The sequence below is a fragment of the Nycticebus coucang genome, chromosome 10 (assembly GCF_027406575.1).
Source record: "Nycticebus coucang isolate mNycCou1 chromosome 10, mNycCou1.pri, whole genome shotgun sequence".
Taxonomy (NCBI): Eukaryota; Metazoa; Chordata; class Mammalia; order Primates; family Lorisidae; genus Nycticebus; species Nycticebus coucang.
The window spans coordinates 30,247,194-30,391,372 of record NC_069789.1 but is presented as its reverse complement, the minus strand read 5'-3'; the positions used below and the strand labels follow the sequence as shown (position 1 = coordinate 30,391,372).

Sequence of the window (144,179 nt, the reverse complement as noted above, 5' to 3'; positions counted from 1 at the left end):
GCTCCTTGGGTGATTTCTCGAGGGGAGTGCACAGTGCCTGAGCTGCATCAGGTCAGCGCTGACTCTGGGACACGTGAGCGAGGAGAGGGCACTCCGCTGAGGGGAAATCAAGCCTTGGCGGCACTTCCCTGCGGTGCAGTGCAGGAGCCCTCCCCGGACCGTAGTATTGCATGAAACTCTAGCTTCCCCCTGCCCCACTCCCAATCCGGGTCTGGGGGCCAATCCCCCAAGAGTTCTGATTCTTGGGGGATCTCTTAAGGGCTGTGGACCCAGCACAAACTGCGGCCGCTCAGTGCTGACTCTGGGGCGCGGAACAGAGGAGAAAAGGTCGCCTGAGTGCCCACACCAGAGCAGCAGTTCCCTGGAGGTAGATCAACAGCCGTTTTTTCTTTAACGGCAGAACGCTCACTTCTGGATATTCTGAGGCCACACCCCCTGTCTCCCTGGGCAACCAGAGGAGGCCACCGGCAACACGGCTCACAAACCCAGAAGCCTCCAGGGCGGGGCCGACCCAGAGAGGTGTTCAGACGCAATTCTCCAGCAGCAAAGACGTTTGAACTCAAAACAGCCCGTCTCCTGTAGGCGACGACAGGAACAGAGACAGAACCTCACAAAGTTGTCTGTTCTGTTCTGTTCTGTTAGCAGCATCCATCAGGGACGGGGCTAAGCCTGAGTGAACACCTCCTTCCCATCACCTGCATCAAACACTCAAAGATGTCAGGCCCCATCTCCTCCTGCTAGATAGCGGCAGTCTGCGGGGGCCTGGCAGACTTCCTTGCGATTCAGGCAGGTGCAAACCCCTGGAGTGTCTGTTCACTGCAGGCAACTGGGTTAGCCATCTGCAGAGATACCAGTGACTGGGTCCGACGGAGGGGCAAAGTGGGGAAGGAGACGTCGACCTTCCCAGACTGCTCTGTTTGCGGGGTGGCTCCTCCTGACTCCACGCTGCACTGGGGTGAGCTGTCTCAGAGGAGTCACCAGGCCCCTGTGATCCAGTTCCCAGAGACCTCTTGAACCCTTCCACCTGAGACAAGTGCCGATTGAGACAGTTGATTCGGACCTTTTGAACTGGGCTAATAGACTGAGGACTTTTCAGGTGGTGCCCTGGGTGTGCGATTGTAGGAAGGTTTGATTCTCCTTTTCCAACTGGGGCCAGAGGTGGGCAGGCGGGGTGACTTAATTGCTGATTTTTCCACACAGCTGAGACTTCAAGCCAGAGTAGAAGTTGCAATAGGATCGAACAGAAACCAGCTGAAAACAAGACAGAACCACTTTGCTCCACCACACCAGACAGGGCCCCAGTTTCTCAGGCCACAACACTGTACGGGCCCTCGATAAAACCCCAGGGGAAAAACCAAAGGGAGTAAACCATGGGGCAGAATCAGCGGAAAAACTCTGGTAACATGAATAACCAGAATAGATCAACCCCCCCAAGAAAAGATACGGCAGATGTGATTGAAGATCCCATTCATAAACAACTGGCTGAGATGTCAGAAGTCGAATTCAGAATTTGGTTTGCAGACAAGATTAATAAAATGGGATTAGGAATTCGAGGAGAAATTCAAAAACTGTCTCAAGAATTTAACGAATTTAAAGACAAAACCACCAAAGACTTAGACACACTGAAACAAGAACTTACAGCCCTCAAAGATAGGAAAAATACAGTAGAATCCCTCAGTAACAGAATGGAGCAAGCAGAAGAAAGGATTTCTGACATTGAAGATAAAGTCTTCGAACGCTCCCAATCTCTCAAAGAGGAAGAGAAATGGAGAGCAAAAACGGATCACTCACTCAGAGAGCTCTCAGATAATTCGAAAAAAAATAACATAAGGGTTATAGGAATTTCGGAGACTGATGAAGTTGCAGCCAAGGGCACAGAGGCCCTTCTACATGAAATTATGAAAGAAAATTTTCCAGACATGCCTAGAGAATCTGAAATTCAGATAGCAGACAGCTTCAGAACCCCAGCACGATTCAACCCCAATAAGCCATCTCCCAGACATATCATAATTAGCTTCACTAAAGTTAACATGAAAGAGAAGATTCTCAAAGCAGCCCGGCGAAAGAAAACTATAACGTACAAAGGTAAGAATATTAGAATAACTGCAGATCTCTCTGCTGAAACTTTTCAAGCAAGAAGAGGCTGGTCATCAACTTTTAATCTCCTAAAGCAAAAAAACTTTCAACCCAGGATCTTGTATCCAGCTAAACTGAGTTTCATCTATGATGGAGAAATTAAATACTTCAATGACATTCATATGTTGAAAAAATTTGCCATAAGTAAACCAGCTCTTCAGGATGTTCTCAGACCTATCCTCCACAATGACCAACCCAATCCTATACCACAAAAGTAAACTCACTCAGAAACTTCGGATCAAACTCCAACTTCCACACTGGCGAAAGGATTAAAAATGTCCACTGGACCTTTGAAAAACTCGATACCCAAAATTCCACCAGACTTATCCTTACTCTCCATCAATGTGAATGGCTTAAACTGTCCTCTAAAGAGGCATAGGTTAGCTGACTGGATACAAAAACTTAAGCCAGATATTTGTTGCATACAACAGTCACATCTCAACTTAAAAGACAAATACAGACTCAGGGTGAAAGGATGGTCATCCATATTTCAGGCAAATGGTAATCAGAAAAAAGCAGGTGTTGCAATTTTTTTGCAGATACAGTAGGCTTTAAACCATCAAAAGTAAGGAAGGACAAGAATGGTCACTTCATATTTGTTAAGGGTAATACTCAATATGACGAGATCTCAATTATTAATATCTATGCACCCAACCAGAATGCACCTCAATTTATAAGAGAAACTCTAACAGACATGAGGAACTTGATTTCCTCCAGCTCCATAATCGTTGGAGATTTCAACACTCCCTTGGCAGTGTTGGATCGATCCTCCAGAAAGAAGCTGAGCAAAGAAATCTTAGATTTAAACCTAACCATCCAATATTTAGATTTAGCAGACATCTACAGAACATTTCATCCCAACAAAACTGAATACACATACTTCTCATCAGCCCACGGAACTTACTCCAAAATTGATCACATTTTAGGTCACAAGTCTAACCTCAGTAAATTTAAAGGAATAGAAATTATTCCATGCATCTTCTCGGACCATCATGGAATAAAACTTGAATTGAGTAACAACAGGAATCTGCATACCCATACAAAAACATGGAAGTTAAATAACCTTATGCTGAATGATAGCTGGGTCAGAGATGAGATTAAGAAAGAAATCACCAATTTTTTGGAACAAAATGACAATGAAGACACAAACTATCAGAACCTCTGGGACACTGCAAAGGCAGTTCTAAGAGGGAAATTTATAGCACTGCAAGCCTTCCTCAAGAGAACGGAAAGAGAGGAAGTTAACAACTTAATGGGACATCTCACGCAACTGGAAAAGGAAGAACATTCCAACCCCAAACCCAGTAGAAGAAAAGAAATAACCAAAATTAGAGCAGAATTAAATGAAATTGAAAACAAAAGAATAATACAACAGATCAATAAATCAAAAAGCTGGTTTTTTGAAAAGGTCAATAAAATAGATAAACCTCTGGCCAACCTAATCAGGAAAAAAAGAGTAAAATCTCTAATATCATCAATCAGAAACAACAAAGACGAAATAACCACAGACTCATCAGAAATCCAAAAAATCCTTAATGAATATTACAAGAAACTTTATTCTCAGAAATATGAAAATCTGAAGGAAATAGACCGATACTTGGAAGCATGCCACCTTCCAAGACTTAACCAGAATCAAGTGGAAATGTTGAACAGACCCATATCAAGTTCAGAAATAGCATCAACTATACAAAACCTCCCTAAAAAGAAAAGCCCGGGACCAGATGGTTTCACGTCAGAATTCTACCAAACCTTTAAAGAGGAATTAGTACCTATATTACTCAACCTGTTCCAAAATGTAGAAAAAGAAGGAAGACTACCCAACACGTTCTATGAAGCAAATATCACCCTGATCCCCAAACCAGGAAAAGACCCAACAAGAAAAGAAAATTATAGACCAATATCACTAATGAATATAGATGCAAAAATATTCAACAAGATCCTAACAAACAGAATCCAGCAACACATCAAACGAATTATACATCATGACCAAGTTGGTTATATCCCAGGGTCTCAAGGCTGGTTAAATATACGTAAATCTATAAATGTAATTCAGCACATAAACAAATTAAAAAACAAAGACCATATGATTCTCTCAATTGATGCAGAAAAAGCTTTTGATAATATCCAGCATCCCTTCATGATCAGAACACTCAAGAAAATTGGTCTAGAAGGGACTTTTCTTAAACTGATAGAGGCTATCTACAGCAAACCCACAGCCAATATCATATTGAATGGAGTTAAATTGGAATCATTTCCACTCAGATCAGGAACCAGACAAGGCTGCCCATTGTCTCCATTGCTTTTCAACATTGTAATGGAAGTTTTAGCCACCGCAATTAGGGAAGAAAAGGCGATCAAGGGTATCCATATAGGGTCAGAAGAGATCAAACTCTCACTCTTCGCAGATGATATGATTGTGTATCTGGAAAACACTAGGGACTCTACTACAAAACTCCTAGAAGTGATCAAGGAATACAGCAGCGTCTCAGGTTACAAAATCAACATTCATAAATCGGTAGCCTTTATATACACCAACAACAGTCAAATTGAAAAAGCAGTTAAGGACTCTATCCCATTCACAGTAGTGCCAAAGAAGATGAAATATTTGGGAATTTACCTAACAAAAGACGTGAAAGATCTCTATAAAGAGAACTATGAAACTCTAAGAAAAGAAATAGCTGAAAATGTTAACAAATGGAAAAACATACCATGCTCATGGCTAGGAAGAATCAACATTATCAAAATGTCCATACTACCCAAAGCAATATATAATTTCAACGCACTCCCTATTAAAGCTCCACTGTCATATTTTAAAGATCTTGAAAAAACATTACTTCGTTTTATATGGAATCAGAAAAAACCTCGAATAGCCAAGACATTACTCAGAAATAAAAACAAAACAGGAGGAATCACACTACCAGACCTCAGACTTTACTACAAATCGATAGTGATCAAAACAGCATGGTATTGGCACAAAAACAGAGAAGTAGATATCTGGAATAGAATAGAGAACCAAGAGATGAATCCAGCTACTTACCACTATTTGATTTTTGACAAGCCAATTAAAAACATTCAGTGGGGAAAAGATTCCCTATTTAACAAATGGTGCTGGCTGAACTGGCTGGCAACCTGCAGAAGACTGAAATTGGACCCACACCTTTCACCATTAACTAAGATAGACTCTCATTGGATTAAAGATTTAAACTTAAGACATGAAACTATAAAAATACTAGAGGAGAATGCAGGGAAAACCCTTGAAGAAATTGGTCTGGGTGAGTATTTCATGAGGAGAACCCCCCGGGCAATTGAAGCAGCTTCAAAAATACACTACTGGGACTTGATCAAACTAAAAAGCTTCTGCACAGCTAAGAACACAGTAAGCAGAGCAAGCAGACAGCCCTCAGAATGGGAGAAGATATTTGCAGGGTATAACTCTGACAAAGGTTTAATAACCAGAATCCACAGAGAACTCAAACGCATCAGCAAGAAAAAAACAAGGGATCCCATCGCAGGCTGGGCAAGGGATTTGAAGAGAAACTTCTCTGAAGAAGACAGGCGCACGGCCTTCAGACATATGAAAAAATGCTCATCATCTTTAATCATCAGAGAAATGCAAATCAAAACTACTTTGAGATATCATCTAACTCCAATGAGACTAGCCTATATCACAAAATCTCAAGACCAGAGATGTTGGCGTGGATGCGGAGAAAAGGGAACACTTCTGCACTGCTGGTGGGAATGCAAATTAATACATTCCTTTTGGAAAGATATATGGAGAACACTCAGAGATCTAAAAATAGATCTGCCATTCAATCCTGTAATTCCTCTGCTGGGCATATACCCAGAAGACCAAAAATCACAACATAACAAAGATATTTGTACCAGAATGTTTATTGCAGCCCAATTCATAATTGCTAAGTCATGGAAAAAGCCCAAGTGCCCATCGATCCACGAATGGATTAATAAATTGTGGTATATGTATACCATGGAATACTATGCAGCCTTAAAGAAAGACGGAGACTTTACCTCTTTCATGTTTACATGGATGGAGCTGGAACATATTCTTCTTAGTAAAGTATCCCAAAAATGGAAGAAAAAATACCCAATGTACACAGCCCTACTATGAAACTAATTTGGGACTCTCACATGAAAGCTATAACCCAGCTACAACTTAACAATAGGGGGAAGTGGGAAAGGGGGGGTGGGTAGAGGGAGGGGAATCCGTGGGATCACACCTGTGGTGCATATTACAGGGGTATTTGCGAAACTTGGTAAATGTAGAATATAAATGTTTTGGCACAGTATCTGAGATAACGCCAGAAAGGCTATGTTAACCACTGTGATAAAAATGTGTCAAATGGTTTATGAAGTGAGTGTATGATGCCCCATAATCATATCATTGTATACAGTTATGATTTAATAAAAAAATTAAAAAAAAAAAAAAAGATCTAAAAATAGATCTGCCATTCAATCCTGTAATCCCCCTACTGGGCATATACCCAGAAGACCAAAAATCACACCATAACAAAGATATCGGTATCAGAATATTTATTGCAGCCCTATTCATAATTGTTAAGTCATGGAAAAAGCCCAAGTGCCCATCGATCCACGAATGGATCAATAAATTGTGGTATATGTACACCATGGAATATTATGCAGCCTTAAAGAAAGATGGAGACTTTACCTCTTTCATGTTTACATGGATGGAGCTGGAACACATTCTTCTTAGTAAAGTGTCTCAAGAATGGAAGAAAAAGTACCCAATGTACTCACCCTTATTATGAAACTAATGTAGGACCTTCACATGAAAGCTATATCCCAGTTATAACCTAAGAATAGGGAGAAAGGGGAAGGGGAGGGGAGGGAGGGGGAAAAAGGGGGATTAATGGGACTACACCTGCGGTGCATCTTACAAGGGTACATGTGAATCCTAGTAAATGTGGAATGTAAAGGTCTTAGCAAAATAACTAAGAAAATGCTACAAAAGCTATGTTAACTAATGTGATGAAAATATGTCAAACGATATATGAACCAAGTGTATGGTGCCCCATGATCATAGTAATGTACACAGCTATGGTTTAATAAAAAAATTAAAAAAAGGAAATATAATAAAAATTACTTATTAGAAAAATTAAATTTAGAAGAAACAATATATAAGCTTAATCTTCTATTAAAAAAAAAAGAGATGAATCCAGACACTTACCATCATTTGACCTTCGATAAGCCTATCAAAAACTTAAATTGGGGGAAAGACGCCCTATTTGACAAATGGTGCTGGGTGAATTGACTGGTGACTTGTAGAAGACTGAAATTGGACCTACACCTTTCACCTCTAACAAAAATTTACTCTCACTGGATAAAAGACTTAAACCTAAGACATGAAACGATAAAGATTCTTGGAAAGACAGCAGGGGAAACACTTGAAGACATTGGCCTGGGAGAAAACTTTATGAGGAGGACCCTCAGGGCAATTGAAGCAATACCAAAAATACATTACTGGGATCTTATCAAACTAAAAACTTTCTGCACTGCCAAGAACACAGTAAGTAAAGCAACCAGACTGCCCGCAGAATGGGAGAGGATATTTGCAGTTTACGTTTCTGACAAAGGTCTGATAACCAGAATCCACAGAGAACTTATTAATAAGAAAGAACAAGTGATCCCATTTCACTATGGGCAAGAGACCTGAACAGAAGCTTCTCCAAAGAAGACAGGCACATGGTATACAGACACATGAAAAATTGCTAATCATCTTTAATCATCAGAGAAATGCAAACCAAAACCACTTTGAGATACCATCTAACTCCAATAAGAGTAGCCCACATAACAAGATCCCAAAACTACAGATGTTGGCATGGATGTGGAGAAAAGGGAACACTTCTGCACTGCTGGTGGGAATGCAAACTAATATGTTCCTTTTGGAAAGAAGTTTGAAGAACACTCAGGGATCTAAAAATTGACCTGCCATTTGATCCTGCAATTCCTCTACTAGGAGTATATCCAAAAGACCAAAAATTGCATGGCAAAAAATATATTTGCACCAGATTATTCATTGCAGCTCAATTCATAATAGCCAAGTCACGGAAGAAGCCCAAGTGCCCACTGACCCATGAATGGATTAATAAATTTTGGTACATGTATACCATGGAATACTATGCAGCCTTAAAAAAAGATGGAGTCTTTACCTCTTTTATGTTTACATGGAGGGACCTGGAACATATACTCCTGAGTAAAATATCGCAAGAATGGAGGAAAAAGTATCCTATGTACTCCGTACTTATATGAAACCAACTTATATCTACTCACACTTTCTTTTTTATTATTATTAAATCATAGCTGTGTACGTTAATGCAATCATGGGGTACTATGTGCTGGTTTTATATACAATTTGAAATATTTTCTTTTTTTTTTCATAACATAACATTTATTTTAACAAAAATTATTCAACATACCAATGGCTCCCAAATTATTCTTCACTAGCCTCAGGATAGCCCTAAAAATCACCTGACAATTCTTTCTATCTTTCTTTCCTGGCTGACTCTTCATTTTATTCTTCAGTCCACCGGTTCTAACTCATTCTGTTATTCACCAGCAGCCAGTTCCACTCCAGACTGCGTTACCTTTTTTTTTTTCCTTTTTTATTAAATCATAGATGTGTACAATAATGCAATCATGAGGTACAATGTGCTGGTTCCATATCATATACAGTCTGAAATATTTTCACTGAACTGGTTAACATAGCCTTCATGGCATTTTCTTAATTACTGTGTTCAAACCCTTATATTCTACACTTTGTAAACTTCACCTGCATCCTTACAAGATGCACCCAAGGTGTGGACCCACCAATCACTCTCCCTCTACCCTTCCTCCCCCTCCGTTCCCCTCCCTTGCCCCCTTCCCCATATTCTTGTACTGAGATTGTGTTATAGCCTTCATATGAAAGCTATAAATTAGTTTCATATTAAGGCTAAGTACATTGGGTACTTTTTCTTCCATTCTTGGGATACCTTGCTAAGAAGAATATTTTCCAGCTCCATCCATGTAAACATGAAGGAGGTATAGTCTCCATCTTTCTTTACAGCTGCATAATATTCCATGGTGTACAAATACCCTGCAGACTGCATTTCTTTTTTTTCTTTTTTTTTTATTAAATCATACCTGTATACATTGATATGATCATGGGGAATCATACACTCGCTTCATAGACCATTTGACACATTTTTATCACAGTGGTTAACATACCCTTTCCAGCGTTACCTCAGTTACTGTGCCAAAACCTTTACATTCTACATCTACCAAGTTTCGCAAATACCCCTGTAAGATGCACCACAGGTGTGATCCCACCGATCCCCTCCCTCTACCCACCTCCCCCTTTCCCACTTCCCCCTATTGTTAAGTTGTAACTGAGTTATAGCTTTCATGTGAGAGCTCCAAATTAGTTTCATAGTAGGGCTGAGTACATTGGGTACTTTTTCTTCCATTCTTAAGATACTTTACTAAGAAAAATATGTTCCAGCTCCATCCATGTAAACATGAAAGAGGTAAAGTCTCCATCTTTCTTTAAGGCTGCATAGTATTCCATGGTATACATATACCACAATTTACTAATCCATTCGTGGATCGATGGGCACTTGGGCTTCTTCCATGACTTAGCAGTTATAAATTGGGCTGCAATAAACATTCTGGTACAAATATCTTTTTTACGTTGTGATTTTTGGTCTTCTGGGTATATGCCCAGCAGAGGAATTACAGGATTGAATGGCAGATCTATTTTTAGATCTGAGTGTTCTCCATATATCTTTCCAAAAGGAATGCATTAATTTGCATTCCCACCAGCAGTGCAGAAGTGTTCCTTTTTCTCTGCATCCACGCCAACATCTCTGGTCTTGAGATTTTGTGATATAGGCTAGTCTCAGTGGAGTTAGATGATATCTCAAAGTAGTTTTGATTTGCATTTCTCTGATGATTAAAGATGATGAGCATTTTTTCATATGTCTGAAGGCCGTGCGCCTGTCTTCTTCAGAGAACTTTCTCTTCAAATCCCCTGCGATGGGATCCATTGTTTTTTTCTTGCTGATGCGTTTGAGTTCTCTGTGGATTCTGGTTATTAAAGCTTTGTCAGAGATATACCCTGCAAATATCTTCTCCCATTCTGAGGGCTGTCTGTTTGCTTTACTTACAGTGTTCTTAGCTGTGCAGAAGCTTTTTAGTTTGATCCAGTCCCAGTAGTGTATTTTTGAAGCTGCTTCAATTGCCCGGGGGGTTCTCCTCATGAAATACTCACCCAGACCAATTTCTTCAAGGGTTTTCCCTGAATTCTCCTCTAGTATTTTTATAGTTTCATGTCTTAAGTTTAAATCTTTAATCCAATGAGAGTCTATCTTAGTTAATGGTGAAAGGTGTGGGTCCAATTTCAGTCTTCTGCAGGTTGCCAGCCAGTTCAGCCAGCACCATTTGTTAAATAGGGAATCTTTTCCCCACTGAATGTTTTTAATTGGCTTGTCAAAAATCAAATAGCGGTAAGTAGCTGGATTCATCTCTTGGTTCTCTATTCTATTCCAGATATCTACTTCTCTGTTTTTGTGCCAATACCATGCTGTTTTGATCACTATCGATTTGTAGTAAAGTCTGAGGTCTGGTAGTGTGATTCCTCCTGTTTTGTTTTTATTTCTGAGTAATGTCGTGGCTATTCGAGGTTTTTTCTGATTCCATATAAAACGAAGTAATGTTTTTTCAAGATCTTTAAAATATGACAGTGGAGCTTTAATAGGGAGTGCGTTGAAATTATATATTGCTTTGGGTAGTATGGACATTTTGATAATGTTGATTCTTTCTAGCCATGAGCACGGTATGTTTTTCCATTTGTTAACATTTTCAGCTATTTCTTTTCTTAGAGTTTCATAGTTCTCTTTATAGAGATCTTTCACGTCTTTTGTTAGGTAAATTCCCAAATATTTCATCTTCTTTGGCACTACTGTGAATAGGATAGAGTCCTTAACTGCTTTTTCAATTTGACTGTTGTTGGTGTATATAAAGGCTACCGATTTATGGATGTTGATTTTGTAACCTGAGACGCTGCTGTATTCCTTGATCACTTCTAGGAGTTTTGTAGTAGAGTCCCTAGTGTTTTCCAGATACACAATCATATCATCTGCGAAGAGCGAAAGTTTGATCTCTTCTGACCCTATATGGATACCCTTGATCGCCTTTTCTTCCCTAATTGCGGTGGCTAAAACTTCCATTACAATGTTGAAAAGCAATGGAGACAATGGACAGCCTTGTCTGGTTCCTGATCTGAGTGGAAATGATTCCAATTTAACTCCATTCAATATGATATTGGCTGTGGGTTTGCTGTAGATGGCCTCTATCAGTTTAAGAAAAGTCCCTTCTAGACCAATTTTCTTGAGTGTTCTGATCATGAAGGGATGCTGGATATTATCAAAAGCTTTTTCTGCATCAATTGAGAGAATCATATGCTCTTTGTTTTTTAATTTGTTTATGTGCTGAATTACATTTATAGATTTATGTATATTGAACCACCCTTGACACCCTGGGATAAAACCAACTTTGTCATGATGTATAATTTGTTTGATGTGTTCTGGATTCTGTTGTTAGGATCTTGTTGAATATTTTTGCATCTATATTCATTAGTGATATTGGTCTATAATTTTCTTTTCTTGTTGGGTCTTTTCCTGGTTTGGGGATCAGGGTGATGTTTGCTTCATAGAACGTGTTGGGTAGTCTTCCTTCTTTTTCTACATTTTGGAACAGGTTGAGTAATATAGGTACTAATTCCTCTTTAAAGGATTGGTAGAATTCTGACGTGAAACCATCTGGTCCCGGGCTTTTCTTTTTAGGTAGGTTTTGTATAGTTCATGCTATTTCTGAACTTGATATGGGTCTGTTCAACATTTCCACTTGATTCTGGTTAAGTCTTGGAAGGTGGCGTGCTTCCAAGTATCGGTCAATTTCCTTCAGATTTCCGTATTTCTGAGAATAAAGTTTCTTGTAATATTCATTAAGGATTTTTTGGATTCTGATGAGTCTGTGGTTATTTCGTCTTTGTTGTTTCTGATTGATGAGATTAGAGATTTTACTCTTTTTTTCCTGATTAGGTTGGCCAGAGGTTTATCTATTTTATTGACCTTTTCAGAAAACCAACTTTTTGATTTATTGATCTGTTGTATTATTCTTTTGTTTTCAATTTCATTTAATTCTGCTCTAATTTTGGTTATTTCTTTTCTTCTGCTGGGTTTGGGGTTGGAATGTTCTTCCTTTTCCAGTTGCTTGAGATGTCCCATTAAGTTGTTAACTTCCTCTCTTTCCGTTCTCTTGAGGAAGGCTTGCAGTGCTATAAATTTCCCTCTTAGAACTGCCTTTGCGGTGTCCCAGAGGTTCTGATAGTTTGTGTCTTCATTGTCGTTTTGTTCCAAAAAATTGGTGATTTCTTTCTTAATCTCATCTCTGACGAGGCTATCATTCAGCATAAGGTTATTTAACTTCCATGTTTTTGTATGAATATGTAGATTCCTGTTGTTACTCAATTCAAGTTTTATTCCATGATGGTCCGAGACGATGCATGGAATAATTTCTATTCCTTTAAATTTACTGAGGTTAGACTTGTGACCTAAAATGTGATCAATTTTGGAGTAAGTTCCGTGGGCTGATGAGAAGTATGTGTATTCAGTTTTGTTGGGATGAAATGTTCTGTAGATGTCTGCTAAATCTAAATATTGGATGGTTAGGTTTAAATCTAAGATTTCTTTGCTCAGTTTCTTGCTGGAGGATCGATCCAACACTGCCAAAGGAGTGTTGAAATCTCCAACGATTATGGAGCTGGAGGAAATCAAGTTCCTCATGTCTGTTAGAGTTTCTCTTATAAATTGAGGTGCATTCTGGTTGGGTGCATAGATATTAATAATTGAGATCTCATCATATTGAGTATTACCCTTAACAAATATGAAGTGACCATTCTTGTCCTTGCTTACTTTTGATGGTTTAAAGCCTACTGTATCTGCAAATAAAATTGCAACACCTGCTTTTTTCTGATTAACATTTGCCTGAAATATGGATGACCATCCTTTCACCCTGAGTCTGTATTTGTCTTTTAAGTTGAGATGTGACTCTTGTATGCAACAAATATCTGGCTTGAGTTTTTGTATCCAGTCAGCTAACCTATGCCTCTTTAGAGGACAGTTTAAGCCATTCACATTGATGGAGAGTATTGATAAGTCTGGTGGCATTTTGGGTATCAAGTTTTTCAAAGGTCCAGTGGACATTTTTAATCCTTTCGCCAGTGTGGAAGTTGGAGTTTGATCCGAAGTTTCTGAGTGAGTTTACTTTTGTGGTATAGGATTGGGTTGGTCATTGTGGAGGATAGGTCTGAGAATATCCTGAAGAGCTGGTTTACTTATGGCAAATTTTTTCAACATATGAATGTCATTGAAGTATTTAATTTCTCCATCATAGATGAAACTCAGTTTAGCTGGATACAAGATCCTGGGTTGAAAGTTTTTTTGCTTTAGGAGATTAAAAGTTGATGACCACTCTCTTCTGGCTTGAAAAGTTTCAGCAGAGAGATCTGCAGTTATTCTAATATTCTTACCTTTGTACGTTATAGTTTTCTTTCGCCGGGCTGCTTTGAGAATCTTCTCTTTCATGTTAACTTTAGTGAAGCTAATTATGATATGTCTGGGAGATGGCTTATTGGGGTTGAATCGTGCTGGTGTTCTGAAGCTGTCTGCTATCTGAATTTCAGATTCTCTAGGCATGTCTGGAAAATTTTCTTTCATAATTTCATGCAGAAGGGCCTCTGTGCCCTTGGTGGCCACTTCATCGTTCTCAGAAATCCCTGTAATTCTTATATTGCTTTTTTTCAAATTATCTGAGAGTTCTCTGAGTGAGTGATCCATTTTTGCTCTCCATTTCTCTTCCTCTTTGAGAGATTGGGAGCGTTCGAAGACTTTATCTTCAATGTCAGAAATCCTTTCTTCTGCTTGCTCCATTCTGTTGCTGAGGGATTCTACTGTATTTTTCATATATTTGAGGGCTGTAAATTCTTGCTTCAGTGTGTCTAAGTCTTTGGTGGTTTTGTCTTTAAATTCGTTAAATTCTTGAGACAACTTTTGAATTTCTCCTCGAATTCCTAATTCCATTTTATTAATCTTGTCTGCAATCCAAATTCTGAATTCGACTTCTGACATCTCAGCCAGTTGTTTAAATGGGATCTTCACTCACATCTGCCGTATCTTTTCTTGGGGGGGGGTTGATCTATTCTAGTTATTCATGTTACCAGAGTTTTTCCGCTGATTCCACCACATGGTTATTTTACTGCCTTTGGTTTTTCCCCTGGGGCTTTATCGTGGGGCCGTACAGTGTTGTGGCCTGAGAAACTGGGGCCCTGTCTGATGTGGTGGAGCAAAGTGGTTCTGTCTTGTTTTCAGCTGGTTTCTGTTCGATCCTATTGCAACTTCTACTCTGGCTTGAAGTCTCAGCTGTGTGGAAAAATCAGCAATTAAGTCAACCCGCCCACCCACCTCTGGCCCCAGTTGGAAAAGGAGAATCAAACCTTCCTACAACCGCACACCCAGGGCACCGCCTGAAAAGTCCTCAGTCTATTAGCCCAGTTCAAAAGGTCCAAATCAACTGTCTCAATCGGCTCTTGTCTCAGGTGGAAGAGTTCAAGAGGTCTCTGGGAACTGGATCACAGGGGCCTGGTGACTCCTCTGACACGGCTCACCCCAGTGCAGCGTGCAGTCAGGAGAAGCCACCCAGCAAACAGAGCAGTCTGGGAAGGTTGACATCTCCTTCCCCACTTTGCCTCTCCGTCGGACCCAGTCACTGGTATCTCTGCAGATGGCTAACGCAGTTGCCTGCAGTGAACAGACACTCCAGGGGTTTGCACCTGCCTGAATCGCAAGGAAGTCTGCCAGGCCCCCGCAGACTGCCGCTATCTAGCAGGAGGAGATGGGGCCTGACATCTTTGAGTGCTTGATGCAGGTGATGGGAAGGAGGTGTTCACTCAGGCTTAGCCCCGTCCCTGATGGATGCTGCTAACAGAACAGAACAGACAACTTTGTGGGGTTCTGTCTCTGTTCCTGCCGAAATCGCCTACAGAAGACGGGCTGTTCTGAGTTCAAACGTCTTTGCTGCTGGAGGTTTGTGTCCTCTTTGCTACTGGAGGTTTGCGTCAGATCACCTCTCTGGGTGGCCCCACCCTGGAAGCTTCCTGGGTTTGTGAGCAGTGTCAGGAAATGCCCCGCTCACCGGTGGCCTCCTCTGGTTGCCCAGGGAGACAGGGGGTGTGGCCTCAGAATATCCAGAAGTGAGCGTTCTTCCGTTAAAGAAAACACGGCTGTTGATCTACATCCAGGGAACTGCTGCTCTGGTGTGGGCACTCAGCCGACCCTTTTCTCCTCTGTCTCGCGCCCCAGAGTCAGCACTGAGCGCCGCAGTTTATGCCGGGTCCACACCCCTCAAGAGATCCCCCAAGAATCCGAACTCTTTGGGGATAGGCCCCCAGACCCCGATTGGGAGTGGGGGGGAAGCTAGAGTTTCATTCAGTTTTACGCCCGCCCGGGGAGGGCTGTTGCACCGCACCACAGGGAAGTGCCGCCAAGGCTTGATTTCCCCTCAGCAGAGTGCCCTCTCCTTGCTCACGTGTCTCAGAGTCAGCACTGACCTGACGCAGCTTGGGCACTGTGCACTCCCCTCGAGAAATCACCCAAGGATCCGAACTCCTGGAGGATAGGTCTCCAGACCCCGAGTGAGAGTAGGGGATCTCAGCTCTCAGTGGGGAAGCTAGAGTTTTATTCAGTTTTGTGCCAGGCCCCGTAGGGGAGGGCTACTGCACCTAATCCGCAGGGAAGTGCCACCGAGGCGTGACTCCCCCTCAGTAGAGTGCTTTCTCCTCGCTGCATGTCTCAGAGTCAGCGCTGACCAGTCGCGGCTCAGGCACTGTGCGCTCCCCTTGAGAAATCACCCAAGGATCTAAACTCCTGGGGGACAGGTCCCCAGACCCCGAGTGAGAGTGGGGGAGAAGCTAGAGTTTCATTCAGTTTTATGTCTGGCTGTATTGATGCACGGGGAGGGCTGCTGCACCGCACCACAGGGAAGTGCTGCCGAGGTGTGACTCCCCCTCAGCCCGGTGCCCTTTCCTCACTCACGTGCCTCAGAGTCAATGCTGACTAGTCGCAACTCGGGGACTGTCCACTCCCCTTGAGAAATCACTCAAGGATCCGAACTCCTGGGGGACAGGCCTCCAGACCTCAGTGGGCTGGAGGGGAGTGTTGGGGATTCAGGGTTGCCGGCAAAGGACTTTTAAAGTTTTATTCAGTTTTATGCCCGGCAGGAGAACGCCACGGCACCCCAGTAGGGGAGGTAGGTCCAGTTTTTAGAAGGTCTCTCCCTGGAGTGTAGTGGGAGGGCCTTTAATTTCTGCCCGCTTGTTTAATTGTGGGGCTCTTGAGCCGGTCTCATGGGGGAGGGGGACTCCCGTCCGCTTGGTGGTGGATTTTGTACCTTTTGTTTGCATCCTTGTGATCACAGCTTGCCTCAGCGGTGTTGATGTGCGTTCTTCAACCTTCTCTCTTGGTGAGGCTCAAGTCCACCAGGATACTTACTAAATTCCTGTCCCTTAACTCTCCTTCTGGACGGGAGCCTCTGTTGAAAGCTGGGTTCAGTCCACCATCTTGTCTCCCTCCTCCCCAATTTGAAATATTTTCATCAAACTGGTTAACATATCCTTCATGGAATTTTCTTAGGTATTGTGTTAAGACATTTATATTCTACATTTAGTAAATTTCACATGTACCCTTGTAAGGTGCACCATAGGTGTGGTCCCTCCAATTACCCTCCCTGCACACATCCTTCCTCCTCCCCTCCCCTACCTCTCCCCTCATCCCATATTCTTGGGCTATACTCACACTTTCTTATGAAAGATAGAACACAACTGTAGCCCAAGATGAAGGAGAGAAATGGAGTGGGAAGGGAGAGGAGGGGGGAGGTTTGACAGAGAGAGGGTAAAAGGCAGAACCACACCTATGGAGCATATTGCAAGGGTACAAGTCAAATGTGTCAAGTGTAGAACATAAATGTCTTAACACAGTATCAAGTAAATGAGGCAAAAGCTATGGTGATTGGTTTGATGTAACCATGTCAGATTGTATTAAAAAAATCAACACATTGTACCCCACATATGCATAAATGTATTCATGACCTATGTGTATATGACTTAATAAAAAAAAAAAGAAAAGAAAAGAGATGCAGAAGTAACTCAATGGAGAAAGGATAGTCTTTTTAATGAATAGTGCTGGAACAATGGATATCCATATATGAAATAAAATAAACCTTAACTCAAACTTTGCATCCTATGTAAAAACTAACTCATGTAAACCTGTGTAAAACCAATGGCCACGCTGGGTCTCACAGCAAAGACAGAGCAAAGCCTTAAGTTAGATGCTTTCACTGAGATTACAAGAAAATTTGGAAATCTTTGTCTAGCCATCATGGTGTCCTCATTCTTTTCTGAGACTGGGCTTTTCATGTTTGTTGCCCTGCCCTACCCTGCCCTTCCTTTCCTCTTACCTTTCCCCTTTCCCCTTCTTTCCTTTCATATTCTTTCCTTTCCCCTTTCCCCTTTCCTTTCCATTCCTTTCCTTTCCCTTTATCCCTTTTTCCTTTTCCTTTCCTCTTCCTTCCTTCCTTCCTTCCTTTTTCCTTTTTCTTTCTCCCTCTGTTTTTTTTTTTTCTTTAGATATGGTCTCCCTATGTCACAGAGGCTGGAGTGTAGTGACTATTCACAGCCACCATCACAGCTCACTGTAGCCTTGAACTCCTGGGCTCAACCTTCTTTCAGGTCCAAATGAAATTCTTTAAACCTCTAGAACTTAAGCACTGTTAGCTTGTGCTTATTTGCATGGCTAAGTAACCAACACTTCAAACAGGCAGCATGCCAATGGAAACAAACTGTGCTCCTACACTATGTAGAGGACTCTTTGCATAAAATATTTTCCATTTTAGGTAGAAGGTAGGAGATGGGAGGAAGGGACCAATATGCAGGTGTGTTTCCTATCAATTTGCAACTTGCTACTTTTAATTCCATCTTTCCTGTGCAATTAAGTTTGCCTAGGTATGAGGAAAACAAAAATATTATAGGAGCTGATGCTACTTGGGGGAGAGTTTCATGTATGACAAACCCAGCTCCTTCTGTGCTCTGTGAAGTGGTTTGGGCCATAGGCCCTGCTTTGTGGAGAATTTAGGAAGACTGACTGGGGGTCCTGAACCTCACAACATTCCCAAAGACCTCAGAACACTAGTAGGCTCAGTTTTTGCAAGGGCTCAGAAAGGTGAGACTTAGACCTAGGTATTAAGACTTCAGCCTGTGTTTCTTACTCACTCACTGGCCCCTCCTTAGCCTGCTAGCAGGTACCTGAGGTGCCTCGCCAAGTGCTGAGATGGCTCCCCCTTGGGGGTGCAGCCAGACCCACAACCTGGCCAGGGCTACCCTTACCATCATGTTGATGGGAAAAGAAAGGGTTTGTGCATGTTTGCGCACCTTTCCTGGAACATATTTTTTTTTAAGGAGTTTACTTGAAATTGTGCATGTTTGTTTCTATCAATTTTTTCTTCGAAATGCTATTCTCTGTTACTGCTCTTTGAAGGAACAAGGGGCAAGTGGAATGGGAAGGTGGAAGGTGGGAGGGGTGGGCAGTAGGAGACGAAGAGCTTGTAACATGTAAGGGCCATATCCACCACTTGTCATTCGTGAAAAGGCGTTACATCTGTGCCCAGCCTGGCATGTGCATGCGTGTGTGTGTGTATGTGTGCATCATGTGGAAAAATCTTGTCTGGGTCTGGCACACTGTAGAAGCTCAATAGATAGCAGCTATTATTATTAGGAGGCAAAAAGAACAGTCAAGGCAGAATGAGCCAGGGGAGGCTTTGTGGAGGAAGGACTTACTAGGAATTTCTTATTACTCCTCCTTACTAGTGAGAGAAACAGCTTGTACTTGTTTATGGAAAGGAAGACAAAAGTGAAGGGGGGGAATATGGGAGGAGGGGGGATTTGGGGGGACCTCACCTAATGTGCGCGATGCAATGGTACATTTCAAAACTATTAAGAAAGAAAAAAATGAAGGGAAGGAGGGAGAGAAGGAAAGCAGAAAGGAAGGAGTGAGGGAGAGAGGAAGACAAGACAGGGAGGAAGGAGGGAAGAAGTGAGGAGAGGAGGGAACAAAGAAAGGAGAGAAGGTGATGGAGCAGCATAGATGACTCATGTAATTAAACTGTGGGCTGGGCAGGGCTGGTACTGGCCTTGGGGATGACAAAATAAGACATTTTCTCTCCATGTCTCAGCTTTCCTGTGCATGTTGACATCTTGTTACCTGAGGTTGGAACCTTGGCCATAGGTGGACTCAGGGTTACATACCAGTCTTAGGACCAAAGTGGAAAAATTACTTTCCCATAACACCAGTTAGAAAAATCTCAGGGAAGACCCTAATTGTTCCAAGTGTGCTCAATGAGAAGGATGTGCTACTGGCCTGGCTGGGACCACAGGCCCACCCTTGCCTGTGGGCCCGGGATTGGCAGAATTACATGGGATGAGTGGGGGAGGACCTGGGCCCTGGGAAAGGAGGTGGAGAGCAGAGGCCAGTCATGCATCACCCTGGTGAATGTGGGTCTAGAGCTGGGCCTGGGCGCCAGGGGAAGCGAGGAGGGCTGTACCCCTTGCAGAGTATGGCAGGTGTAGACTACGGGGGTACCATGACCCTGGAAGACAAGATGCTCAAAGCAACAACACTGATTTCTCTGTAATAAAATCTGCATTACCACCTCAGCATTTTCAAAGCACTCTGGATGTGTTTCAGAGGTGAATCCTCTGTGCCCTGACTTCTGGGGCTTACCTCCTGGCTTGGAATCTTAGACGGTGGGGTAGCTTCTGAGTCTTTGCAAAGTGCTTCTTTCCTCTCTTAATAACATTTCTAGTTTTAGGCATTTCTTTGCTTTCTACAGTTTTTTTGTTTTGTTTTGTTTTTTGTTTTAGTATAGCTATTTTTGATGAAAATATAAATATCCACTACCCTGACTGGGAGACAGCTGCAGGCTCCACTCTGAGCACAGGCTCTGCACTCTCAGATAATGCTCCCCACATCAAGGATCTCTTTAGGGGACCCAAAAGCAATGTCTAGCTGCTTGTGAAATGGCCCCTAGCCCAAGGGGTCATTCACAAGCAGCTCATGTCCCAGGGAGGATGATGCCTCACCTGGCCACTCACTGTGGCACCCCGTCACCGTGTGAATAAGAACAGCCAGGACACGGATTGAAGGTACATGCCTGCAAGAGGTGGGTTTCCCATCTGTTCTCTGAGAATGCCAAGAAACCTCTTGGCCTTTTATTGAAACCTCAAACCACAGAAGTGGGGGCCATGTGCTAGGATCACATGTTTAATGGTTGCTAAGTGCTCTTTCCACCAGGGCTCAACTCCCATCCTGTTGCCCTATAATGTTACAAAGTATAACACTTGCTTGCTAAGTAGCCACCTATTTTATCTCATTAACACATGCAGCTGCTTGAGGGCTTGTCTCAGAGCTGCAAAACATCTCCACGCCGGCTAGGAGATTGTCTTGCTCCCAGTGCCTTCTTCAAGAGCAGGTGCCTGCTTCTATAGGCCTGGTGCTGAGTCTCCTACACTCCAGGTTCATTCTAAAGAGACCTGGGGGCTCCAGACCCCAGCAGCAGCTGCACAGCCTCACCTTACAAAAAGTGGAAGTGGGTGGGCCCTGAGATGGTCCAAGGAGCTTATTGGACCAACATATGCTGGTGCCCTAAGCCATGAAGTGCTGCCCACTCAGGAGCCCCACTATTGCTCCATCTCACCTTCTTCGAGGTACCCCCTTCTGCAGCTGCCTGATGAAGTGGCCATCTCAGTAATTCCAATCCCTATCACTGCACTAGTTTGCTTGGGCTGCCATGACCAAGTGTCATAGGCAGGGTGGCTTAAACAACAATTCTGGAGGCTGCACCTCCAAGATCAAGCTGTCAACAGGCTGGGTTCCTTCTAAGATCTTTCTCCTTGGCTGCAGATGGCCATCTGCTCCCTGTACTTCCGCTTGGCCTTCCCTCTATGTGTGTCTGTTTTCTAATCTCCTCTTACAAGGACACCAGTCATACTGGAGTAGGATCCACCCTAATGACCTTAATCCTTCTTTAAAGATCCTGTCCCCAAATACAGTCACATTCTGAGATACTGAGAGTAAGCGTTCTGACATATGAATTAGGAGAGGAGCACAGTTCAGCTTATGACAGTCACTGCATGAGAAGGTCTTCAGGCCAGCTGGTGGCCCCCTTTGGGCAGTTTTCCATCCCAGCACTTCAGTGTATTGTTGGCTGGCTGAGATCTGGGGGCTGAGGGACAGATACCTGCAGCTTGGGTCGGGGAGCCCCATGCACTGTGTACAGAACATGCCCAACCCACTCAAGGAGCACCCCAGGCTGCTGCTTCCTGAGAAAATCCTCACCATGGGCTTGGTTCAGCAGCATTTTGGTGGCTCCATCACCACATTCTGCTCTATTTCTCTAGCAGGGGAGACTGAGCAGTGTGGGGGTGCCAAGGCTGGAGTAGGGATAGCACTCTTCTCCTAACTCCCCAGACATGCAACATGGACAAGGTCCTGACTCTCTTCTCCCTCCCTCTTGTCCTTGCTCATAGGCATGGGGGCTACTCGTGCATCACCCAGTTAACCCAGGCAGGTCTTCCCAGATGCCCAGAGCAGTTACTTAGAGCAGCGGGTGATGTTCCGGATGAAAGGACCACCTAATTCTGTCCTCACAGTGGGTGAACAACATTTCTGGAAGGATCTCCTGGTCAGAGGTCCAAGAAGTTTTCTTTCAAGAAGGAAGGGGAGGCAGAATCCCTGACTGAGAGGCCCACTGGTATGTAAGGAACTGGATATCAAAATTCAGGGGTGAGGTTAAAGTTGTGCCTCCTCCACTAACCAGCTGTGAGTCTTTGGACAAGTTGCTTAACTTCTTTGAACCTGTGTGGTCAGATCCTTCAGATTTGTGACAATAAAATAGCACATGTGAACATTCCTGGCCCTTGGTAGACACCAAATAAATGCAGGTTTAGTTGGAACCTCTTCTTGAAGGAGGCAAGTATTTTGTAAACAATGTAGCACAGCATAAATTGTCATGCTTATTCTCATTACCATCCCAACATGTTGTTGGCATGTTTTTTATAAACTGAATCTTGGGTTATATGGCTTTAAAGGCTTCAATCAGGGGCTGACTTGGTATTGGGAGCCCAGAAATATCTGTCAAGGTCTTCTTAGAGGTAAAGACCCATCCTCTGGGTTCCAAGGCTCCAGATGCGACCCAGGCATGCTGCGTTGGTCTCCCTGGGCTCCCCATCTGGGACTCTCCCTGCCCCAGGCATGGGCTTCAATCCTTTTCTGAGGAATGCAGCAACAACCCAGTCCACAAACCCAAGCACAGCCCTTCCACCTCCTTGCTCCTCTTGACCCTAGAGCATCCTCACATGTCCCCTCCTCTGTTGGGCCATAGGCAGGCATGAACTTCTCCCAGGGCCTGGGGCCTGGGGTGTGGGGAATTCTGAAGAGCAGACGCCTTCATGTTTGTTGCAGCCCCTTTCCTCTGAGTTTGAGGAGAAATCTCTCAGTAGGAGATCTTTATTCACCCCTCACAAAAAAGCACAGGCTGTCTCAACCCACATCGCCCTTCTGATGAGAGGCTTGGCCTGGGAGAAAAAAGGCAATCTCATGAATTTGAGGGGTTTCTTCCCTCCACTTGGCAGATGTGTAGGGTGGTGCCAGCTCCATCTCCCATTGGCTTTCTGACCAGGTTCTCTGACGCTACAGCATCCTTGACTTCACCTAAGCACACTGAGTTTTTGCACAATGCACAAATGCCCTGCAGTGTCTGGGAACCCTGAAAGTGCCTTGGGTCACTGTGCTGCCTTGGCTTTGGGTTCTGGTCTTAATGATGACTAAAATCAATTCTAGGCACAGATGCCACTTCTGGGGCCTCAGAGGGACTCTTGCAGCTGAGCCTGACATCTCACCGAAGGTTATTCTGTGAATCTGATTCTTTTGAGCAACATCAGCATCAAGGCCACAGAAGCTGCGGCATTTCCCTGGTAAGTGGTAAGTGGACCAGAACGGCGGGTCCTCCACAGGTCCTAGGCTGACCTGAGGAAACGGCAGGAGGTAGAGCCTTGGGTTGTTAGTACCCAGACACTTGTCAGAGCACTCAGCCCCCTCATGGCACCCAGCACTGAATGCCACGCTGCACACGTGTCTGATCCTGGCCCTAACCTGCTGCTCCCCAGGTGTCTGGGACCAGGTGATCTGTGCTGTCAGCCCCAGCATGCCACAGATGAACCTGGAGCTGCCCATCAAGCAACCCCTTAGGTGGGAAGGTAAGCATGGGGTTTCTTAATTCCAAGCACAACTCTTTCATTTAACACTCTCAGATTTCATCTTGTGACATTGCCTCTGCCTGTCAAGGGCTTCTTGGATTCTGATTTGTTCATCTAAGGTACTTACTTCCCCTCCTCCACAAATTTGATAAGTTCTCTAGTCTTCATCCAATGACTAATGCAAGTGTTGGCTGGGTCATGGATGGTGCCTTACAATTCTCTCTAGGCTTCAACTCAGGCCTTGTTGTAGGTGGATGGCTAGTTATAAATCCTCTATTAGGGCAGAGCATGGTGGCTTATGCCTGTAATCTTAGTACTCTGGGAAGCCAAGGCAGATGGATCACTTGAGCTCAAGTACTAAAAATAGAAAAATTAGGGCTGGGTGCCCGTAGCTCACTGGTTAGAGTACCAGCCCCGTGCACTGCGGCTGGCAGGTTCGAACCTGGCCTGGGCCTGCTAAATAAAAACAACAACAAAAAACAAAAAAGAAAAAAAGAAATAAAATAAAAACAAAAATATAGAAAAGATGGCCAGGTGTTAGCACACACCTATAGTCCCAGCTACTCAGGAGGCTGGAGCAGGAGGATCACTTAATCTTAGGACTGCAAAATTGCTGTGAGGTATGTTGATGCCAAGGCACTCCAACCTGAGCAACAGAGCAAGATTCTGCCAAAAAAAAAAAAAAGAAAGAAAGAAAAAGGAGAACTTTCACCCAGATTCCCATTTTCACAGAAGTCTGTCAAATGTGTATGTCGAACACATTTCCCTCTTCAACCAGGCTAACAATCAAGAGGAGGAAATGAGCCGCATCTGTACACTTATTCTTGGTAAATCCAATCTCGGGCCTGATGCTTGATTTAGCGCGCAAATTCCCCGTTGCAAAATGGATTAGAGTACCAAAGATGCAGCGTCTTGAGGAGTACTTGTACAAATGCCACAGAAGAAGAGTTTAGGAAAAAGGTTTGATGGAGGTCGAGACCTGCTCTGGGGGTGGAGGGGGTCATCTTCGTAACAGGAAGGAAAGCAGCAGCAAAGGCTGCAGACAGGGAGGGACGAGGGCATGTGGAAGCAGAGATCTGTCAGATTATGAAAATGGGGGGGTACACAAGAACGTGTGAAACCACCAGAAAGGTCACATGAATGTTTATTACATAGAAAAGAGGGAAAGGAAGAAAAAGGTTTCCAAAGCCATATTTTCAAGGATTTTTTAAAAACACAAAGTTGGAATGCCAAAGAGATGCCATGCTTTATATATTTATAATAGGAACATGTGAGTATGTATAAATATGTACATGGAGCTACGTAGGTTTTTATTGTCATACATGCTATTTTTCATTGCATGTACAATGATGCTGCTTGAGTTAAAGATTTTAAAGCTGGCAGAAGGCTAGAGAAATTGGAACCCTGCTCAGCGCCTACAGGGCGCTGTGGAGACCCCTGAGCAGCGTCTGCCAGTGTGGCCCTAAGGGCATGAATAGCTAAGCTGCAGGCTGGCCTGGGCAAGTCTAGAAGTTTCCCCTTCCAAGAGGTGCTCCAGTCATTGAAATGGGCTGGAAATACCCACTTGGCTGGACTGGGTGTGCTCCCCATGGATCTGGGTAGAATTGAGAGGTCAGAGAGTGAGTCTCATCTGAGAACGATAAAGTGTACAGCAATTCATTTAACAGAAAGAAGAGAGACCCAAACAAAGCCAATCACGGTGTCAAAACACTGTAAATCACAACGGCACACTCATCCACATATAAATTCTGTGGATACACACAGAACCGGTTGTCTTGTTTTTATATGTATTTGTATGTGTTCTTTAAAAAAAAAACAATGGCACCGCACACAACTGAAGGGAACTTGGCCTATGAAAAGGGCCAGCCACATGTTCCCAGGAGAGAAGGTGCCCATGGGGGAGGAGCTTTCTACAGCCGCCATCATCTCACCTCCTTTTCTCCTAAACCAGAAAAGTGGTTGAGCAGGCCTCCCCTTCTTCTCTCCCCACTGGCTCTCATGTTGAGGGAGGTTCGGGGTGGGGGTGTTGTAGGAGCAGGAAGTGGTCTCAGAAGAGAGAGTGGTTGCAGCCCCCAAAGAGCCCCAGAAAGAAAGCCCTCTCCTCTGGGCAGGTCCACCTCCCACAGAAGGCCAGGCTGGGGGCTTGGGGGACGGACAGGGCCAGGTTTGGTCTGGTCAAGGAGCTAAGCCCATAGACCCTGGGAGGAAGAGATCAGAGGCCAGGGGCCTTGGGGAGAGAGGAAACAGTGTGTGCGTCTGGGTTGGGTGGGCATGGGAGGAGAAATGAGGGCAGTCTGAGGCACAGGGCAGTGCCCATCCTGGAGGAGGGTGCCTTTCTGCATGTCTTGTAAGTCCCCATCCTGAGTCCCTGTCCTGCTTCCCTCAGCAGTCAAGGGTGTGTGCGTGTGTGTGTGCGTGTGTATGTGTGTACTTCTGCCCACTTGGGGGTAAAAAGGCCAGCCTGGGTGTTGGCAGTTTGGCAAATTTAGGCAGTGAGGGGAGGGGTTGGGAACTGAGGTTCCCCAGCTAAATACAAATAGAAAGACAAGGTGTACCAGAAACTCAGGACACATATGGACCTGCTGTCAACCTTCCTGCCCTCTACAGTGGCATCAGGGTGGAGAGTGGAATGAGGGAGTGTTTCTCTTCTGCTGCAAGAAGTCTCAGGTCCAGAGCCACCAACCTCCATAAGGCTTGGGCAGGAGAGGACAGCTTGCCTCCCCCTTGCCCAGATAGGGCTGACCCTCCAAGCCCTTGGCTCTGACAGAAATGGGCACAATGATGGCTGCTTAGGCCCCTCTTTGTTCCCAACCTATAGATGGTTAAACTGAGGCACAGGGCAGTCGGAGAGATGCTGACAGTCATATGTCACTCCTGGGCCTCTGGGAGACATGGGGGTCACTCTTGTTGAGATTTGTCCTGTGTCTGCATAGCCAGGGATTTACGGCGGGTCCCTGATTGTCTCAGTGTATCTCTGTGATCCTATGAACACCCAGAAGCTCTAAGAATCTAAAGGGAGGAAAACTGATGGAAAAGACTGGACTCTGAGCCTCTCACCCGACCCCCCAAGCTGACCTTTTTTATTATTATTTTAAAGAACAATCTGGTCCAGAAGGAACGCAGTCACTTACTCTGACCAAGCTGACCTCTTCATCTCTTACAATAAGCTGACCGAGCTCTCTGGGGGAAGAAAGGGCAGCCCAGTCCCTGGAGGATGTGTCTCCCACACCCACCTCTGCTCACCTTGCAGTCTCACCCGAGGAGGCTGGGGCAGCAAGGGTGTATGGCCATGGGAGTGAGGGTCTCTTCATCTACACACAGGACCACGTGGCCCACACTAGTGCTAAGTGCCTGATGAGTGAATAAGCAAGGCAGGGAGCTATCCCTGGGCTAGGACTGCCTAAGGCCCACACAAAAAGGAAACACTGTCGCTCTTCAGCCTTAGGCGAGCTTCTGTCCCAGGGAGGTCAGCAGATGGGAAACAAGAACTTTCAGCTGCTCCCTCAGCCTGAGGCCTCCAACCATCTACAAGGTCACAGTGTGTAGGAAGCATCAGTGCAGTGGGGTAGAGGGTGGTGCTGCTTTAAAAGGTCTCTCCCACCTCCAATACCTCTGAGAAAGTCTTCTAAACAAACCCAGCAAGAGGGAGTAATAACAACAGTGAACATCTTCACTCACTCACACCTAACATTACACAAGTCCAAGCAGTTTACACTGTGCTCCAAGCTGACTTTGCCCACACCACGAATGTAGTTAGACACAGCCCATATAATTAAAGCCCGGAGTGGGCCTGGGAGCCTGCGTGGGGCCCAGGAGGGGCCACGGGGAGCCGGATCCAGGCAAAACAGAAGTAAGCCCTTGAGGACACACCTGTTGAAGAAAATGTTTTAGAGTTTTGTGTTTTGGTGTTTCTTCGTATTTTAAAGAACCAAGATGGTGCAGAAGGGCCACTGTCATCTCAGCTTCACTTTCCTTTTCAGGAAGCTCAGGCCTTTGGAAGACATCTGTCCTGGTCCTGGGGCTTCAGCTCCTCCCTTACCCTGGCCTTAGACTTGATGTTTGAGGTCTAGGTAGGGTTTTTCTTTTTGAGATGTGACCCTTTTGACTCCCCAGGGGTAAAGTTAACCTTATGGGTTTTTTTTATTTCCTGCATTTCCTTTTTGCACATGTCTTCCCCACTGCTTCTGGGGCCTGGGCATCCTGCATGAGGCCAGAGCCCCTGGCTGGGAGAGCAGGTGGGTTGGTCCTAATGCCAGTTCTCTTACATCCTCAATAAGAGGTACTGAGAAGGGGTGGGTGGGTTTGAGGGCTCCCTAGGCAGGTGTAGCAGGGAACCTTGTGGGGCAGGGTTGAAGCTGTAGAGTTGTTTCCAGGTTTTTTGTTTGTCCCCACTACTTCTGAGTGGGCGAGGGCCTCTCTTTTGGCCCCTAACAGTCCCCTCCTTCTTCTAGGCCATAATGATTGCTTTGGCACAGAGGCCACACCTGGTCATTCCTGGTTCTGCCACTTATGAGCTGAGTGCTTGGGGTCACATAGTTCACTCTCTTGGAGCCTCAGTTCTGCAGGGTGCCTGGTAAGGCCACACAAGCAAAGGCTGTGCTTACCATTGAGGCTGGATTCAGAGTCTGGAACAGCAGAGGGAGGGAACCATGCTGCATGCTGGTGGTGTGCCAGGCTGGGGGACGGTCTCCTGCAAAGGAAAGCCAGGAGCCACCTGCCGCCTGCTGCTCACATGGGGACCCTGGCTATCGTGGCCTTAAATCCTCAGTTATGAAACTGACTCAGAGATCAATACTCTCCACTGTCCCCAGAACATCTCCAGGCCACAAGGTAACTCTCTCTTGCTTTAGGGTACCCCTCTGGCCACTCTGATTACAGTGCCACGATTAGGCACTGGGAGCATCCCACTCAACAACATTCTCTGCACATCCGTGATTCCGACCTCAAACACCCACAGCCAGGGAGCATCCTACTGAATTCTGACCAACAAAAGGGCACACGCTTGTAATATGGGCCTGCAACTTCAGTGCCGTCAGCCTACAGGACACCAGAGGTCAAAGCCCAGCTTTGTTACCAGAGGGCTAGGTGTCATCTCAGTACTTGCTGGCATGAGAACCTTGATTTTCAGCTGGTGGCCAAACTCTGGCCACCTAATTATCTGAGTGGCTGGCTTAGACTACTTGGAATAAACTAACCACTGTCCCTTACCTAATGAAGAGGATACTGCTGACACTATGATCTAATTTAGAGGGATACAATTTGAACTGGTCCCACCTGTGTGGCCACCCTCAGAGACTGGTTCCTCTGGAGACAGGTATGTGGGGGGTGGTGCTTGTGACTTTTTCCACACATCCGTTCCCAGGAAGGGGCTTTCCCTGAGGCTGTTGTGTTAGAGACTGGGGAGATGGCCTTCCAAGAACACAAATTCCTGTATCAAGCCATCCCACACAGGACTAACAGTGACACCTGCCACTCCAGAAAATCCCACCCACATCTGGATTGTGTCACTAAACATGTGACATAAATTGCTATCTCTTATCCACCCCCTCAGCAGCCGCCCCAGCCCAATCCAGGAAAATAAGTAGAGGCAGGCCCCTCCTGAGATCTGTCATTACATAGGGGGAGGCAAGAAAACTTGGGGGGCTACTTGGGGTGATAAGCTGTGGGCTTTCGGCCGTGGGAGGGAAGGCTGTGACCCGTTCTTTTCCCCAGCAGAAGCTATATATATTTTATATATTTTAGGGGCTGCTCTGTTTGATGCAGCTTCCTCGAGAGCAGTGGGCTGCCAGCCCAGAGGTTGCTGCCTTCGCACAGCAAAAGGCTTTGGCTTTTAAGATAAAAGCAAACTGGATCCGATGCCTTGAAACACAGAAGCTTCCAAATAGGAAAGAGGCCACAAAGGTCTGGGCTAGGGTCAGGAAGAAGAAAGGACAGGAAGACATAAAGACACTACCAGGTTTTCAGAAAGTGCAGTCCAGCCACAGGCAATGATGGAACAGGGATGAGACACTCATCAAAGTTAAGGAGTGGGCAGCAGGGAGGACAGGCCAGGAGCAGAAGACCCTCACCTGAGTGCAGTTGGGGCCCAGGGAAAGGGGGAGTGACTTCCGGGGGGTCCTATTTCTCCTCAGATGTCAGGGAGCTATCCAGTGTGCAGAGGACCCAAGACCTGCTTCCCCCAGCAGGTGATTTTTCTAGAAAGCCCAGTGGAAAGAGTAGAAGGGCTGGAACCCTCCCGTGCAATGGTCACTGCTTTCCAAGCACTCCCATCCAGCAATGGAGAAGGTGGCCAAACAAGCCACCCTGGCCTAGTTTTTCATGGAGTCTCCAACTGACTTTTTAAAAAAACAATTCTCAAAGTGGGATATACCCAATGGGGTCAGAAACTTAGCTTTGAGCCAGTTCTAGCTGATAACGCTTCCTATGTTAGGGAAAAAATGAAAACAGGAAACAGACACATATGTCCATCCTATTGCTACAATTTCGATCACCTTTCTCCTAATTTCAGATTGATGTTTGATCTGCAGTTGCCTGGACAACTTTTGCTGGTTTCTCCCCTGCTAGGGATTTATCTCCAAAACAGTCACTTAGAGAGGTGCTCCTTAGAGGGGCCTGATGGTCTCTTTGCAACAGAAGGAATCCCTGTGTAACATTAACAGTTTTACCCTCTAATGTTGCGACCCACAGGAACCATATTAAAGGCTCACGGCATTAGGAAGGTTGAGAACCACTGCAATGCATCTGTTTGCAAGTAGGATTTTCAGATCGAGGCCCACAACGCCATGCAATTGTTTTGCTATTCTAAAACTCCAAAAACTATCAAATGGCTAAATTTTTCCCTATAATTTGTTTAGTGGCAAAACTGGACTTGAACTGAGGTGAAGTTTTATTGATCTCAATTAATCTAACTAGTCATGTGATTCTCTAGAGAAATATTCATGTGCTTGATGATGAGTGGAATGTTCCAGACTCCACCAGGATGTAAGAAAATACATGATAAATGGATCACATTATCTTTCTCAAATCTAAAATTTCTGAATTCAGAGACCCATCTGGCCCCAAGAATTTCAGAAAAATGGAGTGTGGGCCAGAAGTGGTATTAAGTATAATGTGAAAGGCTGCCAGTCTGTGCCTACGCACACCTCGAACTGGTAATTTTGTGTATGAACATCTGGCAATTCTAGCAGTTTTATCCCAGGGGTGAAGCCACTTCCCTACTTCCCAGGAAAACAAAGGTCAAAGCACACACAGCCCTTGGATTTCAGGGACAAGGAGGTAGTCAGGGAGGGGAGGCTTATGGAACTCTTCCTGTCCTCAAGGCATAGGGCCAGCTGTGGGGACTGTGGCTCTTCCCATGCTGGGCTGGAATCTGGCCCTCCTCACCCCAACTCTGGCATTGCTCCCAGGAAACCACAGAGAAAACACTTGGGGCACTAGAGTTTGAGGCAGCAGGTGGGTACCCAGAGGAAGTGTCTACCACAGTACTATCCCCATGGTGAGCCCCCACTCACCAGAACAGGGCCCACTGCGGCCCAGCCCAGCAGGTCCCTCGTGCCCTGGCAGGGGGGAGGGGGCGCTGCAAGGTGGGGCTGAGCCCACCAGAGCATCCCAGCCTCTCTGTCCACTTTCCCATCTCCTCCCTGACGCTCTGATGCCTATGATGCTTTCCAGAGAAGGATGAGGGGCTGGCCCTCAGAACGTGCTGAGAAAAGCAGGTGCATTTTCAAAATAAATAATATTTTTTAAAATACCCCCTTTCCACCCCAAATCTGGAAAATGGCAGAAGAGAACATGTAAAAGTCCTTGTGCCTGAAGCTGCCTGGCTCAGCCCTCACAGGGCCCTGCTGGACATCCCCAGTGGCTCCTCAGGCTCACAGCTGCTGTGGGATGCCTTGTTCCTTGTAGCCTGTAAAGAAATAAAGGAGAGATGGTTAGACACCCACACCCTTTGGGATTTCTCCAGGAGGTGTCCCCCAGAATACACTCATGAGACTTTGTTTATACTGCCATGTAAATGACTGCTACCAACATGGCAAAAGTTTGGCTTTGGTTTTTTAATGGGGAGGGGAAATGAATCAAGAATTATAGAATATTTGGTTTACTGGAAATTATGAGAGGAGGGTATTTGGGGTGAGGGCAAGAAGGGAGTACATGTGCTCCTGAACCCACACCCTGGAGCCACGGCACAGACTGGCCTGGTGTGATTTCCCAATACACAGCCTTAAGAGAAGGAGCCTGCAGGCCTCCCCGGGGGCATATGTTATGGAGGGATGGGGGGTGGAGAGAAGGAAGAGAGGAGGAAGGCAGTGCACAGAGGGGAGTAACTGTCCAAGTGTATGTTCAACCAGCCAGATGACTGTGACACAAAGAGGTGCCTGAGGCCTTCAAACCTTTAAAATACTGTTGATAATTATAAGGCCTTTGGGAAAATGCAAATACTGTGGGTATCAAGGAACTGTGGCTGATTTATTTAGGTATGAAAGGGTATTGTGTTTATGCTTTTTTAAAAGAAGATATCTACTACAATAAAATAATTCTGGCTAAAATTACATGAGTGGAATTCCCTAGTCACTTCATTAGCTAATAGTGAACTTAGCCCAAAGAAGGGCCTCCGTGGACTCAATAGCTTTTTTCTCTTTGTTTAGCAGATTATTCATCAATATTAGGTATGAATTATCCAGTGTTTGGGGTAGGGGACATGTAAGGAGTAACAGATAAAACAAGAGTGGCCATGAGTTGATAATTGTGGAAGCTGGTGCAGACTCATCATACCAGGTGCTCTGCTTTTAGTTATGTTTAAAATTTTCCAAAATAAAAAGCTAAAGCTAAAAATAAAAGCCTACTGACCACCTGGGAGAATGGATGGGGTGTTTGTGTGCAGGAGTACAGTGGATCCCAGGGGAGGGGAGGCCTCCAAGCAGTCCCAGACACGAGACCTGTGTGTCCATCCACAGACTCACCTTGGGAAACTGCAGCAACACAGAGGGAAAAGGCAGCAGGAGGAAGAGGAGAGAAAGAGAGAAAACACAGTCTGAAAACAGCCATGGGGAATCTCTGAAACAAAATGAGGCAGACCCAGGGTAGGGCCAAGGAGACACAACAGAAGCCACTGGCATGGCCCCTCTGCAGCAAGTCCTCGGACAGTGAGTGTTCAGGGTTCACGTGACCAGCCACTGTGGCCAGCTAACAGCGCATGCCTAAGGGCTCTCGCGCTGCCCCTGCCTCCCCAGCCATCACATCCCAGCCACACCCGCACTTCAGTTATTTCTCATGTCCAAAACATGTCTGCCTGAATTCTGGATGGATCTGAGGAGAGACAGCTGCTGGACAGTTACAGGTTTGACTGTGACAAATTAAAGATGCTAATGCGACGCATCCTGATGCCGGCCTGTGTGTAGCCCTTTCTGTGGACAGGAAAGACCCAGGCCTCAGGATGGCAAACAAGTTTTATCTTGCAGACATTTTGGATCAATTGGTGGTGGGTTCAAACCTGGCCCCAGCCAAAAACTGCAAAAAAAAAAAAAAAAGAGAGCCCACTTTAGAGTTACCAAGTATTTATTGGCCCATGACCATGACAGGCTGTTGTTGATTTTTTTATGTTGTTGATTTTTATTTGTCATTTTTTTTTTTTTTTGGTTTTGTTTTTCAAGACAGAATCTCACTCTGCTTCCCAGGCTAGAATGCCATGGACTTAGCCTAGCTCATAGCAACCTCAAAGTTCTAGATCTAAATGATCCTCCTGAGCAACACAATGCCTAGCTGAGTTTTCTGGTTTTGATAGAAATGGGGTCTCACTCTTGCTCAAGCTGGTCTCCTGAGCTCAAGGGATCCTCCCGCCTCAGCCTTCCAGAGTACTAGAATTACAGGCAAGAGCAACTGCCTGGCCTATTTGCCATTTTTAATGTAAATCAAGCAGCATGCTTCCAAGTTCCTGATTTTCATTCTACTTTCATCTATAGTTCTCTGATTCCCCTCCTAGGAATATTTTATGATGATATGTTTGCAGATGACACCTTGGACAGGGCGTGAGAAAATCAACCTGTAATGTCACAACTGAAAAGTTTCCTTTGTTTTTGCAGGAAAGGGCTGGAGTGACACCAGCAAGAATAGCCCCTTATCCAATTATCTACCAGGATAGAAAAATTCATGTGTTTTTTTTCCTTCACAGGCGTTACACTGGGAAACTCAGGTATTCTACTGTTGCTCAGCAATCCGAACCTACTTCACTGGTGTTTCATGACTGGCAACTATTCATCCTTTGAGGGTGGGTTTAGTTTTTGTAAAAAAGTGCAAAAGCATTCCCTGCTGAGATGGGTGGCTGATTCTACTAGTCAGGCAACGTAAGTGGTGAAGAGTGAGATGTGATGAGTTTTCTTGTGCTGCATCCCCCTAGAAACATCCTCAAAAGTTTGATGCAAAGCAGGCATCCCTGGAGCGAGTGTCCAGACAACCAAGGAGCTGACTGACCTACGGTGCAGGCTGAGTAACACGGGTGGGAGCTGGAAGTTCTTGCCCTTGTTTGTCCTGTGCCTCATCATGGCCTCCACCCCAGCCACAGAGGAGGAGCTTCTGGCTGAGTCTACAGCCTGGGGTGATGGGCAGTGAGGGAGTGTCTAGGTTTCTATCTGTACTTCTTGGGGTCTCCTGGCCTCATCCAGGACATGTGAAGGGAGTTCTTTAAGTTATCTCTAAGGTTCAAACTTCTTGGTAACTTGATATTAAGGAGACCAAAGACAAATATACCAGAAAGTTCTAGAGATCAGATTAGGCATCAGCACACATTTATGGAGACCTGCCTTGTGACACAGGCAGTCCACTTTAGTTCAGAGGTTCCTCACCTCTTAAGACCCCAGGAAGTGGCCACATGTGGGGTTTGGTGAGGAAATGTACTAGTAAGAGGGGCTTCTACAGCACAGAGGCAGGGCAGCCTCTGCAGGCCTGAGGAGAGGAGGCGCACCTTCAGGTTCCCGTTGGGACAGGGTCGGGAGACTGCAGACTGTCCCCAGGCCCCCAAGGAAGCAGCAAATTCCCTGTAGGAAACTGATACACCACTTTTTAGGATTCACCAGAAAGCTGGCAGCATTTCTTTCCCAGCAATAATGTTCTGTACCCTTCCCCCAAATTAAAGTGGCCCCTGAACATGTCCATTAACCTTCCAGTGCCCACTGAGTGGGGCAGCCCCTCCCAGCAGGACGGAGTATTTTCCTTAGGGCTTCTCAGCCTCCCCCTCCCTGGGGCCAGCCTACCACCTAGCCACTGGCCAGGGCTGCTGTTCCCGCCTCCTTCTTTGGCTGCCTAACATCTGCCTGGTTTGTTCTAACTGTGGGATTACCTGGTGGTACTGCCAACCCATTTCCTCCCTTAACCTCTGCAGGTCCTCCCAGGACCCCTCTTGCAGGCAGCCTGTCTGACTATCCACCAGCTCTGGGATCTCACTCAGTCTCTGCTGCCTGCATCTTTTCTGGCCCATTGGGTTGGTCAGTTACTGACCATGACCATGGCCTTTGTGTGTGCTCTAGGGTCTTGTGTCTTCACTAACTCCTCAGCTCAGGCTGAATTGGCTACAGATCAGTCTAGATAAGCGGTTCTCAGCAGGTGGGTCGCGACCCCTTTGGACTGTATTAAAGGGTTGCGGCATTAAGAAGGTTGAGAACCACTGCTCTAAATCATTCTAGGGCCCCTGAACGCTGGACACCCCCACCCCTGCTTACCTCCAGCACTGACAATGCCACCTATGAGTGGTTTTTACAATAAGGGGGTAGGCAAATCATCCCAGGAGATATGGTTGAGATTATGGAGGAACTGAGGCCTAACAAGGTAGATGAAAAATGGGAAAATACAAGGAATGCAGAGGTCGTACAGGGAGACATGCATGGCTGCTTAAAACAGGTGATGTTCAGCCAGGCGCAGTAGCTCATTTATAATCCCAGCTACTTGGGAGGCCCAAGTAAGAGGATCACTTGAGCCCAGGAGTTCAAGGCCAGCTTAGCAACAATAGCAAGACCCTATTTCTAAAATAATAACTAAAATTTAAAAAGAAATTTTTTAAAAGATGATGTCTATTTTAAGATTCTGCTAGGTTATTTGGTAACCAAATAAAATGATAACCAAGTTATCTTTGGTAAACTTGACTTTGTAACTTTATGACCTTCTATAAAACAGTGTTGTGTCTGATTCAAATTTCCACTAAGGGATTGATGCAGGTCCACTCAAGACAAATGAGGAATAGTGAGGTTTACCACTAATAAACAAAGAGGTTAGTTTAAAAGAAGAAGAAATCACACTGTTCCAGCTATTTAAAAAAAAAAAAAAAAAAACAGTTCTAGGGTTTCCTCTGGGCAAATGTGCCAAGCAGCCTTTTCCTTCTCCTGGGAACTGCACAAAGGAGAAACAGAGAATGGGAGGCACAGAGGACTGAATTCTTATAGGCCAGGCCCACTGCTGTCCAGTCCTGTCATCTGGGCAGCAATGACAGATGTCATTGGAGAGGGGCTGCCTCCCCCCCTGAGTCATGCCTGCTGACTCAGGTCCCTATGGGAAGAACCCTGCCTGCCACATGCTCATAATTCCTGCAGGTGTTCAGGCCATGCCTGATGTCAAGGTCCCCTGTGCCAAGCAGCTATGGGCCTTAGCAAGGAGGGTACAGGTTAGCTCCCTCAAGTGCCCATCCTGAGGGGGTGAGCAGGACCTCGGCCAACCATGAGGGCCCCCTGAGTCCATCCTGCCCCATCCCTCTCCCCAACCCCAGGGAAGTGTGGTGCCGATGGCTACTCACTGGCAAGGATGACCATGTCCATGCCCCAGAAGATGCTCATAATCCAGCCAACCATGACGATGGCCGTGAGGACCTGGATGAGGGCCGCAGCGATGTTCAGCCAGAAGACGCAGCACACATGTCTGTCCGGGAGGTCAGTTCGGGCCCCACACAGCACAGTGAAGGCCGAAACGAATGTCCCTGTGAGAAGCCAGAGGGGACAGCCTTCTGAGGGTGCTGGGAGACAAAGAGGCGTGCGTACTTGTCATCAACGAGGGCTCAGCTGCCCTCCCTCTGAGAGCTTGGAGAGGAGCCACTGACATCCAGCACCCTGTCCTCTAAGTGGCACTCCCCACTTGGACCTGCCCATTTCTTGGTGTCTCCAAGGAGACCACCCAGAGGAGGGATGGCCTGGGGTAGCCAAGGTCCATACCATGAAGGAGCAACAGGGAAGCCACCTACAAGGACAATGGACAGTTGGACAGAGCAACTGTATGTGGTAAAGGTTCCAAGAGCCTGCAAGTTCAGAGGTAGGAGTGGTGTCACTGGGGTGAGATGGCAACCAACCACAAAAGCAAATTCAGAAGAGGTGGAGGGCCAAGAAATGACCCCCCAGTACACACTGGTCACAAGGAACAGGAGCTGAGACCCTGGTGGCCACAGGGTACAGAGAGAACAGACCAGGGCAGATCTCCAGTCTTCCCTGATGGGGTTCCCCCAGACACCCTGACCTGCAAGAATCTTAGAGACATGGAGCCTAAGACCTGCTGAGCACCCATAAGGCACCAAGCAACGATATGGGTGGATTCACGTTCCTCAATTACCTAAGTCTTATCCTGTGGGCAATATCACCACATCCACTGAGTTTTAAATTGAGCCAGGCCCTTTCCTCAAGTGAGCCCTGAGCCTGACAGGCCTGCCAGGTAGCTGCCATGTTTCCTACCTGTATTAGTTTCCTAAGACTGTGATAATAGTTACCCAAACTTAGTGGCTTAAAGCAATTCAGATTTATTCTTTTACAGTTCTGCTGGTCAGAAAAGTCCAAAAGGGGTCTCAGGCCTAGTTTATTCTTGATACTCTACAGCGGCAGTCCCCAGGCCTAGTTTATTCTTGATACTCTACAGTGGCAGTCCTCAGGCCAAGTTTATTCTTGATACTCTACAGCGGCAGTCCCCAGGCCTAGTTTATTCTTGATACTCTACAGCGGCAGTCCCCAGGCCTAGTTTTGTCTTAATACTCTACAGCGGCAGTCCCCAGGCCTAGTTTTGTCTTAATACTCTACAGCGGCAGTCCCCAGGCCTAGTTTATTCTTGACACTCTACAGCGGCAGTACCCAGGCCTAGTTTATTCTACTTTTTTTTTAATTTTAATTAAATCATAGCTGTGTACATTAATGCAATCATGGGGTACAATGTGCTGGTTTCATATACAATTTGAAATTTTTTTATCAAACAGGTTAACATAGCCTTCATGGCATATTCTGAGTTATTGTGTTAAGACATTTATATTCTACACCTAGTAAATTTCACATGTACCCTTGTAAGATGCACTGTAGGTGTGGTCCCACCAATTACCATCCCTCCCTTTCCTCCCTTCCTTCCCCTACCTCTCTCCTTTTCCCTTCTTCTTGGGCTATAATTGGGTTATAGCTTTCATAAGAATGCTATAAATTGGTTTCATAGTAAGACTGAGTACATTTGATACTTTTTCTTCCATTCTTGAGATACTTTGCTAAGAAGAATATGTTCCAGCTCCATCCATGTAAACAATAAGAGGTAAAGTCTCCATCTTTCTTTAAGGCTGCATAATATTCCATGGTGTACATGTACTACAATTTATTAATCCCTTTATGGGTCGATGGGCACTTGGGCTTCTTCCATGATTTAGCAATTATGAATTGGGCTGCAATAAACATTCTGGTACAAATATCTTTGTTGTAATGTGATTTTTGGTCTTCTGGATATATACCTAGTATATACCTAGGATCCAATGGCAGGTCTATTTTTAGATCTCTAAGTGATCTCCAAACATCTTTCCAAAAGGAACATATTAGTTTGCATTCCCACCAACAGTGTAGAAGTGTTCCCTTTTCTCCACATCCATGCCAACATCTCTGGTTTTGGGATTTTGTAATATGGGCTAATCTTACTGGAGTTAGATGATATCTCAAAGTAGTTTTGATTTGCATTTTCTGATGATTAAGGATGATGAGCATTTTTTCATATGTCTGTAGGCCATGCACCTGTCTTCTTCAGAGAAGTTTATCTTCAAGTCCCTTGCCCACCCTGAGATGGGATCACTTGTTCTTTTCTTGCTAATACGTTTTAGTTCTCTGTGGATTCTGGTTATTAAACCTTTCTCAGAGACATAACCTGCAAATATCTTCTCCTATTCTGAAGGCTGTCTGCTTGCTTTACTTACTATGTTCTTGGCTGTGCAGAAGCTTTTTAGTTTTATCAGGTCCCAGTACTGTATTTTTGATGTTGCTTCAATTGCCTGGGTGGGGGAGTCCTCCTAATAAAATATTCGCCCAGACCGATTTCTTCAAGAGTTTTCCCTGCACTTTCTCCTAGTATTTTTATAGTTTCATGTCTTAAGTTTAAATCTTTAATCCAGTGAAAGTCTATCTTAGTTAATGGTGAGAGGTGTGGGTCCAGTTTCAGTCTTCTACAGGTTGCCAGCCAGTTCACCCAGCATCATTTGTTAAATAGGGAGTCTTTTCCCCCACTGAATGTTTTTAATTGGCTTGTCAAAGATCAAATAATGGTAAGTAGCTGGGTTCACCTCTTGGTTCTCTATTCTGTTCCAGACATCTACCTCTCTTTTTTTGTGCCAGTACTATGCTGTTTTGATCACTATCAATTTATAGTATAGTCTGAGGTTGGGTAGCGTGATTCCTCCTGCTTTGTTTTTATTTCTGAGTAATGTCTTGGCTATTCGAGGTTTTTTCTGATTCCATATAAAATGAAGTATTATTTTTTTGAGATCTTTAAAGTATGACAGTGGAGCTTTAATAGGGATTGCATTAAAATTGTATATTGCTTTGCATAGTATGGACATTTTAACAATGTTGATTCCTCCCAGTCATAAGCATGGTATGTTTTTCCATTTGTTAATATCTTCAGCTATTTCTTTTCTCTGATTTTCATAGTTCTCTTTATAGAGAACTTTCATGTTCTTTGTTAGGTAAACTCCCAAATATTTCATCTTCTTTGGCACTACTATGAACAGAATAGAGTCCTTGACTGTTTTTTCAGCTTGACTATTATTGGTATATATAAAGGCTACGGTTTTATGAGTGTTGATTTTCTAACCTGAGACACTGCTGTATTCCTTGATCACTTCTAAGACTAGTTTATTCTTTATACTCTACAGCAGCAGTCCCCAGGCCTAGTTTATTCATGACACTCTACAGCAGCAGTCCCCAGGCCTAGTTTACTCGTGACACTCTACAGCAGCAGTCCCCAGGCCTAGTTTATTCTTGTTACTCTACAGCAGCAGACCTCAGGCCTAGTTTATTCTTGATACTCTACAGCAGCAGTCCCCAACCTTTTTGGCATCAGGGACAAGTTTCATGGAAGATAATTTTTCCATGGACGGTGGGAAGAGGAGGGCAGGGAGAGGGATGGTTTGGGATGATTCAAGAACATTACATCTCCACCTCAGAGAATCAGGCATTAGATTCTCATCAGGAGCACAACCTAGATCACTGACAGGTACATTTCTCAACCTGTGGGTCGCAACCCCTTTGGGAGTTGAACGACCCTTTCCCCTTTCACAGGGGTCGCCTAAGACCATCGGAAAACATATATTTCTGATGGGCTTAGGAACCGAGACACCACTCCTCTTGTGTGGGGGTCACCACAACGTGAGGAACTGTATTAAAGGGTCGCAGCATTCAGAAGGTTGAGAGTCACTGAAGTAGGGTTCGCACTCCTCTGAAAATCTAACGCCAGCACTCATCTGACAGGAAGTGGGGCTCAGGCAGTGATGCAAGTGATGGAGAGCAGCTTTAAATACAGGTGAGCTTCACTCACTCACCTGGTGTTCACCTCCTGCTGTTCAGCCCAGTTCCCAGCAGGCCACAGACTGATAGTGTTCCAGGGCTCAGGGGTTGGGGACCTCAGGGGACAATCCATCTTGCCTTCTCCAGCTTCTAGAGGTCACGTACATGCCCTGGCTCATGGCCTCTTCCTCCATCATCAAAGCCATCAGTGTAGCATCATCTCTCTGACCTCTGCTTCTGTCCTTATATCTTCTCTATATCCCGACCCTCCTGCCTCACTGTTACAAAGACCCTGTGGCTACATTCAAGACCCTGTAGTTACATTCAGGCCCCATCTCAAGATCCTTAATTTAATCACATCTGCAAAATCCTTCTTACCACATCAGGTAGCAATATTCCCAGGTTTGGGATTAGGATGTGGACACCTTTGGGAACCATTATCCAGCCTCCCACATTATCTTACACAGAGAAAGAGACTTAGTGTGATGGTTTATTTTAGGTGTCAACTTGGCTGGACTAAGGGATGCCTAGACAGCCGGGGAAGCATTGTTTCTGGGTATGTCTGTGAGGATATTTCCAGAGGAGACTGATGTGTGAGTCAGTGGGCTGAGAGAGGAAGACTCACCCTCAGTGTGGGTGGGTGCCATCTAACTTGCTGGAGACCCAGCTTAGAAAAGCGGGCAAAGGAAGGGGGGTTTCTTCTCTGCCTCCTCTCCCCCTTCCGGAGTGGAGGCTGCTTCTTCCTCCTACCCTTGGACATCAGACTCTAGGTTTTTTGGCTTTCAGATTCTGAGACTTGAGCCAGCAGCCTCCAGGGGGCTCTCAAGACCAACTGAGGGTGTAATGCCAGCTTCCCTGGCTCTGACGTTCTGGGCTTGGACTGAGCCACCGTTTGGATTTGAGCCACACGACTGGCTTCTCCAGCTCTCCAGCTTGCCATTAGCCTGTTGTGGGACCTCTCTGATTCTGTGATCATGTGAGCCAGTTTCCCCTAATAAGTCCCTTTCCACATATTCTACTTGTCTATCACCCTGGAGAACCCTGACTATACACTCAGGAATTAAGCATCTTGTCCAAAGTCACAATCATGGGCAGGTACTGAACTCAGTGCTGTCTGACGCCAGTGGCCGTACTCCTGCATCCTGCAGTCCAGGCACAAATGACCTTTCACAGGGAGGCCCAGGGTGTTTGGGAAATCAGCCAGTACACTGGCAACAATTCTTATGCTCCGAGTGCTCTCGGCTCCTGCTCCTCGAAGCCGCCTTACTGTTGATTTTTGCCTCCCCCTCTGAATTTTGATTTCTAGCCCTTCCCTCCCACCTTGCTGGCTCCTTGGGCTTCCAAGTGTGACTTTTGCTCTAGCCCACACCTCTGTGCCTATGTCCCAGGTGAAGCATACTTGCTGATGTCTGAACCTGCCTCCTCCTCCTCATCTTAACAACTGCCACCAACGTCCCACCTTTAGCTCTCCAGCCACTGGCCCAGTGCCAGGTACACCATAGATGATCTGTGGGCATTCAAAGACATACAACCAACATCAAAAGTCTCAGACCACCCGCATTATCACCTGTGGTACCTGTGAAAAATGCAGATGCTTGGGTCCCTCCAGAAATCCACTGAATGTCTAAGTGATGCCTCAACATCTGCATTTCTAAACCAGCTTCACTCATGCCCCCCAAGGGATGATAATGCCCACTAAAGTGTGAGAGCCGCAGCTTCAAAATCAATCAAGTCACTAACCAACCCCTCCATGTCCCCAGCACAGAGCCCGGGTGGCCTCATGGGAGACACAGAAGGATGGTACTGTTTTCACACTCTCACCAGATGGACACCCAGCCCAGAGTACAGAGCATTTGCTGGAGCCCCCCTTGCTCAGCACTGCAACACTGAAGTCTCTGCAGAGGCTCATTCAGGAACCTAACTCAGTCCCCGCCCTCGGGAGCTCCCAGTGTGGTGGAGAAACTCCTCATCCTCACCTGCCAGAGGAGAAGGGAGTTAAGAGCTTGTCCAGGTTTGCAGAGGTGAGTCATGGACTGGTGCTTGAGCTCCAGACTCGCCCCCCTGGGATGAGGAAGGTGAGGAAGATGCAGGGGGCAGAGTGGAGACCTGGGGAGGGGGTGGGCTGAAGGGGGAGGACTCAGGCCATTTGTGGCAGGCTTGAATGCCTGGATAAGAGTTAGCCCCTAACCGGCAGGAAACAAAGCTCTCACAAAGGGTTACGAGGAGGAGGGTGATACAATAGAACCAATGATTTAAGAAAATTAATTTGTCGGCAGGATGTTGGGTGGATTTAAAGTGTGTGATATGGGAAGATGAACTAGGAGGAGAAGGTGGCAGCTGAGAAATGATAAGGACATGGGCTCAGGTGAATGCAGGGGACTAGGGACTCTCAGCAAGTGTGCGCTGCCATGCTCTGCTTCTGCCGGCATATCATACATGTGGGATAGGAGAGGAACACAAACTGATACCAATAAAGAAGAGAACACAACAAAATTAGAAAGATGACAGAAAATGAATAAGAGTATGTGGGGGAAACTTTAAGTGAAAATAACACGGATGCCATTTGCTTCACACCTGCAGCTAAACACCACACTACCCTCTCTCTACCTCAGGGGTCCTCAAACTGCGGCTCGCGGGCCACATGAGGCAGGGTGATTGTATTTGTTCCCGTTTTGTTTTTTTACTTCAAAATAAGATATGTGCAGTGTGCATAGGAATTTGTTCATAGGTTTTTTTTTTAAACTATAGTCCAGCCCTCCAATGGTCTGAGGGACAGTGAATTGGCCCCCTGTTTATAAAGTTTGAGGACGCCTGCGTCTACCTACATCACCTCTTATTCTTAAAAGTGTTGGCGGTAGTTATTATTATCCCCATTTCACAGATGGGGAAACTGAAGCTCAGAGAGCCTAAATGACTTGCCCACATTGCAGAACCTGGATTTAAACCTAATCTGTCTAGTTTAGAAGACTGAGTTCTTTTTAGTCTAGGTTATTGCATCCTTACATTAATAAGAAAAGAGCCTTTATCCTTCATGATTTTCAAATATCCTAAAACCCACCCCTGCCCCAAACTGTGTCCTTTATAAGCAGCCCTAAAAGGTATGGATGGTGCCCTGATCTCCGGCCTCGGTGTCCTGACTCTGGGGCAGATGGCTGAGATCCCAGACCCTCAGTCTCTTTGTAACTGTGGCCCCACCTCACTCTTCCTGACTAGAAAATGGGAATGTGAGCAATGTTTTATCATGTCTTTATTAGGCTGAACCATATGAAATTGGCACTTCTATAGGTCCAGAACAGCTATTTGCAATGTCATATGGTTCAGCCTAGTATGTGTATGAAAAATTTGCACATAAGAAAACTCTGTCCCCAAACTCAGAGATTCTTAGAGTTAGAAGATCATCTAATCCATTTCCTATCAAAAGATGGACTCTCACTGGAATTACCAAAGTGTTTAGGGGCCAATGGGTCTGTACCCTTCTGTTCAATGTCAAGAGGGGAAGGCCTGTGAAGAGGGGAAGTCCAGTGAGCCCAACGATCTGCAGACATGCTGGGCTGTGAGAAATGACATTAGCAAAAGTTTCAGCTTATATGCTAGAGAAAGATGAGCTGGCCCACACTTAATTTAAAAGAGGAGAAAACCTTAGCATGTGCAAGGTATGGAAGGGATTTGTGGTTACTATCTTTTACCCATGTTGACATACTCTTGATAACTCTAAGACGTGCGTAAAAATGTAAACACATTATAAACATCCTGACTTGTACAATATGTACACATACTATCTGTTGCATTAGTTTAGATTTCACTAATTAGGAAATAACAAGTCCCCTTTTCCATATAGGGTAACATACACCATAGGAGGTAAGAATTAAGTGAATGGATTTATAACATAAAAGCATTGTTTTAATCTCTTCAGCAGTAAATTTAAAAAATGATTTTAGCACATTTTCACATGAAGAGGTGTTAATTGTTTTAAATGAGTCTTACCAGCAATGTGTTAGTTCTAATTTATTCCATTGAGTGCCAACCACACTTCAGTGATGGGTCCTGGGAATACAGAGCCCAGAAAAGTGATGGGGACTTGCCCCCACCACCCTGAGGAGCTCATATTCTGGTAGAGACTTGGGGTCACACAAGGACCAGTGACAGATTCTATTTGGCTATAGTAGGAAGCCGGGAAGTTGACAAGAACTCATCAAGAGCTTTCAGAAACAGCCCTGTGTGTCCATCTAGGGCTAGAGGCACACGGCCAGGACTCAGGGTACATGCAGGAGAAGGATGAAAAACCAGAGCCTGGCTCAGACTCCAGCAAAAAAAATTTTTAATTAAATACAAGAGGCTGGCCCTGAAGGCAGCTCCTGAGCAGGGTTTGAACTGGGAACTATAGGGTCCGTCTGAATTTGAGAACAAAAGCATGACCACAGGGGTGGGAAGAGCAAGGTAGAGGGCTGGGAGAGGGGGGGAAATTTGAAAAAAAGCCAATGAGAGGTACTAAGGGGAGATAGGGGCATGCCCACAGAGCAGAGAGAGGGAAGATCTTCAGAGAACAAGGAGGGAGTGTCCCTGACTAGGTGATCTGCCAGATGTGGGGGTGAGGAGGACACAGGATGGGCCTGGGTCTCTAGTTTTGGAACCAATGAGTAGGGCAGGGCTGCAGAGCCATGTCCATGGACTGCAGAGAACCAAGCTGGAGACCAGGATTCAGGAGGTGTCTGTTTCAGGCAGTAGACATCACGTGGAAGTGAATGAAGTCAGCCAAGCAGGGGAAGGAATTCAAGGAAATACTCAGGGAAATACCAAGATTTTAGAAGGGAGAAAGGAAAGAGAATTCCACACAGGGATGGAGGAGGCTGGATGGAGGAGGGCCTACCAGGGAGGCCAGAAGAGGGCATTCCAGAAAGAGGACAGGAGAGTTTCCAGGAAGAGGAGCTGGGGACAGGTCACCTGCAGCAGTCACATTAAGTGAGATAGGAAAAGCTGGAACCACAGATTCAATTAGGCCATGGGTGGCCTTGGCAGGGAGTTTGGGAGAATAAGGAGGCTGGGGAAGGATGTCAGAGGTCTGTGGAGAGAATGGAGCCATAGACTCCAGGACTCGGGTGAGGACCACTCTTGCTTAAGTGGGAGAAACTCACGCTTGTTCGTCTGCTGGAAGAAGCTGCCAGGGGAGGGGGCAGGATGAAGACACAGCCAGATGGAGATATGTAGATGTCGAGGTTCTTGATAAAATGAGAAGGAGGTGGTGGGAAGAGATGGGCCCAAAGCAAAGTTTTCAAAACAAGCTTGTGCATCAGAATTTTCAAACTGAGGTTCGTAAGAACGCAAATGCCAAGACCCCAACCTCCAGACAACCAAAGGCACAGGGATGGGTTCAGGAATTGTATGTTTCAAAAAATAAAACAGACATTCCCCCAACTGATACTATTGACAGCCAGGTTGGAGGCTCCTTGCTGTGACAGGTGGGGAATCAGCCTCACAGATACCGAGCCTCTGAGGATCCACAGCCTAGTCAGACACTTGTCCCCAGTGCTGGCCTGTCACTCCACCCAGCATCTTCCCTGACATGGCTCCGTGCGTAATCAGAGAGACTGTCCTCTGTGGCAGAGGTAAAGAAAGGGACCCTTGCCATGCCGAGGCCCAGCTAACACCAACTGGCAGGAGGGAAATGAGGGTGTTGACCTGTATTGTCAACCCCCAACACCAGTGTGTTGTAAGACACCTGGAATTTAGGCATAGTCATGTGCTTTGCACATGCCTCACCATGATCTAGAAAAGAAATACAGGCAGGAGAGACCTGAGGAAGCCCACCCATGGGGAGTTCCAGCAGAGACAGGCACCAAGCCAAACTGGGCTTTGTAACCACAGCTTCCTCAAGGAGCTCAGGGCTCAGGGCCTGAGACCAGGCAGTGGGGAGAGGAAAGCGTCTCTCCACTTCCAACCTACAAGTCGTCAAAGGGCTTCTTCTCTGGGCTTGCTCTCTAATGAGAGAGAGTTCCTAGAGTTGGCCCCCACTTCCTCACCCTGCTTCTGGAGGGTGTCTGACTAGGCTGTGGGATCCTCAGAGATCTGTATCTGTGAGGCTGATTCCCCACCTGTCACAGAAGAGAATCAGCCACAAGTGGGCTGGTGCAGCCTCCCATCAGGGGAGGGAGCGGCACCTCTGTTCCCGCAGGATGAAGCCTGTGTTCTCAACAGGTTCAGCTTTTCACATGACTCATGTGGGAGCTTTGGAAGGTACTGGGTTTGGAGAGGGGACCTCAAGGAGTCTTGGAACTCAGAGGGAAAAGGGCAGCGGTGTCTTCTGAAGCAGCTGCTTCTAAGAAAATGGTCTCCTGGGACCTAGGCCAGTAAGTGAAGCCTGATCACAGATGTCACCTGCAACTGGCTCTGCAGTCATTAAGATGTCCTGCTTGTCAGTGGCCATGACTTAACACCTATACATCCCCCTACACACACACTCCTCCAGGAAGGGTTGGTTGCACGCAGCCTTCTTTCATGCACTCACCTGAGTGAGCTTTTAGGGACAGAAAGAAAATGTGTGACCAATTTGGAAGTACAAGCCACGCCCTAAGAAAAAGGTCCCACTGCCAAGGGCCACCAAGTTCAGGGTAAGAATGAGATAAATGGGAGTTCACACTTAGGTTCAAAATCAACTTTATGAAACTTTGATTTTCAAACCTTGGGGGCATAAGAAGCAATGGAGATTGTGATTAAAATACACCTTCCTGGCCACCCCCAACCCCGAGATTCTTATTCAGTACATCCAGTCATCATCCTTTTAGCATCATTCAATGATTTCAACCAGTAAGGAGAAAGGAAAGAAATCTGACAACTTCACAAATTTTTCTGGATAAAAGTCCCAGGGACAAAGAACACTGTAACCTTGAAAGTCAACAGCATCTATGTGGCCATGGCCTATGTAGCCAAAGTAGTCTGCAGAAAACAAGGCCAGGGTCCTCAGGGGTTCAGCATGCTTCAACACCCTTGAGTTCTGTTTTTGCAAGAAATGGGGCACAAGATTTTGGATATCATGTGCTCAGATGTGCTGGGGAAAGGCACCATCATCCTTTCAGCTCATTCACTCTGGAACAGCATGCGAGGGAGAGGAAGGTCTGAAATAAAGGATGCACCAGCCTAGGGTTTGAGACTGAGGAGGTCTGTGGAGGGGCTGTGTCCTCCCCTGGAGCTGCACCAAATCATTCGCCTAAAAAGTGTTTTTATGGCCCAGCACTTGGGTCTGTAGCTTCTTATTCTGGCTGGCGAGGAATTTGCAAGGACACAAACTATAAAACCAAGAACAGCACAGGGCAAAACATGAACAGTTCTGATATTTTTGTCACCATGACCCCTCTCAAACTTCTTCAGAAAAAATGTGCCAGTGCCTTTGATCTTATGTCCTCAATCAATGGTAAAAATGGTCTGTGAATGGTTTTCAACATTCCAGAAAGTACAGACACCTGGGGAGGCCACACCACCTGCTGGAATGCTGAACTCATCAGCATCTGGTTGGAATCCCATCAGTGAGGTAACTGGGGCTCCTCTCCAGCTATCAGCAGTTCCTTAGCCAATAATCCAGCTTTGGTCCACTAGAGATGGGAGAGTGAATTGAGTCTGACTTAAATCTTTGTAAGCATGGGCTTCACGGAAGAAAAAGAAGGAAGTGTGGACGGGGGTCTTCTGTCCCCCAAGGAAAGAGAAGTTGTCTGGCATCCTAAACCACTCCGCCCTAGCCCCATCTCTTCCCCTCCTAGTCAGAAACTGTTAGCTCAGGGCTCTTCATTCCTCCCAGGATCCTGAGCAAATGTGAGGGGCTGCTTGGGGATGCAAGGACTGAGGAGCATGGGGGAAGGCAGGAGGCTGGAAGTCTTCAGACAGACAAGGGTGCACAGGTGAGACTTGGGTAGGTCACAGTCTTCAGCTGTACTGTAGCCACAGGGGTAGGGGCTGTCGTTGGTAGGGCGTGTACCTTTGGTTTCCAACTGAAAAGGCTCCATGGCACAAAGGAAGGAAGGAAGACAAATCCTATGTTCCCTGGTGGCTACATGTGAATCTGGTGTCCTTCCTTCTGAGGACAGAGAAAATGAGCCTGCTCCCTCCTCTGCCCTTCTCTGACATCAGGTTGATTGCCCCTCCGGAGGAGAGGTGGACCAGAGCTGCTAATTAATTTTGCTGGCACTGGGCGTTGCATCAGCCTCTGTGTGCTTGCCAGCAACCTGACCTGCCCTCCCACATCTCTGATGTGCTCTCATCCTGCAAGACGGAGGGGGCTGGGGTATCTGCAGAACAGAACTGGGCACATTGGCTCTCTCCACAATCTTCTGTTCAGGATGTGAAGCCTGAACAGAAATATAACCGCTTGGGGTTTCTCAGGTCCCTGGCTCTGAGCCTTCCCAGGACAGATTCTGGGTTTAAATGCCAGAGGGTGACCTAAGGAGACAGAGATAGGGCAGGGAAGGATGGCTGTGTAATGACCACACTGAGGGCCTTGAGGATCTGCTTTGTCCTCCAGCTGGCAGGTGTTAAGGGCAGCCACCTGAGCAGAAAGATGACTAACAGCAACTGTGGCGAAATGTATTAGAAAGGATGACACAGTATCCATTGTTTTAGAATTTGCCACCTGACAAGATGACATTTCCATGGATGGGTAGACACAGAAATTAAAAACAGAGAGAGGTTCTGCCCAAGACTGCAGCAGCCAGGGAGCCTTTCTGAGGTTAAAGGCAGTGGGAGCCTGCAGCACAGTGAAACCCAAAGGCAGCAACTGAGAAAGAGGCCCCAAGTCAACTCCTTGCCTTAATGGTATCTTTAACCTACAGGTGCTAGGCCAAGAGATCCAGGTTCAGGGCTGTACCCCATTCAACACCCAGATAACAAAAACCATCTGTGAAGCAGCTAGCACACACTCAGCAATGAGCTTGTTGAAGTCCAGCACTCTCAGGATTGACTGCCACCATGGGAGCTAGGCTGCCCCAGGCTGTCAGCACCCAAATGTGTGGGTGCCCAGGTGCACCAGGAACCAATGGGGGCTCACAGCCAGGTGTGGGAAACCACTGGGGGAGCTCAGGAGAGCTGTCTCTAGGCGCCATGAGCTGCGGCCCTACATACTGCACATGTGGGAAGACAGCATACCCTGAGTGGTGCCCTCAAGCCCTCAGGAGCAGAGGCCCCAGTGGACCTCCGACATGTATCACAGGGGGTAGAAAAGCATTTCCAGTCATGCCACTCAGGCCTGGAAGCCGAAATTGCCTTGCTGTAGACTGAATGTTCATGTGCTCCCCAAATTCTATGTTGGAGCCTCGGCCCCCAAGGCGATGGTATTTGAGGTTGGTCCTCTGAGAGGTAAATACACTGGGATGAACTCATAAGGTTGTCATCCCCATGGTGGAACTAATGCCCTTGCAAGGGGATGAAGACATTGTGGTGCATGTTTCACGCCTCCTCCCACCACTCTGTGAGGAAACAGAACCCCCACCACGCTGGCACCCTAACCTCCGACTTCTCAGCCTCCGGAAATGTGAGAAATAAATGTCTGTTGTTTAAGCCACCCTGTGTATGGTATTCTTGTTACAGCAGCCTGAACTAAGACATGCCTCCTCCTTAAAATCATACCACTTCACTCCATCCATTTGTTTTTCCAGCTATTAATAGCATTTGTGGAACACTTGCTAGATACCAATGTCTGGGCCAAACCCACATGCACCAAACAAAAAAGCAGTGTCCCAGCCCTCAAGGCTCTCGCTGGGTTGTGCAAGGGACAAAAAAATCCACAGAAATACAATATTGTGTGGTCAACCCTGCAAGGGCAGCTGAGGCAGGAAGCAGAAGGCAGGATAACACTGTGGGTACCAATATGGGCTCTGGCATCAGAATGCCAGGATCCAAACTCAGCTCATTACCGACTGGCTGTGAGGTCCTGCAAGCAGCATGACTTCTCTGGATTTCAGTTTCCCCATCTGTGAAATGAAGATACCGATAGCCTGCTTCAAAGCATGAATATGAAGATTAAATTAATACATGTTAAGTGCTTAGAACACAGAACCCAGCACGAACTCAGTAAGGGCTACCTAGGACCATAAGGAAAGCCCCGCCCACCCTAGGAAGGTGGGTGAGCAGGACAGTCCTCCCCAAGAGGCAGCGCTGGAGCAGAATCTTGGCAAAGAAAGAGTTATTAATTATGAGTAGGAAAATAAAATGGGAGACCTCAATGAATCCTGTTCTCATAGTGGCTTGAGGTAAATGGCACTATTTTTCACCTTTAAAAAATATTATTGTAGGCTCGGTCCCTGTAACTCAAGCAGCTAAGGTGCCAGCCACATATACCAGAGCTGGAGGGTTCGAATCCAGCCTGGGCCTGCCAAACAACAATCACAACTACAACCAAAAAAAAAAAAAAAATAGCTGGGCGTTGTGGCAGGCACCTGTAGTCCCAGCTACTTGGGAGGTTGAGGCAAGAGAATCGCTTAAGCCCAAGAGTGGGAGGTTGCTGTGAGCTGTGATGCCATGGCACTCTACCCAGGGCGACAGCTTGAGGCTCTGTCTCAAATATATATATATAGATAGATAGATAGATAGATAGATAGATAGATAGATAGATAGATTATAATTGCTAATTTCAACATGTCAACCTCAAGAAGCTTGAGACTTGGTACTCATACATATGCCATGTCATGATACAGCCAGTAAAAATTATAATTATAATGACTACACAGCAAGATGGCCAAGTGGTTTAAGTGAAATTACAAAAACAGTGTGTATATGTGGGGAGGACTATTTAAAAATATCTAGGTATGTGGACAAGGACTGGAGTATATTAAGCAAAATAAAAATTGTTTTGCCAAGGAAGAAGGATGGAAGTCTTTTTCTCTCTTTTGAAAAACAAATTTTCTTTTTGGTTAAAATAAAGTTTTAGGCAGCCCATTAAGCTCCAACTCTTAAGGATGTCTCCCAGATAGCACCTTACTGGCTGCAGAGTTGCTGTTAACAGTCAAGCCTGTGTGGGACAGGTGGTACCCAGATATCTGACATAGAAATTAAGTGATGCCATGGGACTATGCCAGGGTTTCAGGAATGCCTCCAGTCCCCTAATCCTAGGGAGTCATTTCCAGTAGCCTTGAACTCACCTGCCAGAGGTGAGAGAGGGCAGATTCTCAGGCTTCTGGTTTGGAAGCCAGGAAAGGCCTCCAGTCTAAAGAGACATTGAAGAGCCATGGTGGATTCATTTAGGTGGCCAGACTACAACAGCAGAAAAGAAGGTGGCTCAGCTGAGCTGGCACCCCAATCTCCCCGAGTACCAGGAAGGAAGGAGGGAAGGCAGCAGGGGCCTTGTTCAGGGCTCATTTTCAGGTGTCTGGCTGGGGACTTCCCACAGGGCCGGCAGACACACTTGCTGCTTTCTGGAGCTGTGCCCTGCAGAGTGACCCCTGTGTTTACTCCTGGTGCTGAGGACAACTTCCTGAGGGAGCTCATGGGATCATGCTCAGGATGGCGCTCTCCACGGGGAGCTGGCACGGCTGCTCACACCACAGGAGCAGACCACACTTGGAGGGAGGGGTTGTCCCTGTGGTCTTTATTTTGGAAGTAACCAACTAAACAGGTTTAAATAATAAAATGATTCATTATTTCATACAACTGGAAAAGTCTAGAAAGGCAATGTGGGATAGTAGATAGAAAGATGGGCTCTGGGGTCAGACTGCTGAGTGTTATTCCGGACTTTACCATTTACTGGCTGTGTGAACTTGGGCAAGTTACTCTACCTCTGGAGGTTTATCTTCTAGTCAAAAGTTTTTAAACCAATTTCCTCATCTGTAAGACGTGAGTTATAATAATATCCATGCCCAGGGCTCTTTGTGAGGCTTACTAGAGTTTATGCATTTAAAGTGCCTGGAACACACTAAGTGCTTAATTACCGTTTGCTGTCTTTATTATTAATAGGAATTCGGGGTCAGTTTGATTTGTTGGCTCAATGATTCAACAGTCTCCCATCTCTCTGCTTTGTCTTCTATGGTGTGAACTTTATCACAAGACCAACTTCCCTCCAGTGACAAAATAGATATAGTGGTTTCAGGTTTCACACCCACATACCAGGTTTTGGGAGGAGACACAACATTTTTGTACTAGCACTCCAAGCAAGAGTCCTAAGATTTACCCAGATAGGACCTCTTGGTCTACATGCCCACCCTTGAATCAATGATTCAGCAAAGCCCAGCCTGCCTAGACGACTGAGGAGAAAATCTAGGTTTTCTTGGGAATTGGGAAGAGGATCAAATGATGCTGGTTAAATGATCAGCAGCCTTCACTATCAGAGGAAAAATGTTACAAAATCAGGCAGAGAAATGATAAATTGGAAAATCTTTTCCTAAAAGGTAGCATGGCAGTTTTGAAATATGGTCTCTAAATTCTTTGTTACTCTTCCATCAAGAGGTCTGTACCCTTTCCTTTCCTCTTAAAACCATGCTGTCTGATTGATCACCAACAGAAAGCAACACAGCAGCACTATGCTGGTTTCCTGGCTCAGACCTCAACACTTCCTGCTTCTTTGGCTGCTCACTCTTGAACTCAGCGGCCATGCTGTAAGGAAGCCCAACCATGCTCACTGGAGAAACTCCACAGAGAGGCCTTATGTAGGCGGTCCAGCCGACAACCCAGGAGAGGTCTCAGATGATGGCCAGTATCAGTGACTAGACATGTGAGTGAAGATGCCTCCAGCTGACCTGAGCCTCCAACCATCAAGTCACCCTGGTCTTTGCATCTTATTAGCTGAGGCCCCAGACATCATGGAGCAGAGATGGTACGTCTGCCCTCCTGTCCAAATTCTCATGACCCATAGAATGGATAAATGGCATAATAAAATGGTTTTTTCTCACTATAAATTTTGGGAATGTTTGCTATACAATGATAGACAACTGGAACAAGAGTGTTGCTGGAAAATATGCCAATGGTGTGGAAGGAGGGTAGCAGGAGTGAGCCAGGCTGTTTGGGTTGTATAGCAATCATTTAGCGTCAAGAATACCAGAGGTCTGGACTGCTTGGCACGTGGGCACAGGGGTGCTTAGTTCCATCCTCCCTCCCAGAGGCCTTGCCCAAACTAAGCCAGGACAACTGAATAGAGTCAGAGAATCTGTTAGGATAACACCACCCTGAAACAATGCTAGAGGGAGTCCACAAGATTATCAAAAGACAGGGCTGCCAGGCTATAAATGGACTGACCCACAGCCCCCACAACTGGAAGCCTGGGAAAAGAGAGGTTCATTTGTCCTGCAGCTTGGTCGCTCTTACTTCTGTGCCTCCTAAGCACAGAGCCTGAAACAAAATATTACCTTTATAATATTCTTAAATTTTTTTTAATTAATTTAAAAAAAGAAAGAGCGGGCTCAGCACTTGTAGCACAGTGGTTACAGCGCCAGCCACATTCACCAAGGGTGGTGGATTCAAACCCGGCCTGGGCCAGCTAAACAACTGCAACATAGCCGGGTATTGTGGTGGGCACCTGTAGTCCAAGCTACTTGGGAGGCTAAGACAAGAGAATCACTAAGCCCAGGAGTTTGAGATTGCTATGAGCCCTAATGCCACGGCACTCTACTGAGGGTGACATAGTGAGATTCTGTCTCAAAAAAGAAAGAAAAGAAAAGGAGAAAAGAAAGAGAGAAAATCTTTCTAGAATGTGAAAGCAGATAAGTGTTCTGCCTTCCTGTGCATTGCCTTCCAGAAAAGATTGACTCTGGGACAACACTTTAGGACCTATATATTGATTTCTTAAAGGGGCATAATGAATTTAAGAAACTACTTTTTATCAGGAAACTGATTTGGGGAAAGGACCAATGGTGAGGATGGCGCTGAGCGTCCCGGGCGGAGGCTGGCACAGTGGTCACCACATCAGCCTCTGTACTGGTGGAGCTGTGGACAGGATCCCTGGGATCAGAGCTTCCAAGAGAAGGCTGGGAACAGCTCTGGGGCCAACATGGCTGCAGGGAGACTAAGCCAAGGGGAAGATGGCAGGGGAGAGGATGCCCAAGTTGTGACACCTGACTCAGCAGACACATGAGTGGAGGAAGGAGCTGGGTGGGCTGTAGTTACGAATAGGAAAGAGGAAGATTTTAGTCTAATCTCAGAGAAACAACAGCTATAGAGGGAACTTACACAATACTCCACAGGACATTCCACACAATATGCCAGAGTGAGGTGTCTCAGTGACACACAAGTGGTCCAGGCCTGGCCTGACTCCCAATGAGACTGCCAAGAGGGTGGCAAGTCCCTGAGCACCTGCTCCTCTCTGGCACGTCCAGCATCCTGCTGCCCACTGCCTCTTCGCAGCCCATCTTGCTGGTTTCCAGTTCTTCTCCCCACCTACGAACTGGCTGTCCATCCTCCCCCCTCCATCATCTACTTCCCACTAAGCACTCCAGCTCAGAGCCCAGACTGGTGCACATGCAGCCCCCACTCTGCCTGAAGCCCCCCACGTGCCTTCAGATGGCCGCTTGGTATTATCTGCACCTAGATCTGCTCTCACCACAGTGCAAACCTTTGTGGGGGGCGGGGTCCAGGCCTTGTCTAGTTCATCATTCAGGCCTTTATATCACCTAGAATAATTGGCACGTACAGGGTACTCATCAGGTACAGGTATCTATGTAATGAACCGGAAGAGTAAATCTTAATAAACATTAAACAAATACATCTCCTGGCTCTCAATCACACCCTAGTCACTGCCTAGTAAGGAATAAACTTTCACACAATACAAAAGAGTGTGTCAATATGACATGGAATTCCAAATGGGTCACATTGGTCATAAAAGCCAGGCCATATGTTCCTAGGTCCCCAACATGGCCTTTCAGAACACATTCTGTTGCTAGATGTGACATCATTTTCACCCCTCCCCCAAGTACAGAGAGGAAGTCTGCTTTAACACAAATAAGCACATCCCAAATATTGCATGGGACATGCTTATGCTAAAAAAGAATTTTCCTTATTTATCTGAAATCCACGTTCAAGTTCCATGCAATATCTGCATTTGTTTATCTTTAACTGGGCATCCTGTAGTTTTATTTGCAGACAATCTAGTGGCCTTAAGTTTTATTTGCAGACAATCTAGTGCCCATTCATTATATGTGTTTATCTCTGAGCACCCTCGAGGCATCTACTAGACGGCCATTACTAGGACTATCATACTTAAAAAAATGTTTAAGCTGACAGATGTGGCCACATTTCATCTTCATAACAACCGTATATGGTGGTTGTAATTGTCTGCCTTAGAGATGAGAAAATGAAGGCTCAGAAAGTTAAAAATGTGCTCATGATCACATCAGAAGAGGCCAGGCCACAACTCCAAGTACACATTTATTTCCTTCTATCCCACATAGAACTGAACTATGAAAATGTTTACCATTTGAACAAAAAAAATAAGAATCTGGGGGAAATTTAAGCCTAATCTTAGAAAAAAAAACAAAGAGACAGAATCTGCCGACACCCCCATTAAGGTCCCTAGGGCTGATCTATATCTCATTTGTCTTCTGTTCCACGGCTTGGGATGCAAGTCACCAACTGCTATGATTTGAATGTGTCCCACGATGTCATGTGCTAGAAACTGAATATCCAAATCCATACATGGATAGCACGGAGGGCGGGTCTTTAGGAGGCTATCAAGATTAGACGAGTCATGAGAGTGGCCCCATGCTGAGCTCACACACACCTGCCCTCTCACCACGTAAAGCCCCCACCAGGTGCTTGGAGTTCCAAGCCTCTAGAACTGTAAGCTAAATAAACTTATTTTCCTTGTAAATTACCCAATCTGTAGTATTCTGTTATAGAAACGGAAAATGGACTCAGATACCAACCAACCGTCTGGCCATCCATTTAATAAACATTCCTTGCCCACTGACTGGGTGACGTTGTCCACCAAGTCTGTTCCCTTTACTCCTTGGCATTTGGCCATCTAACTAGAGATGACATGTCCCAGCTTCCTCTGAAGCCAGGAAAGCCCATCAGGCTACATCTGGACCAATGTACTATGAACAAAAGTGAGTGAAATTTCTGAGTCATCTCCAAATTAACTGCTGTCCCCAGACTGCTTCTTTTCTTCCTATGGGCTGGAAAGTAGACATGGCAATAACCCCAAATTTGCCCATGGAGCACAGGGTAGCACCCTAGGCTTTAGCAGAGCCTGAGTGGATAATATTCACCAAGATGATTAAAATGGATGACACAGCCTGATCACTTGATCAGAGAGAAAGGACTCTGGATGCATTTAAGCCACTGTGTTTCTGGTCTCTTTGTTATAGCATCTGAGCCTCTACTCTTAGACTCACAGGCATACTACAGGCTGTGTGAGGCAGTGGGGGAGCAGTGGTGACCCAGACACAGGATCCTCAGATTGGTGATGGATATAGAAACACAGGCAGATAATCTGCCCAGCAGTGTGGTAAGCAATGTGAGAAGGGCAGCCCAGGGAGCAAGAGGGCAAGGGAGGCATTTGACCCCAGGCCTAAGAGGACAGGGAAGCCTCCCCAAAGGAAGTGGATACCTCAGGGCTAACTAGGAGACTAGGAATGGGGAAGAACGTTCCAAGTGGAGGATGGGATGCATGCCAGAGAGAGTGAGACCCATGGGGGAATGACCCCTTCAATCAACCATAAAATGTTGGAGCCCCCAGGGTCACCTTCTCCTGAGATCCCCTCCCCTCTAACCAGGGCACATGATTGAAGACTTCATTCTCCAGCACAGAGCTGGCCTCTCAGCTCTGGATCATAATGACAATGGCCTCCTTGACACCACCTTTTGGATATTTCAAAGCCCTCTCAAAATTATGTATAAGAACAAGCTCACAACTTGTCACCCACCAGCTCTGGCCTTTCCTCACCTTGGAGATAGACACTCTGTCCATCAACTGCATGAGCCAGAACCTAGAACCCTATGCAGTAGCCCATTCCAGTGCATTTCCCTAGGATCTGTGGTGTGAAGTATGCAATGTTTACTAATTCATTGAGCAAAGGGTGCTGTCCTAAGCTCACATTGTTCCTCTGGCAAACGACAGAGGGGAAATATCTTGCCTTGGTAACATGGTGGAGAGGAGCCACCACGAGGAACTAGCTTAGTGAAGGGGCAGGGGGCGGTTAGTCCTCTCCCTACAACCCTTCTGGGACCAAACTTGCTGTTTTTACTTCCTGGTTCCTCTGTCATCCTTCCACTTTGCTGTGTCTCCACTGATGCTACCTCTGAATCCAAGTTCCACCCCACTCCCGCCCCATCTGCCACCTCCCAAAGGTCTTCCACAATTGTGCCTGCAACAGCCTTCAAGGTATAGATACCATTATGCTTAAAACCCTTCAGGGGCTTCCCACTACTCTGGGATAAAGATGAAGGCCTTCCTGAGATAGCCCCCCACCCTGGCCTGGCCCCCCAGCTCTGAATGCCTCTCCTTCACAAAGCTCCCCGTTATCACAGTTTTATACTAGTGGGAGGGATCATCCGATTTAATGTCTTCCCCTTCAAAAGACCACATAGATTTTGCTGATACCACTGTAGACCCAGCACCCAACATGGACGTGGCACAAAACTGAATGGAGGCTGCGCCCACCCGTCTGGAGTGGATCCCTTCCTGTGAGCACCCTCACCCAGAGCCCTCCCCCTTCACTAAGCTAGTGCCTCACCTGCTCCTCCCCACCACGGCACCAAGACATTTCCCCTCTGTCATTGGCCAAAGAACAGTGTGAGATTAGGACAGCACCCTTTGCTCAAAGAACTAGTAAACATCACATAGTTCATAACTACAGATTCTAGAAAAATGCATTGGAATGGGTCACTGTCTGTATGGGAAAAATGGATTAGGGAACCCAGTAAAATTTAGGGAGACCCAGAAGATTTCCCATACAGAAGTATGAGCCCCACTGGAATAGGAAATTCCAGCTCTAGCACTCACTTCTTGCCATTATGTATCTTCAATACCCTAAAATTCACTTTTAAAATGCACATTCATTTTCGATTAAGTCCCTAGTGCTTCAGTGTGACCTTGTTTTATTTCATTGCCTGAAAGAAAAACCAGTAAGAGAAAGTAATTAGAACACAAGGGCCGGCTGAGCAAGAGTCAGGACCAGGGGGCAGCACCTGTGGCTGAGTGGAGTAGGGCACCAGTCCCACATGCTAGAGGTGGCAGGTTCAAACCCAGCCCTACCCAAAAACTGCAAAAAAAAAAAAAAAAAAAAAGAGTCAGGACGAGGGACTCAACAGGAGAGGCTCCCAAGGCCTAGCTCTGCCTCACAGCTTCTGCCCAGAGAGGCAGCTGCTGCAGGAGTGGTTGTGGGCTTTAAACTTGGGCTTCATTTTGAGTCAAACTCCCTCTTAGGTGAGATGCTCAAGAGTTGGAGAGAAGGGACACAATTGTAAGAGGGACTTTACCTAACAAATGCAATCAATATAACCTGGTTCTTTGTACCCTCAATGAATCCCCAACAATAAAAAAAAAAGTTGGAGAAAAGTTTTGGTTCAGTACCTGTAGCATCCACACCTGGAAACAAAGGGACAAAACCTGCCCCAGATCCACAAGCCCATCTCCCAGGGCAGCAGCAGTGTGGCCCCTACCCTCCACCCCACTCAGGGCAGCCTCTGCCACTTCAGGGCAAAAGCAGAGGCAGGGAGAGGAGAAGTTGCAATTCCCCACACTCACCCGGAAACGGTGGCCTTTTTTAAAAGGGACTAAAATGGCCACCAGCAAATTTAAGACCATTATTTGTAAAGATATTTGAGAAAACAAGTGAAAGCAAAATCATGCTGAGAAGGCGGGAATCAGCAATGTCTTTTTGGCCAAATCATCCTCCAGCAAACAAGGGCCAATGTCGGGGCCCAGAATCTCCGGCAGCACACCTTGCTGCCTGAGGGCAGTCTGAGGTGGCCTCTCACCTGCTGTCTCATCACATAGAGTAAAGGTGCATTTGGGCTAAGAGGGGTGCAGGAGAGGAGCAGGCCAGGCCCTCCCTCCCACCTGAGCTAACAGTGGAAGTGAGGCAGTGACTTTGGGTTTTTACATCCAACATCCACTCTCCCCCACCCTGATGTCTCCTCTGTGCAGCCTCTATCGTCTTCTTGGGTGGGGGGGGGTCATCCTCATAGGTGTCCCATCCTCCAGAAAGCCATCCCTCTGTCTAAGTCAGAATCTGGCTGAAGCCCAGAACACAGGGGATGCTCTCACGATAGGTGTGACTGCTGCTGCCTCCCATCCCTTCCAGCTGCCCTTACTCCCCTGAGGACAATGGCCCTTGGGGTCACAGAGGGGCTCTCAACCCCCCACCCCTCCCCCGAAGCTAAGAGAACAGGGGATAAGAACTTCCAACCATCACCAGTCCTTGGTGCACGCATGCACGCGTGTGTGTGTGTGTACATTATTTAATGGGAAGAATTGGTAGGGTGGAAGAGGATAGATTTACCACAGCCCTGGAGACTCCCCCAACACTTTATTCCCCATCTTATTCTCTGTGGCCTTCAGCCATACTGGACTTCTAGTGCCAAATGTGCTTTTTTCTTTCCTATTCATTAGAAACACTTCATGTGGGTACAGTATACAATGAGGACAATTCCTAAGTGGAGCGTGGACCCAAGAAAAAGTGGCACTCCTTCCCCTGCGAGAGCTGTGAGCCCTTCAAGGCCATACAGCTGAGGTAAGGACACCAACTCTGAAGCCAGACTTCTTGGATGTGAGGCCCAGCTCTGCGTGACCTTGGACAAGTCATTTAACCTCTCTATTCCTTGGTTTCCTCCCTGAAAATGGGAGCAATAATACCTCCCTCTCCGTGACGCTGTGAGCATTAGAGGAGGTGTCGGGTGCTTAGAACAGTAGGTGGCACCAGTGAGCACTAAGAAGTGTGTACACAGCTACGGTTACTTTAGGAAACGGTCCGTTTACTCCCTCTTTATATTCCAGGGACCAGTGCACTGCCTGGCACATGGCAAGCCTTATATAAGGGTTTATTAATGAGCAGATCTCCAGAGAGGCACCAGTTCAGGCCCAAAAAGCTGTGTGTCTACAGAACCAGGTGAGCTGTGTTTGTGGGATTCTGTTGCCCTGTGTCCTGGTGGTTGCCAGAGTATGGGAGAGGGAGAACGGGTAGTTGGTGTTTAGTGTGGACAGAGTTTCTGTTTGAGAAGATGGAAATGTTCTGGAAATCGATGGTGGGGAAGGCTGCACCACACTGTGAATGTACTTAACGCTACAGGACTATACTCTTAAACATGGTTAAAATGGTAAGTTTTGTTATGTACATTTTAACACAATAAAAAAATGTCCTTTGGATGTCCCCTACCTCACTGGTCATCGGCATCCTCGCCTGGGACACAGGCACTCCATACAACATCCACAAGGAGCCTCAGTTCAATAGGATTTCTCCACAACTGAATTTAATTTCATCACGATTTTTGGAGGATGGAGAGAACCCCTCTTTCTTCCCTGACATGAATCAGGAATATTGGGAGGCTTTTGGCTGACAGCCTCAGAACACCTGCGCTGGACCCCCAATTCTAGCTCTGTCCCTCTAACTCCCTGCCCTGCAACCACCCAAGTCAGCAGCTCTGGGAGATGGCATGTCACTTGCTTTAACAAGGTGTTTCTGCCACCTAGAGTAAGGACAAACCATCAATCCACCTGCCAAGGAGAGGCTGGAAAAGGAGTCACGTTCCTTTCTGGTGATTCTCATCTGATTGCTGAGCCAAGGAGACAATTACAGGCTCAGACAGATCAGCTTCCATGGCTGATGGATCTCTCTAGTAGAACTCATTAGTTAGCAAACTGGGGCTTTGCAACCTAGGGCAGTGCATTCTCTTCCCAGTGTTTAAACAAGCAGGAAAATGACAGAGGTGACAGCCCTTGAGATGGGGAGGGCGGGACTCATACTCTGGGGAGAAACACCAGCAGACATTTCCTATTAGGGCAGGAAGGCTCCGTGGGTGTGAAGGGCTGGCTGTGCATTGGGAATAGTTCGCTTTGATATTCTAGTAGTTCAAACTAACCACTGCAGGCTCCAATATGCCTCAAAGGAGTTGAAAAAATGGGTGACCAGGTAAACACACAGTTTCTGTAGAAACAGTTATTTTTGTCCTCTCAGAAACAGCACTTCAGGAAATGCCTCTGACAGACACCAAGAAGAACACTCATGTTTTCCCTAACAAAGACGTTCAGACAGAGCCTGGCCCTTAGCCCCATCTTCTCCCCCATCCTATCCTACACATTCTCATTGACACTTAGCCACCCACCTGCTTGGTTTACTGTGACCCAGAACCCAACCCAGGCCTTGCTGCCTGGTCCAGGGACCTGGCTGGCCAGCACTGCCTGCCAATTGTCAAACTCGTCTGGGGGCCCTTAGATGTGGGGGCCAGAGAGCACCCTGCTGGAGCCCCAGGCCAAGCCAGTCTGTCTTTCTGAGAAGCTTTAGCCATCAGAGGGGTAGTCCCCACTGCACATCTGTGCAATATGGCAGTCTGACACTGTTCGCCTTAATGAAGGCTCATGCTACGCCTGCCCCATTCTGTACAGGCCTTATTCAGTCCTCACAAATCCCTGTGAGGTGGTGCTACCAGCCAGGAAGCAGGTGTGGGGCAGTGTCAATCAACTGCTCCTGGTGCCAGACTGCCTGGGTCCACATGACTCTGCCCCTTTCTAACTTTGAGCAGGTCCATTAGGCTCTTCGTGCCTAAGTGTCTCCTCCAGCTAAACTGGGGTAATGTTCCCAGTACATACTTCACAGGCATGGTATGAGGAGCAAATGAGTTAATACAAGCAGAGCTCCAGGACAAAGCAGAGACCTAGGCCTGTGTGTGTCAGACACACCCCCAGCACTTTTTGTAACTGACCATGAGATGGATGATGGCCCACACCTGCTGTTTGCTTGTTCTCGTGAGTTGGGGCAGTACTTTCTCTGAGGGTTCGTTCTCAGGCCCTTGGCCCTGGGGCCCAGTCTACCCCCAGCTGGTGCCTCCTTCTGTCTCCCAGTTTGCTCATTGCCCAATCCTGCCTCCCACCCCCTTTGGGCATCAACCCTGGGCACATTTATACTCCCTGACTCCAAAGTAGATCTTTCCCCCATCTCCCTCACATGGGTGTTCCCTGTTCACACAGGGGGAAGGGTAGATAGAAACTAGGGCCAAAATACATTAACCGATGTGAGTAGCTCCCCAGAGAAACTCCTCAGTCATGCCTGGCTCCACATCAGAGACAGACAATCTCTCTATTACTCTATTTTCTTGGTCCGCAGGTCAGTCCCAACTCCTACAGCCCCCTTCCTTTCTTGCAAAGCCAGCCCCATTCTGAGAGTTGGCAATAGTGACATCCCCTCCCTTAGGGCCCCTAAATGAGCATGTTTATGTGAGGTCCCCAAACCTCCACACCTCTAACGGGTCCGGTCATCTGTCCTTTTTTTTTTTTTTTTTGAGATACAGTCTCACTGTGTTACCCTCCATAGAGTGCCATAGCAACCTTGGACTCGTGTGATCCTCTTGCCTCAGCCTCCCAGAGTGCTAGGATTACAGGCATGAGCCACCACGCCTGGCTCATCTGCCATTTTTTCCTACTTCACATTAGCTCCCCTTTTTCCAGAAACAGTGCTCATAGAGCTTTCTTTGGGATCCTCTTCTCACCCATCCTTAGGACATGAAGTTTGGGTGGGACTGACCTTGGGCCCCTAGCTCCCAAAGTGGGTATATGGTACAGGTCTGGCCCATCCAAGCATCCTATGCCTCGGCCACGGTGATTGGTTCAGAGAAGGGCACATGACTCATACTAGGCCAATGAGATTCAATTCCAGGAGTTTTACTGGACAATCAGGGGAAAAGAGCCCTCTTTTCAAAGGAAATTCTGCCACTTTCCACAACATGGATGAATCCAGAGGACAGTATGCTAAGTGAAATAAGCCAGACATAGAAAAAAAATACTGCATGATCTCACTTAAATGTAGAAGCTAAAAAAGTGAAATACACAGAAACAAAGAGTAGCATGGTGGTTACCAAAGTCGGGGAGGTGGGGGAAATCACAAGCCTTTGGACAAAGGGTACACAGTTGCAGCTGTGTAGGAGGACCAAGTCTGGAGATCTGATGTACAGCATGGGGACTACAGTGAATAATACTGCATTGTATGCAGGAAATTTCCTAAGAGAATAGATTGCAGGTACTCTCACATACACACAGAGAAAGGTAACTGTGTGAGGAGATGGCTCTGCTAATTTGCTTTACTGTAGTACTCAGTTCACTGCGTATATGTGTATCAAAACTTGGTTGTGTACACCTTAAATATACTTTATTTTAAAAATTGAAAATAAAAAGCCCTCTTTTCACTGGAATGGGTAGTTTAAAAGACATTGTTACCATAGAGCACCTGGGAGTTGCTGTGTAAAGAGTATACCTAAAAATCAAACTATATAGAGAATGGTGGGAAGGCCAAGAACTAGCGAGACAAACTGAGTCTTGAAGACATTTCTGAGTACCTGGATCCAGCAAGGCCTGAAATCCCTTGTGCTCGGGACTTTTCTGTTCTGTACACCAGTAAATGGTCTCTTGTGTTTAAACCAGCTTCAGTTGATTTTCTAACACTTTTAATTGAAAGAGTCATGACTGACCCATCACCATCTATTACAAAGGCTCTATGTGTACTAACTCACTTACGGCAACCTAACTGTGAAGTAGGTACTACCAACATCAGGTTCATTGAACCTGAAGCACAAAAAGCTCAACTAACCTGGTAAGGTTAAGAAGGGATGACAGGACTGCTGCACACTTTGAAAAACCTATAGTATACAGTAACTAACCTATGCAGGGGTCCAAATACCAGCATAAAGATTGTGCAGATAACACTGTCACAGGTACTGGACTAACTCTCTGGAAAGCTGTATTAAAACAACAACAAAAAGAAGCCAAACTTCATAACTTGCAACAGGCCAGGACTCAGGCATGATCTTCATCTCACTGCTCCCTATGGGGCACCAGGTATGACCACCATCCTGCTGCCCCCGTGGAGTGAGAGGAGGTGAGAGAGGAAGGTGTGGTCACCTCACACCCCTCAGGATCAAGGTGAGGAGATCCCCAGCTCTGCCACCATGTGACTTGGGAGAGTCCTTCTTGCCTCTGAGTCTCAGTGTCCATGTCTGTAAAATGAGAGGCTTGAACTGTGTGTTCCACAAGGTCTGTGTCAGCTCTAATGAGGTATGACCCTACTCCTGTAAAACAGAAAAAGCCATTCCAGTGGAACTAGCACCATGGACCCCACAACTTTCCTGATCAGTGCCAAGACAGAATTACTCAGGGACATTTAGGCATTTGCCCAGAGGTTGGGGCACTTTCCCTGGGGCAGAGCAGCCAGAGCACCTTGGTCTCAGGAATGCTACCCAGTGGCTGACTTAGGGACTCCAAGAACTCAGGAGGCCTCCCGGCCCTCCTAACCCACCCAAAGGCCCTGCCCTCTGGAAGGGGCTTGCACAAAGCATCCTCACCTCTGCCCTGGTCTGCTCTTGGTGAAACATGACAAGCTCCACTCTCCATCCCCCAGAGGCTTCTCCCACCTTGGGTTCCTGATTTCCACTTAAGTCCAGCTTCATGAGAATATCACTGTAGTGTAGACCCAGGATTTAGCTGAGTGCCTACTACATCTTAGATAATTAATACATACTTATTCAAAGTTGTTAAATAAATGCAGAGTCTCAGAGTCAAAGGCTCTTAACTTTCCAAGATCAAATTACATTTCAGTGACCTTGACCCAGGACACCTGTGCTATGAATGCTCCTCTGCAGAAGAGGGGGGCAGAAGTGGCTTCTTTGATGACACGGGTGATAGCTTCTTACAATAGCCTATATCATTGTCATGCCCTTTAATTCTTATTTATTGACTGTGCTTGTTCACCAAAGTCTTACTGCCTCTGTGCTTTCTCTGTCCCTGCCACAATGCAGATTTGTAAGCATTTTAGTTAAGCAGGCTCAGAAGTGCAAAGCAGAAAGATAAAGAAAGGGAGAAGGCCCTAAGGGGTAGACCTGGGGTCCACAATCCCCCTGGGACATCCATAAATTGGGACTGAAAAACTTGCATCTTAATTTTTACTCACCTCTAAATCAATTTTAGCATTTCCTTTTGTTATGAATGTAGACAACAACCAGAGTATTAACAGACTCTTCATCACAGATAGAAATTACAGGTACTACCACCGTAGCTGAGAAGTCAATTTCTCAAAATATCATTGGCACTTACCAGTATTTCAAAGTTACAGCACTCATTAGACCTGCTGCTGGATCTTCTGATTTTCGTTTGTTTGTTTGTTTTGAGACAGAGTTTCACTTTGTCACCCTCGGTAGAGTGCTGTGGCGTCACAGCTCACAGCAACCTCCAGCTCTTGGGCTTATGCAATTCTCTTGCCTCAGCCTCCCAAGTAGCTGGGACTACAGGCATCCACCACAACACCTAACTATTTTTTTTTTTTTTGGTTGTAGTTGTCATTGTTGTTTGGCAAGCCAGGGCTGGATTCCAACCCGCCAGCTCCAGTGTATGTAGCTGGCTCCCTAGCCACTGAGCTACCGGCGCCAAGCCTGGATCTTCTGATTTAATGCATGAGTAAGGAAGCATGGTGTTTCTATATACAAATTTTTAAAAATACTTTGATAGTTGTTTTTTAATATCATTGGTTTTTTTAAATCAATGTATTAAATACATTAAAAGTGAATTTTAAACAAACATTCTGAGAAGGGCCCCAAGGCGTCACCAAAGTGCTAATGGATCCAATGGCACCAAAACAAGGTTAAGAACCTCTGGACTTGGGAGGCAAGATGGCTGACTGAAGCCAGCTTTCCACAGAGGCTCCCATCCAGAAGGAGAGTTAAAGGACAGAAATTTAGCAAGTAACCTAGCAGATTAGAGCCGTGAGTGAAGGTTGAAGAACGCACATCAACCCTGCTGAGGCAAGCTACAACCCCAAGGATACAAACGAAAGGTGCAAAATCCATCGCCAAGCGAACAGGAGTCCTCTCCCCCACGAGAACAGCTTGGAGTACTCCATACAAACAAGCGAGTAGAGTTCAAAAGTCCTCCCATTATATCCCACGAGAGAGACCCTCTAAAAACTGGACCTACTTCCTCTACTAGGGTGTCATGGCGCTTTCCTGCCAGGCATAAAACTGTATATATTCTCTACCTGCAATTCTGAACTCCCAGCACTCCCCTCCACTCTCACTCTGAGGTCTGAAAGCCTGTCCCCTGGGAGTCCAGATTCTTGGGTATTTTCTTGGGAGCTGTGGACAGGGCATGGACTGCTGCTGGTCAGTGCTGATTCTGTGGCACGGCAGAAAGGAGAGGATGGTTGGCTGAGAGGGAACGCACAGGAGTGGCGGTGCCCCAAAGCACGGAGTAGCAGTCGTTTTTGGCAACAATAGGGCTCACGCCTGGATATTCCAGAGTCACACCCCCTGTCTCTCTGTGCAACCAGGGGAGGCTGGGCATCTTCTCTGGTGGCAGCCACTGGTGGAACAGATCTGGGACAGAAACACAGGCCCTGTGAGTAAAGGATTTGCTTGAGGCGGTACCAGCCAGGGTGGAGTGAGGGGACTAGAAAATGCAAGCGCAGAGCCAGCAGACTCCCAGGGCGGGGATGACCCGGAGGAATGCGTTACTGAGCCTGAGACGCATCTGGCCCTCAGGGGATCATTAGCCCAGACAAAGGAGGGCAGGAGGCTAGAACAGACAGCTAACCATGCTGCGAATACAAAGAGCAGTGAGACCGGGCAGCAGCACAGACACGGCCTGAGGCACAAGTTCTGTGAATTCTAACAGCCTCTCTTCTGCAGGGGAAGATAGCCAGGACAGAAACAAATTCTGCGAAGTTGTTCTGTTCTGTCAGTAACAACAATCAGGGGCAGGGCTGGAACTGAGTGAACAGTCCCAGCCTCCATTAAGCACCCAAGGTTGTCAGGCCTTACCTCCCCTTGCCAGATAGTGGCAGAGAGCAGTGGCCTGGGTGAGGAGACACAGATCTCCCAGTGATTCAGGCAGGTGCAAACCGCTGTAGTATCTGCTCATTGGAGGCAACTGGGTCACAGCCCAGCGGGGTTATCAGTGACTGGGTGTGACAGAGGTGCAAGGTAGGGAAGGAGGCATCAACCTTCCCAGACTAATCTATTTGCTGGGTGGGTCCTCATGACCTCACGGAGCACCGGAGCAAGTCATATTTGAGTTCTCAGCAGACCCCTGCGATCCCCTGCCAGAGACCTTTTAAACTCTCCCACCTGAGACAGGTGCTGACTGAGACAATTGATTTGGACCTCTTGAACTGGGCCAATCGCCCGAAGACTATCCAAGTGGTACCCTGGGTGTGTGGATAGGAAGGTTTGATTTTCCTTTTCCAATTGTTGCCTGTGGGGGGCAGGGTGACTTAATTGCTGGTATTTCTCCACAGCTGAGACTTCAACCAAAGGTAACTGATTCACTAGGGTCAGACAGAGACCAGCTGAAAACAAGACAGACCCACTTAGCCCCACCACACCAAGCAGGTCCCCAGTTTCTCAGGCTGTAGCACTGTATGGGTCCTTGGCAAAGCTCCAGGGGTAAAAGTACAGACACCAGTCCCACCTTTTGGGCAAAGGGCTGGTTAATCACTACTCCTGGAGCTCCAAACCCAACTTTTCCTTATATACTCATCTAGTCAAACGGTGTAAAGTAATCATGGGGCAGAATCAGCGGAAAAACTCTGGCAACATGAATAACCAGAGTACATCAACACACACAAGGAAAAATATAGCAGATGTAACTGAAGATCCCATTCATAAACAGATGACTGAGATGTCAGAAATCAAATTCAGAATTTGGATTGCAAATAAGATTAATAGAATAGAGATAAAGTTGGAATTAGAAATTCATGGAGCAATTCAAAAGTTGTCTCAAGAATTCAAAGAATATAAAGACAAAATTACCAAAGATTTTGACATATTGAGACAAGAATTTGCAGCCCTCAAAGATCTGAAAAATACAGTAGAATCCCTCAGTAACAGAGTGGAGCAAGCAGAAGAAAGGAGGCACAGGTTGGCTGACTGCATACAAAACTCAGGCTAGATATCTGCTCCATGCAAGAATCTCATCTTACCTTAAAAGATAAATATAGACTCAGGGTGAAAGGATGGTCATCCATAATTCAGGCAAATGAAAATCAGAAAAAAGCAGGTGTTGCGATTCTATTTGCAGATACAATAGGCTTTAGACCAAAAAAAGTAAGGAAGGACAAGAATGGTCATTTCATATTTGTTAAGGGTAATACTCAATATGATGAGATTTCAATTATTAATGTCTATGCACCCAACCAAAATGCGCTTCAATTTATAAGAGAAACTCTAACAGACATGATCAACTCAATTTCCTCCAGTTCCATAGTAGTTGGAGATTTTAACACTCCTTTGGCAGTGTTGGATAGATCCTCCAATAAGAAGCTGAGCAAAGAAATTTTAGATTTAAACCTAACCATCCAACATTTGGATTTAGCAGACATCTACAGAACATTTCATCCCAACAAAACTGAATACACATACCTCTCATCAGCCCATGGAACATACTCCAAAATCCATCACATCTTAGGTCACAAGTCTAACCTCAGTAAATTTAAAGGAATAGAAATTATTCCTTGCATCTTCTCGGACCACCATGGAATAAAAGTTGAACTCAGTAAAAACAGGAATCAGCATACTCATACAAAAACATGGAATTAAATAACCTTATGCTAATGATAGCTGGGTCAGAGATGAGATTAAGAAGGAAATTGCCAAATTTTTGGAACAAAACGACAATGAAGACAAAAATTATCAGAACCTCTGGGATACCGCAAAAGCAGTCCTAAGAGGGAAATTTATAGCACTCCAAGCCTTCCTCAAGAGAACAGAAAGAGAGGAAGTTAACAATTTACTGGGACATCTCAAGCAACTGGAAAAGGAAGAACATTCCAAACCCAAACCCAGTAGAAGAAAAGAAATAACCAAAATTAGAGCAGAATTAAATGAAATTGAAAACAAAAGAATTATACAACAGATCAATAAATCAAAAAGTTGGTTTTTTGAAAAGGTCAATAAAATAGATAAACCTTTGGCCAACCTAACCGGGGAAAAAAAGAGTAAAATCTCTAATTTCATCAATCAGAAATAACAACAGACTCCTCAGAAATTCAAAAAAATCTTTAATGAATATTACAAGAAACTTTATTCTCAGAAATATGAAAAGCTGAAGGAAACTGAACAAAACTTGGAAGCGTATCACCTTCCAAGACTTAGCCAGAATCAAGTGGAAATGTTGAACAGGCCTATATCAAGTTCTGAAATAGCATCGACCATACTAAATCTCCCTAAAAAGAAAAGCCCGGGACCAGATGGCTTCACGTCAGAATTCTACCAAACCTTTAAAGAGGAACTAGTACCTATATTATTCAACCTGTTCCAAAATACAGAAAAAGAAGGAAGACTACCCAACACATTCTATGAAGCAAACATCACCCTGATCCCCAAACCAGGAAAAGACCCAACAAGAAAAGAAGATTATAGACCAATACCACTAATGAATATAGATGCAAAAATATTCAACAAGATCCTAACAAACAGAATCCAGCAACACATCAAACAAACCACACGTCATGACCAATTCGGTTTTATCCCAGAGTCTCAAGGCTGGTTCAATATAAGTAAATCTATAAATATAATTCAGCACATAAACAAATTAAAAAACAAAGACCATATGATTCTCTCAACTGATACAGAAAAAGCTTTTGATAATATCCAGCATCCCTTCATGATCAGAAAATACTTAAGAAAATGGGTATAGAAGGGACATTTCTTAAACTGATAGAGGCTATCTACACCAAACCCACAGCCAATATCATATTGAATGGAGTTAAATTGAAATCATTTCCACTCAGATCAGGAACCAGGCAAGGTTGCCCATTGTCTCCACTGCTCTTTAACATTGTAATGGAAGTTTTAGCCATCAGAAGTAGGGAAGAAAAGGCGATCAAGGGTATCAACATAGGGTCAGAAGAGATCAAACTTTCGCTCTTCTCAGATGATACAATTGTATATCTGGAAAACACCATAGATTCTACTAAAAAACTCTTAGAAGTGATCAAGGAATACAGCAGCATCTCAGGTTATAAAATCAACACTCATAAATAAGTAGCCTTTATATATACCAATAATAGTCAAGCTGAAAAAAACAGTCAAGGACTCTATTCCGTTCACAGTAGTGCCAAAGAAGATGAAATATTTGGGAGTTTATCTAACAAAGGACGTGAAAGAGCTCTATAAAGAGAACTATGAAACTCTAAGAAAAGAAATAGCTGAAAATATTAACAAATTATAAAAACATACCATGCTCATGGCTGGGAAGAATCAACATTGTTAAAATGTCCATACTACCCAAAGCAATATACAATTTTAATGCAATCCCTATTAAAGCTCCACTGTCATACTTTAAAGATCTTGAAAAAATAATACTTCATTTTATATGGAATCAGAAAAAACCCTCAGAAATAAAAACAAAGCAGGAGGAATCACGCTACCAGAACTCAGACTATACTATAAATCGATAGCAATCAAAACAGCATGGTACTGGCACAAAAACAGAGAGGTAGATGTATGTAACAGAATAGAGAACCAAAGAGATGAACCCAGCTACTTACCGTTATTTGTTTGATCTTTAACAAGCCAATTAATAACATTCAATGGGGAAAAGATTCCCTATTTAACAAATGGTGCTGTGTGAACTGGCTGGCGACCTATAGAAGACTGAAACTGGACCCACACCTTTCACCATTAACATTAAGATAGATTCTCACTGGATTAAAGATTTAAACTTAAGACATGAAACTATAAAAAAATACTAGAAGAAAGTGCAGAGAAAACCCTTGAAGAAATTGGTCTGGCTGAGTATTTTATGAGGAGGACCCCCCCCACCCTGGGCAATTGAAGCAGCTTCAAAAATACACTACTGGGACCTGATCAAACTAAAAAGCTTCTGCACAGCCAAGAACACAGTAAGTAAAGCAAGCAGACAGCCCTCAGAGTGGGAGAAGGTATTTGCAGGTTATGTCTCTGACAAAGGTTTAATAACCAGAATCCACAAAGAACTCAAACGTTTAAGCAAGAAAAGAACAAGTGATCCCATCTCAGGGTGGGCAAGGGACTTGAAGAGAAACTTCTCTGAAGAAGACAGACGCACAGCCTACAGACATGTGAAAAAATTCTCATCATCCTTAATCATCAGAGAAATGCAAATCAAAACTACTTTGAGATATCATCTAACTCCAGTAAGATTAGCCCACATCACCAAATCCCAAGACCAGAGATGTTGGCGTTGATGTGGAGAAAAGGGAACACTTCTACACTGCTGGTGGGAATGCAAATGAATGCATTCCTTTTGGAAAGATGTTTGGAGAACACCTAAAGATCTAAAAATAGACCTGCCATTCAATCCTATAATTCCTCTACTGGGTATATACCCAGAAGACCAAAAATCACAGTAAAACAAAGATATTTGTACCAGAATGTTTATTGCAGCCCAATTCATAACTGCTAAGTCATGGAAAAAGCCCAAGTGCCCATCGATCCTAGAATGGATTAATAAATTGTGGTATATGTACACCATGGTATATTATGCAGCCTTAAAGAAAGATGGAGACTTTACCTCTTTCATGTTTACATGGATGGAGCTGGAACATATTCTTCTTAGTAAAGTATCTCAAGAATGGAAGAAAAAGTATCCAATGTACTCAGCCCTACTATGAAACTAATTTATGACTTTCATATGAAAGCTATAACCCAGTCGTAACCTAAGAATGTGGAGAAGGAGGAGAGGGAGGGAAGAGGAGGGAGGAGGATGGGCAGAGGGAGGGCGATTGGTGGGATTACACCTACGGTGCATCTTACAAGGGTACATGTGAAACTTAGTAAATGTAGAGTATAAATGTCTTAAAACAATAACTAAGAAAATGCCAGGAAGGCTATGTTAACCAGTGTGATGAAAATATGTCAAATAGTATGTAAAACCAGCACATGGTGCCCCACGATCACATTTATGTACACAGCTATGATTTAATAATAAATAATAAAAAAAAGAACCCCTGGACTTCGGTGTCTAATGTCCCCGTCTGATGCCCCATGCTTCCAATATGAAGGACAGAAGGTCTTTTAAGATGGCTGCTGGAGCTCCAGGTGCTGCCGAAGGAGTGAGGCATGAGAAGGGAATGCTCTGTGTGATGCTCATTGGAAAAAAGGTTGCTCTGACCAAAAAGTAGCCTAGTGGAGGCAGGTTGGGGGTGGAGCGCCTGGGGTGGGGACTTTTCTCCCTGGTACTCTCTAGTAACCAATGGTAACTACATTTGCTTTTGATTTTTTCCACCTGTTAGGGAAGCCATACTCAGATTTTTCTCTCCTGTTCTGTACACTTGTACTGTATTTTGCAGGGTGCTCATGGGCACTGGACATCCTTGGATGTTCTGACACTGCCAGTGTGCTTTGGATGAGCCCTGTTGCTAAGAAACAAACCCCAGATGTATCTTTAAACACACAGCTCCATAAAAGCACATTCCTCCTCACTCAACTCCACTGCTTAGGTTCTATTAACATCTGTTTTCCAAAGGCCACCTTTTGAGTCTCAAGGAAATCCAACAAACTGCTATGATTACCCAAACAGAGAAGCCACATTCAGAGCTCTGGGTGATGGCCCCTGAGCAGAAAGGAGGCACCATTTCAGCCAAAGCAGCCCACAAACACAGAGCTGGGACCTTGTGAAAAAAGACCTCCAGAGAGGGACAGGGCTCAAATGGAGTAGCTGGGCAGCACAAGAGGGGCCCTGATAGAGGACACCACAAGGGACCAGGGAGCTGTGGCCCTATCCTGGCGGCTTCCTAGTGTATTTCTAAGATCACTGACTTCATCACCCCCTGCAAAGCAACACAAAGTTAAAATATGCTCTAAACCAACCCAACCACAACTTCTTTCTCTGGAAGGCTCCAGTTTTCCTCAGTGTTTCTACCACAAAGTGCAGACACCACCATCCCCTTCCGACCCTGATGGCAGAAGAGCCCCAGGCCACACAGGCAGGCCACTACTGGGAGCAGCCATCTTGGTTTTCCTTCTTCTCCCTCAAACCCAGTCTGTGGGGGTAGGTACCCTACACTGAGGCTTGCCGGGAGTGTTACTCAAAAGGGTGGTTTTCAAACAGTGCAAGTTCCCCGGCCCTACCCCATTCCTACTAATACTATATCAAATTCTCCAAGGGTGGGAGCTGGGATCTTACATTTTTACTCAGCTTCCCAGGGTATTCTGATGCATGCTGAGGTCAGAGAACCACAGTGTAGGACCAAATATTAGCCACATCCCTGTTCCAAAATTACTGAGCACCTGTTATGAGCCAGGCAGAGGTCCAGAGGTGAATGAGCACCTGTCCTGAGCTCAAAAGGCCCACAGTCCAGTGGCCCTGCTGTATCACACAGCACTGGGCTTCTCTCAGCTAGAACAGGAGGGCTGGCTTCACTCCAGCCCAAATTCTAAGGATAAAAGCATTTCATCCTCATTATGTGCAAAGCACTGTTCTAAGACTTAATATATAATAACTCATTTAATCTTCAAGAGAGTCCTAGGAGGTGTGTACTATTTTGCACATGAAGAAACTAAGGCATGGAGAGCTTAAGGCACTTGCCCAAAGTCACACAGCTATCGTGTGGTAGAATGGGATCAAGGAGGTATTTTCTCAGTAAAAAAGAAGTTATACTGGGAAAGGGTCATCAGGATTTGGGGAAATGACACACACTCACCCGTATTCTGGGCCCCTGACTCGCCATCATCAAATACCCTTTTGCTGGGAAAGCCACAAGGGGCCTCTACCTTCCACTCCCTCTTCTCTGGGCAGTGTGGCAGGAGGTTGTTTTCCGCCTGTGGTTTCTTCTCAGAGAATGAAATAAGCCATTCTCGTTCCTGGCCTGCCCTCCCTGCATTAAGAGCGTTTCTCCACCCAGACCCAAAGTCCTAGGACAAGGGACATGCTGGTTCCTCCCGCAGCTGAGGCAGTGGCTGCCACAGGGGCAGCAGGCAGCAAGGCACAGTCCTGGGGCTGCGCGTTCTGTACTCAGCAGCCTCCTTCCCTCTGCTCCTTGCCACCCACCAGCCCCAGCAAAGCTGCCTGCTACCCATGCTTTAAAAGTGTGTGTGTATATATATATATATATTTCTCCCCTACCCCCCTTTAAATTAACTGTGTGTTTGAGGGAAGAGGCTGGAGTTGCGCTGCAGGCGACGTTCTGGTTCCAATTCCCACTCTGGACAAGGCAGTGAGCCATGTTCCACAAGCTGTCCCTGCCAAATTCCTCCGGGCTATTTCAGGGCAAACAAAAAAATGCCTGGGAAGTCCTCAGAGCGGCCTTGGCAGGCCCTGAACAACACAGCACCGCCCCACCCGGAGCCCGCGGGGTACACGGCCCCCTGCTCTCTCAGAATGAGCCCCGCCCCAGCCGGGCTCTCTCCTTCCTCACTCTTTTTCTTTTTCAATAAATTGACAAATCACAAGTCAGTGAAAGAGGCCCCTGCGTAGCAGAGAAGGGACTCTGCGTCTTTCGGCCTGGTGGAAACCCCAGAACGCGCACTTGGCCTCTGCCCAGGCGGGCGCGCGCCGGGGGGCGCCCGCGCACACTCGGGCACGCGCACGACCGGCCCGGGATATCCGGAGCATTTTCAGAAAGTGAGGGTGAGCATGCTGCTGGACAAGCAGCCCGGTACCTCCTCCGATGGGTGGCCCTGCTTGCTTTTCTGGCAATGTATAAATAGTAACAGTTAACACAATGGCTTTCTAGTAATTCATAATTCCTTATGATTCATAATTATATGGATGTATGTGTATGATTCAGACCCCCCCCAGCGGTGCCCAGGTGCTCAATTAGGCAGCGCCTTCTGCCGAATGCTCCACCTGCTCACTGGAGGACCCAGGTGAAACCATCTCAAGCCGGAGTGCTTCCACTTTAATTCCTTTTACTTGTCATTTCTTCTCCCAAGCGTTTTTTAGTTATTAGGAAATTCTCTCTCTCATTTGTTCTGCTTCTCTTTCTATCTCTTTGTATATCTTTGGAAAATGAAGTTTAATTGTAAGCCCCTTTTGTGAGCCAAAACAAACATTTGGAATCATTGATAAAAATTATGCCACTGGGACCATCTACCTCCTCTTCTAATTAGATCTGCTTTTTCTCAACCACCAGCATTCAAGATGAATAAGAAACTATTTCTTATCCAGTGTTTTCTTGTTCAACAGCTAATATTGCTATGGTTTTGCTTTCTTTTATTTTCTATTGCATATGCTCAGCATTTTAATAGGATTGTGTATTAAATGGGATTTGTGGACCAATCTGGTTAAAAGGGAAAAAAATCCTCAGGCTCCTCCCCACTCTTTGAGTAGCTCCACAATGGCTAGTCCTCTGTGGGGGGTTGAAACCAAGATTTGGAAAGAGATTTCAGGTCAGCCTGGCCTGGACAGAACTATTGATCAGGATAGCAGGTGCCCATGACTCACCACGCTATTGGCTTCATCAGAGAAAGGCTGATCTCTTTCTCTCCTAACCAGGTCCACTTTCCAGAAGCCTCTTTTTTCAGTTGTCTTGTTAAGAGATCCAAGTTTCTTCCAAAACATAGATTCTTGGAATCTTATTTGTAGCATTTGAGGGAAGCAGCAATGGGACTGCTGCCAAATTCACCACCTACTTTTCCCCCAACACTGCATATCAACCTCAACCTTCAATGTGCAAAAATCCCCACAAAAATCGTGTTTATGGAAATGATATTGCCATGGCAACTGTAAAGGTCTCACAAGTATTTTTAAAATAGCAAATTAACAAAACCCACTTATAAAAATCTAAAATCTGTTCCTTTATGGGAATTAGTGAACACATGGAGTCTAACAAATACAGAATGTGTTTTGTGACACGGTGGCAAAAAATATCAGTAAAAAGAGCTCTTGACCCTGGATTAATTGGAAGCAGAGGGTTGAATTTGTAAAAGTTTGACTTTTTTCTAACAAGAGGTTGCACTTTGAATGTATTTTGGAAAATGACACCATGATCTTTTGATGCAGAATATTATGGGTAAGAGATCTGAATTGGTGAAATACTAATTTATTACTTTGTGTTTTCTCATCACCGATATTATTACCTTCCCCACTCTACAAGACTATTCCATTTTTAACTCATAGGTTTTTAGCAGTTGCATAAGCTTCTGCTGCTGTGATTTAGCCTGGTTGAATCTCTTTTATAAAACCTGCTTCTCAGAAGTCTACACAAAATCACACAGGAGGGGGGAAGAACAGATTCAGAAATGCCCTACTAGAACCTTTTTTGCTTTTTAAAAAATGTAATTAGTATGGCTTTCAAAAGGGATCCTTTTAAGTAGATGATACACTAATTCTTGGTGTCTTTTGTAAAGTCTTAAAATGTAATAGATGTATTTTGATGACTCTTCTTATCTTTGGGGGCTTTAACACTTCAAACAGTGGAGGTTCTTTCTGTGGGTGGAGAAATCAATCCATGCAACTGATGATTTCATTCCTTAGAAGATCTTGATCTTAAAAGAGGGGGAATATAAGGAAGGGGGAAAAAATGTAAAGTGATAGGTCCTAGGGAGTCAAAAGTACACTGCACTGAGTAGAGATTTGCTTTCAGTATCTCCTGTTTATCACATGAAGAGTAAGGAGGGATAGCCGTTGAAGTCTAAGCACAATCAACAGGCCAGGCAGATGTCACATCTTCCAAAATAAAGGATACAGGTGAAGGAAGGAAATGGCATTCCTGGGGGCAGCCATGCTTCCAGCCATCTGTGTTTCCTGACAGGAGAGCCAGCTGAACTCTGTTCTGCCCCTGAGGAATCCTCTGGTAGGAGGGGCAGACCAGAGATCTCCCAGCCACATGCCCAGAGTGGAAGTGGGAGGGGCCAGAAAGGCCCAGTCCAGCTGTCAGTCTGGCAGAGACCACACTCTGCTTGAGGAAGGGGTGGTTTCCCAGCTAACTATCAGCAAGCATGCTGGGATTCCACCAAGGCCCTCCAATGGGCCAAGCACTGAGGGAAGACACACAGAAAAGGTGTAGTCAAAGAGACAGGCTAACCCACAAGATAAGTTAGAAAGTTCAAACTTAAGAGTGTCACATAGACCAGATAATCTAAAAGAATAGCTGCTTGGCTTTAATGCACATTCCACCCATCACCCAACCACCCCCAGCCATCGTCAACTGTCTTCAGATGTTTGTTAAGAATCACATGCATTTCCTCTTGTGATTGTGGTAGTGCCAGTCCCCTGTTGTCTGGGATGGTGGGTGGGGAACCCCAGGCAGAATATGAAATGATGGGATGCACACAGCCCTAGGGAGACATAACCAGTCACTCACTCTCTTCCCTGGATCCTCCTTCAAGAAGTGCTTTGGAGGCAGCGCCTGTGGCTCAAAGGAGTAGGGCACCAGCCCCATATATACCAGAGGTGGCAGGTTCAAACCTGGCCCCCAGCCAAAAACTGTAAAAAAAAAGAAATGTTTTGGGCTCCACTCCTGTAGCTCAGCAGCTAGGGCGTCAGCCACATACAACAGAGCGGGCGGGTTCGAATCCAGCCAGGGCCTGCCAAACAACAATGACAACTACAACCAAAAACTACCAGGGCTTTGTAGCAGGGGCTTGTAGTCCCAGCTCCTTGGGAGGCTGAGGCAAGAGAATGGCTTAAACTAGCGGTCCTCAAGCTGTGGGTCGCAACCCCTTTAGACTGTATTAAAGGTTCACGGCATTAGGAAGGTTGAGAACCACTGGCTTAAGCCCAAGAGTTGGAGGTTGCTGTGAGCTGTAATGCCACTGTACTCTACAGAGGGCAACAAAGTGAGACTGTCTCAGAAAACGAAAGAATGAACAAAAAAGAAATGCTTTGGTTGCTCCAAGCATAGCCTGAAGACCTACATCTTGATACAGGGTAGACCCAGTATCTAAGTCCTCAGGGAAACTCACACAGGGAGATCTAGAACTTCCTGTGGCTTGAGATGTATTGGACTCAAAAGAGAAACTAGCAGGAAAAATAAACCACACGGTGGTCCCACCCAAGAGTGGTCCCACGCAACTGGGTATTTTGCCAGACACCTGGCTTTTCTGTGTTTTCTCTACCTTTGGTCCAGATCAATTCCCAAGCACTGAGGCTCCTTTTCTCAAGATGTGTCAGCCTCAGAGTCCAGCCATGGACAGCCAGAACCAGGATCACCCAAGCCTTTGGCCAAGCTCAATCTGTGAGAGGGGGTACATCAAAGGACCCCACCCTTTCTGCCTAAAGCCTCAGAACCCCAGCAATTTGGCCTAAAATGGTTATGTGGTTTTTTTTGTTTGTTTTCTAAGTCAGGCCACAGGGTGATTCCTGGAAAGATTCCACTTGTTTTTTCAACCCACATGACTTCTCTGAACAGCCAAGGTTAAGGGGCAGCTCTCCCGTGCCCTCTTGGCATGGCACAATCATTGGTTGTTGGTTTAAGTTGGTTTCTCTCAAGTCCATGGATGATTCCTAGATTCCACACTGAGATGTTAAAAAGAGGAATAACCACAGCAATCAGCACCCACCCGGACCTCTGTAACAGCTGTGCCCTCCCAGACCCCGGTAAGAGCTGTGCCAAGACCCACTACCCCGCCCACCAGGCCTCCTCACGCCCTGACCAAGAACTCCGGGAGCCGCACAACCCCACGTCCTCCTTCCTGTACCCTCCCTGCCTCCACACCGCCTGCTTGTCTAGCCAGGGACTCTGGTAGCCACGTGCCCTCCAGAGTCCTTCCTGCCTCTGCGTGGAGCCCTTCTCCTGGCCAGAGACTGCTGGAGCCTTGGGCCATCTGTGCCAAAGTCACTGGGCTCCAGGCACTCCCAGAACCATGTGCACCACCCCCCACTCTGTTGCTGGATCCGGGGGTGTCACACTCTGGAGCTGCTCCCACAACCAAAACTCCCTGGCTGGGGCAGCCCCAGAAGAGCTACACAGGGTCACTCCCTACAAAGATCCAGCAACAATAGAGTGATCCCCCTGGGTCTAATCTTGGAGAGACAACATCCCAACTCTGAGGATGGACAGAGGGAACAGCGAAAAACAATCATGAGACAAAATCAAAGGAAAAACTCTTGCAATATGAATAATCAGAGTAGATCAACTCCCCCAAGGATCAATGGTGCAGACGCAGCATAAGATCCCATGCACAAACAAATAGCTGAGATGTCAGATATCAAATTCAGAATCTGGATAGCAAATAAGATCAAATTAGAATTCCAAGCAGTAACCCCAAAGATGTCTCAAGAATTCAACGAATTCAAAGGACAAATGACCAAAGATTTTGACACATTGGACAAGAAGTTGCAGCCCTCAAAGATCTGAGAAACACAGTAGAATCCCTCAGTAACAGAATGCAGCAAGCAGAAGAAAGGATTTCTGACATTGAAGACAAAGCTTTCAAATGCTCCCAAGATCTCAGAGAGGAAGAGAAATGGAAGGCAAAAACAGATCACTCTCTCAGAGACCACTGGGATAATTCTAAGAAAACCAATATTCGTCTTATAGGGATCCCCGAAAGTGATGAAGTGGCTTCACAAGGCACAGAGTCTCTTCTCCATGAGATTATGAAACATAATGTTTGAGACATGCCAAGAGATTCTGACATGGGACAGACAGTTTCAGACCTCCAGCATGACTCAACCCGAATAAGACATTCCCCAGACACATCATAATCCATTTCACTAAAGTTAATATGAAGGAGAAAACTCTGAAAGCAGCCAGACAAAAGAAAACCATCACCTACAAAGGGAAGAATATTAGAATAACTGCAGATCACTCTGCTGAAAACTTTCAAGCTAAAAGAGGATGGTCATTGACTTTCAATCTCCTAAAACAAAATAACTTTCAACCCAGGATCCTGTACCCAGCTAAACTGAGTTTCATTTATGATGGAGAAATTAAATACTTTAATGACATTCACATGTTGAAGAAATTTGCCACAACTAAACCAGCTCTCCAGGATATTCTCAGACCTATTCTCCATAAAGACCAGCACAAAATCCTCCACCACAAAAGTAAACCCACCCAGAAAATTTTGATCAAATTCCAACTTCCACAGTTGCAAAAGGATTAAAAATGTCCACCAGACTCTCAAAAGGCTTATTAATATTTTCAATTAATGTGAATGGTTTAAATTGTCCTCTAAAGAGACACAGGTTGGCTAACTGGATACAAAAACTCAAGCCAGATATCTGCTGCATACAAGAATCTCATCGTACTTTAAAAGACAAATATAGACTCAAGGTGAAGGGATGGTCATCTATACTCCAGGCAAATGGAAAGCAGAAAAAAGCAGGCGTTGCAATCCTATTCGCAGATGCAATAGGCTTTAAATCAACTGAAATAAGGAAGGATAAAGATGGACATGTCATATTTTGTTAAAAGTAATACTCAATATGATGACATTTAATTATTAATATTTATGCACCCAACCAGAACGCACCTCAATTTATAAGAGAAACTCTAACAGACATGAGCAACCTGATTTCCTCCAGTTCCATAGTAGTTGGAGATTTTAACACCCTTTTAGCAGTGCTGGATAGATCCTCCAAAAAGAAGCTAAGCAAAGAAATCATAGATTTAAACTTAACCATTCAACATCTAGACTTAACAGACATCTACAGAACATTTATTCCCAACAAAACTGAATACACATTCCTCTCATCAGCCCACGAAACATACTCCAAAATCAACTACATCCTGAGCCACAAATATAACCTCAGCAAATTTTAAAAAATAGAAATTATTCCTTGCATCTTCTCAGACCATCATGGAATAAAAGTTGAACTCAATAACAACAGGAATCTATATATCCATACAAGAACATGGAAGCTAAATAACCATATGCTGAAGGATAGATGGGTTATAGACAAAATTAAGAAGGAAATCACCAAATTTTTGGAACAAAACAACAATGAAGACACGAATTATCAGAACCTCTGGGATACTGCAAAGGCAGTCCTAAGAGGGAAATTTATAGCACTGCAAGCCTTCCTCAAGAAAACAGAAAGAGAGGAAGTTAATAACTTAATGGGACATCTCAAGCAACTGGAAAAGGAAGAACATTCCAACCCCAAACCCAGCAGAAGAAAAGAAATAACCAAAACCAGAGCAGAATTAACTGAAATTGAAAACAAAAGAATTATACAACAGATCAATAAATCAAAAATTTGGTTTTTTGAAAAGGTCCATAAAATAGATAAACCTTTGGCCAACCTAACCAGGAAAAAAAAGTGTAAAATCTCTAATTTCATCAATTAGAAATGGTAATGATGAAATAACAACAGACCCCTCAGAAATTCAAAAAATCCTTAATGAATATTACAAGAAACTTTATTCTCAGAAATATGAAAATCTGAAAGAAATCGACCAATACCTGGAAGTACGCCACCTACCAAGACTTAGCCAGAACGAAGTGGAAATGTTGAACAGACTTATATCAAGTTCTGAAATAGCATCAACTATACAAAATCTCCCTAAAAAGAAAAGCCCAGGACCAGATGGCTTTACGGCAGAATTCTACCAAACCGTTAAAGAAGAACTAGGGCCTATATTACTAAACCTCTTCCAAAATATAGAAAAAGAAGGAATACTACCCAAAACATTCTACAAAGCAAACATCACCTTGATCCCTAAACCAGGGAAAGACCCAACAAGAAAATTATAGACCAATATCACTAATGAATATTGATGCAAAAATACTCAATAAGATCCTAACAAACAGAATCCAACAACACATCAAAAAAATTATACACCACAACCAAGTGGGATTTATCCCAGGCTCTCAAAGCTGGTTCAATATACATAAATCTATAAATGCAATTCAGCACATAAACAAATTAAAAAACAAAGACCATATGATTCTCTCAATTGATACAGAAAAAGCTTTTGAAAATATCCAGCATCCCTTCATGATCAGAACACTTAAGAAAATGGGTATAGAAGGGACATTTCTTAAACTAATAGAGGCCATCTACAGCAAACCCACAGCCAATATCATATTGAATGGAATTAAATTGAAATCATTTTCACTTAGATCAGGAACCAGGCAAGGTTGCCCATTGTCTTCATTGCTCTTTAACATTGTAATGGAAGTTTTAGCCATTGCAACTAGGGAAGAAAAGGCGATCAAGGGTATCCACATAAGGTCAGAAGAGATCAAACTTTCACTTTTCGCAGATTACATGATTGTATATCTGGAAAACACTAGTGATTCTACTACAAAACTTTTGGAAGTGATCAAGGACTGTAGCAATGTCTCAGGCTACAAAATCAACTCCCATAAGTCTGTACCCTTTATATACACCAACAATAGCCAAGTTGAAAAAACAGTCAAGGACTCTATTTCTTTCACAGTAGTGCCAAAAAAGATGAAATATTTGGGAGTTTATCTAACAAAGGATGTGAAAGATCTCTATAAAGAGAACTATGAAACTTTAAGAAAAGAAATTGCTGAAGATGTTAACAAATGGAAAAACATACCATGCTCATGGCTGGGAAGAATCAACATCGTTAAAATGTCTATACTACACAAAGCAATATATAATTTTTTTGTTTTTTTTTTTGTAGAGACAGAGTCTCACTTTATCGCCCTCAGTAGAGTGCCAGGGCATTACACAGCTCACAGCAACCTCCAACTCCTGGGCTGAAGCGATTCTCCTTCCTCAGCCTCCCGAGCAGCTGGGACTACAGGTGCCCGCCACAACGCCCAGCTATTTTTTGGTCTGCTGTTCAGCCGGGGCCGGGTTTGAACCCGCCACCCTCGGTATATGGGGCCGGCGCCTTACCGACTGAGCCACAGGCGCCGCCCAGCAATATATAATTTTAATGCAATTCCTATAAAAGCTCCATTGCCATATTTTAAAGATCTTGAAAAAATAATACTTCATTTTATATGGAATCAGAGAAAACCTCGAATAGCCAAGACATTACTCAGACATAAAAACAAGCAGGAGGAATCACGCTACCAGACCTCAGACTGTACTATAAATCAATAGTGATCACAACAGCATGGCACAAAAACAGAGAAGTAGATGTCTGGAACAGAACACAGAACCAAGAGATGAACCCAGCTACTTACCATTATTTGATCTTTGACAAGCCAATTAAAAACATTCAGTGGGGAAAAGATTCCCTATTTAACAAATGGTGCTGGGTGAACAGGCTGGCAACCTGCAGAAGACTGAAACTGGACCCACACCTTTCACCATTAACTAAGATAGACTCTCACTGGATTAAATATTTAAACTTAAGACATGAAACTATAAAAATACTAGAAGAGAGTGCAGGGAAAACCCTTTAAGAAATCGGTCAGGGTGAGTATTTTATGAGGAGGACCCCCCGCCCCCGGGCAATTGCAGCAGCTCCAAAAATACACTACTGGGACCTGATCAAACTAAAAAGCTTCTGCACAGCCAAGAACACAGTAAGTAAAGCAAGCAAACAGCCATCAGAAGGGGAGAAGATATTTGCAGGTTATGTCTCCGACAAAGGTTTAATAACCAGATTCCACAGAGAACTCAAACGTACAAGTAAGAAAAGAAAAAGTGATCCCATCGCAGACTGGGCAGGGGCTTGAAGAGAAACTTCTCTGAAGAAGATAGGCGCACGGCCTACAGACATATGATAAAATGCTCATCATCTTTAATCATCAGAGAAATGCAAATCAAAACTACTTTGAGATATCATCTAACTCCAGTAACATTAGCCCATATCACAAAATCCCAAGACCGGAGATGTTGACATGGATTGGAGAAAAGGAAACACTTCTACACTGCTGTTGGGAATGCAAATTAATATATTCTTTTTGGAAAGATGTTTGGAGAACACTTAGAGATCTAAAAATAGATCTGCCATTCAATCCTATAATTCTTCCACTAGGCATATACCCAGAAGACCAAAAATCACATCATAACAAAGATATTTGTACCAGAATGTTTATTGCAGCCCAATTCATAATTGCTAAGTCATGGAAAAAGCCCACGTGTCCATCAATCCACGAATGGATTAATAAATTGTGGTATATGTACACCATGGAATATTATGCAGCCTTAAAGAAAGATGGAGACTTTACCTCTTTCATGTTTACATGGATGGAGCTGGAACATAGTCTTCTTAGTAAAGTATCTCAAGAATGGAAGAAAAAGTATCCAATGTACTCAGCCCTACTATGAAACTAATTTATGGCCTTCACATGAAAGCTATAACGCAGTTATAACCTAAGAATAGGGGAAGGGTGTAAAGGAGGGGAGGGAGGGGGTAGGTGGGCGGAGGGAGTGTGATTGGTGGGATTACACCAGCGGTGCATCTTACAAGGGTATATGTGAAATTTAGTAAATGTAGAATGTAAACGTCTTAACACAATAACTAAGAAAATGCCAGGAAGGTTATGTTAACCAGGTGATGAGAATGTGTCAAACGGTCTATAAAACCAGTGTATGGTGCCCCATGATCACATTAATGTACACAGCTATGATTTAATAATTAAAAAAAAAACATTCAGTGGGGAAAAGATTCCCTATTTAACAAATGGTGCTGGGTGAACTGGCTGGTGATCTGTAAAAGACTGAAACTGGACCCACACCTTTCACCATTAACTAAGATAGACTCTCACTGGATAAAAGATTTAAATTGATACATGAAACTATAAAAATACTTGAAGAAAGTGCAGGGAAAACTCTTGAAAGAATTGGCCTGGGTGAATATTTTATGAGGAGGACTCCCAGGCAATTGAAGCAGTATCAAAAATACATTATTGGGACCTGATCAAACTAAAAGCTTCTGCACAGTCAAGAACATAGTAAGTAAAGCAAGCAGACAGCCCTCAGAATGGGAGAAAATATTTGCAGGTTATACCTCCAATAAAGGTTTAATAACCAGAATCCACAAAGAACTCAAACGTATTAGCAAGAAAAGAACAAGTGATCCCATCTCAGGGTGGGCAAGGGACTTGAAGAGAAACTTCTCTAAAGAAAAAGAAGACAGATGCATGATCTACAGACACATGAAAAAAAGCTCATCATCCTTAATCATCAGAGAAATGCAAATCAAAACTACTTTGAGATATCACCTAACCCCAGTAAGAGTAGCCCACATAACAAAATCCCAAAACCAGAGATGTTGGCGTGGATGTGGAGAAAAGGGCACACTTCTACACTGCTGGTGGGAATGCACACTAATACGTTCCTTCTGGAGGGATGTTTGGAGAATACTTAGAGACCTAAAAATAGACCTGCCATTCGATCCTATAATTCCTTTACTAGGTTTATACCCAGAAGACCAAAAATCACAATATAGCAAAGACATCTGTACCAGAATGTTTATTGCAGCCCAATTCATAATTGCTAAGTCATGGAAGAAGCCCAAGTGCCCATCGACCCACGAATGGACTAGCAAATTGTGGTACATGTATACCATGGAATATTATGCAGCCTTAAAGAAAGATGGAGACTTTACCTCTTTCATGCTTACATGGATGGCGCTGGAACATACTCTTCTTAGCAAAGTATCTCAAGAATCGAAGAAAAAGTATCCAATGTACTCAGCCCTACTATGAAGCTAATTCATAGCTTTCATATGAAGGCTATAACCCAACTATAGCACAAGAATATGGGGAAAGGGCCAGGGAGGGGAAGGGAGGGGCGAATTCAGGGTGGAGGGAGGGTAATGGATGGGGCCACACCTACAGTGCATCTTAGAATGGTTACAGGCGAAACCTACTAAATGCAGAATACAAATGTCTACATACAATAAGAAAATGCCATGAAGTCTACGTTGAACAGTTTGATGAGAATATTTCAGATTGTATATGAAACCAGCACATTGTAGCCCTTGATTGCACAAATGTTCACAGCTATGATGTAACAATAAAAAAAAATTTAAAAATTTAAAAAAAAAGAATGGATAAACGAACACCACAAAAGAAAAAAGAGGAATAACCAAGAAAATAAAGACTTCTCCAAAATAGCTCTGCAGCACTGGGATCTGCTCTGGCCAAAGCATTCAGTTCCTGATCAGTCCCAAAGGAATGCTTCAAATGCCGCCTTTTTTAGGCCCAATAGGTCACTGAAGGGAACTGGATCATGTGCACTGACCCCAGCCTCCTGGGAAACTCAAGCCTATGCTGATAGAGCAGAGAAACATGTCCTAGTCCTTGGGACTTAAATGGTAGGGGTCCCTGAGAAAATTTCTCCTTTGGGGACCTGGGCTTAGCAAATCAGTGCTAATTGGTGCTATGCCTTTCTTCCTACAGTCCCCAGGTGGCCCCTGACTGACTGTAAGCTGACTTTAAGTGATGAGAAAGAAGATATGAGTTACTTGAGGTTCAGTAGTTAGGATTTAGGTGCAAATGCTGCATCTAAACTCTATGACCATGTTTGGCTTTTTGCCATATAATTTGACTTTTTATTTTAAAATGCTTTCAAACTGGCAGAAATGTTGCAAGAGTAATACAAACAGCTGTCTACATTGTGCTACATTTATCTTGCGATTTTCTCTTTTTAATCACATTCTTATTTTTTTCTGAATCCTTTGTAAATAAACTGTCTATATTGTACTCTTTATTCCTTAATCGGTTAGTGTGTGTTTCCAAACAACAAGGATATTCTTTTATATATTCATAGTGGAGGCATCAAACTTAGGAAACTTAATATTGGTACAATATTTTTTCTAACCTACAGTTTATATTCTGATTTTTGTCCATTGTCCAGCAATGTTCTCACTGATATTCTTTTTTCCTCTAGTACAAGAGCCTACCTAAGCTCATGCTTTGCATAAAGTTGTCATGTTCTTAGTCTCCTTTAAGCTTTCATGACTTTCCCCCTAGATTTAGATTTGATGGTTATTGCCCAAACCAATCTTTGTTGAGAAGGTTAATAAGATTGAACCCCTTTGGTATTCTTCTGACAGTTAGTTATACAACCTGACAGGACACAAGGTAATTATGAATAGTGGCCCTGCTCTTTTTTTTTTTTTACTATTTATTTATTTATTGATTTATGTTTTGAGACAGAGTCTTACTCTGTTGCCCTCAGGAGAATGCCATGGCACCATAACTCATAGGACCTCAAACTCTTGGACTCAAGAGATTCTCTTGCCTCAGTTTTTCTACTTTTAGTAGAAATGGGGTCTCTCTCTTGCTCAGGCTGGTCTCAAACTCCTGACCTTAAGCAATCCACCTGCCTCAGCCTCCCAGGGTGCTAGGATTACAGGTGTGAGCCACTGGGCCTGGCCGGCCCTGCTCTTCTCAGTAACATCATAACTGCTCCAGTAAGTCCCCCACAGGGCAGCCCATCTACCCTAGCAATCAGGGCACCAAGGACTCCTCTGAGACACACATGCTATGGCACAACGCATCTGCCCCATCCTGTGTAGAGACCTGAGAACTCTATCCCTTGCTTCACTCAGAGCTAGGAAGGCTGAGCAATGACATGAAAGCCTGTGTCCCTGGGTAAGGGGAACAAGGACCTGCTCTTGGTTCCACCTTCCCAACCAGTGGTTAGTATGCATACCCTTCCCCACTTCGACAAATACCTGCTAGAAGAGCACTAGATGCTATGGGAAGTGGAAGATAAATAAAGCCAGTCCCTACCCTCAAGGAGATGATTTCCCACTAAGAGGAAAGAGGCAATCACAAAAGAAACAGAAATAGAGAAATGTCCTAAGTGACCTGACCACCCTGAGAAAGAAAGAGCCCACCTTACTGGAAAGGTCAGGAAAGGCTTTCTGAGGTCGTGCAGAAGGCCTGGTTCCGAAGCTACACACCTGGCACTGCTTCCTGGTTCTTCCGCCCAGGGGAAAGTCCCGGACCTGGGGCAGACAGTGCCCCACGCGCGCACGCGCACGCAGGCATCAGCCCTCGGTTTCACTGTTAAAACCTGCCCAGCAGCGAATCTCGCGGAGCGGCGTGGTGCGCAGGCGCCGTCGCGGTCAGCTGCGCTAGTTATCCAGGCAGTGCGTGTCTTAGCGCGCCAACCGCACAGGGCTAGTTCTCGGCGCGACTGCTTTAATGAAAAGAAAAAAAATTAAAGAAGAAAAAAAAGAAAGAAAGAAAGTGCTTTCTGAGGAGGGCATTCGAGTTGGGCCTTAAAGACTGGGTAGGAGTTTGGCAGTGACGGTGGCAGAGTGTGCACCAGCAGGCCTTACAGCAGGAGTGACAACACTCCTAAGTAAAGGACTAAATAAACCAAGGGAAGGAGTAGGGGAAGCTACTGGACCCTTGTGGGTCCAATGTGGAATTTGAACTTGGTTCAATGGACAACAGGAAGCTACTTAAGATTTCAGAGCAGAAGTGCAATGATCAGAGCTGATACGTGAGTAGGGCTATGTTTAATCTGCTGGCAGAAAGACCCATCTCTGTCTGAACGGGATTCAGGGCTCCCTTCTGCAGCTCGGCCAATGCAACATTGCACCCAGAGAGGGTCAGAGCCTCTCTGCCCCTTGGACATGTTCCATACTTCACATGCTCAACTGACACCGTCCTATTCCCTTTTCACTGAGAAAGTTTTCTGCTTGGTGCTTCTTTTTTTTTTTTTTTTGTAGAGACAGAGTCTCACTGTACCGCCCTCGGGTAGAGTGCCGTGGCGTCACATGGCTCACAGCAACCTCTAACTCTTGGGCTTACGCGATTCTCTTGCCTCAGCCTCCCGAGCAGCTGGGACTACAGGCGCCCGCCACAACGCCCGGCTATTTTTTTGTTGCAGTTTGGCCGGGGCTGGGTTTGAACCCACCACCCTCGGTATATGGGGCTGGCGCCCTACTCACTGAGCCACAGGCGCCGCCCTGGTGCTTCTTTTTAAAACAAGACAGAAAATAAAATATGACAACTCCCAAACCAGGTTCCATAGTCTCCAGGCTGCTTGCCTCTTGCCAGACTAGAGCAATCAGACGTGCCTCGCCTCTGAGATGCCTGCAGTGACTGGCAGGATGAAATGATTCCAAATCACCTTTCCTCAGCAGCATCTGAGTTAAGGTGTTATTGTCATGTTAAGCTTCTGAGATTCTGAACATGGTCAGATGAGGAGGTTGGAAGACAGGGCTGGGGAAGGGGTAAAAGGTGTTGGGTTTACTAAAGCCACTGACTTGTACACTGTGAAATAGTGACTTTTGTAGTACATAAATGTGTCTCAATGAAGCTGCACCAAGGGGGAAAGGCTGGGGCAATGAGAAGAACAGGCTGTTAGAGGCTCTGCCATGGTCCCTGAGAGGTCCTGCCCACAGCTGTGCAGTTCTCCTCCACAGTAACCAGGACTTTACTAACACTGGTGCATTCATTTAAGTGGACAAATTCTAATTAACCCTCCAGCACAAGCACAGCACAGGAATGGCCCAGAGCCCAGGTAACTGATGGTGAGATTGTGGATAAGAGCCTTGGACATGGTATTTATTTACTTATTTTGGGTCCTCCTTCCCCCTAAACTGAAGGGGTGGAAGCAGCCCTTGGCCCTAAGAAAGTTGGACCATTTTCTTTGTCGAGGTTTCCTGATAGGCTCTTCTCCCCAAACAGCAAATTATTCATAATCTGGGAGTCAAGCTTCTCAGTCAATGAAGAAAAAAGCCTCAACAGGGGACCCAGGTCATAGCCCCTGGAACACTCCAGATTCAAGGACAGCCCTAGCCTCATATCATTTTATTTAAGAAAAGGTACCTCTCCAAGGTAATTTAAGGCCCCTCATAAAATAAGCACATTATTAATCCCCATGTTCTGCCTTTGATTAGGAAGATACTGTCTCCTTAGCATTGCTTTGACTTTCCCCTAGCAATGTCATTCCTGGCTAACATGGCTTAGAAGAGATGTACTCGGCCTTGGCCACCAGACCCAGCACACAATTCTCACTGGGAAGGTCCCATGCTGAACACACACCTGCCACCCTACCTTGCCCCAGATTATGGAGCTTCAAAGGTATAAACCATCAAGAAGTGTGCACCTCAAGGATATATCAACGCTGAGCCTAGCGGTGGTTCACATCTATAATCCCAGCACTGGAGGAGGCCGAGGTGGGTGGAGTAAGCTCATGAGTTCAAGACCAGCCTGAGCAAGAGTGAGACCCCATCTCTAAAAACAACCAGGTGTTGTGGTGGGCGCCTGTAGTCCCAGCTACTTGGGAGGCTGAGGCAAGAGGATCACTTGAGCCCAAGAATTTGAGGTTGCTGTGAGCTATGACGCCACCACACTCTACCCAAGGATGACAAAGTGAGACTCTGTCTCAAAAAAAAAAAAAAATACATGAACACTGGGATTTTCAAACACAGACCTAGGAATGATCCTCTGATTTTTATAGTAAAAGAACTATAGGTAGAGGACGTGTGTGTGCGTGTGCACACACACACTCATTTACCACTGTAATTTTTCCACAGCCTTTTACCAAACTGTGAAGTTAGCATCAGAGGCACATCTCTTGCATAGGCCCAGAGTTGGGAGTGTAGTGGAGAAAGCTTGTACTTGGTGTATTGAACCAAGCCCTAGAGAACTGTGCTTTTCTCCCTCATCCCAACATGTCAGGTGTGGGTCAGGTATCCAGAGGGAATTCCCAGGTCTCAGCTCTGTGAGCTGCATGAGACCAGGATGCTAAACAAGGTAGACATGCTTGTTGGTCACCCTGTCCTACCCTGGGCATCATTCTGAGAAATATTCCAGAAATTCTCTTGGAGACATGGGAGATTTTTTTTTTTTGAGACAGAGTCTCACTAGGTCACCCTCGGTACAGTGCAGTGGCATCATAGCTCACAGCAACCTCAAACTATTTGGTTTAAGTGATTCTCTTGCCTCAGCCTCCAAGTAGCTGGGACTACAGGCGCCCACCACAACACCCAGCTATTTTGTTGTTGTTGTTGCAGTTGTCATTGTTGTTTAGCTGGCGCAGGCTGGGTTCGAACCCGCCAGCCTTGGTGTATGTGGCTGGCCCCATAACCACTGTGCTACGGGCGCCAAGCATCAAAGGGGATTTTGCTGATTTCTGCATGCTGATTTTGTATCCTGCACCTTACGGTATTCATTTATTAGTTCTAATGGTTTCTTGAAGGACTCTTTAAGATTTTCTGTATATAAGATCATGTTAACAGCAGTAACAATTTTACTTCTACCTTTCCTATTTGGATGCCTTTTTTTTTTCTCTTGCCTAATTGCTCTGGCAAGGAATTCCAATATTATGTGGAATAGAAGTGCTCGGAGTGGACATCCTCAGATCTTAGAGAAAAAGCTTTTAATTTTTCACCATTGAGCATAATGTTAGCTGTGGGCTTCCCATATGTGGCCCTTATTGTGTTAGGTACAGTCTTTCTATACCTAATTTGGTAAGAGTTATCGTGAAAGGATGTTGAATTTTGTCAATGCTTTTTCCGCATCTAATGAGATGATCGTATTGTTTTTGTCTTTCATTCTGCTAATGTTATATATGACATTTATTGATTTGCATATATTATACCATTCTTGTATTCCAGAAATAAATCCTACTTAATGATGGTGAATGATTCTTTTAATGCTTTTAATGTGCTGTTGAATTTGGTTCACTGGTATTTTGTTGAGAATTTTTGCATCTATGTTCATCAAGGATATTGGCCTGTAATTTTTTTTCTTGGCCCCTTCAGAATGGTTTTTACTAAAAAAAAAGTGAAGGATAACAAGTTGGCAAGGACATAGAGAAAGGGGAACCCTTCTACACTGTTGGGGGGAGGTAAATTAGTACAGCCATTATAGAAAATAGTATGAGGGTTCCTCAAAGAGCTACAAATAGAATTACATATGATCTGGCAATCCTATTTCTTGGTATTTACCCAAAAGATTTCAAATTAATTTGTAGAAGAGATTGTTGCACCCCCTTATTCATTGAAGCATTATCCACAATAGTCAGGCTTTGGAATCAACTTAAGTGTCCATCGATGAATGGATAAAGACATTGTGGTACACATACACAGTGGAATCCTATTCAGAATCAAAAAAGAAGGAAAAATCTGTCATTTATAACAACATGGATGGAATTGTAAAAGATTATGGTAAATGAAATAAGTCAGACATAGAAAGGTAAATACTGCATGATCTTATAAGTGAGATCTAAAAGAATCAGTCATAGAAACAGAATAGAAGGGGGGTTATAGAGGCTGGGGACTTGAGGAACAGGGAGATCATAATCAAAGGATATAAAATCTCAGGAGAAATACCATTTTTTCTTTATTTGAGTTCTATTGCACCATGTGGTGACTCTAGTTAATAATAGTAATAACAGTGTACCTTTCAAAATTGCTAAGGGAGTAAATTTCAAATGTTCTCACCACCAAAAGTGTTAAATATTTGCTAAACATCAACTAGTTTGATTTAATTATTCCACATTGTATTCATAAATTATAGCATCACTGTGTGCCTCACAAATTTATATAATTACAAATTGTCAATTTACAATTTTAAAAAAGCACAGGAGATTTCACTATTAATCAATAACAATAACCCTTCTGATCATAGAGTATTTCACAGTCAACAGAGCATAATGACCTGGTGAGGTGCCCAAACAGGGATTATTTTTTCCATTTTATAGATGGCGAAACTGAGGTTCAGAGAGGCTTAGTGACCTGCTCAAGGTTCCATGCCAGCGAGGGACAAGAGTTAGGTCTGGAGCCTCTTGACTCCTCGTTTGCCTCCCTTTCCACAATGCTTTGTGGCATCAGAAAGCTGATGTAGAACTGGGAATGTTATTTGGTTGAGACTCACCAGGCCATTCTGTTCAGCCTGGTGCTCATTTCCCAAGTTTCCAAGTTTGCCAGAGAAGCCTTCCCCCACTGCTGTGTGCTGGATGAGCTGGGCCCCAGCAGCTAATCCTTTCCTCCATTAAGCACACACAGTGTTTGCATTTATTAGAGTCTACCTTCTTGTGAGACTGTCAGCTTCTTAAAGGCAGGGACTATGTTTTCTTTGACTCCAGTTCTGAGCACAAACCTGGCATGTAGTAACACAGTGCATATCTGGAGAATGAAATGCTGCAGAAGGTGCTCAGAAGCCAGTGTACCTTGGCTTAACACACTGTCTACACTCTATTGCAACACAGACTCCCTCTGAATTTATCTGTTTACTGACCACTTAGAGCAGCTGGGTTCTTTGCCATGTCTCAGAAGAAATGCCGGTGTTTTATATATATCAACTTGAAATTACATTTGAAATGAGGTAGGTCCAAATTATGCAAGTATAGAGTGCTTTAAGCATAAAACACACACCAGGCCAGGTGGGGTGGGTTGTGCCTATAATCCTAGCACTCTGGAAGGCTAAGGCAGAGGACCACTTGAGCTCAGGAGTTCAAGACCAGCCTGAGCAAGAGCAAGATCCCATCTCTACTAAAAATAGAAAAACTAGCCAGGTGTTGTGGCAGGCACCTGTAGTCCTAGCTACTCAGGAGGCTGAAGCAGGAGGATCACTTGAACTCACTAGTTTGAGGTCCCTGAGAGCTAGGCTGACACAACAGCACTCTAGCCTGGGGCAACAGAGTAAGACTCTGTCTCAATAAATAATAATAATAATAATAATAAAATATGAAAGAGGGAAGGGGAGAGAGAGGGAAGGGGAGGGGGTGGGAGGGATAGTAGGAGATAGTAGGGGGACCACAACTGTGGACCACATTGCAAGTATAAGTTGGATCTATCATGTGTAGAACACAAATGTCCTAATGCTACAATTGGGTAAATGAGGTGAAAGCTATGTTGATTAATATGATGTAAGCACTCCAATTTGTACAAATAACACACTGAAAATGGCATAAATGTATTTATGATCTATGTACAAAAGACTTAATAAAAAAATTAAAATAAAATAAAGTATGCACCAAGTTTTTTGAAAATTTAGTACACAAAAAAGAATATAAAATATCTCATCAATTTTTATATTGATTATACAATGAAATGATAATACTTTAAATATTGAGTAAAATGAAATATAATATTAAGCCTTATTTCACCTACTCCTTTTTGCTTTTTATAATAAGATAGTTATGTGCTAGAGCACTTTACATTCCATATGTGACTCATATCATATTTCTACTAGAAAGGTCTGGCTTAGGGCCTTATAGTCCATAATAAGGGCTTGAGCTTTTGGTTTTAAGCTCAGAAGTGACATGATCTGACTCACTTGTATTTTAAAAGGGTTGCTCTGGTTGCCATGCTGAGGACAGATGGCATAGGACATCAGCAAAGGCAAGCAGACCATTTAAGAAGCTACTGCAAGAATTCAGAAAGTGGGGTCTTGAACCAGAAAGTGGTAACAAGTGTTCCGATGCTGCATAGATCTGGGAAGCAGAGCCAAGGGTGCTTCCTGACGGACTGGATGTGGGGCATGAGAAGAAGAGAAGTCAAGGATGAGTCCCAGTTTTTGGCCTGAGCAACTGGAAGGATGAAGGAGAAACTGGTTTAGGGAAGAAGACCATAAGTTTGGTTTGGGATAAGTCAACCCTTTCCAATCCTATGTCAGACAAAAATAAACAACACTTGAATTATTTTATGTAACCTAAAATAGATAATAAAATCATCAGATGAATTCATACTTATATTTTTCTCCTTTAAAACTACAGGGCAATATGAAGTAAACCACCAACCTCTTTCCTACCCAAAATAAAGAAGAGCTGGAGAGTATGCTGGTGGCAGAAAAACTGCATTGGAAAGGGTTAATCCTGGGGTAGCTTTTGGTTCCAAAGTGGAAACACTGAGTAGGTAGCTAGATACAAGACTCTGGAGTTCAGGGCGGAGGTCTAAGCTGGGGATCTGAAGTTGGAAGTCATTGTCGTAAGGGTGCAATGTAAAGCCCAGAGATGGGGCAAGGTCATCAAGGGAGTGTCCATAGGCAGAAAGGAGATCCAGTGCCCTGGGAACTCCCAAGTTCAGAGGTTTCCAGGTGGAGCAAAAGAAAGAGAGGGAACTGAAAAGTAAAAAGACCAGCAGGACAGAAAGGTGGTCCAGAGGCAAGTAAAGAAAGCATTTCAAGGAGGAGGGAGTGTCCAACGCTACTGAGAGGTCCAGGGAGAGGAGGACAGAGAACTGACCACCGGATTCAGCGACAGGAGGAGATTGGTGACCCTGATGAGTGAGTGATGGAGGTAAAAACGTGACCGAAGTGAGTTCACAAAAAAACAAGAAAAGAGGAATTGGAGACAAATACAGACAACTCTTTCAAGGAATTTTGCTGTATAGAGGAGCAAAGAAGTGGACGATGGCCAGAGGGGATGTAGGATCAGGAGAGGCTATTTTAAGAAGACAGGAGAGAATTTTGGCATGTATGTGTGCTGCTGGGAATGAACCAGTAGACAAGAGAAAAACTGATGATGCCAGAAAGAGTAGGAATTCTGAGGTTCTTCCAGTCTCCAAAGAGTATGCTTATTTGCTTTTTCATGTTTTACCAATTTCAGACATTATTCATCAACTTCCTGCTATCAGACATGAAAGGCAGCGGGCTTCCGTCACCCTTCATCTCACTTCTCTTGTCCCAGCATTATACCAGCAGATCACTACTATCCATCATCCCAACATGTTAGTACTTCAGTTCTGTTACTGGCCAATTTGGTAGTCTGTGTTTCCTACTCTGTTAACTATACACAGCATTCCTTGATTTCCCACTTTATATGAGGAGGGTATTCACACCTTCAACCAGGTGTAAGAGCAGCCTCCATCTGAGACCTGCCATTCTCATTCGAGGGAAAACAACAATGGTAGAACTTCACAATGCCTCTTACAGTGTCTGCTCGGCCTGACACGTGTCATTCCTACTCACATCTGGGTGCCCAAAGCAAGATACACAGCCAAGCCTGATAGGCTTGGTAGGAAGTATTTATTCTTCTCCCACAAGAGGTGGGCAAGCCACATGGCATCAGATGGCAGGGGGTGCCATCCTCCTTCATTGAGGACAGGGAATAATTAAAAATAATAATTTAACCTACCTTAATTCCACTTCTCTATTCTACTGTCCAACTTCTACAAGCCATGCTTTTCATTTTGTATTGTCAAGGTGGAAGACATCTACATGGTTCTTTATAGCTATTCTTAAGTAGTCTTCTTTGCTCTGTTGTTAGTTTTAGAAGCTGAAAACCAGCATTTACAATACTCTGACTACACAAATAATCTTCATCAAAGAGCCAGTGAGCCTCTATCCTGCAGCACTGGTTCGACCACACAGACCCTACATGCTCAGAGCCTTTCCTACATTCCACACGCGCTCAAAACCAGGCCACATTTGGGATTGCTTCGTGTTTGGGCTGTCTTTCACACGACATTTTTTTGTTTTTCCTAAAGTTTCTGTTTACCTTTTTTTCTTGTCGATAGAAGAAATATATGCCTTCTATACCATATCCCTAATATCTTCCAAATTCTTTCTCACTCCATTTACTATTTAGAATCTTTCTATTCTTCTTTTTGAAGCTTGCTGACCTTCTGATCTAATTGGATGGCTGGCTTCATTTTTGAATCTTAATGCTTAGCTTTTTGTCTTTACTACACCTGTAAAATCACCTGTTTTTCTGGCCTGCTTTCTGTTCTTTATTCTAAACTTAATTTCTTGCAGTGTCCCAATAATACTCTGTACTCTGTGAATGGTCCCCCTCTCCTGCCATCCTCAGAAGCCTCTTTCCTGGAGCCTTCCATCCTCCCAGTCTATGAAGACTTACCAGCTCCCCAGGTCTGCTGAACAATGTTATCTTGGGGTTGCTTTTCATGGCTGTCCCAAATAGGATCCATCGTTTCCTGAATCTCATATCTTCTTTCTTAATTTACTCCCTCACTTTGCTCAAGTAACTTCCTTAAAAAGGCTGAGTAGGATGTAAACTACCTCGGTCCTTGCAGCCATAGGCCTACCAGGGAAATTTAAAATAGGTGCTGCTCTCATGGAATTTAAGATCTATTTAGATAGACAAAGAATAAACTCTTTTTTTTTTTTTTTTTTTTTTTGTAGAGACAGAGTCTCACTTTACCGCCTTCGGTAGAGTGCCATGATGTCACAGGACTCACAGCAACCTCTAGCTCTTGGGCTTCCGCGATTCTCCTGCCTCAGCCTCCTGAGCAGCTGGGACTACAGGCGCCCGCCACAACGCCCGGCTATTTTTTGGTTGCAGTTCAGCAGGGGCTGGGTTTGAACCCGCCACCCTTGGTATATGGGGTTGGCGCCTTACTCACTGAGCCACAGGCGCCTCTTGAAACAGTAACAAAAAGTCAACAGTACAAAAGATGACAGACGGCCAGGCATGGTGGCTCATGCCTGTAATCCCAGCACTCAGGAGGCCGAGGAGAGTGGATTGCCTGAGTTCATGGGTTCAAGACCTGCCTGAGCCACCCACCTTGTCTCTAATAGGTGGGTGTTGTGGCAGATGCCTGTAATCCCAGCTACTGGGGAGGCTGAGGCAAGAGAATCACTGGAGCCCACGAGTTTGAGGTTCCTGTTAGCTGTGACACCACAGCAAGGGTGACCAAGTGAGACTCTGCCTCAAAAAAAAAAAAAAAAAAAGATGCCACAGGGTAGGGTATGAGTAATAATCAATTTGAGCCTTAGACCTAGAGGCAAGAGTGAGACAAGGATCTGAGCCAGCCTGTGACACTCTTACTGGAGAAGCAAAACTTTAGCCATGTCACAGAGCAGGTAGTGTATTAGGGATAGATTAAATGTTTATGAAATATTCAACAGTAGATTAATGGCTATTAGTCTGATGGAGTGGTTAACAGTCAATGGTAGCAGTCCTCCCTCCCACTTTCCCTGTCATTATCTGCGTTATCAACACTTTCAATTCACCAAATCAAGATAGATATTTTTCACTATTAAAGTATAAATATACCCTTAACCAACAGACAAACCCTGCGGCCATTTGAGGGCATAACAATTAACTTTCATTACATGTCTAATTATGTGTATACTTACTGGTTAGACCCTCAAGGTCCTGGCAGTGACCTTTATTAATAGAATTATGCTCAATAGCGGTGAATCCTTACCATTGTCCATTTTATAAAATAGATTTTCATTGTTCCAATGAGGAATCAGAGTGATCATAAATCACTTCTTCCTACCCACTCTCCAGGAGAGAAAGCATCCCTCTTATGATATGAGTGTTATTCTGGTAACTGTTGCTTGGATGGAGAAGGCACAGGGGAATTTTAAGGATGGGGTTTCTCCATGACAGGTCCTGAAAACTGGGTGGACCTGAGACAACAACATCAGTGAGGGGAAAAAAAGCTTTCATTCAGCCCAAGGACTGCTCCTTCACCCATTTTGCAAATGAGAAGAGGACTTACAGGGAAGGAAGTTTCCAGAAAAGAAAACAGATCTTTGGTCCAGTGGTCTGTGCAGCTTCCAGAAAGTGGGAGTGTAACAAGTTAAAGGCTTGGGCACATGATGAATTTTTTTTTATTATTATTTTCATCAAACTGTTCAATGTAGCCTTCATGGCATTTTCTTAGTTATTTTATGTAACATGATGAATTTTGTCTCCAGGATCTAACTTCCTTCTGGAAGGAAGGAAGCCCCCAACACTTGGTTGAGGAGATGTTGGGCTCCAGTGTTGGGGGCTTTCTCTGAAGCCCCCAACACTCCCCCAGGAAGAATTAATTGCTGCTAAAACACTCTGTTCCTGCTGCCATCGTAGCACGTATCAAATTCAAATAAAATTTCCATCAATTTTCCTTAATGGTCTGTGTCATCTTGACTGATTTATTCATCCTCACATCCCAGTGCCTAGTATGTTGTGGGTGCCTAAGTTGGTCAAATGAATGTATTAAAAGAAGCTACATTTCATCAAAGGACAGAACCAGACATGCATATTCAGTTGTCACAGGAGCTTCAGATAAGTCAGAAGGCTTGCAGAAGTGGATCCAAGCCACGGGAAGTGGGGTAGATTCCAAGAGCTAGGGCCATTCAAACTACTCTTGGGGGGAAGGTGGCAAAAAAACACCTGCAAGGTCTTCCTGGACTGCTTTGTTATCCAGGACTCCATGGCAGGTGCAGAGGGGAGCAGAGAGATCAGAAGTACTCCGAGGTCCTTACTCCTGAGTGATCCCAGAGGGCAGCGCTACCACCACTACCATGACCCCCATACAGAGAAAGGACCAGTGCTCAGTTCTGCAGAAAAGCAAGAAGAACTCACTATCTCCAAAGAGCTTCCAAGACACCAGACTGTGGAGTTTATGTAATCACATTTTATCCTCCCAGCAATTCAGAGACAGGTAGTTGTCCCTGACTTACAGAGGAGAAACTTTACCAAGCATCAGGAGTCCTGCATTCTGTGTGGAGAGGAGCAAGGGCCTGGGCACTCAACAAACTGTACAAATGGAAAAATACCTAGATTAAGTTGCTGAAAATTTAAAAATCTATACACCTATGGCTCACACAAGAATTCCATAGGGCTGGGCACAGCCGCTCCTGCTTATAATCCTAGCACTGTTAGGAGGCTGAGAAGGGAGGATGGCTTGAGCCCAGGGATTCAAGACCACCCTAGGCAACTTAGCAAGACCCCCATCTCTACAACAGAAAATTAGATGGGCATAGTCCCAGCTACTCAGGGGTCTGAAACAGGAGTATCATTTGAGCCCAGGAGCTTACTGCTGCAGTGAGCTAGAACAGCACCACTCCACTTCAGCATGGGTGACAGAGCAAGACCTTGTCTTTAAAAAAAAAAAAAAAATTTCACAGGATCCTGATCTAACAAAGGGAAATGTGAAGATGGAAAAGCTAGTCCCCAGAGCAGGAGGTCAGAGGTCAGCGGATGGATGGTGTCCCTTGGCCCAATGCCGCTAGAGCTAAGGGAGGGGAAAGTTCCTAGTGAGGTGAGACCTGGGAGGACGCGCGCAGGTGCGCGGGAAGGCAGCTGCTGTCTCCGGTGGTTCCCTCTCACAGCAGCAACTTGGTGCAGCCCCTCACATGACGCCAAATGCATTTGTTTCCTCAAAAGATCACACGGTGGCATTTACTTCACCACTTTAAAAAAAATGGAATCAAGGAACATTCTGGCTCACGATCTTCACATCCTCCAGAGAGATGGACAGCAGTCTCTTCTTCCTTTAGCAGGTGGGAATTCCTGACACAACTAAATTAGCATCAGCTTGCCTGCTTGCAGTGTCTAAATGTGCAAAGAGAGCTGGCTGATAATCCCCAACTGGGGGCGGGAGGATAACTACCAGAGGATCCGGAGGATCGGGGCAGCGAGATACCAACTAGAGACCTACTTTGCTGCTCGACCGAGGCGGCCCAGGCCACAGCAGCCCCCAGGTGCAGAAAGACAAGCAAACTGCAGGGGAAAGTGACCACGCCCGGCGTGGCGGTGGGTGTGGCCTTGGGTACCGCGGCTTCGGAGTCCTCAGCTAAGCCGGCCAAGAGCGAGGCCGTGAGAAAGGCCAAAGTAAAACAGAAAAACCACTTCAACTGACCTCTGCTCTTGGGAACTTGAAGCTGTCTGCCGGCAAGTGGCTCGCGACATGGGGCGGCCTTTCTCCCGCCGGGTGCCCGCCTCTCCAGCCCCGCTCTCCCGCTGGGTGCCCGCCTCTCCAGCCCCCTTCTCCCGCCGGGTGCCCGCCTCTCCAGCCGCCCTCTCCCGCCGGATGCCCGCCTCTCCAGCCCGCAGGGAAGAGGGGACACCTCTCAGCTCCGCGCGCACGGACAGAGCCCGGCGCTGGGGGGTGGGGGGAGGGCGCGCAGGCGGAGACATGGATGTGGGGTAAGGGAGGAGTGGTCGGGAAATCTTCTCATTCTGTATCTCCACTCACACTTCGGCACCACCTCTTGTGATGTGCCTCTGTTTTAAAATTTGGGACACCGGAGCCCCTACAGGCAGCCCGAGTCCGACACAGAATTGCATTGCGCTCTCCACTTGACCAGGAACGGAAGGGATCATCGGAAGGAGTAACGGAGTCATCTCTGTCCAGATGCAATGTAAACCCACATACGTTCAAACTAATAAAATTATCCCCACCCGCGCTGGCGCCCTGCACGGGTGCTGGCGGAGGCGCAGGCACCCCGAGGGAGGTAGCGAAGACTGGCCAAGAATTCTCGCCTCAAAGGGTCCACTCCCCACAAACCGAAATCTGGGGGTGGAGGACATGTAGGGTGTCTCCTAAAACCGGCTTGTACCCCTCTCCCCAGCTCAGCTGACTCCTCGGACGACGCTCGGGAGTTCGGTCCCCGCCACCGCGGCTCCAGCTCTCCCCTGCCCCGGCCCGGGTCCCCTCGGGAGAAAGGGGCAGAACTCGGGGCTGCCGGAGTGGAGCCTGCCCCGGGGGCTGGGGGCCATCCCAGCCGCCGCAAACCACGCCAACCTTCTCCGCGAAGTTTCCGGCTGTTTGGGGCCCGGCCACCTGGCCGCAAACCCCCGCGTGGCACCTCCTCTCCCACGCCCACTCCACGCGCTCCTGCCCCCCAGCCCGGGGGCGCGGGGAGCCGGGCTGGGTGCGCTAGGGCGCAGCGCCGGCCCAGGGTGGGCACCGCCCGCAGGGCTCCGGCCGCGCCTAGCCCCTCCCCCACCCTCCAGCCGCTGTCCTGGGTCTCTGGGGTCGGGGGCGCCACGTCTTACCCAATCCCGGCACGAAAGTGTTGAGGAAGAGGCAGATGACTGCCACCGGGAAGGGCATGTAGGGGATGGCGGCACGCAAAGGGCCCTTCTTCTCGCGGACCTGCACCACTACCCCGCTGGACGAGGACGCCCCCCGGGGGTCCGCCGCTGCCACCGCCGCCGCCGCCGCCGTCTCGGGGTCCTTGTGCGAAGGCTCCATGGCTGGGCGCGATCTCCGGGAGCCGGACTGCAGCTGCCCGGGCTGGCGCCCAGCTCACGTGGGGCAGGCGGCCGGCGGCTCTGGGCTCCCGGCTCCGCGCGGAGCTCAGGCGGCTGGCGGAGAATCCCGCCCTCCCGCGTCCCCGCGCGCCGGGCCGCGCTCGCACACCCCGGCGGAGCGCGGGGAGCGCAACGTGACACTCGGCGACGGCGTTCCGACGCCCCTCCTGGCCAGCCCCTTCCCGCCCTAGTCTCTGCACCCCACCCCCCACCACCCCCAGCAAAAAACATCACGAATAAGGAATGGAAAATCAGGGCGAAAAAAGTAGAGGGGGGAGGCAGAGGGGGGATGGACACCTCGTTCTCCTCAAACAGATGAAATGGGAGCTTCGACAGGGAAACACTGATTGCTGGACGTGTGTACCCGGCTGCATTGTCGGGCAGGTGTCCTCACTGGTTAAAATGGGATCTATCTATCTATCTATCTATCTCTCGCTCTCTCTCTCTTTCTCTCTTTCATATACACACGGAAAATGGAAAGAAATGCTGTGCTGCTCCTAGGAAGGGGAGATCTTGGGCTCCATCCACCATCCCGTGAACTGGGCCTTTCCAGTGCTGGACGTGGTGGTTAAACAGCCAGTGAGGACACAGCGCCGTCTTGCGTTGATAATGCGGCAATTGGCAGAAGCCAGAATTGGGCTCTCCCAGCTGGAGGCCCCATATTGAATTAAATTTGCTGGATAAGGCTGCCTTCACCTCCGCACCTGGAAAAAGGAAATGGATGAAAGTTATCCCCTCTTAAGTTAGGGAGGGGTTCGAAGCTTCAAAATTAATCTAGTCAGAATGTCTGAATAATTGGAAGGATGCAATTCCAGTAGTCCTCTCTCTTCGGGAACAAAAATGACCCTGAAACAACCCAGGGGCTCAAAAGAAGGATACCAAAAGAATATGGATTATTTTATGGGTCTCTGAATACAACAATTATATTTTTTTTACAACAATTTTAAACGCAAATAGCCAGGGGTTGGTGGTGATATTAGTGGACATACACAAACACAGACACACACGCAGAGTAACCAGCTTAGCCCTGGCGGTCAGAAAAACAGGACTGAACGTTTTGGTCTCAGTTCAACTACTAATTACCTGTATGGCTTAAAAGAACTAGTTTAGCCTTTTCTTGGCTCGAGCTACTATGTTTGTAAAATACAGCAAGATTCCATACACATTTCTTGAAGGCCTACTATAAGATTCAAGTTTGGGAAGAGTGAAATCCAGCTGCTGTAAGAATCTAAAAATGAAATTAGTGATACTAACAACTACAATAATAGAGTTACAGAGACGGTGACAAGTGTCATAGCTGTGGAAGACTGAAAGTGCTGGATAAACAAGGACATATCTCTGAAGACAGCTCACGTGGGGAAGGCATCAGGGAAGGTCTCCTAAAGAACATGATTCTTGGGTGGCGCCTGTGGCTCAAGGAGTAGGGTGCCAGTCCCACATGCCGGAGGTGATGGGTTCAAACCCAGCCCCGGCCAAAAACAAAAAAAAGAACATGATTCTCAAAGAGACTTGAACAATGACTAGAGTTAAATATTTCCAGATTTGTTTTACTTTAATCATACAATTACCCAGTGTATCTGCTGGGCACCATTCTAAATACTTTACACATTTGAGCTCTTTTAATTCTTACCATAATTCTATTAAGTAAGCAATATTTATTTCTCCTTTTTACAGATGGGGAAATGTAAACACAGAAAGGTTAAGTAACCTGCACAAATTCACCCACTAGTGTAATTCCAATGTAGTCCGTCTGGCTCCAGAATCCATTATGTGCAATGTTATTTTATTCAGAGACCTAGAAAATAACCCACATTCTTTAAATATTCTTTCTCAGAACACCTGAACTGCCTGGAGAAAAAGGATGTGAGGAAAGGAAGTGGATTTGCCTCCTCAGTTTTCCTGATGATTTGCTGAATATCTGGATGTTAGGAAGACATCCAGACAGAGCAACAGCATGTACGAAGTCAGAAAAGCCTGGGAAGGTAGAGAACATTCCAGGAATTTCAGTATGTTGGCACCAGGCCTGGTGTGGGCAGGGACAGGCAATGGATCTGCTGAGGTGGGCAGGAGTCTTGTACTGAACAGCAAAGGAATTTTGACTTCATCCTGATGGTGCTCCAGTTACTATTACTATGTAACAAATTATCCCCAAATTTAGCAGCTTAACACAACCATTTATGATCACAAATTCTGTGGTTAGGAGATTGGACAGAGCACAGCTGAGACAGCTCTTCTTTGCTCAATTGTGTCTGGAGTCCCAGCTGGGAAAACTCAAATGGCTGGTGGCTGGAAAAGCTGGAACTAGAAGATCTACTTCTAAAAAGATTCTCAGGTCTGCAGTAAACTAGAAAGTTGGCTCAAATGGAGACAAGTCATATGACCTCTCAAAGGGAGTTGGCCTTCTCACAATAAGGCTGCTGGGTTCTGAAAAGGAACTTCCTGAGGGGAGGTCTCCAGAGAATGAGCATTGCTGGACCAGTGAATTCTGCATGGACTTTTCTGCCTTAACCTTGGAAGTCACAGAGTGTCACTTCTGGAGGTCTCTGTTGCTCAAAGTAGTCACATCCTTCCCAGGTTTAAACAGTGGATATCCCACTCCCAATAAAGGAAAGTCAAAGAATCTGGGCCCAGGCTTCAAAACCACCTTATGAGCTATGTTTGCTGTGAAGACCACAGCCTGGAGAATGGGTATAGAGGATGGGATGGAGAGGATAGAATTGAGCTATATGTGTGGAGTCAGGGTAGGAGGAGGACTCTTCCTGACCTACAATGACTCAGAATGAGGAAGGGATAGTTCCTGAATGAAAAGCAGGTGTTATTAGCAGACAAAGAGAAAATGTTTGTTGAGCTTGAGGAGTCTGAAGACATCTAAAGGGTGGCATAGGTAATTGCCTTGATAGAAGTTGGATATTTAGTCAAACAGAAGCTCAGGAAAGCAATTGGGACTTCAGATTTGGGATCCGTGAACACACAAATGGTAGTTAGAGCCCTGTATGCAAATGTGGAATGAGGAAAGTAAAAGAATTTTTGTAATTAAGCATAAAGAAAGGAGAAGGGCAAAAGAGGCCTAAATGGAGAAACCCTAAGAGTGAATCATAGAGGTGAAAAGAGAATACAATTAGTGATGTCAGATGCCACTAAGGGGTCAAGTAAAAAAAAAAAAAAAAAAAAAGTGTCCATCAGATTTGGCAGACACTCAGCTCCCTGGGGTCCCAGCTCAAAAGTCTTACCCAGGGTGTGTCCATTTTCAAAGGATTTGTCAGTTTCATACAAGTTCTTAATTTACTGGCATAAAATTTTTCCTACTTTCCACTTATTCCCTTTTTAGTGTCTGTCAAGTCTGCAATGATGTCTCCTCTTTCATTCCTGATTTTCCTTCTCTTCTTTTTCCCCAATCGCTCTTGCAAGGGGTTTCTACAGAATCTGTTGACATTGTGACTGTAGCTGATACTGGTAGGTGACCTTAAGATCTAAGCTATTTCGGGTAGGCAGAGGCTTCCAAAACAAAAGTTTAAAACCTCAAATAATAATCTCAAAAAAATCAGACCCAAACACTACAAGGGAAACAGATCAAACAGTTGGATATATCAGCCGAATAATACATGCAGGCCAGGTATTGGGTCATTAAAATAAAATCTATTTCTTGGCCTTGTTCTGTCATCAGCTGAAGAAAGCATATCAGCTTTGGACCTCTTTTTAGCTGGAAAAAAAGTATTTGCTGAAGTCAGCTTCCAAACTGCACAAGGAATTTATATTCCAATAGGGATGACTCCTTTTTCCCAAAGAATATTATTGTAACATTGACAGAGGAAAGACAGACTTTGTTTGAAGCTTTGTGTCTTTTAAAAAATGTCTTAACCTCTCTGAGCCTCCATCTCCAAAATTGCAAATAATACTTACATCGTTTGGGTAGATATGAGGAGTTTGTGAAACCTGTGTAAGGCACTCGATAAATAAATGGCAACTGAATCTGGAGCTTTTTCATCACAGCTGAAATTTAGCTTATAGGGAAAAAAATTATGGATGTTATGGGTTTACGATGCGTCACTTAGCTAGGCTAAACTGTTGCCCAGAGAATTCCCTTTCTAGTTTGTTTCCATGTAGGGCCAGCTAAAGGAGATGTTCTGACGGACAAAAAGGCAGCAGCAGCCCTTTTGCACTGTACACTCATCTTCCCCGAGGTATTTAATCAAATGCCTCATTTGACTATTAGATGCTCTGGTGAGGAATTCTGCAGCTGTGATTTAAAGTTCCCAGTCACTTGATTTGAAGTTAATCAGTGGGAGCTCATTTAAGCTCTTTAAAAGTGGGCATAGGCCTTCTCCAAGGGAGATACTCTGAGCAGCTGCCAGTTTAACAATTGCTCTCTTCATCCTGCACCTTTCTTCTTATTTTTAAAAAAAGAGACATGGTCTCACTCTGTTGCTTGGGCTGGAGTGTAGCGGCATGAGCATAGCTTATTGCAGCCTCTAATTCCTAGACTCAAGCAATCCTCCCAGGGAACTGTAGGCATGTGTGCCACCATGTCTTTTATATTATTTTTTGTAGTGTGGGGTCTCATTCTATTGCCCAGGCTTAAGTGCAGTGGTATAATCATAGCTCATTGCAGGCTTGAACTCCTGGCCTCAAACTATCTTCCTGTCTCAGCCTACCTATATCTTTTTTTCTGACTGCAGCCTGTGGGCATCCTCAAGCATTAGCTCTTGAAACAGAGTTCCAGCCCACTTGTGACCTTCCTCTGCTGACTGCCCGCTCTGTAGACTTCAGACTTGCTTAGCCAGCCCCTACAACTACTTATGTCAATTTCTTATAATAAATCTATCTATCTATCTATCTATCTATCATCTATATGATTCTATTGGTTCTGCTTCTCTGGTTGAACCCTAACTAATACAATTACATGCCTGAAAAGTTCAGAGAAAGACTCAATTAAGTCTATAAGCCTCCCCCTCCCCCAACTTCGCTCTCTCTCTCTCTTCTCCCTCCCTCTCTCTCTCCTCTTTCATTCTCATCTATGTTTGTTTGTTTTTTAGAAACAGTGCCTCACTTTGTTGCCTAGGCTATAGTGCCCTGGCATCAGCTTAGGTCACTGCAAGCTCAGAGTGATCCTCCTGTGTCAGCCTCCCCAGTAACTGAGACACAGGTGCCCGTCACAACGCCTGGCCAATTTTTTTATTTTTAGTAGATATGAGGTTTCGCTCATGCTCAGCTCCTGAGCTCAAGCTATCCTTCTGCCTCGGCCTCCCACAGTGCTAGAATTATAGGCATGAGCCACTGCAGCTGGCCCTAACTCACTGATCTTGAACTACATGAGCCACATATTGGGACTTCCCTCTATCAAGGGTCCTCAAACTGTGGCCCACAGGCCAAATGAGGCGGTGCGATTGTATTTGTTCCCGTTTTGTTTTTTTTTTTACTTCAAAATAAGATATGTGCAGTGTGCATAGGAATTTGTTCATAGTTGTTTTTTTTTAAACTATAGTCCGGCCCTCCAACGGTCTGAGGAACAGTGAACTGGCCCCCTATTTAAAAAGTTTGAGGACACCTGCCATGCTGACTTCCACTGACCCACAGCCTGGTTGCCTTTCCCAGATGTACTGAATTGTGTGAAATGTGGTCTTAAAGGCAGAGCCCCCCTTGGTTTCTACGCGCATCTCCACTTCTACCCACCTGTGTGATTGTGGTCAGAGCAAGTCATTTCTTGGTGCCTCCCTTATCTATTTGTTTCATAGAAATTTCCATGCCCAACTTTCCCACTCTAAAGGGCCAGGAGTATGAAATTAGATCATAAATAAGAAAAGGATTATTATTTCAGGTCTTTCAATCAAGTTGTTTATTTTCCTGCTTCTTTTATGAATGACCTTCCTAAAGTGACATTAGCCCTCTCCACTCGCACTCTGAAGCTATAATGGGGTAATGTTTGCAGAAGAATGTGATGAGAGACCTTCTAAAGCCAAGGTCAGCAAGGGAAGTGAAGGCAAGAGTTCCCTATCCTCCCAGCATGGGTCTTTAGTGAAGGGCCCTGTCCTCTGTGGGTCTCTCTTTTTATTTTTTTTATTTCAGGTTAATTTGAGAGTACAAAAAATTAGGTTACAATGTTTGTATCTGTTAGATATCATCCCTATCATAGTTGTCCCTTGCTCCCAAGAGGTGTACCATATGTCCCCACATTGTGCCCATTAAGTGGGAGCACACCAATCTCCATCCCTCCTTTCTTCTCCCTCCTCCTTCCTTACCCTTCCCCTCATCTTGAATTAAATTGAGTTTTTCTCTTGTGTGGGCATGTATTAAACCATCTACTGGCTTCTTTGGATACTTGCTTTTCCATTCTTGTGATACTATGTGGGTCTCTTTTTTATAATAGGGTAAGTGACTGTGTCAGCAGAAGAATCATCAGGCCAGGTAGTCTAGATTCGGACATCAGCTGTTTACACACATATTTGAAGAGTGTAGTGCTCACAGGAAGTCAGAGGGGAGGGGTAAAGTGTGAGAGAAGCCATCAGGAATGCAGGAAGGTGAGCTTGGGCACAGCACCTCTGAAGGGGAGAAGATAGGACCTGGGATCTTTAGTCAGTACCAGGGTCACTGTGAGACAACCCTAACCCTTGCTGCCCTGCACAGCCTTTAAGGACCAGGGACATGAGCTTACTTAACTTTGTGAATTAAATTAATTAAAATTGAGTTCCTCAGTTGCACTAGCCACATTTCAAGTACTCAATGGCCACACATGGCTAGAAGCTGCCATATTGGACAGTGTAAATAGGAAATATTTTCAGAACATTTTCATCATCTCAGAAAGTTTGATTGGACAGCTCTGAGTTGGAATATAGATTGGGCTGCATATTAAAAAAAATACAACATCAAAATAGCTTAAACAAAACATAACTTTTTTCCTTCATAAAATTCTAGGTCGGTAAAGTAGCTCAATTCCCCAAACTCATCAGGACTGGCTGTGCTTCTGTGATGCCCGCAGCTCCTGAGTTCTTCCATCTTAACATTTTAACACTCTCAGTGTTTCTTTGTCCGCATAGTCCAATATGGTGCATCAGCTTGTGGGGAGGGAGAAAGAGAGCGTGTACCCTTCTCTTTCAAAGTATCACATAAGCCTGCAATAGATCTCTTCTACTTACATCCATTGGCCAGAATTTGTTACATGGCCTTATGTGTAGCTACAAAGGAGGCTGGGAAACTTTATTCTGGTCAAAAATTTGAAGTGTTATTACCATGGAAGAGAGGGAGAATTGATATTGGGGAGCACTTCACATTCTCTTTCACAGCAGTTCTACATAGTATGTGGCACAACAACCCATCTCTGACAGTATTCTCTTTCTTATTATCTTTCCCTTTGTTCTCTATCCTTCTACTCTCCTATTTCCTCCCTCTTCCTTTTATCTTAGGAAAATCCTTTGCACCCCATTCTTGGGTATTAGGTACCATTTTATCTTCACAACCACCCTGGGAGGGAAATATTAATTATGCCCATTTTATAGATGAAAACACTGAGGCTCAGGAAAGTTAAATAATGATCTCTGCTTAGTTCCTAAGAATTTCTGGAAAGATTTGTCCCTAAAGCTTCCTTCCTATATTCACTCAATCCCACTTGCGTCTTCCCCTCTGCCCGTCACAGGCCTTGTCCTTGGATTCTCTCCCCTGCCCCTCTCTCCGCTGACCTCCTAATCCTCCTCCTTTTCTCCCCAGCTTTTGGCTTCCATTCCTCTTTTCTCCCAATGCAACAGGGCAGCCTTACTCAACTTATTACTCATAGGTCCTACTCAGCTCCTAAAAAATCTATTAAGTTGTAATCAATCTCTAAATCAGCTCTTCAGATTAAACCTGGTGGGAATTAGGTTTGAGTTTCCCTATAATTACAACTGAAGACTTGAACAATAAATCAAATTGACTGGCAGAAAGAAAAAACGGAGTTACCTCAAAACACCCTGCCTGTTCTATCCTGTGGTCCATCTGGCCAAACCCTGACCACAGACGTCTGGGTCCCTTCAGTCCCCATTCCCAGCCCCCAAGGCTCAGGGCATGGAAGCCAGAACAGACCTCTAAAATTGGGCTACAGGTCAAGATGCTTATATCCCCAGAGAAGGGGGTCTCCAAGGTGGGCAAGAATGCTCCAGAGCTCTAATCTTCCTGCTCATGAAAACCCCCTTCCTCCAGGTCTTGGGTAGTAATACCCTCTCCTTCAATTTCATGAAGGTTCTTTCTCTCCACTTAGGCACACAAGTGGGGAAAAGGCAAGGCATTCTGAGAGGTGTCAGTCCCCTCACTAGCCTGGAAACTGCCTTTGAGTCAGGCTATTTCTGGCACAAACAGAAAGGGTGTGCAGGCAGCAGTGGACATGATAGAGGGGACCAAAGATGGGGAGGGGAAGAGGGTTGCTAGGAAGGACAGATGATAGCAATGCCCTGGAAACTGAAAAACAATCTCCCTCTTCCTCCCTCTCCAGAGACCCATGTGCAGTTGAGGGAAGGGTCCTTGGCTGTAGTGGGGACACTGAGAATCCTTACCATCAGGCCAGGGCCTCTAGAACCTCCGCCCCAGCCCCCAACCCTGCTTCCCTGCAACACACTCCTACACCCAGCCAGAGCAAAGAGGCTGGCACAGCCCTAGTGTTCAATCAATGTGAATTGAATTCGCCCCCTCTTTCAGGCCCCAATCAATTCCTGTCTCTCCACGTGTAGTCTGTATTATTCAACTCTCCCAGACATCCCCCGTTCACTGATGTCTTTTCAGAAGTAGTATGAGTCCCAGAACAGATGACTCGCTTGAGGATGGGAGAAGCCAAGAGGATTCCAAAGAGCAACAGGGAAGAAGAGAGACAGGAAAGAGGTAGGCTGAGGGAGGGAGGGAGGGTGAGAGAACCAGAGACAGAGCAGAAAGACCCTATTTTTTATCTTGAAGGTCATAGTTACCAGGCCACAAGGGTGGATCTTGTGCCATTAGAGTCACTCCTCTGGCTCAGTACTAAGTACTAGGATAGTGCTGAAAAGCAAAACAAGGAAATACAACCAAGAAGGCAGGTGCTGCCAGCCCTAGGCAGCCTCCCATCAGCACAGATGGGTCATTGGAAAGATGTCTCCTTGGTGATCCATTTGTAGGTCCATCAACTGCCCTCCCTCTGGCTCTAAGTTGGGACACCCAGCCCTGCAAGCCCGACCAGGCCCTGGCTCGCCAGCTCCTCTCACCTCGCCTCAAAAGACAGCAGGCTGGGCCAAGGCTGCTTTTGTAGCAGTTATTTGCGTGGTCTCATGCTTCCTGTGATGACACATGGGGACACAAAGCTCTGTCATTCTGGCAAGCACCACAGACTGCTCTCTCGGCATCTAGTTCCTGGACGTAGGTTGATTTGTTTCTCTCTTAACCACTCGGCACTTCCGACAGCACATCTGAGGCTTCAGGAGAGAGGCTGGGCTGCGGTGATGTAGGGGGCTCCCTGAAGGCCCAGAGGCCTGTGCCCAGGGGCAGCTCCTTCTGCCACCTGCCTAACCGCTCCTGGGTACTCTTCCAGGCCAGGTAGAGGCTGACTGAAAGGCCCCAGCCATGGCTGTGCCCAGGGAGGTGTGTGTGCAGCATACATGCATACCCGGTACTGAGGACAGGGTGTGTGGAGGTCCCTGAGAGGCACTCACACGGGCTTAGAGTGACACGCCGGGAATGTCCATCAGACTTCTGCCACTTACCAACTTTGTGACTGTGGGCAAGACGCTTAGACTCTCAGAGACTCACTTTCCACATCTCTAAAGTGGAGATTATAATAGTACCTACTTTATGAGGACTATAGAGACAGCTCCTCAAACTTTTGACCAAGACCAAGTGTGGGACTCCCTGGAGTGCTTAGTACAATGCCTGGCATATGGTTCAATAACTTTGACTATTCTCATTATCATTATTATTAACACTTCATAGAGGAGGCTAGGATAATTCCCTTGGTACCAGTCCCTGCAAGACACAAACACATCAGAGGATGATGATTTATTAGATCATCATCCTTGGGGTGGTGGGAGGAGGTAGGCATAATCCCAAATCCTATAAAAGATGGACCCATTGGGCAGCAATGTAGGTGGACATCTAAACAGAGCAATTAAGAGCCACCTCCCCGACATCCAAATATAGTCATGTGCCACATAACGTTTCAGTCAATGACAGATAGGTACATTGGTGATCTCCTAAGATCATAATACCATATTTTTCCTATACTGTTCTATGTGTAGATATGTTTAGATACATTGATACTCACCATTGTGTCACAACTGCCTTCAGTATACAAGTTTGTAGCTCAGGAACAACAGGCTATGCCTATAGCTTAGGCATACAGGTGTACAGTAGGCTTGACCACTTAGGTGTATAGTAAGTACACTCTGTGGTATTTGCACAATGACAAAATCACGCAACAATGCGTGTCTCAGAACGTACCACACACCCCCACACCCCCATCACTAAGCAACATAACCATGCACCTTTCTCATCCCTCTCTAGTCATGGATCCCTGGCCACTTTTTGACATAAGGCAGAAGCCCCAGACACAATCAACAGAGTGCCCTTTGGGGACTTACCTCTTTGATCCAATCATTTCTACTTTGTCTGACAGCTGGAAGCATATTCGTGTTGGGGTAAGACCACCTGCTGGGATGAGCAGGAGGAGTTGTGCATAGTGGGGAAGTAGGAGGCTGGGTCACCACAAGCGAGGGAACGGACTAGGGAACTAGAGCATGAGGTCTCCAAAAGAGGGCAGTGGGAGCCCCCCAGGGTTGGCCCCGTGATTCTCAACACGGTTCACACTCTGTCCCCTGTTGAGTCCCCTCCCTTTAAGCCTGATGACTTGCTTCTAGCCACAGACTATGGCCAAGGAGAAGGGTGGTGGGAGCCTAACAAAGCCCCATAGGAATTCTCCCCCCTCCTCCTCCTCCTTCTGAAACACAGAACCTAGTGAGTCCCAAGGCCAAAGTTCTACCAAGGACCCTAACTCACCAAAGCTTTCGGGGAAACTGTGGAATTTGCCTACCCCTATAGCCCCACATAAAGGCAGTCCCTAACTGCCCCTGGGCGCAGACCCCCTCTTTGCACTGCCGGGGGCAGGTTACCCTCCCCTTTCAATCAACCTGGCCTGAACATCTCTGCTATGGTCTCATTTCTAAGCACCACTGCTTACACCTTTCTTTTCTTTCTTTTCTTTCTTTTCTTTCTTTCTCTCTCTCTCTCTCTCTCTCTCTCTCTCTCTCTCTCTCTCTCTCCTTTCTTCCCTTTCTTCCCTTTCTTCCCTTCTTTCTTTCTTCCCTTTCTTCCATTTCTTTCCTTCTTTCCTTCTTTCCTTCCTTCTTTCTTTCCTTCCTTCTTTCTTTCCTTCCTTCTTTCTTTCCTTCCTTCTTTCTTTCCTTCCTTCTTTCTTTCCTTCTTTCTTTCTTTCCTTCTTTCTTTCCTTCTTTCTTTCCTTCCCTTTCCTTCCTTTCTTTCTTTCTTTTCTTTCTTTCTTTCTTTTTTTAACTCTGTGAGATGATATTTATTGTGTTAAACTGTTAAAATTTGGGGTTATTTATAATACACAAACCAACAAACACACCTCCAAAAGCAACAAAATAGAACAAATCAAAACAAAATAAAAACTCATTACCTAGAATTGCCAAAGGACAAAGAAACATCCCAGCCCAGAGGCTCTCCTTAGGCAAACTTCTCCCCACACTCTCCTAACCCAAAGGCATCAAAGCATTTCAATTCACTTCTAAAATAATGTCCTATGATTTGGGGTTTAAATATGTATGTTATGTACTTACAATTTACTTACGTAAAAAAAGGGAAGGAAAAAGCATTCAAAACCTAAAGTTACACGAAACCTCCTGAAAGCAAGGTGAACAACTGAACAAGAATGTGGGCCAAAGGCATTCTCCACCTCCCAACAAAAGGTAAAATCCTAAAATACAGCTTTAGAGCAGGGAATGACCATAGACAATTAGCAGGCAGAAGCACACAATTTAGACATGAAATGCAATTAGTTAAAAACTCATTTTGAAAGAAGACATTTGCTAGCATTCTGATTCCGAAATTGGCAGCCTGCTCAGGCTGCATACAATTGGTGCAGGTTATACAGTACATGGGGGTTGAGTACAGCCGGGAAGCACGGTTTGGTCTCCGTAATTTCTAAGGATAGCAGACACACTTCAAGATTTCATTCTAACATGGCCACGATGATCAAGCCAAAGGTGCTTCTTTCCATCCAGATGTGACGCTATCTCATGATTTTCCAGCATCCATGTCCCCTGCTCCTTTGCTCTCCCCAGGTTTTTGCAAACCCCAGCACAGGACAGCTAGGAAGCCTGCCCCACAGCCCAGACCACTGTCCCTCTCACAGGTGACTCTCCTATGGCCTGTCTCGGACAGCAGCCCCGCTCTGCAGCCAGGACCGGGGCACAGCACACCCCCCATGTGCAGCACACATTCCTCGGCCCCGTACTGCTGGTAGCAGCTGTACTGCTCTTCTCCACAGAATCCTGAAGTGACGAAGCTCTTTAATCAAGGAGTTGGAACAGCCAGCTAAAGTTACACAGGTGCTGGCTTGTGATGGGAGCAGGCAGAGCTGAGGACCGAGATGCTAGCATGAGGATCAAGACGCTAGTATAATGCCTTATGGATATGCCTGTGGATTTATCCTTGGTAAGGTCCTTTCAAACTTCAGCATGGCCTCTATGCAAGGCAATGTGTAGCCAGTCGTTGAGTCTTTTCACACAGTACAGGTGGAAACAGTCTAAGCAGATCACGTGGCAACAGTTGCACTGGAAAACCAGGACTGGGCTCCTGAGGTCTCTGCATGTTATGCAAGAGATGTCTCCACTGTTTGTTGTAATCAGGTTCAAAGCTACTGATGTGTCCTTGTTGGAGGTTGGGTGTGCTCCACATTTAAAGAAAAATTCTGCTGTAGTCCCAAGGCACTTTGGAGACTGGCATTCACCACTCATCTGGTTTGGAATTAAGACATCTTCTCAGCAAGATGGACCATGTAGGAGACTGAGCGCCAGGCTTACAGAAGGAGCCACCGGGTCTTGAGGGAGGCGCTGGGAGCGAGGCTGCTCCCAGCCAGGCTGCTTACACCTTTCAAAGGTGTCTTCGTTTAATTTTGGGACACTAAAGGTATACCATTTTGGGTGGGCCTGACTTGATCAGACAGCAGCTCTTAAAGAGGGACAGCTCCCCTTGAGGTGAGAAGCTCTCCGTGTCCTTGCAGACTTCATGAAGTTGGTGGCCATGTTGAGGAAGGAGCTGGCAGCCTAGGACCTGAAGGTGGCCTTCAGTCAAAGCCAGCAAAAAGCAGGGGCCCCATAGTACAGCTGCCTGAGTGAGCTTAGAAGTGGATTCTTCCCTAGGTTAGCCTCCACAGGGAAATGCAGGCCAGCTCACACCCAGATTGCAGCCTGGATACCCCTGAGCAATGGATACAAGTAAACTGCTCAGACTTCTGACCCACAAAAACCTGCAATAAGATAATATGTGTTGTTTTGAGGTGTTAAATTTGTGGTAACCTGATAAATGAAAATAAAAAACCAACATGGAAGAGGGGTTTGTCCTGGAATAGGAGGTGGGAGGTGCTGAGGACAGGCTCACTGGGACCTGCTTCTCACCCAGGAGGCTCTGGCTTTGTCTGAAACATTCCATCCTGACTACCTTGCTTGCCTCACTCTATTTTTCTCTCAAGGTGGAAAGAGGTTATGTTTGGACCTGCTGCCCTAAGAACACTCACCCGAAGCTAAGATGAGAAGTGGGCCTCCTTCATCACACTGCCAATATTCCAGGCTGAGGAAAAGCCAGACACTCTGGAAAACATGGACCTGGGCTCCCAGATGCTCCCAGAGAGGGGACTTCTGGGAGCTGTAGGGAAGCTTTAGGTTTTCCAGTCAGATCTGGTGCAGGACCAGCACGCTTATTGTTCCTCAGGGATCCTAGAGAGTGACCATCCTAGCATCCCTGGCCCTGCCTCTGTCATCTGCAGGCTTCTTACCACCTTGAAATAGACCTGGGGTGCTAGGCATGGTGCCTCACTCCTGTAGTAATACTTTAGGAGGCTAGGGTAAGAGGATCTCTTGAGGCCAGGAGTTCAAGACCAGACTGGGCAACATACTAAGACCCTGTCTGTACAAAAAAAAATTTATACATTACTGGGGGTGGGGGTGCATGGCTATAGTCTCAGCTACTCAGAGACTGAGATGGGAATATCACTTGAGCCCAGGAATTTGAGGTCGCAGTGAACAATGCCACTGCACTCTAGCCCAGGTAATAGGGCAAGACCCTATCTCGAAAAAAACACTGGAGGGCCACCCCTGGATAAGAAGGGCGAAGCACCCTGAGACTGTACCCTCAGACCAGAGGATGCAGGCTGGTGCCTTGGTGCTGGAGCTGACTCTGGACCCTGCCCCCACCCCTCTCACCTCAACTGCCCTCCCTCCATGCCAAAGGCTTACGGGGCTGCTTCCCTCCCCTCATCCTTCAATCCCTTGTCCCTACATCCAGGGCAATACTTAATGTGTCTCATGGATGGAATTTCTGTGGGTGGGTTTGAATTTTTAAAATCCTTTCTTCAAACAAAAATTGTACAGGAAACTTAGTCTGCAAGAGGATGAAAGTGTACTGCTCTGATTGAGTGAGGTCAGTGGCCTCTCCCCAGCCAAGCCCTCCCTGCCCCCTCCCCTGGGCAGCCTCTGGAGGGCTATGTGGAGCTGAAGTGCTTCTGGGAAGGTCATTTGGATACTCCTGTCCAAGGTCTGTCAGGCCTTCCTGTTGTCTCCCTCTGGCTGTCCGGGGCAGGAAGTTCCACCCCCATGCCCCTCATTGCAGCTGTCAATCAGTGAGAGCACTAAGAATGTTCCTAGTCTATAGAGGCTGAGTCCCTAAACATTCAGCTGCTGATATTTTCCACCTAGAAGATTACTTTCTCTGCCCCACCTTATAAGAACCCTGATGTGAATTTGCTATCTGTGAGACAAATGTTCTTGGCCTGCCAAGAAAAGCTTTAAATAGACTCAGAGTTGAAAGGAAACATATTCATTATTTCTTCTAGCTTCCAACTCAGTCAAGAATTCCTTACACATCCTCACCAAGAAGTGCTCTCTTTGAACACTTCCCATGATGTATTCAAGGAACTATACTCTCACTATGTCACAAAGCAAGTGTCTCCTGTTAAACTCTAATCTGCTTCCCTGTAAACTTCACCCTATGGTTCTGCCTCTGGGGCTCAAAGAATAAGTTATGGAACTTTACTAAAAGGAACACAGCTCACCCCAAGCCAGTCTGCCCTTCCCCTGCTCCACTCTCCTCAGAGCCCATGTCTGTGGACTGTTAAATTGGTGACCAAGGAACTACACCTCCCAGTATTCATGACCTGTGCATTCCCCTCTCTCACTGATACCTGGAGTGTCCTATGACTTGTTTCGGCAGATGGGATATTAGCAAGCATAGACCTGACAAGCGCTTACAAATTGGGGCTTTCCTTCTTAGAAAGTCTCCCCCCTCAGAAGCCAGCTGCCATGCTAAAGAAAACTCAAATTAGGCTACTGAAGGATGCAAGGCTGTGCGGAGAGAGGCCCACATTGTGGGAGGCTGTTTGGATTTTACAACCACAAGCAGGATCCCAGCCAAGGGCAACCACATGAGCAACCTAAGCCATATACAAGGAGCACAAGAACTGCCCCACTAAGCCCAGCCAAACCACAAAATCGTGGGAAATAATAAATTGTTATTTTAAGTTGCTACATTTTGGAATAGGTTAATATACGGTGATAGATAACTATAAACTACTGATAAGATCTTTCTGAGAGCAAGTTTCTGGGATAGCATGGCTAGGATTTTTCATCCCTGGTCAGCCCTTTACAAAACGCATAGCCCAGCTGGCTCAGCCAAGTGATAGTAAACATATTTACTGGGGATGGTGGGAGCCATGCTACCTAGAATTAAATTAGAAGGAGCCAGAGATGGGAAGGGAGTAAGAGCCCTTGGCGTGAGTATGTCAGAGAGCCCTGGCTGGATGACAAATTATGCAGAATAGCTTAGCTTTCTGCACAAAATGGAATTATGCCTCTGTTCAAATTCCTTGCCACTTATAAATTATTTTTCATTTTATTACCCTATAACCCACATTCAGATAGACTCAGATGCTGTTTTGTATATCCCATTCTTTTCTTTTTTTTTGAGACAGAGTCTCACTTTGTTACCCCCAATAGAGTTCTGTAGCATCACAGCTCACAGCAACTTCAAACTCTTGGGCTCAAGCAATTCTTTTGCCTCATTCTCCCAAGTAGCTGGGACTACAGGCACCCGCCAAAATGCCCAGCTATTTTTAGAGATGAGATCTCACTCTGGCTTAGGCTGGTCTCAAACTTGGGAGCTCAGGCAACCCACCTGCCTCAGTCTCCCAGAGTGCTAGGACAACAGGTATGAGCCACCTCGCCTAGCCTGTAAATGCCATTCATACTCCAAAGGTACCAATGATGTGCCATCCCCAGTGATTTGAGAAGAGATACTTTTTCTTTTTCTTTTTTTTCTTTTCTTTTTTTTTTTTTTTTTTTTTTTTTCAGTTTTTGGTCAGGGCCAGGTTTGAACCCACCACCTCCAGTATGTGGGGCCAGCGCCCTACTCCTTTGAGCCACAGGCACCGCCCGAGAAGAGATACTTTTTCTTTCAAAGGAGGTTTGGGTATACATCTGTGGTAATACCATAGAGGTGAACATAGAGCAAGATCACTTGTAGGTTGTAACAGCATCCTGAACAGGAAGGATTAGCGGGAATCACTGCAGGATGAAGTCTGCCCCTCCTTCAAACGTTCACTCCATAAGCCTTTATTGAGCGCTCAGTCCCTGCCTTCCAAGAGCTCACTGTTCAAGGGGGCAGACAGGCAGGTGAAACAGTAGGTGCAAACCAGCATGATACTGAGGAAGTCTAGGGCTAGGGAAGTGCCTAGAAGAGGCCTGTCTCCTAAAAGAAGCCATATCTAAGCCAAGAGCAAGCAAGTTAAACAAAGAGAAAGGACACGGATTACAGAGATTGCTAACTCCTGCCCAGAGCCATTCATCTCTTCTTCCTTACAATTAGAACATCATTTATGCTGGTGGACAATGTTTCTAGCTAAAAGACAATATTTTTAGCTATTCCTTTGTAGCTAGTAATGAATAATGAAATATAAGTACATGTTTATAGGGTTGCCTGGAAGGAGTTTTGACTCAAGTAGAAGACACAGCCTAGTTCCTCCACCCTCCTGCCTGGAACATGGACCTGATATCTGGAGTGGCAGCAGCCATTTTCTTCCATAAAGCCAGTAGAGATGGAGGCCAGCAACTAAAGGGTGGAGCAGAAAAAAAGAAAGGAACCTGGGTCCTAACAACTTCATTGGTGCGATATCTGTTAGAACACTCCCCCTCTTTCTGATTTCTTTCATGTGCCAAAGAAATCGATGTCATATTTAAGTTATTCATTTGTTTTGTTGTTGTTTGAATGTGCAGCTAAACCTAATCCTAACTGGCAGACTCCATGCTCAGAGGTGAACAAGCACCTGGCAAACTCCACCTGCGAGTCACTCCCAGTGAACGGTGCACAGTGAGGTGTGTGACAGAGGAGGGGGGATGAGTGGGGCTAAAAAGAGAAGCAGGAGTGTGACTGGAGCTTTTGGGACAATGGGGACACAGGGAAATCATAATTGCTGGCATTTATGGAGGGATCTGGTGTTATGTTTTTGTTTTTCTTTGTTTTTGTTTGTTTTGTTTTAGAGGCAGAGTAACACTATTGCCCAAGATGGTCTGGAATTCCTGACCTCAAGCAATTTTCCCACCTTGGCCTCCCAAAGTACTGGCATTCCAGTCATGAGCTGACTCATCTGGCCATATGAAGAGTTTTAAAGAACTGGTTCTTCCTTTCCTATTCCTCACATCTGCAGAAAGGATAGCTACCTCTTCCCCAGAGACTTAGAACTAGGGAACAAAATGTCCTAAGTCAAAGGATGTGTCTCAAAATTGGGGACCTTGACACAGACAACCATCCTCAACTGCAAAAACTGCCTCATGACTTCCCTTAAGCTAAATTAAATCTGTTTTGAGTCCCACATTCAAGGGTGAGGTCAAAGCCAGCCTCCTCCTTCCAAGGGCTATGCAAGATTGAGAGCAGAACTTACAGAAGGGTCTCTAGCCTTCCATCACGGGAAGGTTTCTAAGTTACCTATTGTCCAGGCTGGAACTGCTGTCTGGATTGCCAACAACTATTTCATTCTATAAAGCAAATTGAGATAGTTCACGGGCAGCTGGATATTTTCTGTCCAGCTCCCCCTGAGGAGCCCGAGTCTACAGCTCACAAGTGGCCTCTTATATCTACAGATCACCCAGCAGAGGTCTGGCAGATGGCAAACTCTGCAGGCCAGCCCAGCTTGCACTCTGCCATGGAAACTCTCAAGCCAAACCCTTCACCTTTCTTGGGGAGAGTTCTCCTCACCACCTTGTGGGTTGGCCTTCCCGCTGCAGCCCTACCCCTTCCCTAACCTAAAGGAACTTAGCTCAAACCTCTTGAATAAGCCTGAAACATGGAAGAAATTTGCCTCCCATCTTCCCTGTCTCTTCTCCCTGCCATGGTGAAAAGGATGTTGAAAGGAACTCATTTAAAAACTCAGTTAGACCCTCTCCAACCATCGCTGGCCTCTGAAGATTTTCAGAGCAGGCCTCTGAAATGATACAGACTGGAGTACAGACAGTGAGGAATCAATCAGAGACAATGAGGCCAGGCCAGGAGGACCCAGGAGCCAGTGTGAAGAGGCTCCCACTGGCCAGAAACGTGACAATATGACTAGGATAAGGATAGTAAAGATAGTAGATTGAAACAGGTCAGGAGAGAGATTGGGGAACTGGACCAGCTCAGACTGTAAATAATCAAGCCCTGCCCCAGTCATCTGCCTTTGACTGAACACGCCCAGCCTGCTGCAGATGGCCTGCTGGAGCCAGATCCCTGAGAACCCACAGGATGGACACACATTTCAAGCTTCCACCTCTGTTTTCCTTAGAAGCAGCCCTGATGGGCGAGTCTGGACCTGGGACAACAGAGAGCACCAGGAAAGGCTGAAGAACAACTTCCAGTAAAAGAAATCACCGATGACCAAATGATACATGTGAGCAGTGGCAGATTTTCACATGAAGGAGGCTGCATTAATTCAAGGGGGGAGGAGACAAGATGGCTGACTGAAGCCAGTTTTCCACAAAGGCTCCCGTCTAGTAGGAGAGTTAAAGGACAAAAATTCAGCAAGTAACCTGGTGGATTTGAGCTGCACTAAGAGAGAAGGTTGAAGAACGCACGTCAACCCCGCTGAGGTGAGCTGCGACCACAAGGATACAAACAAAAGGTACAAAATCCATCACCAAGCGGACGGAGTCCCCTCCGCCATGAGAACAGCTCAGAGTGCCCCACAAACAATCGGGCAGAGTTCAAAGGTCCTCCCACTACACTCCACGGGAGAGACCCTCTAAAAACTGGACCTACCTCCCTTACTAAGGTGCCATGGCGTCCTCCTGCCAGGCATAAAACTGTATAAACTGTATATAGTCTCTACCTGGAATTCTGAGCTCCCAGCACTCCCCTTTACTCACACTGAGGTCTAGAGGCCAGTCCCGGTCGGCGGAGAGAGGACGGCACCAGAGTGGCAGTTCCCTGAGGCACAGTGCGACAGTCGTCTTTTGGTGACAATACAGCCAGGCATAAAACTGTGTAAAGCTGTGTGTGTTCTCTGCCTGCAACCCCAGGCTTCCAGCGCTCCCCACACTCCCCTCTGCTCTCGCTCCAAGGTCTGGAGGCCTGTCTCCCAGGGGTCCAGACTCTTGGGCGATTGCTTGAGGGGTATAGACAACGCTGGGCTGCAGCTGGTTGGTGCAGACTCTGGGGTACGGGAGCAGAGAGAGGACGGTTGGCCAGAAGGGAGCTACACCGGAGCAGCGGTTGCCTGAGCCATAAAACAGCAGCCCTCTTTTGCTAGCAATATGGCTTACTACCGAACATTCTGAAGCCACACCCCCTGTCTCCCTGGGCAACCAGAGACTCTGAGTATAGGATTTGCCTGAGGCTACTCCAACTTGCAAACCGGGGAAACTCCCAGGGTGGGGCTGACCCAGAGGTCCGCTTTACTAAACCTAAGACGCACCTGACCCTCAGGGGATGGTCAGCCTATAGACAATACAAGAGCAAAGACAAGCTGATTTAGAACTCAATTCAGCTTCTCTTCTGCAGGGGAACCGCAGAGTTGTTCTGTTCTGTTCTGTCAGTAACATTAATCAGGGGCGAGAATGGACCTGAGTGAAAACCCCACAACCTTCATCAAGCACCCGAGGTTGTCAGGCCTCACCTCCTCCTGCTAGAGAGAGGCAGAGCCAGCGGCCTGGCAGACTTCCTTGTGATTCAGGCAGGTGCAAATTCCTGGAGTTCCGATTCACTATAGGCAACTGGGTCAGCCAACTGCAGGGCTATCAGTGACTGGGTGTGGCAGCGGTGCAAGGTGGGGAAGGAGGCATCAAAATTCCCAGACTGATCTATTGCCTGGGTGGCTCCTCCTGACTCCACGCAGCACTGGAGCAAGCCACACCAGAGTAGTCACCAGACCCCTGTGATCCAGTTCCCAGAGACCTCTTAAACTCTCTCCCCCAAGACAAGTGCAGACTGAGACAACTGATTTGGACTTTTTGAACTGAACCAATCACCTGAGGACAAATCAGGTGGTGCCCTGGGTGCACGGTGGTAGGAAGGTTTGATTTTTCTTTTCCAATTGTTTGCCGGTGGGGGGTGGGGTGACTTAATTGCTGATATTTATTCACAGCTGAGACTTCAATCCAGAGTATCTGTTTCACTAGGGTGGAAAAGAAACCAGCTGTAAACAAGACAGAACCACTTAGCCCCACCACACTAGACAGGGCCCCAGTTTCTCAGGCCACAACACTGTACAAGCCCTTGACAAAGCCCCAGGGGAAAAAATCAGAGGGAGTAAAACAACCATGGGGCGGAATCAGCAGAAAAACTCTGGTAACATGAATAACCAGAACAGATCACCCCCCCAAGGAAAGATATGGCAGATGCAATTGAAGATCCCATTCATAAAAACTGGCTGAGATGTAAGAAATCGAATTCAGAATTTGGATTGCAGACAAGATTAACAAAGTGGAATTAGGAATTCGAGGAGAAATTCAAAAGTTGTCTCAAGAATTTAATGAATTTAAAGACAAAACCACCAAAGACTTAGACACACTGAAGCAAGAATTTGCAGCCCTCAAAGATATGAAAAATACAGTAGAATCCCTCAGCAACAGAATGGAGCAAGCAGAAGAAAGGATTTCTGACATCGAAGATAAAGCCTTTGAATGCTCCCAAACTCTCAGAGGAAGAGAAATGGAGAGCAAAAATGGATCATTCTCTCAGAGAGCTCTGAGATAATTCGAAGAAGGCGAATATCTGAATCATAGGAGTTCCAGAAACAGATGAAGTGGCCTCTCTGGGCACAGAGGCCCTTCTGCATGAAATTGTGAAAGAGACTTTTCCAGACATGCCCAGAGATTCTGAAATTCAGATAGCGGACAGCTTCAGAACCCCAGCACCACTCAACCCCAATAAGATATGCCCCAGGCATATCATAATTAACTTCACTAAAGTTAATATGAAGGAGAAAATCCTCAAAGCTGCCAGGAGAAAGAAAACCTTCCCTTCAAAGGGAAGAATATTAGAATGACTGCAGATCTCTCTGCTGAAATTTTCAAGCCAGAAGAGGGTGGTCACTGACTTTTAATCTCCTAAAGCAAAATAACTTTCAACCCCAGATCTTGTATCCAGCTAAACTGAGTTTCACTTATGATGCAGAAATTAAATACTTTAATGACATTCATATGTTGAAGAAATTTGCCATAACCAAACCAGCTCTTCAGGATATTCTCAGACCTATCCTCCATAATGACCAACCCAATCCTATACCACAAAAGTAAACTCACTCAGAAACTTCGGATCAAACTCCAATTTCCACACTGGCGAAAGGATTAAAAATGCCCACTGCACTTTTGAAAAACTCGATACCCAAAACTTCACCAGACTTATCAATATTCTCCATTAATGTGAACAGCTTAAACTGTCCTCTAAAGAGGCATAGGTTAGCTGACTGGATACGAACTCAGGCCAGATATCTGTTGCATACAAGAGTCACATCTCAACTTAAAAGACAAATACAGACTCAGGGTGAAAGGATGGTCATCCATATTTCAGGCAAATGGTAATCAGAAAAAAGCAGGTGTTGCAATTTTATTTGCAGATACAATAGGCTTTAAACCAACAAAAGTAAAGAAGGACAAGAATGGTCACTTCATATTTGTTAAAGGTAATACTCAATATGATGAGATCTCAATTATTAATATCTATGCACCCAACCAGAATGCACCTCAATTTATAAGAGAAACTCTAACAGACATGAGCAACTTGATTTCCTCCAGCTCCATAATCGTCGGAGATTTCAACACTCCTTTGGCAGTGTTGGATCGATCCTCCAACAAGAAGCTGAGCAAAGAAATCTTAGATTTAAACCTAACCATCCAACATTTGGATTTAGCAGACATCTACAGAACATTTCATCCCAACAAAACTGAATACACATACTTCTCATCAGCCCATGGAACTTACTCCAAAATAGATCACATCTTAGGTCACAAGTCTAACCTCAGTAAATTTAAAGGAATAGAAATTATTCCATGCATCTTCTCGGACCACCATGGAATAAAACTTGAGCTGAGTAACAACAGGAATCTGCATACTCATACAAAAACACGGAAGTTAAATAACCTTATGCTGAATGATAGCTGGGTCAGAGATGAGATTAAGAAAGAAATCGCCAACTTTTTGGAACATAACGACAATGAAGACACAAACTATCAGAACCTCTGGGACACCACAAAGGCAGTTCTAAGAGGGAAATTTATAGCACTGCAAGCCTTCCTCAAGAGAACGGAAAGAGAGGAAGTTAACAACTTAATGGGACATCTCAAGCAACTGGAAAAGGAAGAACATTCCAACCCCAAACCCAGTAGAAGAAAAGAAATAACCAAAATTAGAGCAGAATTAAATGAAATTGAAAACAAAAGAATAATACAACAGATCAATAAATCAAAAAGCTGGTTTTTCGAAAAGGTCAATAAAATAGATAAACCTTTGGCCAAGCTAATCAGGAAAAAAGAGTAAAATCTCTAATCTCATAAATCAGAAACAACAAAGACGAAATAACAACAGACTCCTCAGAAATCAAAAAAATCCTTAATGAATATTACAAGAAACTATATTCTCAGAAATATGAAAATCTGAAGGAAATTGACCGATACTTGGAAGCACGTCACCTTCCAAGACTTAGCCAGAATCAAGTGGAAATGTTGAACGGGCCCATATCAAGTTCGGAAATAGCATCAACCATACAAAACCTCCCTAAAAAGAAAAGCCCGGGACCAGATGGTTTCACATCAGAATTATACCAAACCTTTAAAGAGGAATTAGTACCTATATTACTCAACCTGTTCCAAAAGGTAGAAAAAGAAGGAAGACTACCTAACACGTTCTATGAAGCAAACATCACCCTGATCCCCAAACCAGGAAAAGACCCAACAAGAAAAGAAAATTATAGACCAATATCACTAATGAATATAGATGCAAAAATATTCAACAAGATCCTAACAAACAGAATCCAGCAACACATCAAATAAATTATACATCATGACCAAGTCGGTTTTATCTCAGGATCTCAAGGCTGGTTCAATATATGTAAATCTATAAATGTAATCCAGCACATAAACAAATTAAAAAACAAAGACCATATGATTCTCTCAATTGATGCAGAAAAAGCTTTTGATAATATCCAGCATCCCTTCATGATCAGAACACTTAAGAAAATCGGTATAGAAGGGACATTTCTTAAACTGATAGAGACCATCTACAGCAAACCCACAGCCAATATCATATTGAATGGAGTTAAATTGGAATCATTTCCACTCAGATCAGGAACCAGACAAAGCTGCCCATTGTCTCCATTGCTTTTTAACATTGTGATGGAAGTTTTAGCCACCACAATTAGGGAAGAAAAGGCAATCAAGGGTATCCGTATAGGGTCAGAAGAGATCAAACTTTCGCTCTTTGCAGATGATATGATTGTATATCTGGAAAACACTAGGAACTCTACTACAAAACTCTTAGAAGTGATCAAGGAATACAGCAGTGTCTTAGGTTACAAAATCAACATTCATAAATCAATAGCCTTTATATATACCAACAATAGTCAAGTTGAAAAACAGTTAAGGACTCTATCCCATTCACAGTAGTGCCAAAGAAGATGAAATATTTGAGAATTTATCTAACAAAGGACGTGAAAGATCTCTATAAAGAGAGCTATGAAACTCTAAGAAAAGAAATAGCTGAAAATGTTAACAAATGGAAAAACATACCATGCTCATGGCTGGGAAAAATCAACATTGTGAAAATGTCCATACTACCCAAAGCAATATATAAATTTCAGTGCAATCCCTATTAAAGCTCCACTGTTATACTTTAAAGATCTTGAAAAAACAATACTTCGTTTTATATGGAATCAGAAAAAACCTCGAATAGCCAAGACATTACTCAGAAATAAAAACAAAGCAGGAGGAATTATGCTACCAGACCTCAGACTATACTACAAATTGATAGTGATCAAAACAGCATGGTATTGGCACAAAAACAGAGAAGTAGATGTCTGGAACAGAATAGAAAACCAAGAGATGAACCCAGCTACTTACCATTATTTAATCTTTGACAAGCCAATTAAAAACATTCAGTGGGGAAAAGATTCCCTATTTAACAAATGGTGCTGGGTCAACTGGCTGGCAACCTGTAGAAGACTGAAACTGGACCCACACCTTTCACCATTAACTAAGATAGACTCTCACTGGATCAAAGATTTAAACTTAAGACATGAAACTATAAAGACACTAGAGGAGAGTGCAGGTAAAACCCTTGAAGAAATCCGTCTGAGCGAGTATTTTATGAGGAGGACCCCCCGGGCAATTAAAGCAGCTTTAAAAATACACTACTGGGACTTGATCAAACTAAAAAGCTTCTGCACAGCCAAGAACACAGTAAGTAAAGCAAGCAAACAGCCCTCAGAATGGGAGAAGATATTTGCAGGTTATGTCTCCGACAAAGGTTTAATAACCAGATTCCACAGAGAACTCAAACGCATTAGCAAGAATAGAACAAGGGATCCCATCGCAGGCTGGGCAAGGGATTTGAAGAGAAACTTCTCTGAAAAAGACAGGCGCGCGGCCTTCAGACATACGAAAAAATGCTTATCATCTTTAATCATCAGAGAAATGCAAATCAAAACTACTTTGAGATACCATCTAACTCCAGTGAGACTAGCCTATATCACAAAATCCCAAGACCAGAGATGTTGGCGTGGATGTGGAGAAAAGGGAACACTTTTGCACTGCTGGTGGGAATGCAAATTAATACATTCCTTTTGGAAAGATATATGGAGAACAGTTAGAGATCTAAAAATAGATCTGCCATTCAATCCTGTAATCCCTTTACTGGGCATATACCCAGAAGACCAAAAATCACATCATAACAAAGATATTTGTACCAGAATGTTTATTGCAGCCCAATTCATAATTGCTAAGTCATGGAAAAAGCCCACGTGTCCATCAATCCACGAATGGATTAATAAATTGTGGTATATGTACACCATGGAATATTATGCAGCCTTAAAGAAAGATGGAGACTTTACCTCTTTCATGTTTACTTGGATGGAGCTGGAACATATTCTTCTTAGTAAAGTATCTCAAGAATGGAAGAAAAAGTACCCAATGTACTCAGCCCCACTATGAAACTAATTTAGGGTTTTCACATGAAAGCTATAACCCACAACCTAAGAATAGGGGGAAGGAGGACAGGGAGGGAAGGGAGGGGGAGGTGGGTAGACAGAAGGGGATTGGTGGGATTACACCAGCGGTGCATCTTACAAGGGTATATGTGAAACTTGGTAAACGGTCTGTGAAGCTAGTGACTGATGCCCTATGAATATATCAATGTACACAGCTATGATTTAATAAAATAAATAAATAAGAATAAAAATAAATAAAAAATACCTATGAAACAGGTCAGATATATTTAAACCTATGTGTCTGTAATGACACTTTAAAAAAAAAAAAAAGAACCTATTTGGCTATCAGCTAAGGATGCTAATTAACTAATTCATTAATTTGACAACTAACATATAAAAGCAAAAATCAAGCAAAAGATAAGGACAAAAAGAAACCACTCTGGCCTAAATATAGGGTAAATATATCCCAAGATGAGAGGAAGAAAGAGGAGGAGGAGGTATTCAGCCATAATAACTTCAACAGAAAAAGCAGTGCTTTTTAATGATGCACTGGGGGATAGAAGTCCTTGCTCCCATCCTCGGTGGCGAGCAGGGAGTCTCCATGGCTGGAATGGGCAGTTTCCCAGGATATGGTCCTCTAGGAAAAAAATCCTGCTGAAAACCACAAGTAAAAGGAATGAAATTTCCTTGTAGTATAGTGGTGAGTGGGAAAAAAGGAAAGAAAAGAATGGACTGTTTGGGGGATGGGATAGCAACAAGAATACCTCAGAAAGCGTCTGGAAATTCTCCCGGAGTCCAAAAACCTATTCTACATCATGTCGGGTGAGGAGGAGGAGGATGAGAACTGAGGAAAGCCTCTGGGTCTGGCAGTGTGTAGACTTTGAATACCATTCAAGGAAAGTTTTGGGTTATCTACTGAACGACAGAGTCTTTTTTTTTTCTTTTTCTTTTTTTTATTATTAAATCATAGCTGTGTACATTAATGGAATCTTGGGGCACCATACACTGGTTTTATAGACCATTTGACATATTTTCATCACACTGGTTAACATCCTGCCATTTTCTTAGTTATTGTGTTAGGACATTTATACTCTACATTTACTAAGTTTCACATGTACCCTTGTAAGATGTACCGCAGGTGTAATCCCACCAATCACACTCCCTCTGCCCATCCTCCCCCCTCTCTCCCCTCCCACTCTTCCCCATATTCTTAGGTTATAACTGGGTTATAGCTTTCATGTGAAAACCCTAAATTAGTTTCATAGTAGGGCTGAGTACATTGGATACTTTTTCTTCCATTCTTGAGATACTTTACTAAGAAGAATATGTTCCAGCTCCATCCATGTAAACATGAAAGAGGTAAAGGCTCCATCTTTCTTTAAGGCTGCATAATATTCCATGGTGTGCATATACCACAATTTATTAATCCATTCGTGGATCGATGGGCACTTGGGCTTTTTCCATGACTTAGTAATTATGAACTGGGCTGCAATAAACATTCTGATACAAATATCTTTGTTATGATGTGATTTTTTGTCTTCTGGCTATATACCTAGTAGAGGAATTATAGGATTGAATGGCAGGTCTATTTTTAGATCTCTAAGTGTTCTCCAAACATCTTTCCAAATACAGCAGCATCTCAGGTTACAAAATCAACATCCATAAATTGGTAGCCTTTATATATACCAACAATAGTCAAGCTGGAAAAACAGTTAAGGACTCTATTCCGTTCACAGTAGTGCCAAAGAAGATGAAATATTTGGGAGTTTATCTAACAAAGGATGTGAAAGATCTCTATAAAGAGAACTATGAAACTCTAAGAAAAGAAATAGCTGAAAATGTTAACAAATGGAAAAACATACCATGCTCATGGCTGGGAAAAATCAACATTATTAAAATGTCCATACTACTCAAAGCAATATACAATTTTAATGCAATCCCTATTAAAGCTCCACTGTCATACTTTAAAGATCTTGAAAAAATAATACTTCATTTTATATGGAATCAGAAAAAAACTCAAATAGCCAAGACATTACTCAGAAATAAAAACAAAGCAGGAGGAATCACGCTACCAGACCTCAGACTATACTACAAAATGATAGTGATCAGAACAGCACAGTACTGGCACAAAAACAGAGAAGCAGATGTATGGAACAGAATAGAGAACCAAGAGATGAACTCAGCTACTTACCATTATTTGATCTTTGACAAGCCAATTAAAAACACTCAATGGGGAAAAGATTCCCTATTTAACAAATGGTGCTGGGTGAACTGACTGGCAACCTGTAGAAGACTGAAACCAGACCCACACCTTTCACCATTAACTAAGATGGACTCTCACTGGATTAAAGATTTAAACTTAAGACATGAAACTATAAAAATACTAGAAGAAGCCCCAGGGAAAACTCTTGAAGAAATTGGTCTGGGCAAATATTTTATGAGGAGGACCCCCTGGGCAATTGAAGCAGCTTCAAAAATATACTACTGAGACCTGATCAAACTAAAAAGCTTCTGCACAGCCAAGAACACAGTAAGTAAAGCAAGCAGACAGCCCTCAGAATGGGAGATGATACTTGTAGGTTATGTCTCTGACAAAGGTTTAATAACTAGAATCCACAGAGAACTCAAATGTATTAGCAAGAAAAGAACAAGTGATCCCATCTCATGGTGGGCAAGAGACTTGAAGAGAAACTTCTCTGAAGAAGACAGGCACGCGGCCTACAGACACATGAAAAAATGCTCATCATCCTTAATCGTCAGAGAAATGCAAATCAAAACTACTTTGAAGTATCATCTAACTCCAGTAAGATTAGCCCATATCACAAAATCCCAAAACCATAGATGTTGGCATGGATGTGGAGAAAATGGAACACTTCTACACTGCTGGTGAGAATGCAAATTAATACATTCCTTTTGGATAGAATCTTATAGACGTAAAGGTGAAGGCCACTGAGAGTCAGAGCCAGGAGACAAAGGCAGGAAAAGTGAAGTGAACTCCAGGAGGATGCAGAAATGGGCCGAGTGTGGTAGGAAGGTATAGGGGAAAGGCCTCCGTGTGTGAGTACGGAAGGCAGGAGAAAGAGGCACAGTCAAGCTGGGGTTAGAGCAGGGGACACCAAGAGAACAGACCCAGAGGCTTCAGCTTCATAATTAGGTGGACAACCATGCTATGTACCAGCCTGGTCTATCTACTTTCCCTCCCGACTCTCATCTTCATTCAAGGATGGACTGGGACAAAGTGCAAAGGTCCAATAGAAAGTTGGGGAGACTTCCAGGAGCCTGCTCCATGGAGATCAAGAGGCCCGTGGGCAGCGCTAAATGGCCTGGGCCACCAGGAGCCAGGTGGGGACAGGTAATGGGGAGCAGGCTTGGGGAGGGGACATGGAGGGGAGTAAGGAGAGCAGGAGGAGAGGGAAGCGAGGAGGAAGAGAGAGAGGAAGGAGTGAAGACATGGGAAAAGAGAGAGGGAAGTGGTGAGGAGGGGCTGGGAGCTGGCGGCCTCAGAAGTGCAGCATATTTGAAACTTCCTAATGTTGAGCGTGAACGTCTCATTGTCTAGAAGAGCAAATTCTCAACCACAGCGCCCAATTCTATCCTGGAGGGGTAGAATAGAGGTGAAAATGTGCAAAAATTGTCTTGGCACAATTTCCTGAGACCCCCCTGCCAGAAGAAAAAGGCTGAAAGATGCCTGCTCCACCCAGGTTCGGTGACTTTGGATGGTGGCATTTAGAGGAGGGCTATGGAGACTAGGGTATGTGGCTGTGGTCCAGTCTTCCCAGGCCCTCTCCCAGGCCCTCAACTCTGCAGGGAAGTTCATAGCTGTACTGCTGTTCAGTGTGTGAAGTAGGAGAGAAGAGACTTGGAAACCCCTGCACCCCTGCCTGGTGGAGAAAGGATGAGGGCACCCTTCCTATCTACACAGGTGGGCCTTGGGGCTGGCTGCAGGACACACAGCTGCCCCACACACAGGCCTCAGCCAGTCTCCATGGAAACCTCATGGTAAAGCACTGAATAGCCTCAGGTTTTGCATTTCATCTCCCAACACAGGATTTCAGAATACAGAGAGCAGTTATTAGTCTTCTCTTGTTTTAATGCCTGCCCAGCAGTGGAGAGATCCCAGGAGGCCCTTTTAGAACAAGCGTGTGGGTTGTCTCCCCCAGCCAGCCTCTGCCACTCTGATGCATCACTCAGCAACAATTTTTAGTCCATAGGAAGCTGTCAGTGCTGGGCCAGGCCCCAGGGACACAAAGATGAGTGAGAGACAGATTCTGACCCAAAGAAGGACATAGTCAAGCTGGGAAAACAAACATACAAATAAATCATTATAAACCCATGTGGCAAGTTCCTGAAGCACCCAAGCCAGAGCAATTTGCCCACTAAAGTAGAGGTTAGAGGGGGCCGTGGGGAGGTGAAGGGCTGGAAGAAAAGGGTAAAGAGATGGCTGGTCTTTTTTTTTTTTTTTGTAGATACAGAATTTCACTTTATCGCCCACCCTAGGATGCTGTAGCATCACAGCTCACAGCAATCTCCAACTCCTGGGCTTAGGCGATTCTCTTGCCTCAGCCTCCCGAGTAGCTGGGACTACAGGTGCCTGCCACAATGCCCAGCTATTTTTTTGTTGCAGTTTGGCCAGGGCTGGGTTTGAATCCGCCAGCCTCCGTATATGGGGCCGGCGCCCTGCCCACTGAGCCACAAGCGCCGCCAGAGATGGCAGGTCTTTATGTGGCTGCTGACTGGCACTGAATGCCCCTGAGGCTGGACCATAGGCTGCACTACAGGACACGAGATTGTTCTCCAGCAGGACTCAGCCACACAGGCACACTGCAGAGGCTGTTGTCAGAGAGCGAAGCACCCAAGGGGAAGGTTTCAGAAAAGAAGTGGCTCTGAGAATATAGGCAGGGTCCAGGGTGTGCCCTGGAAGTGGGCAGTTGACCAAGGAGTGGAGGCAAGAGTCACAGGAGTAACAGAGGCACAAAGATTGCCACCTGGTGTAAGACAAGCGGTGCCCACAGACAAGCCCCACCCAGAGCCAAAGAGGTTACCGCAGGAGGGGAGGGAAGGAGGTGAGCCTCATGCCAGTGTCTCTAAGGACTGGGTTCCCTTACCTCTGTCCAGGCTGTCTCCTAATGGGTCAGAGATGATAGTACATTTCCTCACCACTGTCCGGAGTTTACCTCTCATGATCACTCCTGAGAGAGGTGAGCATTGCATGGAACACACATGTACCTGTCTTGGGACCCTCGCCAGCTCAGGGATAAATTTGGACATTGAGTCATGATAGAACGTTGGTTGTAGTAAGAATTCAGTGTGTGTTATCACCTTAAGTAAGAGAATGAGAGCTCTTAAAGCAAAGTGTAAGAGAGAAAGGCAGGAGGTGAAGGGGGGAATTCAAAGCCTTTGCCCTTCTCCTCTTCTCCTGGGGTAAACAGCAAAGTGCTCTCCCCTGTGCACAAACAGCAGGCAGCCTTTTGAGATGCTGAGCAGGTGTCTTTAAGCCAGGATGATTTCTTCAAAGGGAGAATTTAGGGAAGCATCAATGATCTTCTTTATAGAGAGTGAGGTTGAGAGGGATTGCTTGTCCCTTCCCCAACTGCGTGGCTGCAGCTTGAAGCATGACATCTCCCCAGCCTCCCTCTACACCTCAGCCCCTCTCCCAGCATGCAGACTCCTAGGAGGCTGAAGCAGGAAGCTGAGTCCTCATGCCCTCTTGAGTAGTGGAAAAGAGAGACGTATGCAATCAGCCTCAAGCCTGGGCACCAGAAAAGCTGAATTCAAACTTCAGCCCCACCACTTCCTGCTGTGTGACTCTGGGTAGCTCATTCAGCCTCTCTGAGCTTGTTTCCTTTTCAGTAAGGCAGGCAACTTGGGGTTGTGGTTGAGGGTCCAACATCAGTTACACTTCTGGAATACCAATCCTGGTTTTGTCACTGACTTGCCAGTTATGAAGCCCAGCCTTGCAGGCATTCGCCATAACCACATAGCCGAGTGACCATGGTAGCAGGCAGCCTCCCCTCCCCACAGCCACTCTGGGCCCATCCTGGACCAGCTGGTCACTGGGTGCCTAAAAAGAGGTCTTGCCTTATCCATAGCATCTACCTCCCCCCACTCCACCTATCCCCCGCATTTCTTAAAGGAACCATGTGTGGGCTGCACTGCCTTCCTTTTTCTGTCTTTAGCCTCTCACAGATTCTGCCTCAATTCTCATCTTCGTTTGGCTCTCAGCAAGTCCTCCTAAATTCCCTCCCCCTGATTCTGATTTTTCCTTCTTAGGTACCATTTAAATCCACTGCTTTCATGTGATAGCACAATTTGTATTCCTTCCCCTCGCCTCCCAGGCTAGTTTAACAGCTCTCTAAAACACATCGGCCCCAGTTTGTTCATCACCGCCTCCTCCGCACAGGGAGTTACCCATAAGGCAACCCCTGTGCTTGGGGGTATATTTTTCCCGCATTATTATCATCTTTAACTTCTTTCTTGAGATAGAATTTATGTAGAATCCAATGATTTTTAATAAATTTACAGAGTTGGGCAGCTATCACCACAATCCGCTTTTAGAACATTTCTATCACCCCAAAAACATCCCTCATCGCCATTTGCAGTCACTCTCTGTTCCAAGTCCCATCCCCAGGCAATTTATAATCATTTTTACTAAAAAACCATAAGAGTCAAACTTTGTTCCTCCAAAATGTTTTGCTCTTGGAAGTAAAACTGAGATGAACATTTGTATAGGAAAATTCTAGCAGTTATCTATGCTCATTTCTCACAGACTCACTGGATTCAGAGAAGGACTGAGCCCCACATTGCCGATACCTTGGGCACATAGGAGTGCCACCTCTGAGAACTCATAGCTTACAGCACAGCAGGGGTTAGGGGCTCCCAACCCCAACTCCCAGCAACAGTCACTGCAGTGGTTCTACTCTACTCAGAGCTAAACTTGTTAACCGGTCTTAATTAATTAAATTTGTTTTTCTAGCCACTGCTTCACCCTTCTCCCACACCTTCCTCACTCTTCCTCCATCTAGTGCAGCGGTTCTCAACCTGTGGGGCGCAACCCACAGGAACTGCATTAGGAAGGTTGAGAACCACTGGTCTGGTGGAAGTGGCCCAGAAACAAACAGCAAAGAAAGAGCTGGAAAAGAAAAAGTGAAGAAATCACAGGCCATTCACGGAACTTCTCAGGCAAGGCAGAAGCTTTCTCCTCTTCCTGCTCTGATGGGGTCCTCCTAGGGCCTGAGAACTCATTATTTGAAGGTCTCTCCCATCTTCCTTTTCCATGTCCACTTGGCTCCTTTCCTTCAAATGTACCCTCAAATGGCATTTTGGAGCCAGAAAGATCAGGGGTGGGATGGGAGCAGGAGATTCTAACACCACTATTCAATAGCTGTGTGACCTTAGGTACCTTCCTAACCTCTCTGAGCCTTAGTGTACTCATTTGTAAATGGAACCAGAATTGCCTGCCTCAAAAAAATATTGTGAGAATTCATTAAAATAGTATAAGCAAACACCAAGTTCAAAGGATCTGATCAATAAATAAATGGTAAGGGTTCTTCTGAAGAAGTATATCCTTCTTCAATTGTGGTCTTAGTAATAGCTCCCTGAATACACTTACAGAAGCCCTCCCTCTTCTAAACACAGTGCTGTGTTTAGTAGACTTCTTTCCTTCTACATGGATGGTGAACTGCAACATTTTACCAGCTGGTATGTTTTCCTACATTTTTTAGAAGACTACTGCCTTACTCAATAGAAGCTTACAAAGCCTCTCTCTCCAGGATAGTACCTGCCTCACTACACTGTTGATTTCCAGGCCATCATTCATGGAAAAATTAACTGAGCATATACAATGTACCAGGGCCTGGTCTAGATGCCAGGAATTTAGCCTAGAATGAGACAGAGGCCATGCCCTCTGGCAGCTCACAGTCAAGATAGAGAATAATCTATTTTAGGAGGCTGACCCATAGTAGGCACATAACGAATGCTAGCTGTATTAGCACCACTAATAATTTAATACATAAGTATATATAGTGAGTCTGTGCCGTTTTGGCTACCTAACATACTTCCTCCTCGCAATGCTGGGCCGTCTTGGTAGTGCAGTAAATGTAGCCATCTGTGCTTTCCCTATAGGTGCCAAATAGGCTCCCGGAGACCCTGCCAGCAAGAAACTTCCTACCCACCGCAGCACCAAAGTAAAGTAAGACTGCCCGTGAGCATATGCGTGCTCTCTCTCTAGGGACTTTGGATCTTGAGCAAGTAGCCACGTGGGCAGAAGAAACAGTTAATTTATCCAAGTGGTGAAGACTGTCCTAGTGTTCCCGCCACAAGAGTCTCCCTTCCAGGCTGGCCATTTGTAAGTAAGTTTGAGAAGTTAACCTACCAGGTAACACTTGACGTCTCCCTCCAGGTGGATTTCAAAACATTACTACTGCCTGACAAAGTGCTTTGGAATATAACAGACATGGTAAATGAACTGAACTGACTTCAGCTGAAAGTAAGTTTGGGCCAGGTGCAGTGACTTACACCTGTAATCTCAGAACTCTGGGAGGCAGAAGCGGGAAGATCACTTGAGTCCAGGACTTTAAGACCAGCCTAGGTAACATGTAAGGCCCTCTAAAAATTAGCTGGCAGCTCAGCACCCATAGTACAGTGGTTATGGCGCCAGCCACGTACACCAAGGGTGGCAGATTCGAACCCGGCCCAGGCCAGCTAAACAACAATGACAACTACAACAAAAAATAGCCAGACTTTGGTGGGGGGCACCTGTAGTCCCAGGTACTTGGGAGGCTGAGATAAGAGAATCGCTTGAGCCCAAGAGTTTGAGGTTACTGTGAGTTGTGACGCCACAGCACTCTACCAAGGGCAACAGAGTGAAACTCTGTCTCAACAACAACAACAAAAATTAGCTGGGCATGGTGGCACACTTCTGTAGTCCTTGCTACTCCAAGACTGAGGCAAGAGGATAACCTGAGCCCAGGAGGTGAGCTACGATCACAGTTCTGCACTCCAGTCTAGGTGATAGAGCAACACCCTGTCTCAAAAAAGAAAAATCAAATAAAATGAGAATTTAAAAGAATTTTTTAAAAAGTAAATTTGATACAGTTTCATCTAACTCTTGTCCAGTTTACATTTTTTCTTTGTTCTTTTCATTCAAACTCAAGTGCACTGCACTAGACTGATAATTGTCCTGGGTTTATGATAGACACTCACTATTGATCTATGTGTGACTTGCTTTTATTTAGTTCTTTTAAATAATATAATAAGTACCCATGATCCCACCAGATCCAAACAAAAGCTAGGATCCTGACAATAACCTCCTCACAGTCCTACCTCATCACATCCTCTTAGCTCTACCTGACCAAGGTAATCAATTCTTAATTCTGTGTCCATCAAACTTGTACCTTCCTTTTATTTATTTATTTTTTTAATTGAGACAGAGTCTTAATTCATCACCCGTGGTAAAGCGCTGTGGTGTCATAGAACACAGCAACCTCCAACTCTTGGGCTTAGGCGATTCTCTTGCTTCAGCCTTCCTAGTAGCTGGGACTACAGGCGTCGCCACAACACCTGGCTATTTTTTTTGTTTAGCAGGCCCGGGCTGGGTTCAAACCCACTAGCCCAAGAGCACATGGCCCTAACCACTGTGCTACAGGTGCCCAGCCCATGTGCCTGCCTTTTAAAATGAGTTTTATTGCATCTACCTGTACATCTTCTAAAAGGTTATGTTTTTATAAAATTTTAGTTACTTTAAATTTTATTAAAAGGACATGATATTATAAATAGTTCTTCCAGACTTAACTTTTTTCCACCAAATACTATGTTGCTAAGATTATTCATATTATTGTTTGTAGCTATAGCCCATTCATTTTTACTGCTCTCTAACAGTCCACTGTTGACACAACAATTATCCGTTCACTTTTCCATTAGTGGACATTTGACTTGTTTTCAAGTTTTGCTATCATGAAAAATGCTGCTAGGAGTGCTTTTGTTCAAGTCTCCTGTTTTACGTGCACAGGGTATATACCTAATGGTGTAATTGCTGGGTCTTGGGGTAGGTAATGTTCAATTTTGAGGACAAGGTCAAGCTCTTCTTTAAAGTGTTTCACTACTATACATGCCTACTAGGATAAGAGGTTCTGTGACTCCACCATCTCTTCAAAGTTTCATGTTGTCAAATTTTTAATTGCCAATTGAACAGGAGTAAAACAAATTCTTGTTGTATTTCTCTGATAACTGAAGATTTTAAACATCTCTTCTTGTGTTTACTGGCTATACATATTTCCTCTCCTATATACGTCTTTTGCTTATTTTTCATAGGTTGTATTTTATCATTTTGTGGACATTCTTTGCATATTCTTTTTTTTTAATTTATTTATTTTTATTGTTAAATCATAGCTGTGTACAATGTGCTGGTTTCATATACAATCTGAAATATTCTCATCAAACTGTTCAACGTAGCCTTCATGGCATTTTCTTAGTTATTGTACGTAGACATTTGTATTCTGCATTTAGTAAGTTTTGCCTGTACCCATTCTAAGATGTACCGTAGGTGTACCCCACCCATTACCCTCCCTCCACCCTAACCTCGCCCTTCTCTTCCCATTCCTTGGCCCTTTCCTCATAGTCTTGTGCTATAGTTGGGTTATAGACTTCATGTGAAAGCTTTAATTTAGCTTCATAGTAGGGCTGAGTACATTGGATACTTTTTCTTCTGTTCCTGAGATATTTTGCTAAGAAGAATATGTTCCAGCTCCATCCATGTAAACATGAAAGAGGTAAAGTCTCCATCTTTCTTTAAGGCTGCATAGTATTCCATGGTATACATGTACCACAATTTGCTAGTCCATTCGTGGGTCGATGGGTACTTGGGCTTTTTCCACGACTTAGCAATTATAAATTGGGCTGCAATTCTGGTACAGATGTCTTTGTTATATTATGATTTTTGGTCTTCTGGGTATAAACCTAGTAAAGGAATTATAGGATCAAATGGCAGGTCTATTGTTAGGTCTCTAAGTATTCTCCAAACATCCTTCCAGAAGGAACGTATTAGTGTGCATTCCCACCAACAGTGTAGAAGTGTTCCCTTTCCTCCACATCCATGCCAACATCTCTGGTTTTGGGATTTTGTTATGTGGGCAAATCTTACTGGAGTTAGGTGATATCCCAAAGTTGTTTAGATTTGCATTTCTCTGATGATTAAGAATGATGAGCTTTTTTTCATGTGTTTGTAGATTGTGCATCTGTCTTCTTTAGAGAAGTTTCTCTTCAAGTCCCTTGCCCACCCTGAGATGGGATCACTTGTTCTTTTCTTGCTAATACATTTGAGTTCTCTGTGGATTCTGGTTATTAGACCTTTATAGAAGGTATAACCTGCAAATATTTTCTCCGATTCTGAGGGCTGTCTGCTTGCTTTACTTACTATGTTCTTGGCTGTGCAGAAGCTTTTTAGTTTGATCAGGTCCCAGTAGTGTATTTTTGATACTGCTTCAATTGCCTGGGGAGTCCTCCTCATAAAATATTTACCCAGGCTGATTCCTTCAAGAGTTTTCCCTGCACTTTCTTCAAGTATTTTTATAGTTTCATGCCTTAAGTTTAAATCTTTTATCCAGTATAGTTTATCTTAGTTAATGGTGAAAGATGTGGGTCCAGTTTCAATCTTCTACAGATTGACAGCCAGTTCACCCAGCACCGTTTGTTAAATAGGGAATCTTTTCCCCACTGAATGTTTTTAATTGGCTTGTCAAAGATCAAATAACGGTAAGTAGCTAGATCCATCTCTTTGTTCTCTATTCTGTTCCAGACATCTACTTCTCTGTTTTTGTATCACTACCATGCTGGGGGTTTTTTGGTTTTTTTTTGTTTTTTTATTGTTGGGGATTCATTGAGGGTACAATAAGCCAGGTTACACTGATTGCAATTACTACCATGCTGTTTTGATCACTATCGATCTATAGTACAGTCTCAGGTCTGGTAGCGTGATTCCTCCTGCTGTGTTTTTATTTCTGAGTAATGTTTTGGCTATTCAAGGTTTTTTCTGATTCCATATAAAACAAAGTATTAGTTTTTCAAGATCCTTAAAATATGACAATGGAGCTGTAATAATAGGAATTGTATTAAAATTATATATTGCTTTGGGTAGTATAGACATTTTAACAATGTTGATTCCTCCCAGCCATGAGCATGGTATGTTTTTCCATTTGTTAACATCTTCAGCTATTTCTTTTCTTAAAGTTTCATAGTTCTCTTTGTAGAGATCTTTCACGTCCTTTGTTAGGTATACTCCCAAATATTTCATCTTCTTTGGCACTCCTGTGAAAGGAATAGAGTCCTTGACTGTTTTTTCGGCTTGGTTATTTTTGGTATATATAAAGGCTACAGATTTATGGGTGTTGATTTTGTAGCCTTAGACATTGCTGTATTACCTGATCACTTCTAAAAGTTTTGTAGTAGAATCCCTAGTGTTTTCCAGATATATGATCATATCATCTGCAAAGAGTGAAAGTTTGATCTCTTCTGACCCTATGTGGATACCCTTGATCGCCTTTTCTTCCCTAATTGCAATGGCTAAAACTTCCATTACAATGTTAAAGAGCAATGGAGACAATGGGCAACGTTGCCTGGTTCCTGATCTAAGTGGAAATGATTTCAATTTAACTCCATTCAATACGATATTGGCTGTGGGTTTGCATAGATGGCCTCTATTAGTTTAAGAAATGTCCCTTCTTTACCAATTTTCTTAAGTGTTCTGATCATGAAGGGATGCTGGATGTTATCAAAAGCTTTTTCTGCATCAATTGAAAGAATCATACGGTCCTTATTTTTTAGTTTGTTTATGTGCTGAATTAAATTTATAGATTTACATATATTGAACCATGTTGTTTTCAACATGTGTATTCTAAATTCCCTTTCTGTCATTCCTAACATTTCTGTATAGGTGGAATCCTCTTCAGTAGCTACCTCATGGTCCCTTGGTGGGGTTGTTCTGGACTGGTTCTTCATGTTGCCTGGAGTTTTCTGCTGATTCTTCCTCATGAGTGATTTCTTTTATCTGTTTCCTTGCCCTAATTTTCCTTTCACTTCCTCTTGCTCTTTAAGTTCTCATGCCTGTGGACTAAGGGTTACAGGACCAGAAGGGTGAGAAGGTTGAAGAGCAAAAAAGGGATGAAAGAAAGGAGGACTGAGTGATAAGAAAAAAAAAAGAAAAATAGAGAAAGGAGAGGGGGTGGGTAAACGGAATATTGACAAAAAGAAGAGAGGCGCAGAAAGAGGGAGACAGAGCAATATAGGTGTACAGTAGGGTACTTTAATACAACCTTAAAAAGAAAACCACCTTCTGGGGGTGCCCAGTTGGGTGGTTCCCTTGAGGTCAGCAGCTCTTTGCTAACCTGATCAGACACAGTACCCCACCTGCACCAAGTAGAGAGGAAAGACAAAAATGCTATAAATCAAACCAAAACAAGCAAACAGAAAACTTTACGGGATAAAATTGGCTGGAAAAACCAAATAATAGCGGTAGAAACACTAACAAAAATAAAGTTCTAATTATTGAAATAGGCAGCAATGGGAAATTATAATTAAACTAGAAAAATTGAGAAAGAAAAAGGATCTGTATGGAAAAGGTTGAACTTAAAAAACAAAACAACAATCAACAACATCAAAATAAACAAAAAAAAAACAACCAATCCAAAAAAAAAAAAACACACAACCAAAAACAAAGCAGTATGTATATGTTATTGAATATTGTCTGGGCAACACGTTGTCTTCTGGGGTATGAGATATTAATCACAGTTCTGATACGACTGGAGGCTGCTAGTTTCTCAAACCCCAGCAGGTGGACACCCTAAATCTCTCTTCAGCCCACTTAAAAGGCACTTTGAACTTGTAAATTTGCTGAGCAGAAGCTTTCCCAGGGAAGTGCTTGTCGCTGGAATCACTGCTGAAGTGGCTATCCACTTACCCTGTGTGCCAAAACTGGTCTCCCTCTGCCCCCAAGGGTTAGGGCTGCAAGGCGGCTCAGACCCCGCCCTTAGGCTACTTGGTCGCTGGGTTACCAGCTCCCACCCAATTCTAGCTCTGCAACCCTGAGGGTGGAGCTTGCCGGGGCAGATTGCTCACAATGCCTGCCTGTGACCCAGAGCCAAACACTATTAGCTCCGTCTGGCTCAGCGGCTCAGACTGGGGCCCTAGACAAAGGCCAAAGTTCTCCACACTCCCGCTCAGGCTCTCACCAAGGCAGTTCAGCTGAGTGCCAAGTCCAAAGACACCAAAACAGTTCACAGGTAAGGCCTTTCTGGTTTGCAGTCTTGCTGCTACTGAACTTACAGTTGCAGGCGGGTTTAGACGGGTTGAACACACGCGACCACTTGTCGGTTTTCCACTGTTTTAGTCCTCCTCTTGGGGTCCAGAAGTCTCTCGCTGACTCCCTATATCCTCTCAGGGGTGATGATAGGCAGATCCCATCAGCCAGAGATGCCTGGAGTCCTATCTCCCCAGACTCACGGTGCCCAGATGCAAGGAAGCTGTTACTCGGCTGCCATCTTGCTCCGCCTCCCTCTTCCTCCAAGCTGTATACAGATTCTTAACTCACAAGGTCCCCAGGACGCGCAACACCACCACGAGCGCTGTGACGAGAGTGCTGGAGGTCCCAGCTTTTCCAGCCTCCCTACTTGGTTGATTTTTTAAAACTATTTACTTATCAAAAAAATTTATCTTTCTTTCTCATTTTATAACAGTTATTTTAGCATGGATACTGTTTTAATTTACCAAAGATGCATCTATTGAGATAATTAGTTGGCTTCTCTCTTTCAATATGTTAATATGGTAAGTTACATTTGCAGTTTTCTAATATTAGGCCATCCCTAAAGTAACATCCCTTACTTTATCTTAAGTAAGATAAACCCAACTTAAGTGTATTGTATTATTTTAAATGCTATGTTGGTATTTTATTTGCTAATATTTTACTTAGTATTCATGAGTAAAACAAGACTAAAATTTTCCTTTATTTTAAAGTTTTTGGTTTTGGTGTCAATTATGGGAATGGAGGATGCTATACTTCAGCTTTAATACAAGGTCTAACAATTAAATTCACAAAGTTATTCTAGAAAAAGTGCTACCTACCTCATTGCTGAATATCACTCTGGTCACCTTTGAAGTACTCCTCTGGAGAAGCTATGCACTGATGCCAGTGCTTAGTCCATCCTTCAAAGCAATTTTGGACTTATTTTTCTATAGTGGCCATCAGAGCTATTGTTGTACAACACACAAAAACATGCAATAACAATAGTGAACACCACTCAGCAAGATACCACCACACATCAACATGAACATACCTGTATTAGACACAAGTGTATTAGCAAGAATAGCATGGTATTTCTTGGTTTTATTACCAAGGTTATAAAACCTTACCGAGTTGTTTGTACAGTGCCATCATCATAAGTGCACAATGTCAAGTTCACGAACTTAATTGTCAGACCTCATACAATGACAGCTTTTTTTCTAAGTATTTAAAAATTAGCTAAAAATTTGTGTAGCATTTTCTTGTGGGTTGACATTATATTCACCAGAAGGTAGATGTTAGAATCTGTCTTGTTTGTTTTAAAGAGATCTGAGTAACTTTACCTGGCTCCAATTCTCCAGCACATTTCCTGTCCATGGAATTCCTCAGAGTTAACCAAGAACGGTGCTCTAGCATATCTGCACATCTCTGAAACACCTTACAACCTAAGAATAGGCTCCTACAAAACCAAAGAGCTGGCTTATGTATGACACGTGGATTTGTGCACAGTATGTGAGACTCTGAGTTTCTTAGCAGAAAAGAATTTGACCTCAAATATATCATTGATTATGGATTGCTGGGTGAAAAAGCTATTGTTATCATTCAAACAGAACTTCCTAGATTTTCTTCTAGTCAAGAAGTCTAAAGTGAGAACATTTGGTGGGAAGCCAACACCACTTAGGAACGAGGTATTATTGTCATTATCCACAGGGGTGTCTTGTGACCAGCTTTCCCACTTTAGCAGGGCCTTGTCTCAATCAACATGCTTGCTCTTTCTCCCAGTCCAGCTCTTCCCTGGTGAGTGGTGAGCTCCAGAACCTCTAGGGACAGAGAAAGGTTCAGCTGTGGAGATCAAAAGCAAGAAAACACCTGCGCCAAGTGCTTCCCAGCAC

General features: G+C 45.0%; 1 protein-coding gene and 1 pseudogene across 1 annotated transcript; both read right to left on the bottom strand.

Moving 5' to 3' along the window:
- Window positions 1-24,704: 24,704 nt before the first annotated feature.
- STUM (stum, mechanosensory transduction mediator homolog) lies at window positions 24,705-102,268 on the bottom strand. The gene is made up of 3 exons (XM_053607526.1): window positions 101,888-102,268; window positions 36,348-36,527; window positions 24,705-31,478 (listed from the first exon to the last, which is right to left on the bottom strand). Exons 1-3 carry the CDS (start codon window positions 102,084-102,086, stop codon window positions 31,444-31,446), a joined length of 414 nt encoding a protein of 137 aa, XP_053463501.1. The 5' UTR covers window positions 102,087-102,268; the 3' UTR covers window positions 24,705-31,443.
- A 12,111-nt stretch (window positions 102,269-114,379) lies between these two features.
- LOC128596373 (E3 ubiquitin-protein ligase parkin-like) lies at window positions 114,380-115,149 on the bottom strand (annotated as a pseudogene).
- Between the last annotated feature and the right edge of the window lie 29,030 nt (window positions 115,150-144,179).

What these genes read in the sequence shown, in the direction of transcription:
- STUM (XM_053607526.1), bottom strand. Translation starts at nt 102,086, where the DNA reads ATGGAGCCTTCGCACAAGGACCCCGAGACGGCGGCGGCGGCGGCGGTG. An exon ending in CACTTTCGTGCCGGGATTGG is followed by an intron (nt 36,528 to 101,887) that starts GTAAGACGTGGC and finishes GGCTTCTCACAG; the next exon opens with GGACATTCGTTTCGGCCTTC. An exon ending in GGACATGGTCATCCTTGCCA is followed by an intron (nt 31,479 to 36,347) that starts GTGAGTAGCCAT and finishes ATTTCTTTACAG; the next exon opens with GCTACAAGGAACAAGGCATC.